The sequence below is a fragment of the Clarias gariepinus genome, chromosome 25, assembly GCF_024256425.1.
Source record: "Clarias gariepinus isolate MV-2021 ecotype Netherlands chromosome 25, CGAR_prim_01v2, whole genome shotgun sequence".
In the NCBI taxonomy this organism is placed as follows: Eukaryota; Metazoa; Chordata; class Actinopteri; order Siluriformes; family Clariidae; genus Clarias; species Clarias gariepinus.
The window spans coordinates 1,523,497-1,667,675 of record NC_071124.1 but is presented as its reverse complement, the minus strand read 5'-3'; the positions used below and the strand labels follow the sequence as shown (position 1 = coordinate 1,667,675).

The window sequence follows — 144,179 nt, the reverse complement described above, 5'->3', positions numbered from 1 at the left end:
TGAAAGACATGGGTGTGTCACCTGGATGGTCTGACGGTTGTAGACCTTGACGACGTGGAAGCTGAAGCTGTAAATGCCGCGCCTCGGTGCTTGGAACACACTCGTCTTCAGGTCAAAATGGTGGCCGATGTTGACGAGAACCTGCAAAACGAGAACATCATGTCTCCTGGACAAGGCTGAAACAGGAAGCGGAGGAGTTCTACAGTCAACAGAATGTTAAATGTAAAAAGATGTTTAATCGTCCATTAATATAACTCAAGTCAAAAATGATTGGAGTGGAAACTTTAACAGTCCAGTATTGTTGTAGAATGTAGAAAATAAATCACTAAACCAAATCAAAGCGACTGAATATTTAAAGCAAACACGCAAAGAAATCTTAGGACAAATTATTAGCACTGTAAAAAATGTTAAAATCACCACACAGTTGCTGAAATAGAAATTCAACTTTAATTATTATCTATTTAAAGATTTATTTATGATTTAAGTCGAGTGTTTCTGCTCTCAGCACTGCAGTGTTCAGCATCATTTAGTCCATAAGTCCGTGTTTACGGTGTGTCTGTGTTAGAAATCACTGTTTGGTCTATTTTCAATTATAAATATGACCATAAAGTATGAATATGTAAATGATTTGGGGCGTGTCTACTGTCCTTAAAGTAGTTCACGCGAATAGATGAAACACGCATGCTTTATTGTGTTAAAGTCATTTAAAGTTTCTCGAAATGATTAAAGCTAAATTATTTCCTCAGTAACAGCTTTTTAAACACACACACACACACACACACACACACACTGCTCAAGTGTAACATTACACAATCATTAATATTCATTATGCATTTATTAACCTTTAGATTCTTATTCAACTATCCTCATTAGTACCAGGATAAGAGAAAAAATTATCACTATACTTGTTTGCTTTTTTGAAGTTTGATACAATCAAAATAAAATCAGTATTTAAAACAAATTAATAATAATCAGAAAAATATATATTTTTTCGAGAAATAAAGTAGATTGAGTAATAATCATTTAACATGTTAATTATTTAATTATATTAAAAAGGTATTAATGAATTGATTAATGAATAAATATAAAATTAGGCATCAACTATTTAGAAATGTAATTTATAATTCCACAGTTTTTAAATAAATATACATATTATTTTATAGACATTCTGAGGATAACTGCGATATGTTAAAATGCTTGTTGTGATATTTTATTCATTTAATAATCATCACATTGCATATTAAAAGGCAACATTAATGAGCTACTGAATATTTTAAACACTTTAAATTTAGATATCAGAAGCCATTTCCTTCAAATATATCGTAATATCAGTGTCTCGTCATGGTATCGCTCAGCCTGAGAGCTGCTGCTGTTAAATAAGCGAGTGAGTAAAAGCAGAAACCTGGTCGAAGTAGATGGTCATGGACTTGTTGCTCATTTCGGACGGTTCGTGGTTCGTCCCCCTGACGGCCGAGAATGCCACCTTCGCCCCCGGAGCTCGCACCGAGATCCCGAACGAGGAGGTGACGCCCCCGTCTGAGGACGGATTGGAGTCGCACACCACCAGGCATTTCCCCTCCAGAACCACGGGCTCGGTGTCGTTGTGTGTCTGAGAGCGAGACACTGAGACAGAGAGTAGCAGAGCGCAGGAGAGAAGGAGAGAAACGGCTGGAGATCCCATCTTCTCACCCAGGAGGAGGAACCGGAGAGGAACCAAGAAGGAACTGGAGAGGAACCAGAAAGGAAAATGTAAATGAGCTCTCCGGGAGGATGAGAGGAGAAAAAAGCACCTGCCTCGCCTCACTCATCACCTCTCTCTCTCTTACACTCTGTATCTCTTTGTGTCTCTCTCTCTCTCTCTCTCTTTCTCTCTCTGTCCCTCCCTCCTTTACCTCTCTCCCTCTGCTTTAAACATCTCTGTATGTGATGAACCTCAAGTTCAGAGAATCATGTGGACTGGAGTGAAATTTAAAGAGTTGTAGCTCCTCCTGGTGGTGAAGGAATATTACTGTGTGTGGATGGTGGTGGGGTGGGGGGGTGTGGGGGGAACAAAACACTCACTCACTTACCATCTATCATCTCATCATCAGCCTCACTTTTCTTCTCCATTGTCCTTAATAAAATAATTTATTTCGCCTTGTGTCTGTCTGTGGTGCCGCCCGTGCGTCAGACTCGTTACACCTTCCTAAAAGTTAATTTATACTGATCCCCCAACTAGAGTATATCTGGGCTCGTATTCACTAATCGTATCAGAATCACTCCTAGGAATCATCCTTAAAGTTTATTTAGAACTGAAAATATACAAACTGCTCCAATCACAACAGTTTTAAGCCCCTATAATAAAGCTGTGTAGGTCATAATCTGTGACCACTTGTCAGTTTGCCGCATGTACCCCTAAAAATGTAAAAAAAAGGGGAAATGCCGTGTTGATGAAGTGTTGTAGTGCTGATTATAACATCTGAAATCTCCAAAAACAATTGTGCACCCAAATAATTTAATATAAATATATAAATTTACATTATCACATAAATATGATTATTTTAATGTGTGTGCCTTAAATGCTGCTCACAACTCCATGAATGCATCTTGTTTTTCAGTGATTTCACGCTGTGTGGTGAGGAAACGTACTAAATGTATCTACTCATGATCTACGGTTCTGTAAGAACAGTTTGATTTATTATTTTCGATTACTGTCGGCTATGATGAACCCAAAACATCACTGTTTCAAAGCTGAATCTTTTCTGTCCCTAAAAAACGGCTCAAAGAAAATAAATAAACTTCATAATGAGCCCCAGGTGAAGAGCATTACCTGTTCTCTGGCGGGTCACCCAGTCCTCACCATCCGCTGGTGATGATGGACCACGCCCACACTGCCACACCTCCATGTTAAAGCCACCGAATCCTGTACTGTATAACGAACGTACAGTGTAGCTCTCAGTCATAATTCTGTACCCCAATAAACACGTAAAGTCTGTGTTCCACAGCAGGAGTGTAAATATGGAGGATTAATCATTAATCCTCAGCAGAGCTCCAGCATGCGGGACAGGAAGTGATGGAGAGAACAGAAGCTGCAGCACAAACCACATGCAAATGTTTCTGTATGAAAGCAGACGAGCTGCTGGAGAGAGACGCCGTGTGTATCATAAACACAGAGACATTTACATCATGGACATCAGATAAGAAGCAACAACACACACACACACACACACACACACACACACACACACACACATTTATTACTCTTTATTATTCAAACTCACAGATCCAGTAAAGGTCCAGTTTTGGCCCATTTCCAGTCCATCACTCTAGTCGTAAATAAATCGTGTGTTCAGGACTGTGTTTATTATCTCGCTGTTGTTCCTCAGGTTTATCACACTCTTATTTGTTCAATGTTTCCTGCCCGCAATATATTATAAGTTCTGGAAAAACTTTAGTAGCTTAATTTAATATAAGCGCTACATGCCTCTACGTTCAATTCAGTTCAGTTTTATTTGTTAGTGTTTTACCAATAATCACTGTTGAAAAAGCAGCTTTATAGAATCAAAATAAAAACAGGGAAATTAGTACAAAATGTGTATAAATCAGAATGATCAGATCGTCCCTGATGGACAAGACAAGAGCGACGGTGCTGAAAAACTCCCTGAGATGGAAATAGGCAGAAACCTTGAGAGGAACCAGACTCAACAGGGAACCCATCCTCATCTGGGTGATAACGGATAACTTGTGTTTATGTTAAAGTTATCGGTCTTTGTATTTGTCATTGTAAAATACTGTTAATCATTAATCCTGCAGCGGCCATAACGCCTCTCACCCTGACGCAGGAGCACCTCAGCTCATTTACCTGAGCAAGCTTACAACTTTTCCCCTTTATTCTGTAAATGATTATCACATATTATCTCCTCAGCTCCTCTTCACCCTGAACACGTGATCATGTGTGTGTTAAAGGGGTTTGATGTGAACATTAAGACTCCATTCAGCAGCGAGCACCTCATCAGGTAAGACTGCAGCACTTTACCTGGATCTGTTCACCTCATCACTTTCTCATAGCACTGATTAGTTATTGGCAAATTCACACACTGCTTTTATCATTTACACTTCACACCACACAGCCAGCTGCTCTCACACACAAAGATCTTCTTCTGGACAAAAGGCGGCTTCATCATCATCATCATCATCGTCGTTATTATTATTATTATTATTATTATTATTGTTATTTAATTTTATTATTTTTCTTTTCTTTTTACCTGACTTTGCATTTTTAACACACAGGTCATCACCATGGTAACCGTCTCAGTCCTGCTCCTCCTGCTCTCAGGTAAACCTTCTTAAAATTTACTTCTAATTAATAAGCCTAAAATGTTTCGTTTATAATAATTGACGAAATATTAAAGCCAAATGTTTTGTCACTTTAAACAGTGTGTGTGTGTGTGTGTGTGTGTGTGTGTGTGTGTGTGTGTGTGTGTGTGTGAGAGAGTGAGAGAGAGTGGGAGGTGTTTATTGTGTGAAAGATCCTGACATGCATTAATGATCTTATTGCCTGTTAGAGATCAGAGATTATTGTTGTTGTGTTTATCCATGAAACTCACAGAAATAGTCAGTGGCATGATGATGTCATTAAAAATATTTTCTATAAGTTTTTATAATGATTAAAACACTACAGGTTATTGGGAAAGTATTGAAAACAGTATATGTCCAATTAGAGAGGGAGTGTGTGTGTGTGTGTGTGTGTGTGAGAGAGAGATAGAGAAAGAATTCTAAATGTTTAAACATTTATAATTTATGCTTATCTATCTATGTGTTTATTTTAATTTAAAAAAAGAAAGAATACAGTAGAATGTGTTTATTTCTGATTATTCAATTAAATTTTATTTGTATAGCGCTTTTAACAATTTTCATTGTCCCAAAGCAGCTTTACACAATCATAAGAATTATTTAAGTTTGGATGAAATGTGAATGTGTGTGAATCAGAATGGTCAGTTTGTCCCTGGTGAACAAGCCGAGGGCGACAGTGGCAAGGAAAAACTCCCTGAGATGGTAATAGGAAGAAACCTTGAGAGGAACCAGACTCAACAGGGAACCCATCCTCATCTGGGTGAAACAGAAAGCAGTAAATGATCTGCATTTATACTGTGTGTTAGTTGGCAGGCAGTTCAGCTATAATAGCTGATGTTGATTGATGTTAATATGGAGTCCAGGTAGTTATTGAAAACTCATGTGTATGAAGTTCCAGTCCTGAACTATCGAACTGTCAAGTCCCCAGAGAAACAGCTGCCAACACCAGTCGAGGCCAGAACCGTCTTCGAGGTAGAGAGAATCATCCCCAGACACCGGACATCATAAAGCGGTCCTTTATGATGATGTCCCAGATCAGAGAGACGCTCACGGGCTATCTCTCTCCTGGGAGCTCATCCTCTTGGGAAAAACACACACTCCCCACCAAGCATGTAGACTAACATCTGCGTTGGTGGGAGAAGATTTTTCAGGCAGCGGGTAAGCCTGGTGCAGCCCTGCACACAATGGCTTTGCAGGCATACCAGACTGACCTACTGAGCTGCACCTTTTAGAGAGGCCGGCAGCGGGGAACCTACTGCCAGCTATGTCTCTTTAGGTACGAAGCAATGAAGAGGACCAGCATCCTTAGGAGGCCGTGGTTCAATCTCCACCACCACTGGTGTTTCGGAGAGCACCGGTCTCCAGTGAATCATTAGGTGTTCGGTCCCTTCCTTCTATGTTCAGGATGCCAAACACCTAACACACCCATCTAGCCGAGGTGTTAAAGTTCGTGCACCTTTAGAGAGGCTGGCAGCGGGGAACCTACTGCCAGCTATGTCTCCTTAAGCACGAAGCACTGTGAAAAACCAGTATCCTCAGGACAAAGGGTTCCTCCAGCAGTCAGGAGGTTAACATGTCCTTGCGTGGAAAACTACACTAGGACATGGCGAAACATGCAGACCCAGTCCACTGCCGAACCGCTTCAGTGCTGGAGCATTTGCAAGAAAGTTGATCTCAGGCTTTTGCCCTAGTACACTCAGAACATACGTAGCTGCTCCTCGCCTACGTCCTGACTGATGGGGCTGGTGGAAAGCACCCCTTAGTTGCAGGCTTATTCACGGGCCTCATCAGCCTTTCTATTGTGCTGAGGCTTTGCCATTGGCTAGCTGGAGTTATTCTGCATCCTCACCCAACATCTTCTGCAGTTGTCTTCTAAGCTTCTGTTCTCCGCCGTTACAGCTACGGGGCAGTAAGACTTCATTAACTGTGTCTAGTTCATGCTCCTTAGGATTTACAGTACACCACCGCACTAGCCAGTGGCGTAAATCAGAGCAGATTTCATATGTCTTGGGGCCGCAGCCGAAGGGCAGCCGCCATTGGACGAGTCGGGTTAGAGATGCTAGTGCCCTAGCCTAGGAGGACAGGAGAAATTCTGTCCCTCTGGATCTTTTACATTCCAGCCCAACTATCTTCCACAGTCGAAGCCTTCTGTCCTCCGCCGTTAGCTCCGGAGCAGTAAAGACTTCATTTGCTGTGTCCAGCTCATGCTCTTCAATTTACAGCGCACCTCTGCATTAAGCCAGGACCGTAAATTAGAGCAGGGTTTCATATGTCTCAAAATTGACCTGAGGGTGTTTCCGGTTCATGCCTATTTATAACCTCCAGGTGGTTATAAAGGTTATACATGCCGAAATATTTGGTGTGTTTGACACACACGTGCTTCACAACCGGTTATGAGGAATCGTTTCCCATAGCGCTTTCGCGCAGCATCTCGTTCCCGCTTTTTCAGGAAACAGGGTTACAGCAAAGTAACCCGAGACGTTCACCATAATACTCTACGTCCATGAGTCCCCCAGATCTGCTCCTTTACCTAAGGCTAATCTATTCATAAAAATGCTTGATTAAATAAATAGCTTTTTAGCCTGGACTTAAACACTGAGACTGTGTCTGAGTCCCAACCACTATTTGGAAGACTATTCTTTGTAAGAAGAAGCTCTGCCCCCAGCTGTAGCTTTCATAATACGTGGTACTGACAAGCAGCCTGCATCCTTTGATCGAAGTAGGCGTGGCGGATCGTAAGACACTAGCAGTTCACTCAGATACTGCGGTGCGAGACCATTTAATGCTTTATATGTCAAAAGTAGTAGTTTAAAATAAATGTGAAATTTCACAGGGAGCCAATAAAGTGAAGATAAGAAAGGTGTGATGTGCTCGTATCTTCTGCTTCTGCTGAAGCTTGTTTATGCACCTAGTTGAACAACCAGACAATAAGGCATTACAATAGTCCAACCTAGAGGTGATAAAAGCATAAAACTAGTTTATCTCCATCGTTTAGTGACAATATATTTCTTATCTTGGCAATATTTCTCAGGTGAAAGAATACTATCCTGGTAATATTATCTACATGAGCTTCAAATGAAAGGCTGGAATCTATAAACACACCAAGGTCTTTTACTGTTGCACTTGATGGAACAGAAAGGCCATCTAAAGTTACAGAGTGATCTAGAATCTTACTCCTAGCTGTATGCGGTCCTATGACTAGAACTTCTGTCTTATCTGGATTAAGCAGAAGGAAGTTAATTAGCATCCAATCTCTTAAGACCTGCACACATTGCTCAACTTTAGTAAGCTGGTTTATCTCATCAGGTTTTGCTGTCAGCATAACAGTGAAAACTAATACCATGCTTACGGATTATGTTGCCCAGAGGAAGCATGTAAAGGTAAAAAAGCAGTGGGCCTAAAACTGAACCCTGTGAAACACCAAACTCCACTAGAAAGCATGCAGAATAATCACCATTTAAGTCTACATACTGATACCGATCGGTCAATAGGATCTACTACATTTTCTAATCTGTAAAGAAGAATACTATGATCAATGGTGTCAAACGCTGCACTGAGGTTGAGTAATACAAGCATGGTTACACAGCCCTGGTCAGAGGCCAATAGGAGGTCATTTACTACTTTAACGAGCGCTGTCTCTGTACTGTGATGAGGCCTAAATCCTGACTGATACAGTTCATGTATGCCATTTCTATGTAGATATGAGCATAGCTGCTCCGCCACTATCTTTTCCAGAATCTTAGAGATAAAGGAGAGGTTTGATATTGGCCTGTAATTGGACAGCTGACAGGGGTCAAGGTTTTTTAATAATCGGTTTAATAACTGCTAATTTAAAAGATTTTGGAACATACCCAATGCTGAGTGAAGGAAGGTTGTTGCAGGTTGATGAATTAATGATTAATGCACATTAAATGTCGCATATTTGAGTATTTCTTTAATTGCTCAATGTGTGTGTGTGTGTGTGTGTGTGTGTGTGTGTGTGTGTGTATTTGTGTCGGGGGGGGGGCATTTTTGCAGCTGGCAGGTGTTACTGTAGGGACTGAGATGATGGGTACTGTGAATTTTTTTCCACAGTCTTTTCTCCTCCAGTCCACAGCAGAGTCACTACCTTCCATGATATTCCTGTTTTCATGACTCATACAGAGTCTCGGGCAGCTTGCAGAGGAAATTACACCGACCTCGTCAGTGTGTACTCTGATGAAGACAACACTGAACTGTATAACATGATGATGAAGGCTGGTGTTACAGTAGGATGGATCGGTCTCTATCGCGGTCAGTTCAGTGAGAAATGGTCTAATGGTGATCCTGTAACATTCAGTAATCTGGCAGGGGATTGTGGGACATCAAGCTGCTGTGCTGCTATGAAGCCTGATGGTTCATGGGAAAGTCTTCAGTGCACAGGGACAAGATACTTCATGTGCTATAAACAAGGTAACTTGTTTAAATTCTACTAAATGCATTTTCACCACTAAGGGTTGTTTCAATAAATTAGAACTGTTTCACACCTACAGGTGATGTTAAAGCTGAACCTAATTATCATCTAATCCTTGAGAGTAAAACCTGGTATGAAGCTCAGAGTTACTGCAGGGGGCGCTACACTGACCTGGTCAGCATCAGAGATCAGCAGCAAAATGAAGAGGTGAAGATTAAAGGGTTAAACAGCAGCACGTCCTTCTGGATCGGCCTGCTGCGTGATGACTGGCAGTGGACTGATGGAGGAAACTCTGCTTACAGGAACTGGGCGAGTGGTCAACCTCGGGCTTCACCAAGTGACTGTGTATATCTGACGGGAGGGAAATGGTACTCACAGCTATGCAGTAAACAGCAATACCCTCTGTGTTACAACAGTAAGTGACGACTCTATAAACAGTAAATCTGTCTCATCGCTCTTCTGTATGATGACTAGAACACAGCTGGTGTGAGTCTCTGTCTCTGATCTCACTCTAAACCATCCTCCTCCTTTTGGGTTTTTCTGTCTCTCTCAGGCTCCATCCATGTGAGTGCTGAGGCTCTGAGCTGGCAGGAAGCGTTGGGTTACTGTAATGAAGGGAACAGGGCTGGAATTCTCAACATCGATTCTGAAGCTGAACAGGAAGAGGTGGAGTCTGAGCTCAGGAGGAGGCGTGTCCCCCCCGGGTCTCTGTGGGTGGGGCTCGGACCGAACCGTCTCTCCGAGAGACAGACAGGACCTGGGCCGTCTCACTGCCCTGCTGACACACACACTGCAGAAGCAGCACCTGATTATGTGATGGACTCTGATAAACTTCGAGTCGTGTGTAAACTGAAATAAAAGGCGCTTCTCTCCATGTGGAAGAACAGAGCACTGCACAGTTTAGTGTTTTCCAGCACTAACTCACCTGAACCCTTCATTATGCACTTCTTCACTAGGTGATGAGGTCAATCAGGGGTCATAGAGCAGGAAAAAGCCTAAAGTGTGCAGGAACTGTTCACACACTCAGAGCTTCACACATCAATTCACATTCACATCAACATCCACAACATCTGATTAACGCTTTCAGCTTCTCTGTTTAAAGAACTTTAAGAGATCAGTTTAGATAAAAGAGTAAAATACACAAACACACATTCTCTGCTCATGTGATTTATTCACTTTTAATTAGTTTCCTTTATTTCTCTACATTTGTTGGGGTAGATTTTGTTATAAGGTAAGTTAGCTCTGAAAAATATCATTATACTGTTATATGTAAATTTTTTATTTGCTTTGTTTATAATTTAATTTCTAATGTTGATTATCAATCAAATAAATTCTGTTGCATATTAATAAAATATAACCTGGTGTTTTGAGGATAATAAATAATGCAATAATAATAGATGTGTTCTTTATTTTAACTTCAGTCTGATCTTTTTTATGTATTTTTAGATGACATGAAACTATAAAAAAAATATATTTTAAAATAATAAAATAATAATAATTTACTGTATAATCTCGGCGTGTTTATTATTTTATATCTGTCTCTGCATGTCATTGCTGCCTCGTTCACTGCAGTCTTATGGCTTTTATTATGAAAATGAGGAGACGCCAGGGCTGGATTGGGAATCTGTCATACTGGTGGGCCGACGTCCCCTGGGGCTCATGCAGTTTTCTGATTGATTGATTGATTGCCAGTGACCGATCCATTGACAGTTAAAGCTCTCGTGTTATAATGAACAGACCTAAGTGGGAATGTGGTGCAAAAAAGCTCACGAGAGCAAAAGAAAGAAAGATTTCAGACATGCTCAAACCATCAGAATACTGTGGATTTTTTCTTTCCCCATGATTTAATCAAAGAGAGAAACTTTGTAACTATATTTTAGATTTTTTAACACAGAAAGTAAAATATCTCAAGATTTTTATTTTGTTTCAATTTTAAAGATTTAGAGAGCTTATAGTGCATGAAAATAAAAACATACAGTATCTCAAAATATTAAAATATTTCTTAAAAATCAGTAACAAATTATTTACAGCACAGAAACATCAAAGTATGTTCATTCACTCTATGCTTTCTTTACTGTACATCACTTTTGTGATTGATCTTATCAAATATCACCTGACAGACAGCTCAGAGTGAACAGCGCCACCTGCAGCTCGAAAACATTTTATTTTATGATGTGCTTTTTCTCTAAATTGTCAGTTTTATTAAATTTTCATGTTAAATTATTTTGCTTCCCTGTTCTGTACTGATTTAAAAAAGTGTAAATGAGGAGAATGAGAGGAGGAAAAAGCACCTGACTCGACTCGACCATCACCTCTCTCTCTCTTCCTCTACCCCCCCGCCCCCCTCCTCTCCTTCGGTCCTAAACTTTAAACACCGCTGTGATGATCGGAGAATAAAGTGGACCAGAGGTCTTGTAGCTCCTCCTGGTGGTAAAGAAATATAAAAACAGTGTGTGTGTGTGTGTGTGTACATTTACAGTTTTTTACAATCGCTATGACAGTTTTTTTTCAAAACATTAAACAAGTTTCCTAAACTCTTAACACGGTTAGCACAACATCCGTCTCGTAGGCTGTACAATTAACACATTTCTTGTTGCTTTGATACAAAATGCATACAGTTAACACCAATTTAAAATGCTCACAAGCTCAACCAAGAGTGGATTTAGAATGCGTAGTGGCGCTCAGAGAAGGACCAGAGCTCGGGTAACTGATCAAATAAGAGCTACTATCATTGACCATGATAGTGGTCTGGGCATTGGGCTGGTGAACGAGTAAAACCAAATCTCAGCCGGGACACAGTGGCATCTATTTCCTGTATTTTCACAGAAACCAACAGGTAGGATATTGCTTCTCCTACAGCAAAGCGTAAATAATTTTACCATTTACTGTATTAGAGTGACTGTATGCCTCCGGTCTGGCTTAAACTTGGCGAAAAGGCGTCGCCGTGGGAGAAACAGAATAGGCCAAAGGGCCACAGATACCGTGCCGGGCCAGAGAGGAGCCGACATCACCATGTGCGCCGCAATCTCCAACAACGGTGCGCTCCTGCATAAATGTTAGACTGGCCCCTACAACACCGCCTTCTTCTGTTTTTAGAAGACCTGCACGAAAGACTGGTGCCAGAGGTAAAAAGGGGACAGGTGGGAGACCACTTGCCAATATACAGTGGTGTGAAAAACTATTTGCCCCCTTCCTAATTTCTTATTCTTTTGCATGTTTGTCACACTTAAATGTTTCTGCTCATCAAAAACCGTTAACTATTAGTCAAAGATAACATAATTTAACACAAAATGCAGTTTTTAAATGAAGGTTTATGTTATTCAGGGAGAAAAAAAAATCCAAATCTACATGGCCCTGTGTGAAAAAGTGATTGCCCTCCTTGTTAAAAAATAACTTAACTGTGGTTTATCACACCTGAGTTCAATTTCTGTAGTCACCCCCAGGCCTGATTACTGCCACACCTGTATCAATCAAGAAATCACTTAAATAGGAGCTACCTGACACAGAGAAGTAGACCAAAAGCACCCCAAAAGCTAGACATCATGCCAAGATCCAAAGAAATTCAGGAACAAATGAGAACAAAAGTAATTGAGATCTATCAGTCTGGTAAAGGTTATAAAGTCATTTCTAAAGCTTTGGGACTCCAGCGAACCACAGTGAGAGCCATTATCCACAAATGGCAAAAACATGGAACAGTGGTGAACCTTCCCAGGAGTGGCCGGCCGACCAAAATTACCCCAAGAGCGCAGAGACAACTCATCCGAGAGGCCACAAAAGACCCCAGGACAACATCTAAAGAACTGCAGGCCTCACTTGCCTCAATTAAGGTCAGTGTTCACGACTCCACCATAAGAAAGAGACTGGGCAAAAACGTCCTGCATGGCAGATTTCCAAGGCGCAAACCACTTTTAAGCAAAAAGAACATGAAGGCTCGTCTTAATTTAGCTAAAAAACATCTCAATGATTGCCAAGACTTTTGGGAAAGTACCTTGTGGACCGACGAGACAAAAGTTTAATTTTTTGGAAGGTGTGTGTCCCGTTACATCTGGCGTAAAAGTAACACAGCATTTCAGAAAAAGAACATCATACCAACAGTAAAATATGGTGGTGGTAGTGTGATGGTCTGGGGTTGTTTTGCTGCTTCAGGACCTGAGGTCTGTTCTTCGTACGTCGCTTGACACATCCGAGATAAACTGACACATCTAAGATGAGATCATCGTGCTCATTACGATCCGGCTAAGTTGGTTCTTTGAGCACACCTGTGGTTGATGATAAGTATAGCTGGATTGAGTTGTCTAGGATTATTGCGCGCTTGTGCGTTGGTTTAAAAGGCGATATGCATCGACAGTAGAAACACTGATCACAAGCTCTCCGATTGGTTGACGAAATGGAAAAAGAGCGGCTCAATTTTTTTTGTAACACGTGTTATGTGCTGAAATGCCCCCCTGCCATGGATTGCCCCCCCTTCTACATAATCGCTATCAAATATTATATTAGAACATAAATTCATAGGTTAATGGTTTACAAATTACATGAGACAATAAAATAAAATAAGAAATATGAAAATAAATATGTCGTATATGAAAAAATAGAAATATTATGTATACTTTTATATTGTTTATTTTATAATAAAATTAGTTTCGTCCAATTTATCATTATTAAATATTAATTTTTTATATATATAAATACTTATTAGCATATTTTTATGACAAACCCCTGAAAAATAAATGTTACAAAATAAACATTATACAAGAATTTGTATTAATGGTCTCGACGGCTGTCTCGTGCCTAGAGTTTATTATAATAGTAATATTATATTTGATAATAATAAACCTATGAATTTATGTTCATATATAATATTTGATAGCGATTATGTGTGTGTGTGTGGGTGGAGGGGAGTCCATGGCAGGGGGCATATACTTTTCTTTTTCCACGTGAGTCAGTCGTGCTCTTTAACCAATCAGATGTGACCTCGCCATTTCAACCAATCATAACCCGGCAGGAGCGCAGGCTAAATCCTGTTTACATGAAATAAACCTGCTCCCGAGCAGGTTCAAGCTTACGGATATGTTGCTATGACAACAAATGCTAGAAGCGCATCGAAGAACGAAACAATCCAAGATCAGGACAAATCCACAACAATCAAATCCAGCTAACTAAGTTAGCGACGTACGAAGAACGGACCCCTGGAAGGCTTGCTGTGATAGATGGAACCATGAATTCTACTGTCTACCAAAAAATCCTGAAGGAGAATGTCTGGCAGTTACCGTGCCGGGCCAGAAAGGAGCCGACATCACCATGTGCACCGCAATCTCACACATGGTGATGTCAACTGTTCGTCAACTCAAGCTAAAGCGATCTTGGGTGCTGCAGCAGGACAATGACCAAAAACACACCAGCAAATCCACCTCTGAATGGCTGAAGAAAAACAAAATGAAGACTTTGGAGTGGCCTAGTCAAAGTCCTGACCTGAATCCTATTGAGATGTTGTGGCATGACCTTAAAAAGGCGGTTCATGCTAGAAAACCCTCAAATAAAGCTGAATTACAACAATTCTGCAAAGATGAGTGGGCCAAAATTCCTCCAGAGCGCTGTAAAAGACTCGTTGCAAGTTATCGCAAATGCTTGATTGCAGTTATTGCTGCTAAGGGTGGCCCAACCAGTTATTAGGTTCAGGGGGCAATTACTTTTTCACACAGGGCCATGTAGGTTTGGATTTTTTTTCTCCCTAAATAATAAAAACCATCATTTAAAAACTGCATTTTGTGTTTACTTGTGTTATCTTTAAATAATAGTTAATTGTGTTTGATGATCAGAAACATTTTGTGTGACAAACATGCAAAAGAATAAGAAATCAGGCAAATAGTTTTTCACACCACTGTATGTTATCACATGGGACAATGTGGCATTGCACCATTCCCGTGCAGTCACAGCCTAATTTGACGCCCATCCAAGGATGATGTCCCATGTCCTTGCCCCTTACTCCCCTCTTCTCAACCCCAGTGAGGAGTTTTTCTCAGCCTGGAGATGGAAGGTTTTTGACCATCGTCCACATGACCACATGTCCCTCCTGGATGCAATGGATGCTGCATGCTACTGTAAGACATCACAGCTGAACACTGCTGAAAAGATTCTTCACACGATGCCTTGCCAGAGAAGATATCAGGTGTGACGTGAAGGCAAATAAAGTCTGTACTGCAGCAGTTCTGTGTCTGTTTTTTTTTTTTTTTTACATAAACTGTACTGTACATTTTATAAAGCTACTGTGAGATGGTCATTCACTTTTTTGTATTAAATTTCCTACAGCAAAAGAAACAAAATACATCCATTTACTAAACCCAACAAAACAAAACCGTAAAAAGGCTTCAAATATAAGGGCAGACCTGACACATGAAATAATGCAGTTTCTGTAATTTTAGCTGATGATTGTGTTTTTTTGTCAATGTGTTATGATTGACTAAATGTTCCTGCAGGAAGAAAACATGTGTTACTGTTTTAAATAATTATTTGTTAAAAACATGTTTGCAGTGTTTTGCTAGACATAGTGTATTGTGGTAGTTTATTATTGTATTTTGAATATTAGTTTTGGGGTTTCGTTTACAATGTGTGATTTTGAGCACGAAATTAACCGTTTTGCCAATTGTGTGTTTTAGGTGTGATGGTGCGTTAAGAGTTTAGGAAACTTGTTAAATGTTTTGAAAAAACTGTCATAGCGATTGTAAAAAACTGTAACAGAGAAATTGAATTTAATGGTTACATTTTGTGGAAACGGTTGTAGCATATAAATAAATATAAGAGAAGGTTGAATTGTCTCAAAATCAGTGAAGATGTGACTCTCAGATTTTACTTCAATAATTGCCACAGAGAGAGAGAGAGTCAGAGAGAGAGAGAGATTTAAATTTTAAGTGCCTTTTATTTTAAACATTTATGTCTACCTTATTAACACACAAATAAATAAATAAATAAATAAATAAATAAATGAATAAAGGACATTACTTTTCACGTGAGTTGATATAGTTAAGTAAAAAAATATATAAAATGTTAAAAACCTAAACATGTTAGAGAAAAGGTAGATACTGTACATGTACAATTACATAATATTTATAATCCTAAAGTGATTTGATTTTACTGTAATAAGTCAGAAAAGAGCTCCAATAACTGATAGTATATAGGACCAGAGAGTCGAATAAAATAACATCAAATCATATATAATAAAAAAGGGCGAATAGACGTCTCGAACACTTTACATACTGTTTACAAAAATTTAAACACTATACACATGATTACACACTACAGCAAAACAATCGAAAACACAATGCTCAATTTGTGAAAAGGTTCTTTGTTTCATAACTGCCAATGGATATTTTTAGAAACTCTACAGTAACAGATCTTCTTAGACCTCTGCAGAGGATTAGGCATTTGTGAGTTTCATATGAAGAGTATAAATCTATAGAAAAGTCTGCATGTACACTACTGTAACACAACTCAATGCAAAAACAGAATCTATTTCACACAACAGTACTCTTGAAAACATGATCAGGGTGTGAAGTTTTTTTATTTACTTTATTCACACCACACACACACCACAATCACTGTGCGGCATCATTTCGCTTGGAATGGCGAATCCATCCTTGGAAGGCCTCCACTGGGATGTCAACACAGGCCAGCTCCATTGCCCTTAGGAGGTTCTCTCTACTGTATGGTTGTCTGTCATAAACCTTCCATTTCCACGATGAGAAGAACTCCTCTATAAAGTTCAGGAAAGGGGAGTAAGGTGGCAGACAGACGTTTAAAAAGTGGTTACTGTTGGTGGTGAACCACTCTCTGATTTGGTTGTTCTCTGAAAGCGGACATTGTCCCAAATGATCACATAAATGGTGATGTGCGGGCCCAGGATGGTGTTGTTGGCGGTCCAGGAGGATGTCTTTTAGTTCCTCTAGGAAGGTGAGGAGACGTTGGGTGTTGTAAGACCCAAGGACAGCATGCCGGTGGACAAGCCCCTCCGAACCCATAGCCGCACAAAGTGTAATATTACCCCCCTGTTGGCCAGGAACCTCAGTGATGGCTCTTTGGCCAATGATGTTACGGCCTCTTTGCCTTTGTTTCTGCAGGTTGAAGCCAGCCTCGTTCAGGAAGAGGTACTTGTGAGGTCTGGCCATCACGTCCAACTGTAATATCCTCTGTGAAAATGTGTTCAGAACAAAAGTCAATCAGGTAGCACAGTATTGTCCAGAAGTAATGTAGGCCACTGAGCAACACAGTATGTCCACTAACTGTACTGTGAACATGGATGTATACTTACTTGCACATACTTGTAAAGTAGGTCTTTGTGTCGCGCAGAGTTGCGCTCAAAGGGAACCCTATAGACCTGTTTCATCCACATCTTTTGGCGCTGGAGAACTCGGTCTATTGTGGCCAAGCTGACATCATCAATGCTCTCAAAGTTGACATGATGACTTTGTCTCTGATCTCCCGGAGTCTGATGAGGTTGTTCTCACGAACAATATCCACAATGAGGGTTTCTTGTACCGCTGTAAATATGGCAACCCTCCCACCTCTGTGGCATTCTTTCAACTCTAAAAAAAGAAACGTGTTGTCAATTGACATGTTTTACAATAACAACTGATTTGAAACCAATAGACTACTTTCACAGGCTTGTAAAACTGTATTGTGACAAAGAAAGCAACAGAGTACAATATCTGTTGTGTTGTCTGAATGCCCTGATAATGGTGGCCACGGTGAACCTACTCAGGTTTGGACGGACTCTTAGTCCTGCTTCAGCCATTGTCATGCCATGGACAATGACATGGTCAATGACTGTTGCTCGCACCTTGTTCGTAATGATGGTGCAAGGTTGTCTTGCTCTCCCTCCTGGACCTTCTCCTTTCCCTTGTTGGCCTCCTCCTCTTCCTCGTTGGCCTGCTCCTCTTCCTCCTCTGATTTGAACTCCTCTTCCACGTTGGCCTGCTCCTCTTCCTCCTCTGATTTGATCTCCTCTTCCACGTTGGGGTGCTCTTCTTCCTCCTCTGATTTGATCTCCTCTTCCTCGTTGGCCTGCTCCTCTTCTTCCATGGCCAGCTCCTCTCCCTCCTCTGACTCGAATTCCTCCTCCCCTGACTCTGCCTTCATCCATTGTGTTTGTTTGAAATCTTCAGCAAATTGTGCACTCTGAACTTGCTTTTATACATGTGGTCACAGCATTAGCAACAAGTGTCTTCAATTTTGAGTCGTTGTGTGCAATGAATGACGCCAGGTCATTCATTGCACCCAGGTTTGATTGTGTTCAAATATTTCTGACTGTGACAAGCATTTTGCATCACATGAGCTTTCATTTGAGAATATGAGCAGAGTTATTTTGCAACTTGTGTTTTAGCAAGGAAAAATGGGTTTAGATTTATGAGAACGGAGGATTGTGTTTTGTGAATTGTGTCTTAATGTGAAATGTGTTTATGATATTGAAAAATGATGTCTAGATTTAGTAAATGAGTTTAGACAACTGGTCATTTGGTTAAGAGGATTGGCTTTTGTGTTTTAGCATTTGAGAAAAACTATAAATTCCAAAATTTTTCTTTTTTCGCATCTGAGTATTTCAGGCCAAGAATGCACTGTAAGCTCTCTGTTAAGATTTGATCAAACCTTGCTGTCCATTCTCTTAAAGTGTTAAACATTAGCCCTAACCTCTCGATGGTAAAAAGAGGTGGTCTAAAGTTTCCTCACTCCCACAGACGGGGCTGTTGTAGATATGGTGGAGTTGATGTGTGCTACATGTCTGTTTGTGGTCGCGGCTCCTCCACTGCAGATGGGCTGTACACTCCTCTGGAGGGGTTTGTACAGGGACCTTCAGCTGCCTCGTGGGGAAGAGCCCAGTGCCAGCAGATCTGACCACCTCGATTCCTTCACCCCAGCCAGAGAGTTCTGATGGGTGACCTTCATGCTGACTGTGTACAAGACTTTGAAAGGGTAGTATTCTTTAATTCACTTGTGGTTGCTTTGTGCCTGCATGGATGGAGAGAGGAGGGAAGGGTTGCCAGTCACTTCCAGAACCCCATTCCATACCCCGTTTTACTGATATAAATCGTTATTTCCTGGGGGATTAATTTGGGAAAGGATTTAGTTTTTTTGTGGTGGATTACTTTAAGAATTTTTTTTTTGCTGCTTCTCAGTGGATTTAATTTAAGACTTTTATTTCATCCTAATTTTACATCTTCTCATTACAAATTATTATACGATATTCTTTTATCTGTTTCCTGCTTTGCAACAATGACCATTGTAAAATCTAAATGTAAATAAAATTGAATTGAATCTTAAAAGTAATACCAAGATAAGAAATATATTGTCACTAAACGATGCAGAAAAACTAGTTCATGCTTTTATTTCCTCTAGGTTGGACTATTGTAATGCCTTACTGTCTGGTTGTTCAACTAGGCACATAAACAAGCTTCAGTTAGTCCAGTTAGTCCTCTCTAGCGAGAGTCCTCACTAGAACCAGAAGATATGAGCACATCACCCCTATCTTATCTTCACTTCATTGGCTTCCTGTGAAATTTAGTATAAATTTTTAAAATACTACTATTGACGTATAAAGCATTAAATGGTCTCGCGCCGCAGTATCTAGTATATGCTAGTGTTTTACGATCCGCCACGCCTACTTCGATCAAAGGATGCAGGCTGCTTGTCAGTACCGCGTATTATGAAAACTGCAGCTGGGGGCAGAGCTTTTTCTTACAAAGCCCCAAAATTATGGAATAGTCTTCCATGTTCGGGACTTGGACACAGTCTCAGTGTTAAAGTCTTGGCTAAAAAAAAAATTTATTTATAGTTTTTTACGATTGCTTAGGCACGATTTTAAAAACAAGGCTCAGTTTGTCAAAACCCTACACACAATTCACACATCTACACACACAAGTAGCAGAACATCTCAGATCTTTTGCAAAATGAAACACTTAATTCAAAACTGTACAATAATTTACCAAAAGCCCATTTTGGTACCCTATGGCACACAAATGGTTCATACAGTCGGATTCTGTTTGAACCAATTACACACTGCTTTGCTCAATCTTAAACACTTGTAACCTTTCTACCGATACAGTCTTGGTTTGATTTTTTTTCTTTTTCTTGAGATATTGATAAAGAATATCAATATATTGACCAAACACAACACACAAGACAAGTACTGCACCTTGATGAACATATTTATTTCTTTTCATGTACTCAAGTCAGTCAATACTGAACATTTGAACGAAACATTCCTACGTAACACAACATTTTTCCAGTTTCCATATGGTATGACTAAACATACCATTGTACTGAAAGCTTACAATAATACTGTAACAAATTACATATCCAGTTCAGTAGAGAATAAAAATAAAAACCTAAACATCTCTCCGCCTAGCTTGACCTGGCCACAGGGCCTCGTCAACATCACAGGCTATATTTTCATTCGCAAGGCAACGTGGAATGAATCTTTTGGAGTGACGAATTCACCCTTGTATGGATGCTGCTTCAATTTGATCACATGCTTCCTCCATAGCTTAAATGATGGCCATCTGAACATAGAGCCGGAGATCATAAACCTTCCACCGCCATGCTGAAAAGAACTCTTCGATGGGGTTTGGGAAGGGGGCGTATGGTGGAAGGTAGTGAACTGTAAATTGTGGGTGTTGATGAAACCAGTTTTGGACCTGGGCAGAACGATGGAAAGCCACATTGTCCCAGATGACAATGTATTATATCTGGTCCCTTTGGTTTGCTGCTGTGATAATATTGTGTAATCGGTCTAAAAATGTAAGAATGAGGTCAGTGTTGTAAGGACCCAAGTTGGCATGGCGCTGGAGGACCCCATTCTGTGTAATGGCAGCACAAAGGGTAATGTTACTTCCACGTTGCCCTGGTACATTGACAATAGCCCTGTGGCCAAGGATGTTTCTTCCCCTTCTTCTCACTATTGTCAGGTTAAATTTAGCTTCATCAATGTATATAAACTCATGCGGGACTTCTTCCGCATCCATTCGCAAAACTCTCTGAAATACAGCAAAATATCACATTGCGTTATCAATATACTGTAGGTATGCTATACAGTAAAATTACATGTACTGTTAAAAGGTTGTGTGTGCAGTACACAATACTACAGTCAGTGAACAAAACATACCGCCACATATTCATGCCGCAGGACTTTCACTTCTTTCAAATGGCACTTTATACAATTGTTTTATCACAACTTGATGTTTTTAAAGGATACGGCCTATTGTTGACAGAGAGACCTGTAGGACAATATTGAAAATTTGGTGATCATTGACAATATGGGCTTGAATTTCTCGAAGCCTGATTGCATTATTGGCCAAAACGAGGTTTATGATCACTCTTTCTTGCTCCTGTGTGAATATAGGGCACCTCCCTCCTTGGTGTTCTCGACATTCAATCCTATGTTGGGCAAACAAAATACATGTAGCTTACTGTAAAATGAAACATGAATACATACCAAAACGGTTTATATAGTACATGCAGTAAGCTATGGATTTTCTGTTGACAGAAGATAAGTTTTTCACCTGTGCTCTTGACGAAATGTCCGAACTATTGATGCCACTGTGTTCCTGCTTAGTTTAGGCTGTACTCTCAGTATAGCCTACCTCAGTGTTGGTCTGTGGTTTATTACATGGTCCACAATTGTAGCACGAATTTCGTTACACAGATTTACCCCTCCTCTAGGTCTTCCTCTCCCTCTTCCTCTTCCCCTACCTTGGCCTCTTCTTCCACCTTGTTCTCTCCGGATTCCCCCTCTCATCTGTACTCTTCCTCTTCTTCCGACACTGTCCATTTTTGTTGAAGACAGGTGAACTTGCCTGTTGCCTTTTTATGGTGCTTAAACACCTGATTGGTGTGTCTACAATTAAGCACACAAGTGTTTGCACACCTGATGACTGTGTTGAACCAATTGGTTGGACGGTGCGGTAATTTGACAGTCAGTGCTTTGGTATTGCAAGGAAGTGACTTCATGATAGATTTTTGTATGTAATATGTTAAGTGTGTTTAGTGTTTTGCAAATCACTGTGTGTTATGTTTTGCAAAAAGTGTGAAGCTTAAAATGTGCTTACAGTTGTGCAAATCTAGGCCGGTGTTTTGCTCCTTGAGTATAAGGATTTGTTAATTGTAAGAAAGCTTTAATTTTAGTGTCTAAGCAATAAAAAAAAACTGTAATCAAGGATTTTTGTAAATCGATTAGCCTTAGGTAAAGGAGCAGATCTGAGGGACTCATGGACGTAGAGTATTATGGTGAACATCTCAGGTTACTTTGCTGTAACCCTGTTCCCTGAAAAGGCGGGAACGAGATGCTGCGTGAAAACGCTATGGGAACATCTTTCCGTGTTGCCGGTTGTGAAGCATGTGTGTATCAAACGCGCCAAATTTTGGCTTATATAACCTCGGTCAGGTGACGTTGTCTGATGAGACGCACCTGCAGGTTATAAATAGGAGTAAACTGGAAACATTCCTCTTATTGATTTTGTCTGAAGGGACGTCCAGTCACGTGGGCAGTGCGGCATTGGAGCGCAGCATCTCGTTCCCGCCTTTTCAGGGAACAGGGTTACAGCAAAGTAACCCGAGACGTTCCCTTTCAAAGGCTACACTCGATGCTGCGTGAAAACGCTATGGGAACGAGAATAGCAACGCCACCGCACTGCAAGTGTCTGGACCCCCGGGTTGTGTAGCGTGTGCGTACAAAAACCGAGGAGGTCTTAGAACTATCTCTGGGAAACTGACTCGAGGACCCGTGAACCCGGAGTAGCAGGCACATCCAGGCTATAAAATCTAACAAATGTGTGCGGAGAGGACAAACCTGCCGCATCGCACACTTGCTGCAGGGGAACACCTCTCGCCAGAGCAATAGATGAGGCGATCCCCCTGGTTGAATGAGCCCTAATTCCTAAAAGCGAAGTGAGCCCACGCGCCTCATAGGAGAGGGCAATAGCATCCCTCACCCAGTGTGACAGAGTCTGTGTAGTGGCGGCCACCCCCGGTTGCGGCCCCCATCGCATATAAAGAGCTGCTCTGACTTACGCCACTGGCCGGAGCGGTGGATGTAAATCTGAAGAGCATGTACTGGACACAGTAAGTGAAGTCTCTTCTGCTCCGGAGCTGTAAAAGGGGGAGGACAGAAGGCCTCAAGAACAACAGGGTGCATGGTTGAGAATGGAACTATCGAAAGACTGGTGAGGATGCAGAACAGTCCTGACTAGCCCAGGGGCGAAGTCTAGGCAGGATGGGCAGACTGACAAGGCGTGCAGATCTCCAACTCTCTTCAGAGAGGTAATGGCCATCAGAAAAAACATCTTAAGGGTCAGAAACCTGCCAGGCGGTGACTCTAGAGGTTCGAAAGGGGTGTCAATTAGACCTTCGAGCACGACAGATAAATCCCATGACGGGACAGTGGCTCTAGTGGGTGGCCTCAACCGTTTAGCTCCAAAAATGAAACAGGCAACTAAAGGGTGCTTTCCCACCGTTACCCCATCAGTCGAAATGTGGCATGCTGAAATAGCGGCTACGTACGACCTGAGAGTACTAGGGCACAAGCCCGATGACAACTTTTCCTGCAGGAACTCCAGTACTGAAGCAATTCGGCAGTGAACTGGGTCTACCTGCTTCGTCATGCACCAACTTTCAAATACATTCCATTTGAGGGCGTAGGCTTTCCTAGTGAAGGGAGCCCTAGCATTTAAAATAGTGTCAATAACGCTGGCTGAAAGACTAGGAGGAAACGCATAAAGGCGTAATTTGGGCCACGTATGGGCCATGGCATCCAGACCCAGGGGAGCTGGACGAGTCAGAGAGTAGTAGAGGGGACATTGTGCGCTCTCTTGGGAGGCAAAGAGGTCCACCTCTGCTGTAAAGAATTTTTCCCCAGATCTGACTGACTACTTCGGGATGGAGCTTCCATTTCCCGTGTGTCACAGCTTGTCTGGACAATAAGTCTGCTCCCACATTCATGTGCCCTGGAATGTAAATCGCCCTGAGGGACAGGAACTTGTCCTGTGCCCAAAGCAGAACCTGGTGCGCTAGCTTGTTCAAGCGGCGTGAGCGCAGTTCGCCCTGGCGATTTATGTAGGAGACTAACGATGTGTTGTCCACCCGCACTAGAACATGGTAGCCTCTCAACTGCTGGGGGAAATGCTGTAGGGCAAAATATAGAGCCATCATTTTGAGGCAATTGATGTGCCATGCGAGAAGATGGCCTCTTCAGCTCCCTTGGGCTGGACGGCCATCCAAGACCGCACGCTAGCCGGTGAGGGAAGCGTCTATCGTTAGCATCTTGTGATGACAAGACGGGCCTAGAGTGGGACCCAAAGTCAGGAACCGGGGTCTGAACCACGTAGAAAGGGTACGAAGTCCTCTGCGCTTAACCCTTATTTGCCTTCGGGGATTGGCCCTTGCATGAAGTCCCCTGGCTCTTAGCCACAACTGAAAAGCTCTCATATGCAGAAGGCTCAAAGGTATCACCGTGGATACAGCTGCCATGAGGCCTAAACATTTTTGAAAGTGATGTACAGTCACTCTCCGGTCTAGCCTGATTTCCTTCAGGGCGTTGAGGATGGATTTGATACGCGCAGAAGACATCTGTGCCCGCATAACGATCGAATCCCAAATAACACCCAAGTATGTTGTCCTCTGAGCTGGAAAGAGAATGCTTTTCCCAGCATTGAGTCTCAATCCTAATCAATAAAGATGAGCTAGGACGACATCCTGATGTCGAAGCGCTAGCTCCTGAGACTGGGCCAGAATTCCTTTCTTTCTGCGCCTCCCGCGTGGCGAGAATCAGATCTGATCGAGACTGGGTGGCCGACAGTCTCGACTCTTGAGCACGGCGTGGGAGAAATTTCCCAAAAGCCTGTTCATAAAGCCTAGCTTACCGAAACCTGGTGGCGACGCAATTTACAGCTTCGCCGAACAGGCCGGAAGGTGAGACGGGGGCATAACTCATTCACAGTGCTGCTCGTGCTCAAATCCTTTAGCAGGTCGGCCTGATACGCCTGCAAGACCGCCATGGTGTGCAAAGAAGCGCCGGCTTGACCTGCTGCTTGAAATGCCTTTCCTACCAGGGTAGAAAAAGTTCTACACGGCTTGGAGGAAAGTGTTGGTTTCTTTAATGAGGATAATGTCCCAGGAGAGAGATAGCCCGCGAGCGTCTTTTCTATCTGAGGCATCACCATGTAACCACGTGCTTGTGCATCAACGATATTCGCGTAAAACGAAGTTCATGGTACAAAAATACGGGATGAATAAGGCTTGCTCCATGAACAAGTTAATTCGTTTTGGAGGTCGTCAAAAAAGGGGAGAGAGCGACGTTGTGGCTCCATCTCCTGGCCACCCGACAGAAATCTGTCATCTAATTTTGAGCGTTTGGGGAAGGCTTGCTCCTGTGGCCAATCAATGTGCAGCCATTCGACTGCACGCGTTATGACTTCAAGCAGCTCCTCATACTCTCTATCTTCCTAAGAGGAGCGTTCTGAGATAGATACCTCCATTTCCACAGAAGCAAGAGAGCAAGTCTCTTCTACACACTCACGAGAAGCACAGGAGTGCGCTTGTGAAGTGGAAGGAGAGACTTCGCGATCGAAAGAGAGGGCGAGAGAAAGGAGAGGTGACTCCGTCTCTCGCGCCTCGGCCAGATCGGCTTGTGATCCCCAGGAATGCAGCGCGGCTCGTGGCTCTCTAAAGAACGCGAGGCGCGTGCGAAGCACCTTCATGGGAAGAAGATCACAGTGTTCACAGCCCTTGGAGAGCGTGACTTTTCCCCAAACACTCAAAGCAAAAAGTGTGGAGATCGCCCTCCGCAAGATAATTCTTACACGAAGGGACACATCTAGTTTTAAACTGCGCCATTATATCGGTGAGTTAACACTTTTTTCTTTGCTTTTTAATTTTCATTTGATTTGTTTGTGACACACGCTCACAATGCGGTCATGAAGACAAAAGATCTGAGGAATGTTTCCGGTTTAGTCCTATTTATAACCTGCAGGTGCGTCTCATCAGACGACGTCACCTGACCGAGGTTATATAAGCCAAAATTTGGCGTGTTTGATACACACATGCTTCACAACCGGCAACATGAAAATATATTCCCATAGCGTTTTCACGCAGCATCGAGTGTAGCCTTTGAAAGGGAACTGGTATGATTAGATCCTGTCCTTCTCAGGACAGGTTATTATCTACCTGATTATTATCTACCTGTACCTCCTTCACCACTGAATAAAATTACTTTCTACCCTCAACTGGATCCCTGCTATCTGATCAGCCTCAGAAGTCTAGAGGAACGTGAACTGGTGTTATTTTGAAAATGACATTGTATTAGATACTGTAGTGTAGCTTTCTAGGAAAAGTCTACAAGGATGTTAGTGTTGGCTCAATCGCTCAAGGACAGAGTAACAGAATGGTTCTGAAGATGGAGATAAGAGAGCGCTAAAACACAACTGCATTAAATCCAGTTCAGTTCAGGTCTCTCTTGGCCCAAAGCAGCTGGAACTTGACTTTAATCTGGCTCAGAAAACTCATCTTTTGGTCTGTTAAGTGGGAGACATATTACACAGCTGGCTCTGGGGAAAGAATTTAAAATGATAATTTTCTTCTTTAATGATTCAATTTTCCTCCATGAAGTGATGGAGAGAACAGAAGCTGCAGCACAAACCGCATGCAAATGTTTCTGTATGAAAGCAGAAGAGCTGCTGGAGAGAGACGCCGTGTGGATCATAAACACAGAGACATTTACATCATGGACATCAGATAAGGAGCAACAACAACAACACACACATTCATTACATTTCATTATTCAAACTCACAGATCCAGTAAAGGTCCAATTCTGGCCCATTTCCAGTCGTAAATAAATCGTGTGTTCAGTGTTTGTAATCAACCAGGGCAACATTTCTACAAAAACTGTTAAAACTAAAATAACGTGAACAGTGACGTCTTGTTCATATCTGTAGTTGTGTTGGATTAGAACAGCAAATCATACGAGTGACTGTATTTATAATAAATAAACCTAAACAGGAAGTGTGTGTGTGTGTGTGTGTGTGTGTGTGTGTGTGTGTGGAGTGTGTGTGTGTAGTGTGTGTGTGTGTGTGTGTGTGTGTGTGTGTGTGTGTGTGCTGTGTGTGGAGTGTGTGTGTGTGGTGTGTGTGTGTGTGCGTGCGTGTGTGGAGTGTGTGTGTGGAGTGTGTGTAGAGTGTGTGTGTGCGTGTGTGGAGTGTGTGTGTGGAGTGTGTGTAGAGTGTGTGTGTGTGTATAGGTGTGTGTGTGTATATAGGTGTGTGTGTGGCGCTGCATCAGGACCAGGCCGCTGGTGTTTATGATGAGATGTGAGTTTAATCATTAATCCTGCAGCGGCCATAACGCCTCTCACCCTGACGCAGGAGCACCTCAGCTCATTTACCTGAGCAAGCTTACAACTTTTCCCCTTTATTCTGTAAATGATTATCACATATTATCTCCTCAGCTCCTCTTCACCCTGAACACGTGATCATGTGTGTGTTAAAGGGGTTTGATGTGAACATTAAGACTCCATTCAGCAGCGAGCACCTCATCAGGTAAGACTGCAGCACTTTACCTGGATCTGTTCACCTCATCACTTTCTCATAGCACTGATTAGTTATTGGCAAATTCACACACTGCTTTTATCATTTACACTTCACACCACACAGCCAGCTGCTCTCACACACAAAGATCTTCTTCTGGACAAAAGGCGGCTTCATCATCATCATCATCATCGTCGTTATTATTATTATTATTGTTGTTGTTGTTGTTGTTTTATAGCTGATTTTTTTTGTTTTAATTTTTAGCAGATTTTAAACACAGGTCATCACCATGGTAACCGTCTCAGTCCTGCTCCTCCTGCTCTCAGGTAAACCTTCTTAAAATTTACTTCTAATTAATAAGCCTAAAATGTTTCGTTTATAATAATTGACGAAATATTAAAAGCTTTAAACAGTGTGTGTGTGTGTGTGTGTGTGTGTGTGTGTTTGAGTTAGAGAGCGGGAGGTGTTCATGGTGTGAAGATCCTGACATGCATTAATGATGTTATTCCCTGTTAGAGATCAGAAGTTATTGTTGTTGTGTTCATCAATGAAACTCACAGAAACAGTCAGTGGCATGATGATGTCATCAAAATATTTTTTATAAGTTTTTATAATGATTTAAACACTTCAGGTTATTGGGAAAGTATTGAAAACCAGTATAATGTCCAATTAGAGAGGGAGTGTGTGTGTGTGTGTGTGTGTGTGTGTGTGTGTGTGTGTGTGTGTGTGTGTGTGTGAGAAAGAAAAGTGTTCAAAAATGTATAGTTTCTCCTTATTTGTGTTTATTTTTATTTAAGTCTTTATTTAAAAAAAACAGTAGAGTGTGTTTATTTCTGATTAATGCACATTAAATATCCCATATTTGAGTATTTCTTTAATCCCTAAATATATGTGCGTGTGTGTGTGTGTGTGTGTGTGTGTGTGTGTGTGTGTGTGCGTGTGTGTCTGTGTGTGTGCACATTGTTGCAGCTGTCATGTGTTATGTACTCTGATGTTGGGTACAAGACATCTTATTCTCTGAAATCTCTTCCACAGTCTTTTCTCCTCCAGTCCACAACAACCTCACTACCTTCCATGTGATTCCTGATAAGATGAATCAGACTGATGCTCGAGCAGCTTGCAGAGGAAATTACACCGACCTCGTCACTGTGTACTCTGATGAAGACAACACTGAACTGTATAACCTGATGATGAAGGCTGGTGGTGGAGCAGGGAGATGGGATGGGGGATGGATCGGTCTCTATCGCGGTCAGTTCAGTGAGAAATGGTCTAATGGTGATCCTGTAACATTCAGTAATCTGACAGGGGATTGTGGGACATGGAGCTGCTGTGCTGCTATGAAGCCTGATGGTTCATGGGAAAGTCTTCACTGCACAGGGACAAGATACTTCATGTGCTATGAGCAAAGTAACTTGTTTAAATTCTACAAAATGCATTTTTACCACTAAGAGTTGTTTTAATAAATTAGAACTGTTTCACACCTACAGGTGACATTAAAGCTGAACCTAATTATCATCTAATCCTTGAGAATAAGACCTGGTTTGGTGCTCAGCGTTACTGCAGGGGGCGCTACACTGACCTGGTCAGCATCAGAGATCAGCAGCAAAATGAAGAGGTGAAGATTAAAGCATTAAACAGCAGCACGTCCTTCTGGATCGGCCTGCTGCGTGATGACTGGCAGTGGACTGATGGAGGAAACTCTGCTTACAGGAACTGGGGGAGTGGTCAACCTCAGCCATCACCCTATGACTGTGTACAGCTGATGGGAGGGACATGGTACTCAGCGCCATGCAGTAATGAACAATACCCTCTGTGTTACACCAACAGTAAGTGACGTCTCTATAAACAGTAAATCTGTCTCATCGCTCTTCTGTATGATGACTAGAACACAGCTGGTGTAAGTTTCTGTCTCTGATCTCACTCTAAACCATCCTCCTCCTTTTGGGTTTTTCTGTCTCTCTCAGGCTCCATCCATGTGAGTGCTGAGGCTCTGAGCTGGCAGGAAGCGCTGGGTTACTGTAATAAAGGGAACAGGGCTGGAATTCTCAACATCGATTCTGCAGCTGAACAGGAAGAGGTGGAGTCTGAGCTCAGGAGAAGGCGTGTCCCCCCGGGGTCTCTGTGGGTGGGGCTCGGACCGAACCGTCTCTCCGAGAGACAGACAGGACCTGGGCCGTCTCACTGCCCTGCTGACACACACACTGCAGAAGCAGCACCTGATTATGTGATGGACTCTGATAAACTTCGAGTCGTGTGTAAACTGAAATAAAAGGCGCTTCTCTCCATGTGGAAGAACAGAGCACTGCACAGTTTAGTGTTTTCCATTAATTATTAATTTATTCATTTGTTTTAACTTTAGCCTGATCTTTTTTATTTTTAAATGACATGAAATTGTAAAACAGTCATTTTAAAATAATAAAATAATAAAAATTGACTGTATAATCTCAGCATGTTTATTATTTCATTTCTGTCTCTGCATGTCATTGCTGCCTCGTTCACTGCAGTCTAATGGCTTTTATTATGAAAATCAGGTGACACCAGGGTTGATTGGGAATCTTTCATACCGCCTGATTTACTGGTGGGCTGACGTCCCTTGTTGCTGATACACTGTTTTTTTTATTGTTTGATTGTTTGGTTTTTAAGCCAATTGACAGTGAAATCACATGGCACCATAATGTCTTGCTTCGCCCTTTAGAAAATCTTTTTTGCGACACCCCTTTACCTCCTTCTCCATCTCTCATGTTATAATGGACAGACCTAAGTGGAAGCGCGGTGAAGAAAAGCTTACATGAGCAAAAGCTTAAAAGTCTGCAGGCAGATCTCACCAAATGTGAAGATTTCAGACGTGCTCAAAACATCAGAATACTGTGGAAGGTTATTTTTCCCCATAATTTAATTAAATAATTTTAACTAATATTTTCTAGATTGGTTACACACAAAGTGAAATATCTCAAGCCTATGCGGAAGGCCCGGGTTCGATTCCCAGACAGTGCCCAAACCACAGCCACTGGATGCAGTGCCGGTCCCAAGCCCGGATAAAATGGGAGGGTTTCCGGCGTAAAACCTGTGCCAAGTTGTAGTGCGGACTGGGTATTCCGCTGTGGCGACCCCTTGTCAGTAGCAGCCGAAAGACCAACAAAAAGAGCTTATATTGCATGAAAATAAAAATACATACAGTATCTCAAAATATTCCTTAAAAATGAATAGCAAAAAGTATTTACAGTACAAAACATTGTTACAGAAACATTGAAGTCTGTTCATTTATTCACTCTATGCTTTCTGCACTGTACACAATTTTTGATTGATCTTATCAAATATTTGATTTTGAGGTTGTTTTTTTTCCCCCCTCATTGTCCACCATGATTGTTCACGCCCCCTGCTTCCACAACAATAATTTATTAATAAAATAAACACATTTAATCTGAACACAGTTGTGGAGAGAAGAGATATTTCTCGATGTTCTGTAAGAAACATGACCAGGTGTCCTGAAATGATTCATTGTTGTGGATTAAGATTTAGAATCTGTCCAGGGTAGAGCGCTCTGCCAGGAGGTTACACCAGAGTTTAGAGATATTTGTTTGTGTGTGTGTGTGTGTGTGTGTGTGTGTGTGTTCTTTCCAGTGCAATGGTTTCATTTTTAACAATAATTAGTGATATCTCTCTCTCTCTCTCTCTCTCTCTCTCTCATCCAGCATCTGTGATGTCGTCATCAGTAACGAGGGCCGAGACAAGGTGTAGTGCGCTCAGGTCTCCTGTCGATCCTCCACACCATCACGTCCTCAGTCACGCTGCTCTGGAGGTCATGTCACCTGACAGACAGCTCAGAGCGAACAGCGCCACCTGCAGCTCGAAAACCTTAGAGACACACCTTTTTTATGTGCTTTTTCTCTAAATTGTTATTTTTAAATTTGCATGTTTCATTATTTTGCTTCCCTGTTCTGTACTGATTTTAAAAAGTGTGAATAAGGATGAGAGGAGGAAAAAGCACCTGCCTCGACTCACCCATCACCTCTCTCGCTCTTTCTTCCTCTCCTCTCTGTCCTTCGGTCCTAAACTTTAAACACCTCTGTGATGTGATCAGAGAATAAAGTGGACCAGAAGTCTTGTAGTTCCTCCTAGTGGTGAAAAAATAAAAAAACAGTGTGTGTGTGTGTGTGGTGACATTTAATGGAAACAATAATTGTTACATTTTGTGGAAAAGGTTATGGTATATAAATAAATATAAGAGAAGGTTGAATTTTCATCTCAAAAGTAGTAAAAATGTGACTTTTAAATTTTACTCCAATAATTGCCACAGAGAGAGAGAGAGAGAGAGAGTGACAGTGAGTGAGATTAAGACTTGAATTTTAAGTGCCTTTTATTTTGAACATTTATGGCATGTCTACCTTATTAATGCACAAATAATTAAATAAATAAATGAAATTACTTTTCACATGAGTAGATATAGTTAAGTTAAAAATCTAATGATCAAAAATCTAATCACTCATGAGCCAGTGTTGCAACGAGACAAGGGAAATAATCACCAACACCAAGTCATAGTTAGCAAAAATAAAGGGATTTTCTTATTTGTATTTGACCAAATACTCCAACAAATAAAAGTTTCAATATAAATGATTCACAAAATACAATTTTTTGTTTTGATTTGGGAAATGTTGAAATAAAATTACCTCTAATTCAATTGACTCTTAAATTATTTTTCTTTAGAAAATGTGTCCTGTCTTTAGCAACAATGTCCACACAAAACGGTCCTACCACTCTGATGGTATATAAATAAATATAAGAGAATGTTGATGATTTACAACAATTTTCCCAGTTCAGAAATGGTCTGGCTCGCCTTACTGCATGAAGAGAGCTGTATACGGACAAATATGGTATGGGAAATCCCCGCAAAACTTTAAGTTTGCCAGATGTATGAGGCAGAGTGCTTGGAAAGGTAGAATGCAAAGGAAATTTTGTGAAATGACCAGATACCTCATGTATGTGGATATATACGGGAATCTGTGAAACGTTCCAGAAATCCCCACAGCTAGCAGTTAGAGGTGATGGCTGAGAGGTGTAAAGGCCTTTTCTATGTTAATGACTAGCAGGAAGAGGTGCTGTCCTTCTTATCATAGCCGGGTGGGGGGGATTAGCCATGGTGTGCCTTTGTCTCTTCAGTTTGAGGGTTTAAAGGAGAACGTAAGCTGCACACACACTGCTCTCCTCAAAGAGGTTATCCAGTGTTTTGATGCATTTGAGCACAAGTTTGATGAGAGAAGACCGCAGGAAGAGTCAAGCCATGTGCATAAAAGAGTTAAGAGGGCGCATAACGTGGGCATTGCGGTAAGTTGACCTTTATGTTACCTGACAATACAATAGTAAATTATACCTTGCCAAGTTGGCTTAAGCATTTAGCTACACATTTACTTTTTGTTACTTGCATTGTCCAGCATATTTAAATTATACAATGTTGCTTATAAATGTATGTATTAAAGCGGTTTTAATTCAACATTACAGGAAGCTGTAAGGTGCCTCCAGAATTACAGAATTAGAATTACTATCTACATACCTGCCCAATAACCAATCAAGTCACTTAGTTATAAGGGCTTGGGTCGGACTAAATAAAAAGTAGTTACTGTGTAATTTACCAACAGATGTCAGGGTTTTGAGTGTTTTTTTTTTTTTTTTTTTTTTTAAACAACCAATCAATGTTGAGGTAAGAAACTACTGTAATAGGTAATGGCAGAGTTGGGCAAAGGTGTAAAATGCAAATGGAGCTTGAGGTGTGAATGTCTCCTGACAAAATTCTTGAGTGGATTATTTGCCATGGCAACAAATGGATGTACCATGGAAGGATTCCTCAGCAAGATGCATCTGAATTCAATCCATAAGTATCCTAGGTTGGTGGAATTTGATGTATACGCTCAGTGGTACTAGTAGATACTTCCAAAAATCAGTGGTGTATTCAGGAGTTTCCTAGTACAGATACACCTCTTTTCATGCACTACCAGTTCCTACCAACGTTGTAGATATCAGTTAGAATAAATCCTCATGCACCACAGAAAGGCCGTTTTACACAGATTTCACCAGATGCAATTGCCCAGCTCCTCGGTTACTTTATGAAAATCTTTTTTGTCTTTCGGCTGTCCCCTCTCAGGGGTCGCCACAGCGAATCATCTGCCTCCATCTAACCCTATCCTCTGCATCCTCTTCTCTCACACCAACTAACTTCATGTCCTCTCTCACTGCATTCATAAATCTCCTCTTTGGTCAAATTCAAATCAAATTCAAATTTTATTTGTCACATACACAGTCATACACAGTACGAAATGTAGTGAAATACTTACACGACTGCCAGTGACCTTGAAAAGAGAATTAAAGCTTATATAAGTAATAAATATGAATAAAAGAAATACGATAGAAAATTAAATAAAAATAAAATAAAATAAAAAATTAACTAGGAAAAATAGAACTAAAAATAGAAACTGAAAATAGAAATATGCTGTACGAAAATAGAAATATACTGTACAAATAGAAAATATAATAGTGTGCAAATATGCATAGAAAAAGTGTCTTTGTGCAATGGTTATTAAAGTGTCTTTGTGCAATGGTCCAGAATGTAAACGTAAACATGTAGTGTAGATGTGAAGGTAGATGTGTGTTGAATTGTCCAGTGTCCATGGATGTAAAAAGATTGATTGATAGATTGTGAAAAGATTGTGTTATTTCTGCATAGTGGTGTGGTTGAAAGACCCTATCGCCTGCGTGAAGAAGCTCCTCCTCAGTCTCTCTGTGTTGGCCCTCAGGGAGTGGAATCGCTTCCCAGACTGCAACAGAGTGAACAGTCCATTGTTGGGGTGGCTGAGGTCCTTCACGACCTTTCTGGCCTTGGTCCAGCACCGCTTGGTGTAGATTAAGTGCAGGTCAGGGAGCTCGATGCGGATGATCGCACCACCCTCTGTAGAGCTCGTCTGTCCTGCATGGTGCTGTTCCCGAACCAGGTCGTGATGTTTCCCGTCAGGATGCTCTCTATGGAGCAGGAGTAGAAATTCCTGAGCACCTTGGAGGGCAGTCTAAAGTCTCTTAAGCGTCTGAGGTGGTAGAGACGCTGCCGGGCCTTTTTTACCACGGTGTTGATGTGACAGGACCATGCCAGGTCCTGCGTGATGTGAACACCGAGGTATCTGAAGCTGTCCACTCTCTCCACTGGGCTCCTGTTGATGATGGGGGTCTGGTAGTTCCTAACCTGCTTTGTACTGAAGTCCACTATCAGCTCCTTTGTCTTGCTGACGTTCAGGAGGAGATTGTTTCTCTGGCACCAGTTCTCCAGAATTCCAACCTCCTCCAGGTAGGCCGTCCCATCGTTGTTGGTGATCAGGCCCACCACGAGTTTGTCGTCAGCAAACTTGATGACGGTGGCGGAGTCGGTAGTGGCCACGCAGTCATAGGTGTACAGAGAGTACAGCAGGGGGCTTAGAACACAACCCTGGGGGGCTCCAGTACTGAGAGTGATGGAGGCTGAGACATGTCCGCCCATCCTTACTGCCTGTGGTCTGCCAGTCAGAAAATTGGAGATCCACTGACACATGGATGAGCTAAGTCCCAGGTGCTCCAGCTTGGTGGTAAGTGTGGAGGAAATTATGGTATTAAATGCAGAGCTGTAGTCGATGAAGAGCATTTTCACATAATTCCCCCTCCGAGTGTTCAGGTGAGTGAGAGATGTGTGGAGGAGATGTAAGATTGCATCGTCCGTGGAACGGTTTGGACGGTATGCAAACTGTAGTGGGTCGAGTGTGTCTGGTAGTGAAGAAATGATGAAGTCTCTGACCAGGCGTTCAAAGCACTTCATCACTACTGAGGTGAGGGCTACAGGGCGATAATCATTGAGGGAAGCAGGATGAGGTTTCTTTGGGACAGGAACAATGATGGACTCTTTGAAGCATGTGGGGATTACCGACTGAGATAAAGAGATGTTGAATATCTCAGTGAACACAGGTACTAGCTGGTCTGCGCAGGCTCTGAGGATACGACCTGAGATGCTGTCTGGTCCTGCTGCTTTCCTGGTGTTCACTCTCTTGAAGGCTCTCCTCACGTCATGCTTGGTGATGATGAACGCGTTTTCGGTGCTGGCAGTGTCTTCCTGTCTGCAACCGTTAGCGCCGCTAGCATTAGCATCGCTAGTGTCTTTAGCTGCAGCCTCTAAGCGAACATAGAAAGTGTTCAGCTCGCCTTGGTTGCTTTATAATCCGTAATTGTCCTTAATCCCTGCCACAGGCTCCTAGAGTCACTCTGTTGGAGTTGTGACTCTAGTTTTCTCCCGTAGCGCTGCTTCGCCTCTTTTACCGCCTTCTGGACGCTGTATGACGCAGCCTTGTCTGGTTCCATGTCCCCCGACGCGAGTCCCGTGTTGTAGGCAGCGGTGCGAGATCTCTTTTTTTCCACGGTATCATCCGCTAGTTTCCCGATAAATCCCACAACCGCTTCCGTAAACACGCTGACGTCATCGGAGCTGTTCCTGAACATGTCCCAGTCTGCGTCATCGAGTGCGTCCTGTAACGCGGCCACCGATTGGTCCGTCCAGCGCGCGACCTCCCTCTGAACCAGAACTTCCTGTTTCAGCCTTTGTTTGTATTTTGGCATGAGGAAGATGGCGCCGTGGTCGGATTTACCAAACGGTGGGCAAGATTGTGCCTTGTAGCCATCCTTGACCGTTGTATAACAATGATCCAGTGTCCTTTCGCCCCTGGTGGGGCAGGTGATATGCTGATAAAAGTTCGCGCTGTTGCACCAGCTACTGTTCACCATTAAACACACGCCGCCTCTCCTTGACTTCCCCGAGTCCCGTGTCCTGTCCATGCGGTGAACCGAGAAGAACTCGGCCGGCTGGATGGCGTGGTCCGGCACCGCTGGGTTTAGCCATGTCTCGGTGAAGCAGAGGAGATTGCAGTCCCGTATGTCTCTCTGGAACTTTACCCTGGCCCTGAGGTCATCGAGCTTGTTCTCCAGTGACTGGACGTTGGCGAGCAGGATGCTAGAGGTGTGCGGTGTGCACGGGCTCTCAGCCTGTTCCTGACGCCGACTCGTTTCCCTCGGGGCCGCCGCTTCGCGTCGCGTCCTTTGTTCTCCCTCAGGATCTCACTCGGCCAGCTCGGATCCGGAGTTAGAAACGTCGAATTGTGAGTACATTGTTTACCAATAGAAACAAGAGTGTCTCTATCATAACTAATGTACTCCATGGTGGTAATTTGACTGGTTTTAAAACGCTAAAAACTAACTTAAAGAACAAAAACAAAGAAAAGGTGGTTGGAGCAGTCGTGACGGCAGCTGACCTCACCGGCGCCATCTTGGAACTGAAGACCAGAGGAACCAACATCTTGGTCTTCCTCTAGACCATGGGCGTAAATCCCGGGGGGGACGGAGGGGACATGTCCCCCCCCAATCTGAGGGTTGTACCCACCCCCCCAAAAAAAATTGCACTCTCTATTGTGAAAAATATATGTATGTACTGTATACCTAAGATAATTGTGTAAGTAGAAAAAAAAAACGCAAAAAGTGCATTTAGAAACAGTTGAACTTTTCGATTACTTTATGAAAATAATACAGCTTAATAAACAACTTTCTCCTCCATGACAACAATTTAAATCTCAAGTGTTATGTTTAATCCGTTTCTTACTAATTCAAAACTACACATATTTATATATACATGTTTAAAATGTGATGTGTTCTGATATCTAATGATGTCTAATGTGATATTTAATTCCTCAATGTAAAATGAGTGTGTGTACACAGACAAACAAATCTTAATAATCCTCTCTAGACTGGATAGGCTGATTTAATTTTACTGTAATAAGTCAGAAAAGAGCTCCAATAACTGATAGTATATAAGACCAGAGAGTAGAATAAAATAACTTCAAATCAAATATAATTAAAGAGGGCGAATAGAGGTCTCGAACACTTTACATACTGTACATACACCTATAAAACCTTAAGTTTATAAGTCCTCTGGTATAACATTAAAATTAACAGATCGTTTTCCACACAGCATAAAATGTCTCCGTGTCCCCAAACCCTATTAAAATCCTGCAGTTTGTTTGTCATTTTTGCTTTGAGAAATTAGATTTTAAGTCAGACTTACAGTATGAAAGAGTATTAAACATGAGCTCTGGGTTCAGGGCGCCACTGAGTATTTTGTGTAAACCATGGAGCCAGTTTTGCCCAGACTATTAGAAAAAAAAATTGTTTTTTTGCATCTGAGTATTTTGGTACAAGAATGAACTGTAAGCTCTCTGTTAAGATTTGATGAAACCTTGCTGTCCATTCTCTTAAAGTGTTAAACATTAGCCCTAACCTCTTACATCTTAAAAAGAGATGATCTAAAGTTTCCTCCCTCCCACAGGCGGGGCTGTTGTAGCTATGGTGGAGTTGATGTGTGCTATATGTCTGTTTGTGGTCACGGCTCCTCGCGTGATCTTCCACTGCAGATGGGCTGTACGCTCCTCCACAGGGGGTTTGTACAGGGACCCCCAGCTGCCTCGTGGGGAAGAGCCCAGTGCCAGCAGATCCGACCACCTTAATTCCTTCACCCCAGCCAGAGAGTTCTGATGGGTGACCTTCATGCTGACTGTGTACAAGACCTTGAAAGGTAGTATTCTTTCGTTCACTTCTGGTTGTTCTGCGGCTGCAAGGATGGAGAGAGGAGGGAAAGGTTGCCAGTCACTTCCAGAACCCCGTTCTAATACTTAAACTCTGGAGGCAGCACTAGAATCACCTCTCTCAACATTCCCTGCAGCAGTTGATTGGGCTGGATTTTTGTCTTTTTCCAAAGTGAAGAGAAAGATTTTCATTTTTGGCCTGTCCAGCTCTTTGAAGGTGAATTTCTTGACATCACGATTTTTAGCTGGAATCAGTGGGTTTCTGAATAATGGTTAGTGGTTTACAAAGTAGCATGGTTGCTTTTCTGTTCTGTTTATTCTTAAAGGAAAAAACAGACTTTTAAAACTGACTGATAAAACATTGTCATCCTCGATATGTTAATCTCATTTAAGTTCATTATGAATAAGTGTTTGTCATATTTCAATTACTCCTGCAAAGTACTTCTATACTTTGCAGGAGTAGAGTTTTTGTGCTGTCTGAAGACGAAAGGTTTTTTGGAAGCAGTGATAAAACTTCCAACTTCTGGGTGTAACTTGTGGGTAATTTCTGTTTATAGACCAGTTAAAAACCCTTATGCAAGTCTGCTCCCAATATTTCCCAAAACCGTTTGTAAAATTCAGCTGGGAGTCCATCAATCCCGGTGCTCGTCCAGTAGATAGCTTCTGTACTGCAGTAGCTGTTTCCTGAGTTTCAATGTCCATGTCTAATGCTCTAACGTCACCTGTGCTTTTGTCCATTTCCTTTCATTGTTGTCCCCACCTGCTCCTGCACCTTGATTAAACTGTGTACTTCCAGTAAACCTGCTCTGTTGTGTTGTTGTATTGTTGTGGTGTTGTGTTACTGTGTTGTTATTGTGTTGTTTAGCTCTGCCCGAGGTCGGTCAGACCAAGAGAATGACTTGAAATTGTTTGTTTACTTTAAAGTGGAAAACTAGAAAATTAAATGAAAACATGAAATTAAATAGCAAAAGAACACAGATAATATAAAATAATGCTTCTCCTTTAAGACTAAGTTTGAGCTCCTTTGTAGCTAGTTAATCTAGATATTTCTACTGCACTATTTTATTCCTTTAATAGTTAACTTGCTCTAATTTTAGAATTATTACCCTTCAATGCCTGTTTATTTCTTATTAATTTACATTATTTTTCTATTTTAATCTTATAATAACTCTTTTTGGAGCTTTTCTTTTGGTTACTGGTCTCGTTTGAATTAAATCCGTGACCCACAAATTACAACAATTTTACAGTAAAGTCAATCTGAACTGAGAAATAATCAACTAACCATGATAATACAAACACTCAATAACAATTGTAATATGGAAAAAAAATCTTGGTCCATAAAATAAATGTAAACATGAAAGGATAAAACAAAAGAAAAATGTCTTCTTACTCTAAATGACGAATCCAATGAGCACAAGAGTCTTTGTGTAGTGTGAATTCTTGTAGTCAAATGTTCAGTAGTGCAAAATGTCAAACAGGACAATGATCAGCATGAGGTAGTTTCGTGAAAAAACACTACAGGGAAAAAGTGGATAAATTCCTTTTGTGCTAATGGATGATCTCCAAACACTTGATAAATCGCAGGATTATCTTCTAATTGTCCTTTTCAAGATTCTCTAATTGGGTGGCTCGCCATCTCAGGATAACATCTCAACTCTATGAAGGCAGATCGGTCTCATAAATAATACAAAAGACATGATGTTCACGTGCGTAACCCAATTCACGTGCACAAAAAAATATATGTATTAATATACACAAAAAATATACACAAAAAACACATTTACATGCATAAAAAAATACATATTTATAATATACAATTCACATATGTACAACTGTCTAAAAAATGTTTCATGTTTAAAATCTATGAGTGCATCATGGACTGTGAATGTGAAAATTTATTTACGTGTGTGAATATCGCTGGATTTGTGTGTGTGTATTTTGTGTGCTCCAACGTGCCAACAAAGTCTCAAAAATACGCCACTCGTTTCTCTAGTGGAGTTTGGTGTTCCACAGGGTTCAGTTTTAGGTCCACTTTTTTTTTTCCCTTTACATGCTTCCTCTGGGCAACATAATCAGTAAGCATGGTATTAGTTTTTACTGTTATGCTGACGACACAGTTATGTCTCAGCAAAACCTGATGAGATAAACCAGCATACTAAAGTTGAGCAATGTGTGCAGGACATAAGAAATTGGATGCTAATTAACTTCCTTCTGCTTAATCCAGATAAGACAGAAGTTCTAGTCATAGGACCGCGTACAGCTAGAAGTAAGATTCTAGATTACTCTGTAACTTTAGATGGCCTTTCTGTTCCATCAAGTGCAACAGTAAAAGACCTCGATGTGATTATAGATTCCAGCCTTTCATTTGAAGCTCATGTGGATAATATTACCAGGATAGCATTCTTTCACCTCAGAAATATTGCCAAGATAAGAAATATATTGTCGCTAAACGATGCAAAAAAACTAGTTTATGCTTTTATCACCTCTAGGTTGGACTATTGTAATGCCTTACTGTCTGGTTGTTCATCTCAGTGCATAAACAAGCTTCAGCTTGTCCAGAATGCAGCAGCAAGAGTCCTCACTAGAACCAGAAAATACAAGCACATCACACCTATATTATTCTCACTTCATTGGCTCCCTGTGAAATTTTCACATTGATTTTAAAATACTACTTTTGACATATAAAGCATTAAATGGTCTCGCACCGCAGTATTCAATTCAATTTTATTATATGGCGCTTTTAACAATGGTCATTGTCTCAAAGCAGCTTCACAAAAATGAAAGAAATTCATAAAAAAATAATAATTGATAAAAAAAAAAATATATATATATATATATAATAAAAGAATAATAATAATAATAATAATAATAATAATAATAAATTGTGTATGTGTGAGAAAAATGTTTCTAGATAATAATGAGATGAATGAATGAAATTTCTCTGATGAGCAAACCAAGGGTGATGGCGACAGTGGCAAGAAAAAACTCCCTGAGATGGCAATAGGAAGAAACCTTTAGAGGAACCAGACTCAACAGGGAACCCATCCTCATCTGGGTGATAACGGATAGATATGATATAACACCATGTGTGTTATGCAACTGAAAGTACAGTACAATAATTTTTTTAATTAACATGAAGTCCAGTTCAACATAGGGATGAGTCAGTAGGTGCAGAGGGCAGATGGGATCTGGATCACTGGAAGCACAGGAGCAGGATGTGTAGCTCCAACCATAATAAGGCAGAATCCAGCTGGAGCTGGTCCTTCTCTGGATGCCTCAGGATCCTCGCAGGGTTGGCCTTTATCTACTAAAGCTGGTACAATCTCCAGATGCCTCGGGATGGGTAGAAAAGTACAGAACAGATGGAGAGAATTAGCGTAGTTGCCATTCAGGATAGATGTACTGAAGTATGAAGTTATGGGATGAGTTACGTGTATGCCAGATTAAAGAGATGCGTCTTGAGTTTACTTTTAAACTGGGAAACTGTGTCTAAGCCCCGAACACTGTCCGGAAGGCTATTCTAAAGTTTTGGAGCTAAATATGAAAAAGCCCTAGCCCCTTTTGTTGATTTTGAAATTCTGGGAATTACAAGAAGTCCAGAGTTTTGTGATCTTAAGGAACGTGGTGGATTATAGCGTTTTAGAAAACTGGTTAGGTATGTGGGAGCTAAATCATTTAAAGCCTTGTACGTAAGTAATACTATTTTGTAATTAATTGTAAACTAAACAGGTAGCCAGTGCAGGGATGATAATATTGGGGTTATATGATCATATTTTCTGGATCTAGTGAGAACCCTGGCGGCTGCATTTTGGACTAACTGAAGCTGAGGATGCAGGACAACCACTTAGTAATGCATTACAATAGTCCAGTCTGGAGGTCATGAATGCATGAACTAGCTTTTCTGCATCAGATACGGATAAAATGCTCCTAAGTTTGGCGATATTTCTAAGATGGAAAAAGGCTGTTTTTGTGATATTGGAAATATGATTTTCAAAGGACAAGTTACTGTCTAATATTATGCCCAGGTCTTTTACTGTCGAGCTGGTAGTAACAGTACATCCTTCTAAATGCAGGCTGAATTGTGAATGCTGTTGTGTGCTGGTTTTTGGGCCGATGAGTAATATCTCTGTCTTGTCTTAGTAAAAGAGTTTAGTAAAAGAAAGTTTTTGGTCATCGAATCTTTTATGTCCTGGACACACTCGGTTAATCTAGACAACTTAGGTATTTCGTCTGGTTTTGTTGAGATATATAATTGGGTATCATCAGCATAACAATGGAAACTAATCCCATGTTTTCTAATGATGTTACCCAAGGGAAGCATGTATATTAAGAACAGCAGAGGTCCTAAAACTGACCCTGAGTATCTGAGTGAACTGCTAGTGTCTTACGATCCGCCACGCCTACTTCGATCAAAGCATGCAGGCTGCTTATCAGTACCACGTATTATGAAAACTACAGCTGGGGGCAGAGCTTTTTCTTACAAAGCCCCAAAATTATGAAATAGTCTTCCGAATAGTGTTTAGAGTATTATGGTGAACTGGTATGATTAGATCCTGTCCTTCCCACTTTCATGTCAGGAACTGATTATTATCTACCTGTACCTCCTTCACCACTGATTAAAATAATTTTCTACCCTCAGCTGGATTTCTGATATCTGATCAGGCTCAGAAGTCTAGAGGAACGTGAACTGATATTAGTTTGGAAACGACATTGTATTAGATAGTGACGCTTTCTAGGAAAAGTCTACAAGGATGTTAGTGTTGGCTCAATCGCTCAAGGACAGAGTAACAGAATGGTTCTGAAGATGGAGATAAGAGAGCGCTAAAAACACAACTGCATTAAATCCAGTTCAGTTCAGGTCTCTCTTGTCCCAAAGCAGCTAGAACTTGACTTGAACTTGAACTTGCCCGGCTTTGAGGACATCGCTCCAGCTCCGCCGCCCAGCTCAGCGCACGTCGCTCCAGCTCCGCCGCCCAGCTCAGCGCACGTCGCTCCAGCTCCGCCGGCCACCCAGCTCAGCGCACGTCGCTCCAGCTCCGCCGGCCACCCAGCTCAGCGCACGTCGCTCCAGTTCCGCTGGCCGCCCAGCTCAGCGCACGTTGCTCCAGCTCCGCCGCCGCCGCCCAGCTCAGCGCACGTCGATCCAGCTCCGCCGCCCAGCTCAGCGCACGTCGCTCCAGCTCCGCCGCTGCCCAGCTCAGCGATCGTCGCTCCAGCTCCACCGCCGCCGCCCAGCTCAGCGAGCGTCGCTCCAGCTCCGCCGCCGCCGCCCAGCGTCGCTCCAGCTCCTCAGCCGCCGCCGAGCATCGCTCCAGCTCATCAGCCTCGCATGGGGGCTTGGACTACGCAGCCTTTCCGGCCCTTCTCGCAAGAGGGGATCGACCGCCTCAATGTTGGGGGTCCAGACTGGGACCGCTGGGGAGAGAGTCCCGGTCCTCCGGTAACGCTCCGGAGGAGCGTTTTTTAGGGGGGGGGTACTGTAAGGGTTAACCCCTAGAGGGCGCCAAAGCGCCCAAAGTTAGGTTTTCGTTGTGTTTTATGTTTGTGGTTTTGTTTTAGTTGGACTTTGTGTCCCAGACTGCACCTCGGTCAGGTGACATAAGGATTCACCTGAACCGAGGAAAAGTAATTAAATTAAGGATTATAAATAGCCTGACTGAACTTCAGTCAGGCGTCTAGCTTTGGTTCAGATCGTATGGTTTATGTCGGTGTTTATTTATGTGTTTTATGTGTACATTTAATAAAAACCTTATTTGAACCGCCAGCTCGCCTCCAGCAATTATGTGACACACGCGCCGATTTAGGAGCCCTGACACTGCTTGTGTTAAAGTTATTGGTCTTTGTATTTGTCCCACGGGCTTCATCTGCCTCCTCAGTCGTCTCACATCAAAGTAAAAGCTCCTCTCGTACAGTTTTTACACCTCTAACCTCAACCAGGGCAACATTTCTACAAAAACTGCTAAAACTAAAATAACGTGAACAGTGAAGTCTTGTTCATATCTGTAGTTGTGTTGGATTAGAACAGCAAATCATACGAGTGACTGTATTTATAATAAATAAACCTAAATACTGGATAGTTTACAGAACTGTGTGTGTGTGTGTGCGTGTGTGTGTGTGTGTGTGCGTGTGTGTATAAAGTGTGTGTGGCGCTGCATCAGGACCAGGCCGGTGGTGTTTACAGTATGATGAGATGTGAGTTTAATCATTAATCCTGCAGCGGCCATAACGCCTCTCACCCTGACGCAGGAGCACCTCAGCTCATTTACCTGAGCAAGCTTACAACTTTTCCCCTTTATTCTGTAAATGATTATCACATATCTCACGACCCAACCAGAAATCGTGGATTACTGCGGAAGTGCGTGCACTTCTGAAGACCAGAGACTCTGCCTTCAAAGCGGGAGACAAGGTGGCCCTCAGAACAGCAAGGGCCAAACTTTCTCGGGCCATCAGAGAGGCAAAGCGCGCACACGCCCAGAGAATCCACAATCACTTCAGGGACAGCGGCGACACACGGCGCATGTGGCAGGGTTTACAAGCCATCACTCACTACAGGACGACATCAACTGCCTGTGACAGTGACGGCTCCCTTCCAGATGCGCTGAATAACTTCTATGCTCGGTTTGACAGGCAGAACGACGTGGCGGCGAGAAAGACCACCCCTTCTCCGAACGACCAGGTGCTGTGTCTCACTACAGCTGAGGTGAGGAAAACTCTATGCAGAGTCAACCCACGTAAAGCTGCTGGACCAGACAACATCCCAGGCAGAGTGCTCAGAGAATGTGCTGAACAGCTGGCAAATGTTCTCACCGACATCTTTAACATCTCTCTGAGCAGCGCCGTCGTTCCCACGTGCTTCAAGGCCACCACCATCGTCCCCGTGCCCAAGAAGTCTACTGTGTCCTGTCTCAATGACTACCGTCCCGTTGCACTCACACCCACCATCATGAAGTGCTTTGAGCGGCTCGTCATGAGACACATCAAGACCCTGCTGCCCTCCTCACTGGACCCACTGCAGTTTGCGTATTGTCCTAACCCCTCAACGGACGACGCCATCTCCACTACACTACATCTTGCCCTCACACACTTGGACAAGAAGGACACATATGTTCGAATGCTGTACATAGATTTCAGCTCAGCATTCAACACTATCATCCCCCAACAACTGATTGGGAAGCTGAACCTGTTGGGCCTGAACACCTCCCTCTGCAAATGGATCCTGGACTTTCTGACCGGTAGGCCTCAGTCAGTACGGATCGGAAACTGCACCTCCAGCACCACCACACTGAGCACTGGGGCCCCACAAGGCTGCGTGCTCAGTCCCCTGCTGTTCACACTGCTGACTCACGACTGTGTAGCAACACACAGTTCGAACCACATCATTAAGTTCGCTGATGACACGACCGTGGTGGTTTTCATTAGCAAGAACGACGAGTATAACGACGGAATAGCCTTCCAGACACTGTTCGGGGAGCAGACACGGTTTCCCAATTCAAAAGTAGGCTCAAGACGCATCTCTTTAATCTGGCATACGCGTAACTCATCCCATAACCTCATACTCCAGTACACCTATCCTGAATGGCAACTACGCTAATTCTCTCCATCTTTTCTGTATTTTTCTACCCATCCTGAGACATCTGGAGATTGTGCCAGCTTCAGTAGACAAAGGCCAACCCTGCGAGGTTTCTAAGGCATCTTGAGAAGGACCTGCTCCAGCTAGATTCTGCTTTATGATGGCTGGAGCTACACATCCTGCTCCTGTGCTTCCAGTGATCCTGACCCCATCTGCCCTCTGCACCTACTGCTAAACTGAATCTACACAACTTCTGATATATTGAACTTTCACCTGCACAACACACTTGATGTTATTTCTATCTGTTATCACCCAGATGAAGATGGGTTCCCTGTTGAGTCTGGTTCCTCTCAAGGTTTCTTCCTATTGCCATCTCAGGGAGTTTTTCCTTGCCACTGTCGCCGTCACCCTTGGCTTGCTCATCAGAGACATTTCATTTATCATTCATTCATTTCATTTTTATCTAGACACATTTTTCTCACACATACACACTTCCAAATATTTTCTTTTCTTTTCTTTTCTTTTCTAAAAAAAAAAAAAAAAAATTTTTTTTTTTTTTTTGTGAAGCTGCTTTGGGACAATGACCATTGTTAAAAGCGCTATATAAATAAAATTGAATTGAATTGAATTGAGTCAGCGTACAGAGAGAAGGTGCAGAGGCTAACGGACTGGTGTAAAGACAACAACCTGTCTCTAAATGTTGACAAGACAAAGGAGATGGTTGTTGACCTTAGGAGGACACAATGCGACCATTCTCCGCTGAGCATCAACGGCTCCTCTGTGGGAATCGTCGAAAGCATCAAATTCCTGGGTGTCCACCTAGAGAAGGACCTCAGCTGGTCCCTCAACACCAGCTCCCTACACAAGAAAGCCCAACAGCATCTCTTCTTTCTGAGAAGACTGAGAAAGGCCCAGCTTCCACCACCGATCCTGACCACCTTCTATAGAGGAACTATCGAGAGCATTCTGAGCGGCTGCATCACTGTCTGGTTTGGGAATTGTGCCATATCGGACCGCAAAACCCTACAGCGGATAGTGAGGACAGCGGAGAAGATCATCAGGGTCTCTCTCCCCTCTATTGAAGACATCTACACCACACGCTGCATCCGCAAAGCCACCAGCATTGTGGCTGATCGGACACACCCCTCTCACACACACTTCACGCTCCTGCCATCTGGAAAAAGGTACCGAAGCATTCGGGCACACACATCCAGACTGTGCAACAGCTTTTTTCCACAAGCCATCCGTCTCCTCAACAAAAAGGGACTGAACTGATAAACACACACACACACACACACACACACACACACACACACACACACAAACATTATCACACAGCTTAACTCAACTACCTCAAAATATTGGGACTGGACTGACTAATCAACACAAGTGCAGACACACTGACCTACACCACCAAATTATCGTACACACCAACCTGTAAATGCTTCACTGTTTATCTTTTGCACAATGATCATTACTGGACTAATTTTTGCACTAATTCCTCAATTCTTGCTGCTGTTTTTAAAGAATGTTTACGTTTACCCACTACCTCAACACCATATTTTATGTTCTGTTATGTCGTGGTTGCGCACTGTCACTTTGTTATTGCTCTTGTTTGCACATTTGCACGTGCACTTTATGTTGTCTGTTAAAATAGTTATACTTAGCTAGTTAGTTTTTGTTAATTCATGTTGTAATTTATGTTAGGTCTCTCTGTCCTGTCTCTGCTAGCCAGTTAACTAGGCCTCTTGGTTAGCTAGTTTAGTGTCTCTGTTAATTTATGTTGTAAATTTATGTTGCATGTAGCACCTTGGTCCTGGAGGAACGTTGTTTCGTTTCACTGTGTACTAACTGTATATGGTTGTAATGACAATAAAGCCTACTTGAACTTGAACTTGAACATATTATCTCCTCAGCTCCTCTTCACCCTGAACACGTGATCATGTGTGTGTTAAAGGGGTTTGATGTGAACATTAAGACTCCATTCAGCAGCGAGCACCTCATCAGGTAAGACTGCAGCACTTTACCTGGATCACTTTCTCATAGCACTGATTAGTTATTGGCAAATTCACACACTGCTTTTATCATTTACACTTCACACCACACAGCCAGCTGCTCTCACACACAAAGATCTTCTTCTGGACAAAAGGCAGCTTCATCATTATCCTCATCATCATCATCATCATCATTATTATTATTATTATTATTATAAGCTGATGTTGAATGTTGAACTCTTAGAGCATCACCATGGTAACCTTGTCAGTCCTGCTCCTCCAGCTCTCAGGTAAACATTATTTTTTTTATTAATAAGGTTTATTATAATATATGTTATGTTATGATTAGAAATTTGAATAGAAGGGTGCGTGTCATTTGATAATTTCTCTCTTTCACACACACACACACACACACAGTCAGAGTGAATAAAGTTTAGAATGTCATGTGATCAGTTTTCTGTCACCCGTTTTGTATTTCCCATGTTTTTATGTCCTCGTGTGGGGTAATTAACCTAATTATTGCCCTGACTAGTGTGTGAGTGAGGCAGAGGACTGACTGAAGCTCTCTCACTCAGGAGTACGCGTTTGGAAGGGAGGGGGCGAGTGGACATTACCTCAGGTAACCTGCAGGGGGAGCAGAAACAAAACACACCCTGCTGGGAAATAAAAATCGAAACAGAATTTAGAGCGTGTAATCAGGCAAATCATTCTGTAATTGTTAATAGATACACTGTGATTATTTTTACTACAAAACTTCAGGTAATCCGACTGAGCAGAAACTTATTTTTACTATTTTATTTATAATAATAAATACAAACCCAAACAGCTCATATACATATAATATAGAATGTGATAACATAATATACAAGCGGTGTTCGAGTCAAACCTGGTGAAAATCTGTAATAAATTCTCATAAATGAAGGAGTAAAAGCCCATTAACAAAACCCCACAACCACCACATCCTTTATTCGTCCCTTAGTTTTGTATCATGGGTTTAGGCACCCTCGTTCAAACATGACCTTAAGACCATGTCCTGTACAGGTGTGTAAATCAGGTGGAGTAGATATTAGAGGGAATAACATTCATAACATCCTGAAGATCACTGCTCTCAGCATATAGCCGTCACTCAAGTCTCTTTTCTCATACTTATGTTTATTTTTTAAACATTTAAATATATTCTTAAGTCATAGTATTGACTAAACAGCACTGGTGTCTAATAAACACTTTGCCTTCAGTTTAATCTTTAGTGAGTATAAAGCAGCTCAGCTCTGGTTAGCCAAAATGCACAAGCTCACTGCAGCATTAGTCAAACAGCTAGAACATACCTGCTAGACACCCCAATGGTGGAGCTGGCAATAACACATCCCAGGTTGCCTGCACACCACCCTGAAGCTGTAAACAAGATACTATTCCAGCTACAATAAACAATGTAGTTAGTGCTAAAATGCACAAGCTTACTGCAACATTTGACAAACAGCTACACATACATACCCGCGAATTAGAGACCCACACAAAAGCAGCGCTATTCCAGCTACAACAAACCAACCAGTTACTAAAATGAACAAATTCACTGCAACATTAGCCAAATGGCTAAACCTATCTGCTGACCAGAGACCCACATACACCAAGGGGGTGGAGCTAGCAATGACGCATCCCAGGTGGCCTAGTTGCAGTCTTTATACCTGTACTAAGCTCTAATAGGCTAATGTTCACCTACTGCCTGTGGAAGATGGTAGCGATTGGAATGCTGCCCAGCATTAACTTTCCCTATATGTCGCACAGAAATTTCACAGAAACTAGACTAATCTACTGGCAAGGGCGCGGAAACTGATTACATTGCCAGCTTCACACCAGATGGTCCGGAAACCCCTGAGGTAACTGATTTAATAGCCTCAACCACCACCTGAGGTACCACAGGCCCCAGAGACACCGGGTCCTGTCTTACTGGCCTATTACACAATTGGGAAATTAAAACCCACAAATCCACTTCATCCAATCATGAGGACTCCTCCATGGGTGGTGCCTCACCAGCCACTGAAACTCCTGTGGGCCCGGAAATGGGGGAATCCACTTGCACTCTGACTTTTAGCAGCGATCGATGGATATGTTTCACCCTACTCAAATCAGCTACCGGTGCTATGGTATAAACAGAATCTCCCGGTTTAGGTGCCCTTACCACCTGGTACACCACTGGGCTCCAGATATCCTGAATCTTACACAGACCTCTCACACCATAATTTCGGAGATAAACTAGCTGACCCTCTCCTATGGGTGAATCCTGAACATTCGAGTCATGCTTTTCTTTGCGACGACTTGCAGCTTCTTTCAAATGGTCTTGGGCCCCTTCAAAGTCCATCCACAACCTTGTTTGATGCTCCAACACCCACTTATTTATACTTCTGGACCTCTTCTCCGGCCCCCTACCTAACAAAAAATCAACAGGGAACTGAGGCTCTTGGCCAACCATTAAAAAATAAAAAGACTCACCAGTGGTTCGATAAGGGGTATTGTTGGAAAAAGAGAGCAGTTGAGGGAGCGCAGCAGGGCAATCTCTCTTTTGGGAATTTGGTAAATTATGCAAAAGATTATGCAGAGTCCTGTTGAAACGCTTACATTGCCCATTACCCATCGGATGATAACAACGTTGCTGCACCAATTCTGTGATACAATCAACACCTTGGTGCCCATGTCCTCGATGCAATTGAGTCAAAATCTGTCCACGTAGGGCAGATGGAAGAACCAACTGCAAAATCTGTTCATCCCCATCTAAACTGGAAATTCAACGGTACAAAATCCCTTCCCTTTCCAATAACCGATCCCACTGATGAAGTAGGACCAAAGCAGGCTTGGACAACCGTCTGTGCTCCTCAAGCGCAGGGCGCACTCCCCGCTTCCAAAAACCACAGATCTGCCCAATCACCGAATCCGTCTCTACAAAGCCCTCATATCACCTGCCAAATTGGGCAAAGCTGAGACCACAGCTTAATGCACCGGTGCAAATTTATCAACCCCCAGTGCTTGCTTTACAGCATCAGGGACCTCAGTCCCAGGCAGCATTTCCCTTACCTCATTTGTAACAGGGGGATTCTTTTTAGACAAGTGTAGTCAGCATTTTTGTTACTGACAAGCTAATGTTGTAAATCCTAGGTGGGAAATTACCTACAGTACTTGACCACACAAGCAAAAGCCCACACAGTTCTCCCATTTTAGCTTGTGTTCTGTAGGGTAAGTGTCAGAAATCTTAAAGAGTTCATCAGCTGTGGCTCTAGTTTAAATGTACACAAACTCTTACAAAAGAGCAAATCTTCACTCACTGACTCTAAATTTACAAAGCGTACATATGAAATAAATAAACAGTTATTATTGTTGTCAGTAGCCTCGTCCTCATAATGCAAAACGTGCATCTTTGAGCTTTTCTATGAGTTGATCTTCAAGGCCACATGAAATGTTCCATATACGTCGTGTATATCATCAAGTAACTGTAACGTTTGACAGGGATAGCTTTCAATTTTGTGGCTCTGGTCTCATCCAGATTAATTGACACTATGTCTACATCAGCAAAGAGAATTAGCTGCTCAGCAATCGTGTGTGTTTTTTTGCACTGGTCAATTCTGTATGCAACTTTGAATGAAGCCGTTTGTGCTTTGCTGTTCACTGATGCAGATTTTACCATGCGATTTTCCTGCTGACGCTATTCTGCCAGCTTTTTTTCAAAGAAGTCGAGGGGCTTACTAATGTGACTGGAGTGTGCTGTGTCTTCATAATTTGTTGGGTCTCATGATGTCTGCTGCCAGCGGTTTAAAACACAAAACACACATGTGTCTCTCCTCTGCCCTCACCATACTCATTGTGAATCCAAGCGCAAGATAGGCTTCATCATATTTTCATTTCGACTGGCTTATTGGATGTAAAATGCTGCCTGTCATTTTTTCTGCTGCTTGCGCTGAATTATCTGATTTTTGGGGTCCATGTAACAAATTTATCCATTGCTCATTACAGGTGAGAGTGCAAAGAGGTCGGCTACCATCACGACGGCTCTGACCTCTTTTTCTTAGTTTTTGTCTTTTAAACTAACTTTCAGTAACTTAAAACCATTAAACCATTCACCACCAAGGAACATTAGGTATGACAGAGATACTCTTATTTCAGTTGGTTTATAATGTACTTAGAGTTCAACATTTTTACTCCTGAATCCAAGTTGGCCAAGTGAGATCCTGAGGAAGAACAAAAGATGCGAACCGAAGAGGCAGCCCATGGGGAAACAAGCTGACTTCAAAAACAGGCTGAGAGCTTGTGCACACCGCATTCCTCTGCCTAGCATCCTGCTCGCCAATGTCCAGTCACTAGAAAACAAGCTCGGTGACCTCAGGGCCAAGGTAAAGTTCCAGAAAGACACGCAATATCCTCTGTTTCATCAAGACATGGCTGAACCCAGCGGTGTCAGACCACACCATCCAGCTGGCAGAGTTATTCTCGGTTTACCGCATGGACAGAACAAAGGAATTGGTAAAGTTAAGGTGAGACAGAATGTGTTTAATGGTGAACAGTAGGCTGGTGCAACAGGACGAGAGTTTTTCCTTCTCACGCGCTCCTGCACACCCAACCTGGAACTCCTGACCATCAAATGTCACCCTTTTTACCGTCCTCTGGAGTTTACATTTGTCATAATCAGCATTGTTTATATTCCACCACAAGAGGACATGGACACTACCTTATGCGTGCTGCATGAGGCACTCACACAGCACTAGACACAACACCAGGACACTGCGCTTATTGTGGTGGGGGATTTTAACAGTGCTGTCAAATGCACAGTGCTGATCTTTTATTAGCACATCACCTGCCCCACCAATGGAGAAAAGACACTGGACCACTACTACACTACAACCAAAGACGACTACAAGGCACAATCTCGTCCACTGTTTGAGAAATCCGAGGACGCCGCCATCTACGTTATGTTAAAATATAAACAAAGGCTCAAGCAGAATGTTCCAGCTCAGAGGGAGGTCACACGCTGGATGGACTAATCTGTGGCCACGCTAAAGGATTTCCTTGATGATGCAGACTGAGACATTTTCCCGGCGCAGACATTAACATGTTTACAGAAGCAGTTATAGTATACTTAAGGAAACTAGCAGATGATACCAGGCAAAAAAACGACCATAAGAACATTTCCCAATCAGAAGCCATGGGTGGATAAGACCATCAGTGATGCCTTGAGATCTAGCTCTGATGCCTATAACTTGCATCGGACTTGTACAAGGCTGCATCATCCAATGTTCGGAAGGCCGACAATGCTAATAGCGTTAGCAAAGCTAACTATGCTAACAATGCTAGTGGTGCTAATGGCTGCAGAGAGGAAAACAGTGTCAACACCGGAAACACATTCATCATCTCCGAGCATGATGTGAGGAGAGCCTCCAGGTGAGTGAACACCAGGAAAGCAGCAGGACCAGACGGCATTCCAGGTCTAGTCCTCAGAGCCTGTGCAGACCAGTTGGCACCTGTGTTCACAGTAGTATTCAGCCTCTCCTCATCCCAGTCAGTAATCCCCACATGCTTTAAAGAGTCCACTATTCTTCCTGTCCAGACAAAGGGACTTCAGCATTTCATCACTACCCAACACACTGGATTTTTTATTATATTTACATTATAGTTTGTATACCGGCCGAACCACTGTACAGACGATGCCATTTCTCACCTCCTTCATACATCACTCACTCACCTGGACACTAGGAAAAGGAATTATGTTAAAATGTTCATTGTCGACTAGTTCAGCATTTAACACTATAATTTCCTTCATACTCACCTCCAAGCTTAAGCACCTGGGACTATCAGTGGATTTCCAATTTCCTAACTGGCAGACCACAGGCAGTGAAAATGGGCAGACATGTCTCAGCCTCCCTCACCTTCAGCACTGGAGCCCCCCAGGGTCGTGTTCTGAGCCCCCTTCTGTACTCATTGTACACCTATGAATGCGTGGCTACTACCAACTCCAGCACCATCATCAAGTTTGCTGATGACACTGTCGTGGTGGGCCGGATCTCTGACAACGATGGCCTACCTGAAGTAGACTAGAGTCTGTATAACTGGTGCCAGAGGAACAACCTCCTCCTAAACGTCAGCAAGACATAGGAGCTGATAGTGGACGTTAGTACAAACAATAAAGAAATCAGCAGACCACCATCATCAACAAAAGCCCAGTGGAAAGAGCAGACAGCTTCAGATACCTCAGTGTTCACATTATGCAGGATCTGTCATGTCCTTCCACATCAACACCATAAAGAAAAAGGCCCAACAGCATCTCTACCACCTCAGATCCATGAGAGACTTTAGCCTGCCCTCTAAGTGCTTAGGAACTTGTACTCCTCCACGAAGAGCATCCTCACCGGAAACATCACACCCTGGTTCAAAAACAGCACCATGCAGGACAGAGAAGCTCTCCAGACCTGCACACGATCTAGAACAAGCGGTGCTGGACCAACGCCAGGAAGTTCGTGAAGGACCTCAGCCACCCAAGCAATGGACTGTTCTCCCTTTTTAGGTCAGGAAAGCGAGTGTGGAATTGAACTCACGGCACCTTCCTTCCTGTCTAGTGAAAAATCCATTGTTGTTCGCACTGCTTTTATTAATGAACAGTGACTGGGGAGACAGGAGCCTTAAATGGAAACAGAAGTTTTAATATAACCTGAGTGCGGATAATTTTTGACTCACTCTTGTATACAATTGGATGTCACAGCGATCAGCAGCACCATACAAGCTACAACATCTCTTACATCACTTTGCCTTAATAATTTGAGTTTACAAAACTTATATTTTTTTTGTTACAAAGGAGTTTACAGATAAAAAACTTATTTTTCTAGAAAAAAAACTTTTTTTTCTAGAAAAAAAACTTTTTTCTTTAAATAATCATTATTACAGTAAGAACACATCCCTGCTGTACTGCTTCTGTTTAATATAAACTCACTTATCTCAGTGTAATATAATCACTGACCGTATAACACTGACAGCACCCCCCCTCCATATGGTTAGTCAGAATTTAGAACAGAATTTATTCTGCAAATTAAAGCACTTATTTTTATATCCTGAAAACCATGAAGCACAAAGTCTGTTATAGTGACCTGACAAGGTTATTTATATTTATTAAATTATTAACAAAATTATTCATGTCATTACTTTATTACATGAAGTTTTATTATAATGTGCCTCTAAAATTTATGCTCTGGATGTTTTGAGGAATGTCCTTGTCCTTATTAAACAATGCTTCATTTGTGCTGATTTTGCTCTCGTTTGCATAATGCTGCTTCTGTGGAAGGTGTTTGTTGTTCGTTTCTTTCTTTCATGCTTAATTTTTGTCCACAGCAACATCCGGGTACGAATTTCTCAGTAACACACTTCCCTCTTATTTCACCACGTCTGCTTTTTAAACAATGCTTGTATTACATTTCTACATATTAAAACTGCAGAAAATTAAATATACAAAATTGTCATGAACACAACTCATTAAAAGATGCATTTTCTGTTATTAATGTAATTACGTGATACACACAGAGAACATGTTTTATATCTTACTGTATCACACTGACGTCCCTTATGCAAGCTTAGTCAGTATCTGTGTTTCCCTGGAGCGATGTTTACATATAATGAACACGATCTCTTTCTGCCACACACATTGTCAATTAACGTTGATATTATTTCACCCAAATGTTAAACATGTTAATGTTAAATAATAAGAATAAAGTAATAATACATTCTGAATTTAGGTTTTGATTTCAGTATTTGATTATAAAAACATTTTGATTAAACACTGCTGTAGTGAAGATGTACAGGGATTATTTTATTAATCTATTTACATGTCAGTGTCACGTGATCATGTGTGTGTGAATAAAGGGGTTTGATGTGAACATTAAGACTCCATTCAGCAGCGAGCACCTCATCAGGTAAGACTGCAGCACTTTACCTGGATCTGTTCACCTCATCACTTTCTCATAGCACTGATTATTTATTGGCAAATTCACACACTGCTTTTATCATTTACACTTCACACCACACAGCTTAATTATCATCATCATCATCATTATTATTTTTGTTGTTGTTGTTATAGCAGTTTTTTTTCTTTTTTACCTGACTTTGCATTTTTAACACACAGGTCATCACCATGGTAACCGTCTCAGTCCTGCTCCTCCTGCTCTCAGGTAAAGGAAAAGTCTTTATTTATTGTTTTTTATGTTTAACTGCCTGTGTTTTTTCAAACATTTAAGTTTTATCCACCTGAAATATTGTAATTGATTTTTTTAAAATGTAACAGTGAATTTTGGACTCTTTAACAAGTTGTACAATGTTTTTTTTATTTTAATTTAAACTCCAGAAGAGTGCAGAAATGTTATTTACACATAATTTGATTCAGAACATTTATGTTTTTACTGAATTGCTTTTTGATGATTAACTCAGTCTCGATATCTAAGTTATTAATTTAGTGTGTTAGTGCCGGAGGTAAAGCAGTGCATGCTGGGAGTGAGGTCAGAGATAAAACTGGCATTTTTTATGTTTATATCCATTACACTCGGGTGTAAGTACAAGTGTGTGATGTGTGTACAGGACCTGAATCTGATTAAATGATGAACATGTACATGATCAGATCTGATTAAAGCAGTGTAAAGGACACGCAGCATTAAAACACTGAATCATTTACCTGAAGATTTCTTTATCCCCTCTTCACCCACCTGACCACCGCGGGCTCTAGAACCTTCAGCAGCACCGCTCCCTGTCTCTGGAATTCTCTTAGAGAAAATATCCATTACACACACACACACACACGCACACACACACACACACACACACGCCACAGGTACATCATGTCTTAAGACCTATTTAGAAACACTTATCCTACATATCACCGTGCAGTCTAATCACATCTTCTCCATCATGTTACTGCTGATACTCTGTGATGACTGTTTTATCTTATGCAGCATCATTTATTCTAGTATTTCTTCTTATTATTTTTATTTTGTTTATTTTTAAAATTGTAATAGTTTTTACATTATGTGTGGAGAAGACTTTAGGTATTTGTGTGACTCTCAGTTCCATAAGGAAACAATCCTGCACAAAATAAACACTATAATTAAAGCTAAAGGCGTCCAATAAACTATTAGTCTGTAACTTGGAGACTTTTTGAGCCAGGTACTATAAATTATTGTTTATTTTGCATCCAATAATTATGCACAAACAAATTTTAATGAAATCATTTAAGAATTAGGTGACTGAAAACAACCTAATTGAGAAATAAATTATATAATTCAGAAATAAATGACCATAAACATTATTTGGAATGTTTATTTTACATACACAAAAATGTACAAATTAAAATGATTTTTTTAAGATACCAATTAATACTAAGGTTTGTATCCAGTTGCTATATATATATATTAATACTTTATAAAGTCGTCTTGTTCAAACAAACAAAAAACCTACAATTTCTTTTTGATTGATGCTAGCATGAAAAACTATAAAAGATTGTCTTAGTTTGTTTAAACGTTTATAACAGCAAAATAAATTCAAATTCAAATTCTATTTGTCACATACAGTCATACACAGTACGAAATGTAGTGAAATGCTTACACGACCTCCAGTGACCTTAAAAAGAGAATTTAAGCTTATAATAAGTAATAAATATGAATAAAAGAAATACGATAGAAAATGTAAATAAAAAAATAAAATAAAATTTAACTAGGAAAAATTGAACTAAAAATAGAAACTGAAAATAGAAATATACTGTACAAATAGAAATATAATGGTGTGCAAATATGCATAGAAAAAGTGACTTTGTGCAAAGGTTATTAAAGTGTCTTTGTGCAATGGTCCAGAATGTAAACGTAAACATGTAGTGTAGATGTGATGTGCGTGGAGTTGTCCATAGTGTCCATGGATGTATAAAGATTGATTGATTGATTGTGAAAATTGTGAAAATATTGTGTTAGTTCTGCATAGTGGTGTGGTTGAGAGACCTTATCGCCTGCGGGAAGAAGCTCCTCCTCAGTCTCTCTGTGTTGGCCCTCAGGGAGCGAAATCGCTTCCCAGACCGCAACAGAGTAAACAGTCCATTGTTGGGGTGGCTGAGGTCCTTCCAAGATGGCGCCGGTGAGGTCGGCTGCCGTCACGACTGCTCCGACCACCTTTTCTTAGTTTTTGTTCTTTAAGTTAGTTTTTAGCGTTTTAAAACCAGTCAAATAACCACCATGGAGTACATTAGTTATGAAAGAGACACTCTTGTTTTTATTGGTATACAACGTACTCACAATTCGACGTTTTTAACTCCGGATCCGAGCTGGCCGAGTGAGATCCTGAGGGACAACAAGGGACGCGACGCGAAGCGGCGGCCTCGAGGGAAACGAGCCAGCGTCAGGAACAGGCTGAGAGCCAGTGCACACCACACACCTCTGCCTAGCATCCTGCTCGCCAACGTCCAGTCACTGGAAAACAAGCTCGATGACCTCAGGGCCAGGGTAAAGTTCCAGAGAGACATACGGGACTGCAATCTCCTCTGCTTCATCGAGACATGGCTGAACTCAGCGGTGCCGGACCACGCCATCCAGCCGGCCGAGTTCTTCTCGGTTCACCGCATGGACAGGACACGGGACTCGGGGAAGTCAAGGGGAGGCGGCGTGTGTTTAATGGTGAACAGCAGCTGGTGCAACAGCGCGAGCGTTGTTCCTCTCACACGCTCCTGCAGACCAAACCTGGAACTACTGTCCATCATGTGTCGTCCTTTTTATCTACCTCGGGAGTTTACATCGGTCATAATCAGCGCCGTTTATATTCCACCACAAGCGGACACGGACACTGCCTTATGCGAGCTGCATGAGGCACTCACACAGCACCAAACACAACACCGGGACGCTGCGCTTATTGTGGCAGGGGACTTTAACAGTGCCAACCTCAAACGCGCAGCGCCGAACTTTTATCAGCTTATCACCTGCCCCACCAGGGGCAAAAGGACACTGGATCATTGTTACACAACGGTCAAGGACGGCTACAAGGCACAATCTCGTCCACTGTTTGGTAAATCCGACCACGCCGCCATCTTCCTCATGCCAAAATACAAACAAAGGCTGAAACAGGAAGTTCCGGTTCAGAGGGAGGTCGCGCGCTGGACGGACCAATCGGTGGCCGCATTACAGGACGCATTTGATGACGCAGACTGGGACATGTTCAGAAACAGCTCCGATGATGTCAGCGTGTTTACGGAAGCGGTTGTGGGATTTATCGGGAAACTAGCGGATGATACCGTGGAAAAAAAGACTATTAGAACGTTTCCCAACCAGAAGCCATGGGTGGATAAAACCATCCGCGACGCTCTGAGATCTCGCACCGCTGCCCACAACACAGGACTCACTTCGGGGGACATGGAACCATACAAGGCTGCATCATACAGCGTCCGGAAGGCGGTAAAAGAGGCGAAGCAGCGCTACGGGAGGAAACTAGAGTCACAACTCCAACAGAGTGACAATTACGGACTATAAAGCACCATCCGGTATGATGAACACAGACGTGACTCTGGCAGACGAGCTGAACACTTTCTATGCTCGCTTCGAGGCTGCAGCTAAAGACGCTAGCGATGCTAATGCTAGCGGCGCTAACGGCTGCAGACAGGAAGTCACTGCCAGCCCTGGGAAGCGCGTTCATCATCACCGAGCGTGACGGGAGGAGAGCCTTCAAGAGAGTGAACACCAGGAAAGCAGCAGGACCAGACGGCATCTCAGGTCGTATTCTCAGAGCCTGCACAGACCAGCTAGCACCTGTGTTCACTGAGATATTCAACATCTCCTTATCTCAGTCGGTTATCCCCACATGCTTCAAAGAGTCCATCATTGTTCCTGCCCCAAAGAAACCACATCCTGCTTCTCTCAATGACTATCGCCCTGTAGCCCTCACCTCAGTAGTGATGAAGTGCTTTGAACGCCTGGTTAGAGACTTCATCATTTCTTCACTACCAGACACACTGGACCCACTACAGTTCGCTTATCGTCCAAACCGTTCCACGGACGATGCAATCTCACATCTCCTCCATACATCTCTCACTCACCTGGACACTCGGAGGGGGAATTATGTGAAAATGCTCTTCATCGACTACAGCTCTGCATTCAATACCATAATTCCCTCCACACTCACCACCAAGCTGGAGCACCTGGGACTCAGCTCATCCATGTGTCAGTGGATCTCCAATTTTCTGACTGGCAGACCACAAACAGTAAGGATGGGTGGACATGTCTCAGCCTCCATCACTCTCAGTACTGGAGCCCCCCAGGGTTGTGTTCTGAGCCCCCTGCTGTACTCTCTGTACACCTATGACTGCCTGGCCACTACCAACTCCACCACCGTCATCAAGTTTGCTGACGACACTGTCGTGGTGGGCCTGATCACCAACAACGATGAGACGGCCTACCTGGAGGAGGTTGGAAATCTGGAGAACTGGTGCCAGAGAAACAATCTCCTCCTGAATGTCAGCAAGACAAAGGAGCTGATAGTGGACTTCAGTACAAAGCAGGTGAGGAACTACCAGACCCCCATCATCAACAGGAGCCCAGTGGAGAGAGTGGACAGCTTCAGATACCTCGGTGTTCACATCACGCAGGACCTGTCATGGTCCTGTCACCCTGGTAAAAAAGGCCCGGCAGCGTCTGTACCACCTCAGACGCTTGAGAGACTTTAGACTGCCCTCCAAGGTGCTCAGGAATTTCTACTCCTGCACCATAGAGAGCATCCTGACGGGAAACATCACGACCTGGTTTGGGAACAGCACCATGCAGGACAGACGAGCTCTGCAGAGGGTGGTGCGATCAGCTGAGCGCATCATCCGCACCGAACTCCCTGACCTGCACTCAATCTACACCAAGTGGGGTTGTGGAATAGTTGACATGAAATTATATGTAAAGTATGTTGATGAACAGATACACTGATGAAAATATAAACTACACTGTTTACTGAAATGTTTGATGTTACACAATAAGTTTTATAAACTAACTAGTTTGATTATCTTGTATTTAATTACATTAATGTCTGTTACCAATAACCTCGAGTGTCCAGGTGTAACCTGTCTAATGATGTAATAATCACATCATCACATAAGGTTAATGCATCATTACAATCAGGGGGGGATAAAGTACACAGATCCTGTACCTGAGTATAAAAGTAGAAGTTCTTATTTACAATTCTACTGAGGAAAAGTACAAAAGTACTTACATTCTAAAGTATTGAGCATCATTAAGTATTAATAGTATTGAGATGTATTAGCTCACTGTAGCCTTCTGTCGTCTCTCTAACTGTCTGCTCTCTCTCTCTCTCTCTCTCTCTCTCTCTCTGTGTCTGCTCTCACTCTAAAAAAACACTATTTGTTTACTGATTACTGTTAAGGATTCAATACGCAAATTAATGATTAAAACAAAGAAAGATAAAAACTAGATACATAACAATAGAGTTTATGTGATAGATTGAGGTCATTAATATAAACCATTTTTTCCTTCATTATACATTGGATGATGCAGTAGATGTAAAGTTCATTGTAAAATACAAAAAAATGCTTAGTTTTTCAGAATCTTGATTTAGGAATAATAATAATAAAAAATCTCCAATATGATGATTCAAAACATTAAGACATCCATTTTAATTTATAGTTTTGTATGTGAGGTAACCAACAGAAGATTCAACTCCACCTTTAAAGTTATTTTTTCTCAGTCAAAATGGCGGCTTTTAGTCAGGAGGAGAGTGAGGGAACGGTGAATGGGAGAATCACAGTACATCACATAGGACTTCAACTACTTGATGACCCATTAGATCGCAAGAGCCTCTCGCTCAATAGGCTGATTAGGTGGGTTAAGTTTCTGGCTTGCATATGAGATGAGATGTGAAATGCCATCTCTGCTGCTTCTGACCACTGTACTGACTCTGACTCTGGATTGCCCTTCCTCTGAGTTTAGAGACAGGTCTAGCTGCTATAGAGAAATTAAGAACAAATCATTGATGATAACCAGCTAGCCTCAGAAAAGGATGTACATGTTTTTCTTGAAGTGGGCCTGGCATAGGTCCATACTACTTTTTTCTTGAAGTTTTAGCAGACCCCGAACAATTCAACACCACCATCTTGGTCAAAGAACATTGTCCATTAGACACTTGAATGTGACTGATGCTCTATGCGTGCTAGCTCTTAAAACCATCTTTTCTTTTGCTTCCAGAGTAAGAGCCAAATGCTAATATTTCTTAGACTGATCCAGCATTTAATTCAAGTGCGTTCACCCCAGAAGCTCATGGGTACTCACTTGAGGTAGTGAGAATGCATCAAATTTGATGAGATTGTTTTCTTATGGAACTGAGAGTCACACAAATACCTAAAGTCTTTTCCAGCACATAATGTAAAAATTATTATAATTTTAAAATAAAAATTCATAATATTAAAAATAATAATAAGAAATACAAGAATAAATGATGCTGCATAAAATAAAACACTCATCACAGAGTTATCAGCAGGAAAATGATGGAGAAGATGTGATTAGAGTGCATGGTAATATGTAGGATAAGTGTTTCTAAATAGGGCTTGAGACATGATGTGGTTGTGGCTGAGATGGTTCATTCAATTGGGTTTGGGGACTACAATGATAAGGCTGGACCATGAATCCGTAAACTCTTTTATGATTCCATTACGGAGCAGGTTGGCCACATCTATATAAAAATATATTAATTGCATGTTAGCAGACTTCCAGGGCTTGATATGGCTGATGCCAAATAATTACACTGGAAAAAGTTTTATTGTCTAGACGTACCAGAAGTGTGAGTGTGGGGTTCCTGCTTTGTGGGCAGCCCTATGGCAAAATTCCCTTTATTTTTTATCAGGTGTTGTCCTGGTTAGGCCCATAATACCTGATGGGATGGTCTGATTCATTTGGTGAGCTTGTAAAGTAGAAGAGACATAACCATTTTCTCTATTTTTCCTTTTTTTTGTGTACAGTCACATGCCCAATATCCTTCTGTCTTACAACATTTGCATATTGTCTTTTTATCGTTCCCAAGTGTCCTGGTCTATTAAAGCATTTGCACCTGACACGTTTGACGGATTGTTGTGTACCATAATCAGAAACACAGGGGAAGAGTTTGTCATGATACTAACCAGGATGATCAGAAGATTTAGCACACTTAGCGGGTAGCCCTTTGTAGCGTGGATGGTGAACTCAAACGCCGAAGCAAGCGAGTAGGCAGGATAACCACGCGATTTAGTCTAAGGACTCAAACAGAAGGTGAGAAAGGGAAAAACACAAATTTACCCCGCGTCCTATAAACACACACATTCGAATCAGAAAGTAAACCCAAGAAAGTGAGTACTCACGAAATGGCAGATGGATGATCTAAACCGACATGGGCGAACTCAATGACTGAGTGATGTGAAGCGCCATCTTGTTTCCTTTTATGCTTCCTGTTTTTGCGACCGTACTACTTCCAGGTCCTAGTGACAGAGTTTAATTAGAGTTTTCGCTCAGTTCAATCCCCGGATAATGCTGTAACCTCTCGCAGCCGGAGGTCTAGAGAGAGCTGATTGGCCGAGCTCTCTCAGGGCCCTGGCATAGAGGTGTGTGATAGGGTGACCACTTCGCCACTCGGAGGCCCACAATTGCTACAGTTGCACTAATTCTAATCAATAAATTAATGCAAGTATTGTTAAAGACAACACAAGACCAAAAGTAATTAACAAAAATAAAGTTTCTCTTCTCCCAAAATATATCCCAAATATACGCCAATTTACTATGTAACTATACTTTCTCAAAGTACAACACAGGTTCCAGACTTTTCTGACCATGGATGGAAGTAAAATAGCAAAAGTAATGCTTAACTTATCTTTCTGGAGAGAAAAGATTGGACAAGCCCTCAGATTGTAAAGTATTAAAGTTGCGTGATATAAGAAACGAGTTGCTCGCTCTGTCCGCTGTGCTTCAATTAGCTTTTCTGGTGCCAGGAGAGACTCAGTCAAACTCACACACGTTGTTTGTCAGAAAGGTCTCTGTTTATTTAATCAACCGCCTGTGCCATCGACATCTGTTACTACAAAGAACATAAACCATTGTAAATGTCCTGGTGAGATGCTGAAGAACAAAGGAGTGGAAGTTAGACAGGTGTCCATCCAGAGACAAATCATGAGGTGTTGGCTTGAGAGAGATAGAGAGAGAGAGAGAGAGAGAGAGAGAGAGAGATAACCCCAATATTATCATCCCTGCACTGGCTACCTGTTCAGTTTAGAATTAATTACAAACTAGCATTTCTTACCTACAGAGCCCTAAATGGTTTAGCTCCCACGTATCTAGCCAGTCTTCTGATACTTTACAATCCACCACGCTCCTTAAGATCACAACACACTTGATTTCTAGTAGTTCCTAGAATATCAAAATTTACAAAAGTGGTTAGAGTGTTTTGGAAAGCTTTGGAACAGCCTTCCTGATAATGTTTGGGGCTCAGACACAGTCTACAGTACCAGTTTAAAAGTGGTTTAAAGACATATGTCTCTTTAGCTTGGCATATACATACTTTATCTCATATCTTTTACTCCAGTACATCTAAATCCCTATTATCCTCTACTGCTGCTAATATCATGAATGGCAGCTAATTGTTTTCCACCTGTTCCTTTTTCTACCCATCCCGAGACATCTGGAGTTTGTGCCAGCTTCAGTAGACAGGAAGAAAACTTATGAGGATCCTGAGGCATCCAGAGATAGACCGGCTCCAACTTTTAGCATGTGGTCTGCTAGTAATGCGTGTGGTGACTGGGAACGGTTCCACTTTACCAGTTTGTCAAATGAAGACAGTCCTGTCATCGGCTGATAAAGACAGCTGTTCTCTGAGGACTTGTGACTGCAGTCGCTCGATAGTTCAAGACTGGAGTTTCCTACAGTCTACCTGAGCCTCCAATAATGAACTGGACTTCATATTAACTTCTCCACATCTCCTTTTCTACTGAACTTTCAGCCTCCTAACATGAGTATGAGTGCAGATCAATCCCTGCTATCCGTTATCACCCAGATGAGGATGGGTTTCCTGTTGAGTCTGGTTCCTCTCAAGGTTCCTTCCTTTTACCATCTCAGGGAGTTTTTCTCTCAGCACCGTCGCCCTCGGCTTGTTTATCAGGAACGATCTGATCAATTTGATTTACACACATTTTCTTACATTTCATACACACTTCCATAATTTTCTTTTAATTTTGTAAAGCTGCTTTGAGAAAATGACCAATATTAAAAGTGCTATACAAATAAACATAAAATGGAAATTAAATGGAAAAAACTTTGCTCCTTTTATTAAAAGCTCAGGAAAATGTCATTGTGGTGAAAGAGGTTGCAGAAGGATGGAGGAGGCTTGTCATGTGTGTGCAAAGTGCAGGAAGAGAGTGTATGTCAACAGGGGCATAAGGAGGTGGGCAGTCAACAGGGGCAATGGTCGTAGGTGGGCAGCACAATTTTCAGGTGAGCCATGAAATGATACCTGATAACCACGAGATGCACATTCTAGGTAAGTTCTACTCCTGGATCAGATGAGCTGGTGGCTCTTTATGTCAGACAGCTGGTTAGTGGTAATATGCAGCCAGCCGTGCCGAGTTCCACAGCCCAACCCAATGAGCGAGCAAGATGGAGTTGGCCATGGTGATGAAAATGTTGTTTTTTCACTTTCCTAGAGAAGTGAGAAATGGCAAGATGTGTGGGCAACCTGTACAGGCTGCTGCATGTGTATGGAAATAAAATAATGCCACAATTAGTAAATTCTAGGTAACTTTGCTTGGGTTATAAAATTCATAAAACATTTTAAGCTGTTATTATATTTACAGTGGGAGCCACGTCAAACAGCCGCTTGGAGCATGATAGGTCCATGACTGGACCGTGACAGGACCATGATCGATCCGTGCACGAAATGTGATCCCCCGCAATGACGTAGTTAACGATGCCCCGCCCCATAAACGCCCCCATGCGCTTTCTAAAAATAAAGTTGCAATGCTGTATAATTCCGCCAGATGGAGCATTGACTGCTTCAGTTAACTGCAGTGTCAAAGCAGCCGGTTACTATATTTAATATATATATAACATAACTTAAGTCAACATAGTTTCATAAAAAGATGATGTGGTAAAAAAGAGGGATAAAAAACGATTCATAAAACAGATTTAAATCACTCAATACAAAACCCATGATGCTTATGCTATTTAAATTAATGATTAAATTAATTAATTAATAAAACTACTTATTGCAATATTTTTCACGACATCCTTAATAATACTTAAAGACGGTAACATCTTTAATTTATCTATACCAGTCTTTGTAGGTACGGAATACAAATGCGGGCTATGTACAGTATTTTACATTACGGTGTATTTTATCTATTTCCGTTTAATACACTGGTAGATAATATTTTGCTGCTAAGTAAAGCTTGAAATTTAACTCCTGCTTGGGTTTGTTTTCGTTATATTTTTGATGTTTTCTCTGATGTTTTTTTTTTTTCGCTGATAGTCAAAAATTGGCATAACAAATCGATTAATAACGCATAATATCTGGAACAAATATCTGTCCATACGGATCAGTATGTCTTTAGTCATTTAACCAGCATAACGTTCCCCCATCAAAGATCTGATGGGACATTAATCACTTATCACTACGGTGAATAGATGCGGCAGCAGAGACAGATCAAATCCCCATAAACATTCACACTTGAACACAATACTAACAGAACTAAACAGGTCCAGAGGGTTAGTGCCTGTTATCAGGACAGGAATCACTTACAGGATACTACTGTAATTATTACTGCTTATATATTTTTGCCATAGTTTCATTTGGTTTTACGCGATTTCATGTTTTACTTGTCTGTGTGTGTGTGTGTGTGTGTGTGTGTGTGTGTGTGTGTGTGTGTGTGTGAGAGAGAGAGAGAGAGAGAGAGCGTGCGCGAGAGGGGGCTTATATTGTGATTTATCCAGGGTTACTAAAGACAGGCTTACTACTACTAATAAAAAATATTTCAATGTAACCCATGGGTCCAGTGGCGGACTGGGACAATAATTCAGGCCGGGAATTTGACTCCACTCCCAGGCCACCTCTGCTGCTACAGTCACCACCACCCTATTCATGTAATCTACTGGACTGATAAACTTGTAGGCTAACCCTATTATTGTAACAGGTAGACTACCAGATGCAATATAAATGAATAAAAAAATAGCCCTTAACAACTCACTAGGAATACACCATTTATACTACCAAACCAATGACAAATAGAAAATTGGCTTTTTAAAAGAGATAATAAGAGACACATTCACATGTTGAAATATTTACATTTTATGTATTTTCAGTGCTCAACTCTAGTATATCAAATGCATCAGAAACACAAACACAAATAAACTTAACAAAACCTATAACAGCGTAAGTAACAGATACCAATGTTTACTCAATTATGGCATTATGTGGAACAGACCAGTAAGAGTAAACAGTAAGTAATTAGCACTACTAGTACACCAGTAGGCGTTTGAATTGAGTGATACTAGCTCAACAGCAGGAGCATTTACAGCACTAGTGCTACTGCTGCTTCCTTCGTCACCTTTTCAGACGAAACGAGACTTGACACAGCACAGCAGCACTTACATATTGTTGCTCGTTTGTTGGTTTAGTTTTATCGATTGTGATGATCTAAGTGATTTGGATGAAAGTGTTCGTCTGCCAAATTATTATAAATATAATGTGAATGTAATCTTGACCGACCTGTTCCTATACTGGCGAACATGGCTGGGATTTTGCAGCAGCTTGCTGCGTCTGCGGCCAGGGCTTTTTTTTTTTTTTTACGCTGACTCTCTGCTCCTCCTTTGCGTTTACGCTCCATTTTTTGAACGATTTAGTCAGATATACCCTGTCTCCGGATATAGCCAGATATTAAGCAGTGCGTCGCTGACGTTGGGTCATGTGATGTGGGAGTGTAATTTTCCCTCCTGATCTTCTAATCTTCCCCTCCCTTTCCATTGCCTGATTCATAGATTGAGAGATCCGTCAATTAATTCGTAGTTATACACCAGCCTATCACATGCCAGGCTGATCGTCTGCACAGCGGCAGCCGGCAGGCCAGAACGACCGTCAGGCCACCGGGAAATGTCCCGGTGCTCCCGATGGCCAGTCCGCCCCTGCATGGGTCTCAATCACAAAATCAGCCAACGCTGTAAACAGATGACAAGACAAATTATATAGGCTACCCTGAAACGTTAATTCGAACATTTATATATATATATATATATATATGTATATATATATATATATATATATATATGTATATATATAAACATAAATATAAGATCGACTATTATTGTCAGGGTCAAGTTTACGGGGCTTCTCAGTCTTTCGTTAATTTTACTACTGACTCGAAACCAATGCGGCTTATTAAAGATGCACTGTTTTATTGGACATGGCTGTTTTGTAATGTTCTGCAGAATAAACACTGTCTACGGTTCGAATATACTGTGAACGTCTCAAAGTCACGTCTCTAGATCCTTCTGCAGTAATGTTATCGTGGTGTAAATTATTAACGTATCGATGTATTTCACTTGCAGACAAAATAGACCATGTCTAGTAACGAAAGTAATGATTTTGTCACTACTCTTCTCTTACGCAGCACGGCTAAAAAGATAAGAAAAGTTACACCAATCCTGCCACGATGCTACCCTGTCCAAACACTGGCTGGGGAGATGAACTCATACCAAAACTCCAAAACTTCCTATTATTTCATGAGATGAAATTAAGCTAGGATGAAGAAAACAGAAATGAACTCCCCTCTGTGTAATATCTAAGTAGAGTGTAACTGGTGCAGCCACAAAATGCCCCCCCGTCTAACTCTGGTTAGGAAAAAACCTGCAGCACTTTGGTGTATTTTTTATTATCTTTTTAGCCATGCTGCATGAGAGAAGAGAGTGACAAATTCGTTAATTTTAATAACGTGATGTTTGATTGGATATTATATCATTTCCAAGTTTGATAGTGTCGATTTTAGAGTGCATTATACGTGCGATGCGAAAAGGAAGTAAATAAACACGTAGCAATGCAAAGAGGACAGAGCTGCGAAATATTTAAGCAATATAAATTCAACAAAGTGTGATCATAATGGTTGTTGTTGCTGCTGTTTAGGTAATTGGTTCCATCGTGTTACTGAACGCAACTGTGTTCACAAAACCGAGCGGAGGGAAAGAAAAAACACTCGCTAACGCGTTTAAATGAAAAGGGGCGGCTTTTCTCTGAAGATAGCGATTGCGTAATGGGGGCAATCCGTGCCGGGTGGTGGGGGCTGGGGTAAGGGGGGTTAGGGCATAACACACCTCTGAACGTCTTTTGTCTTGTAAATGATTAACTTCGTTCCGTCACCTTCCAATCCCCCACAGCGCACACACTCTCCACACTGTTGCTATGTCTGTTGGGGCACTTGGTTATACACAGCACCTTAATGTATGAAACACTTACTTCCTGGTTTGTTTTATTCTAAATATTGCTTATTACCTTTTCCCGCAAAATAAGCATTAAACATAAACAACATGTTATCATTGTGTAAATTATTAACATATTGGTGTCTTTTAATTAAGGACAAAAACATACCCTGTGCTTGTGTTTAGGACTGATGCTGAACAGCTGTGTTCATAGGTTTAATCAACGATTTACAAGACAACAGTTAAAGCGTTTGTGGATGAGAGGTGTGTGTGTGTGTGTGTGTGTGTGTGCGCGAGCTCCGGCATTTCTCCGTTGCTTTAACACAAACATTTGGGCAGAGACAAGTAAGTCTGAAGTACCCCTCCCCCCGCCAAACACACACACACACACACACACAGAGCAATTAGCACCATGTCATAGTCAGTATTCTCCACTAAGGTTTCTTACCTTCCACTCCTTCTAAGTTTGTCTTTGCTCTTTTAATGGAGTTCTTAAAAAAACCCCAAACATTTTATACTGAGAAAAAATGATTATGGGTCACATAGTCACAAACTAGCACAGATACATATGATCAAGTGTTTAACTGTTGTTTTAATTTGTTTCTATAACCAGTAATAATGATAATAATAATAATAATTATATAATAATTTATAGTAGTTTGTTATCATTTATTATCATTATTATAAATAATAATGATAATAATAATAATAATAATATGATTATTATTATTATTATTATCATTATTATTAGCCCAACTCTTTGACTATTTAAAACAACGTCGGGTCCCATTTTTGCACATTGAAGTTGTTGGTTTAAGTAAATGTATTTTTAAATACACAAACAATCCCCCAACAATTAAAACACGCACACATGACTTTAAAAATAAAATTTATTCTTCCAAAACTAGTCAAAGGTAAAACAATAATTTGTATAAAACAGGTAAAAACATGTTAAATTTTTGCTTAAAGGTCATTAAAATACCCGGATAACACCAGCTGCTTATCAGTCTCTATCTGGTTCTTTTATATTAAAATATCATTAAAAAAAATATTAAAGATGGAACTGTTTAATTCTTTGTTTTCCCCCTAAAGTATTAGACGTTTTGCAATTCTATGTTCAGAACATACAGTAGACCTGACCAAACATCATTCTAAAGCTGTTGCACTGTGACGTCATCCCTGCTACAGCTCCCTCAACAGCTTGTTCAGGCTCCTCCAGTAGCTCCAAAAGGCCAACCGTCATCCATCTGACCCCCCAATCCTCCACAGCAGAGCTCTGATTAAAGAAAACAGGAGAGTTTAGTGAAGACAAAGATAAATAAACTTTACAGAATATCTGGTTGTAATAAATATAAAAGATATTAGTAAACCTACACCACAGAGTGTGTAAAATACTGTTTTGGGGAATTCTGGAATGTAAATAAACTGGGATAACTTTAACCATTGAACTTTGTTAGTGTTAACCCCGGTCTGTCTGTAGTATCGTCTGCATTAAATTAAAATGCGCTTTTCATACAAATAAGTTAGGCGATATAACACTCGTATATATTAGTTCATCTCTGAAGCCAAACTATAACTTACCCAGTACTGAAGCCCCCCACACCTCCTCACACACCTCCCCCCCACCACCTCCCCCTCCTCACACACCTTAACTGATAAACACTTCAGAGTTTTTATCCATCTCGGTAACTAAGCGCTCGCGCTACCGCGCAAAGTCACGGCCAAACTGAGAAAAATATAAACCCGGTTATGAGCGTTTAGCTCGCGAGCTCCTGTACATCTATCCTCAGCTTGTGTCCTTCATGAACTGCATCACATTATATTCACAGATATAACCTGCAGATTAACTCTTACCCTAAGAATAAATAAATGCTAAATTTATCCAGACAGCACGCGGTCAGACTCTAAAGACATTTTTATAAAACACAAACACTCTTCATCCGGTAGTGCAGCTTTTGTAATAGGGACATTAATAGTATTTTTAAAGCTTTAGTGTCTTTTTAGTTGAAGAGGAGTGACATTGTGAGTTTGTGACACTGACAGTAAGCTGTAATGTTAACTCCAGACTTGGTAAACAGATCATTAAGTTATCTAAAGTCACATCCGACCGCTGCTGGTGCTGCCAGTGATTTTCAAAATGGCCGTTAAAAAAACTAAACTGGGAAATAAACTGTAAACTAATCCCAAACACATTTTATAAATTAAAACACTTACCGTAAATAGTCCATTAAGCCGCCATCTTCATCTCTAGTGTAGTTTGGCAGTGTTAGTTCGGCGGGGGTGGGAGCGGGTTGTTAAAATCACGTGATTGCAACGCAGCGCAGCTAAATTGCTGGCTTGTTGTTAACGTGTCTTTGAGAACGAAGCGCCATCTAGTGGTGGAACCAGGTCAATGCATAAATAGGACTTGAATGGGCGTGTTTACTGTGAAATCTTGACACGCTTTTCTCGAAGAAAAAGGAGGGGGGATTACGGCGTGCATAGGGCAGCCGTACGCCATTCGTACGCAATTCACACTTCCGCGGCTATTTGGCGTGGCTCCATCTGTATGTAAGCTATTAAACCTCAAAAATATCTACTGTCAGTAATTGCCACATAATATTAAATAAACCTCCCATGCTGTTGTAAAAGTTATAAACAATTTATGAATATGACGTGTGTGGCACAATTTTATCTAAAATTAATGTGTACATAATAGTCTGTATGTGGAAACATCAGTTAATGCCAAAAAAATGTATGAAAGATAAGATAAAGTGGCCGGCCAAAGTACCTTAAAATAAGCAATAAAGCAATATTTAGGTTTAATAATGTAGTGTTTTATAAGACGCTCAAAAGCTAGTTTAATTAAATTCAATTTAATTTGTATAGAGCTTTTAACAACAGTATTGTCGTAAAGCAGCTTTACAGAATCAAAAGAATATTAGGGAAATGTGTATGAAATGTCATACATGCGTCAAAATCATACATGCGTCAAGAATCCCACTGTATATTCGGGATAAGTTTTTTTTTTCTTCTCTCCTATTTTCTAATTTTCCTTATTCTATTTTGACTGTTCTCTCTCCGTTAATTATTATTGCTATTATTATTATTATTATTAGTAGTAGTATGCTTTTTGCTTTAATTCTTTATGTATTTATATTTAATCTATTTATTTATGTTATTTTTTTGTAACTTGATTCCGAGCTTCGCCAGTACGAGTGTTGATTTTGTCAATAGAAATAATGACAATAAATTTTCATGGATTACCCTTTCAGGCGGCACAGTGGTGTAGCCTTGTCACCTTGCACCTGCAGGGTCCGGGGTCGACTCCGCATCTCAGGCTCGATTCCCGTCTCTTTGTGCATTGAGCACGTTCTTTCCGTGCTTGGTGGATTTCCTCCAGGTACTCCGGTTTCCTCCCACAGTCCAAAGATATGCAGGTTAGGCTAAATGGCCTTCCCAAATTGCCCGTAGTGTGTGAATGAGTGTGTGTGCCCTGCAATGGATTGGCACCCTGTCCAGGGTGTACCCTGCCTAAACTAATAAAACATCTGTCTTTATTTTCATGAACATTACATTTTTGTCACAATTTGCTTCGATACGGTGTTCATTTATTATAGCTCTATCTTACCTATGCGGTTTAACTGGCTGACGTTCCGTGAATCAATAGTGTCAAAAGCTGCACTGAGGTCGAGTGACACAAGCATAGTGACGCAACCCTGATCAGAGGCCAATAGGAGGTCATTTACTACTTTAATGAGTGCTGTCTCTGTACTGTGATGAGGCCTAAATCCTGACTGATACAGTTCATGTATGCCATTTCTATGTAGATATGAGCATAGCTGCTCCGCTACTATCTTTTCCAGGATCTTAGAGATAAAGGGGAGGTTTGATATTGGTCTGTAACTGGACAGCTGACAGGGGTCGAGGTCAGGTTTCTTAATTATTGGTTTAATAACTGCTAATTTAAAAGATTTTGGAACATAACCAATGCTGAGTGAAGAATTAATTATTCTCAACAGGGGTTCTGTTATTGCTGGTACTATCTGTTTAAGAAAATGTGTCGGTACAGGATCTAATATACAGGTTGATGAATTTGAAGAAGAGATGAGTGAAATTAGTTCATTCTCTTCAAGGGGAGTAAAGTATTCTAGGTTCTGATCTGACATGGCTAGATTAACATCTGCATCAATTACATTGTTCGGTTTCAAAACCTCAATTTTATGCCTAATATTTACAATTTTATTATTAAAAAAGTTCATGAAGTCCTCACTATTGCATGATGTTGTTGTGGAGATTTCTGCAGTGGTCTTATTTCTGGTTAATTTGGCTACAGCATTAAATAAGAATCTAGGATTATTTTTGTTATTTTCTATAAGAGTGGAGAGATATGTTGATCTAGCTACACTAAGAGCTTTTCTATAGTTCAGGATGCTCTCCTTCCATGCTATTTGAAATACTAGTAATTTAGTTTGACGCCATTTACGTTCTAATTTCCGAACGGTCTGTTTTAAAGTGCGCGTGTGATCGTTATACCAGGGAGCAAGTTTCTTATCTCTAATAATTTTTCTTTTAACTGGAGCTACATTATCTAAGGTGTAACGAAATGTTGACTCTAAATATTCAGTCGCCTGATCAAGTTCTGTGGGGTCAGACGGTGATCTAATTAAAGTTGGTAACTCTGGGAGATTACTGATAAAACTGTGTGGGAGTTGATGTGAATGTACGTTTCATACGGTAGCGCGGCGCTGTGCGTACATTATCACTATGACACACTTTAATTGAGACAAGATCTGATATAACTTCAGACAATGAGCTTGTAAATAAATTTCTTATACTTAATCTGAAGAATATTATTAAATCTAAAGTGTGACCTGCTTTATGAGTGGGTCCTACTACACACTGATTTACTCCTACTGAGTCCAGTATGGACATAAATGCTTTACACACAGGGTCTTTCTGGATTCTCAAAATGAATATTAAAATCTCCAGCAATTAATGCCTTGTCTACAAAAACGACTAGGTTTGAGAGGAAATCTGCAAATTCACAGAGAAACTTAGAGTACTGCCCTGGAGGTCTGTAAATGCTAATAAGTGGAATCGACTGAGCTGACTTACTATAGAGAACTTTAAATGCATTAAATTTGTGTCCATGTTTTTGTACGATAAATCATACCTTAAATTAAGCTAACTTCTGCGTTCTGTCTAAAATGCACTGTAATACTTTTGCATTCACATTACAGATAGTCATATCCATCCCCGTGCACCTCCAAAATTGGTTTAAGTGATCAGATCATAACACGTCTCTAAAAATCTTTGGAACCCATTTACACCAGCACTAAGTTCTGTCTATTCACAATAAAATCATGTGACATTTTAAGTTGCTCAGAATTCAAAAGTTTATATTCAGACAAATGTTTCAAAACTCATTAGAGCGAGCTACACAATGCAGATAGACAATGTCCTGCCACATTAACAGAAGAAATCTCTTCCACAGCCTTTTCTCCTCCAGTTCACTGCAGCCTCACTATCTTCCACATCATTTGGAAGGACATGAATCAGACTGATGCTCGGGCAGCTTGCAGAGAAAATTACATCGACCTCGTCACTGTGTACTCTGATGAAGACAACACTGAACTGGATTACGCGATGAGTACAACCCCTATGGGTCCGATCAGTTATGGGTTGATCGGTCTCTATCGTGGTCAGTTCAGTGAGAAATGGTCTAATGGTGATCCTGTAACATTCAGTAATCTGACAGGGGATTGTGGGATATCGAGCTGCTGTGCTGCTATGAAGCCTGATGGTTCATGGGAAAGTCTTCAGTGCAACATGACAAAATATTTCATGTGCTATGAGCAAGGTAAGTTATCACTTTCAACAGGTCACACACAAACATGGCCGCATGGTTCACACTTAACACACACAAACATGGCCGAAGCCACTAGCCCAAACAACCTTCCCCAACAGGGTGAACACATAGAAAACCCCCTGCAAGCCATGATGGTTGGCAGCCTATGCCACACTATTTATAGAATATTTTTACAGTGTCATGGTAAACTCATCTGTAAGATAAATAAAACACAACCCAGAACTTCATACGTTAAAGTAAATGTTAATTTTAAATTCACATATGGTTTAACTTTTACTCAATAATATTAAGACACTGCTACGGTTGGAGGGGGGGGGATGGAATTTTATATATATATAAATAAACAGTATATGGACACAGTCATGCACCTATAAAAATAAAATAAAGGTTCTGTCTGTACGTTGGTCAGAATTCACTCTTTCAATGATATCTTTATGTTTCATACATTGGAGGATTAGAAACTAGTGTCAGAAAATCTTCTGTCAGTCTGTCTGGCAATCTTTAGGTATCTGCCTGAAGTTAAACCTGCACCATAAGTAAAATCTAAGTCTTGTGTAGAAGAGAAGTTATAAGCAGTTTTGTGTCAGACTGTGTAACAACATCTAGCTCTTTTTTCCTAATTAAGTTCTTTTTGCCCTCGAGGTGGGCGTGGCTATACTCAACAGGGCCAATCAACACAATAGTTTACTGTGTACATAGAGTATGCGAAAGACACAGAAATGTCAAAATCCCCAATAAATTAAAACAAAAGCACAACACAGCATGGCTTACTTAAAAAAAGGAAAGTAGACTATGACAAACAAAGTAAAACCAGTTTGTTGCATATGCTGTGAAGTGCCACTATGAGATAAAACACGGATCTTTAGAACATACAGTACATATCTGCAGCAGCCCGAGGTGAGGGCGTGTAAAATATCCAAACTGAAAGCCTGGTGCTTTGCGCTAACATTCCTTCCTGAACACCCTCCCTGCCCCACATAATTGCTATAAAAATATCTTTCAGGCTTTTATCTTATCCCATTGCACTGAACTGAATTTGCCTCTGACCTCTCTCAATGTCCCCCCGATTAAAAATTGCTTGTTGCGGTCCCCACTTTTTCAAGCATAGCGACCCCACATTTAACTGTTAACAATTTAAATGAATTTATCAGGACATGAAAATGACTCTACAGGGCATTTTGACACAAGGCAATAAAGTGATATCGACATGATAACGTTTCAATGGTGAGCCCTATAACAAGCCCTAAATTATGATAATATAACCATATCGCCACTACTGACATAAAGCGAAAATTTAAACGATGCTACTGAATATTACTGAGGTGTTAGCAATATGATAATGACAACATACAGTATCGTCCTGTTAACAGATAAACTCTGACGTTTAGACATTAGAGGAATGGGACAGGTATGTGAGAGACTGCAGGCCATACAGTATGTCCCATTCCTATAATGCTCCACTTTGTTCTCTTCTTTGTCTTTCGGCTGTTCACTTTCAGGGGTCGCCACAGCGAATCATCTGCCTCCATCTAACCCTATCCTCTGCATCCTCTTCTCTTACACCAACTAACTTCATGTCCTCTCTCACTGCATCCATAAATCTCCTCTTTGGTCTTCCTCTAGACCTCCTGCCTGGCAGTTCCAACCTCAGCATCCTTCTACCGATATATTCACAATCTCTCCTCTGAACATGTCCAAACCACCTCAATCTGGCCTCTCTGACTTTATCTCGAAAACATCTAACATGGGTTGTCCCTCTGATGAACCTTTTCTCGATTCTATCCATCCTTGTCACTCCCAAAGAGAACCTCAACATCTTCAGCTCTGCTACCTCTAGCTCTGCCTCCTGTCTTTTCTTCAGTGCCACTGTCTCTAAGTTGTAGAGCATTGCTGGTATCACCACTGTCCTGTACACCTTTCCTTTCATTCTCGCTGATACTCTTTTATCGCACAACACACCTGACACTTTTCTCCACCCATTCCAACCTGCCTGTACCCGCCTCTTTACCTCCTTTTCACACTCTCCGTTGCTCTGGACAGTTGACCCTAAGTACTTAAAATCCTGCACCTTCTTTACCTCTGCTCCCTGTAGCCTCACCGTCCCTCTTGAGGACCTCTCATTCACACACATGTATTCCGTCTTGCTGCGGCTAACCTTCATTCCTCTGCTTTCCAGAGCATACCTCCACCTCTCCAAATTTTCCTCCACCTGTTCCCTGCTCTCGCTACAAAGCAAAATGTCATCTGCAAACATCATAGTCCATGGAGACTCCTGTCTTACCTAATCTGTCATCCTGTCCATTACCAGAGCAAACAAAAGGGGGCTCAGAGCCAATCCTTGATGCAGAACCACCTCCACCTTGAACTCTTCTGTCACTACAGCACATCTCACCACTGTCTTACAGCTCTCATACATGTCCTGCACCACTCTAACATACTTCTCTGCCACTCCAGACTTCCTCATACAACACCACAGCTCCTCTCTTGGCCCCCTGTCGTACGCTTTCTCTAAATCTACAAAGACACAATGCAACTCTTTATTACCTACTCTGTACTTCTCCACCAGCATCCTCAAAGCTAATACTGCATCTGATGTACTCTTTCTAGGCATAAAACCATATTGCTGCTCACAAATGCTCACTACTCTTTCCAACAGCTTCATTGTATGGCTCATATGGCTTTATGCCTCTGTAATTGCCACAGCTCTGCACATCTCCCTTGTTCTTAAAAATCGGCACCAATACACTTCTTCTCCATTCCTCTGGAATACTCTCACTCTCCAAGATCTTGTTAAACAAACTAGTCAGAAACTCTACTGCCACCTCTCCTAAGCATTTCCATACCTCCACAGGTATGTCATCAGGACCAACAGCCTTTCCACTCTTCATCCTCTTCAACGCCCTTCTCACCTCACTTTTACTAATATTTGCTACTTCCTGCTCCACAACAGTCACCTCTTCTACTCTTCGTTCTCTTTCGTTTTCCTCATTCATCAACTCCTTAAAGTACTCCTTCCATCTTCCCATCACCCTCCTGGCATCTGTCAGTACATTTCCATTTCTATCTTTAATCACTCTAACCGGCTGCACATCCTTCCCATCTCTATCTCTCTGCCTTGCCAACCTGTACAAATCCACCTCACCCTCCTTACTGTCCAGCTCAGCATACAAGTCCTCATATGCTCTTTGTTTGGCCTTTGCCACCTCTACCTTCACCTTACGCTGCATCTCCCTGTACTCCTGTCTACTTTCTTTAGTCCTCTCAGTGTCCCACTTCTTCTTAGCTAGCCTCTTTCCCCGTATACACTCCTGGACTTCCTCATTCCACCACCAAGTCTCCTTGTCCACTTTTACCTTACCTGATGATACACCAAGTACCCTCTTTCCTTTCTACCTGATCAAATTGGCTGTAGTTGCCCAGTCAACTGAAAGCACCTCCTGACCACCCATAACCTGTCTCAACTCCTCACTGAAGACTACGCAACATTCTTCCTTTCTCAGCTTCCACCACTTTGTCCTCTGCTCTGCCTTTGTCTTCTTCACCTTCCTCACCACCAGGGTTATTTTACACACCACTGTGGATTAATAGAATAGTGTCAGTTGTGTTAGAAGCTTAGTTAAATAATTTTAATTTTTAATAATTTTGTTGGTGTATTTGTTTAAATTTTATTTAACTGGCGTGTTTTAGAAGTAGTGATTTGACTGTTATTTACCAGGAATAGTGATGTACCCTTTTTTCTGGTTTTCATTTAAGGTTATCGACCTTGCTCTCTTTCCCTCAATTAGTCAAATCTATTTTGAACAATTGTTGTGTAACCTGCAAAGCTGTCAGACACAAGTATTAAAAGTGATTCCAGAGTTGATCCCCATGTCCCCTGTAGTTGGCTATGGCTTTTTTCGAGTTTGAAGCAGAGGCTGATGTACAAATTCCCAGATAACTCGACAGTCGATAACCACATGTACAATCGATAACCAAGTGTAGCAGTGTGGACAGAGATCAACAGATCAGTAAAGTCCGGAGACAAGGCACTGCTGACACAGGTTTAAGAGGATAATATATTAGCAAAATGGCAGAAGAAACCTTTAGAAAAACAGTTGAGCAACTAAAAAGGGAGAGAACATCTGCAAAAAGTAGCTTCATCAAGCAAGCTAACTTTCTCAACAGAGAAGCACGTAATTTGCCAGAATCAGAACTCAAAAAGGAATTAAAAAAGCTCTCCAATGGAGGAAGGAAAGTTTTTGAAACCAATGAGGATTACAAGGCTGGGTTACTTGCAGAAATCAAAGCTCGCCTAAAAGACGGTGAAGAGGTTTCACTTTCAGCACAGCAAGAAGCTGATTTTAAAGAAACAGAGGAAGAATGTAATGCGTGGCTTAAGGAAATTGACGAGCTAGTGCAAACTAACCTCTGGAAAAGATATGGACAAGCCGAGATGGCGGCTACTATCTCCGCAGCAGAGACAGCTTGTGAACTCGCTATCACCATGCCTGTCAATACCGTCGGCTATAGTATGCAACTGGAACTCTTGAGACTGGTGAAAGAGGCAACCAAGGCTCTGGCAAACTGGGAAAGGTGGACCCCGACAACTGTAAGAGCAGAGTTAGAGGGTCGCGTATGCAAGCTGAGAGAGCTTAGTAGTGAGTGTGAGGCAAGGAAAATTCAATTTGCATGTACTCAAAAGATTACAGAGAATGCACCAGCATCACGAACCGATGTGAAACATAAGGTGGATGTAATAGCGTCTGCAGCTCAGATTGTGCCAGTAGTAAAAATCAAACCTACAAGCCTACCTACGTTCAGTGGTAATAAGAGGGACTTCTACCGCTGGAAGAGGGACTGGGAAAACCTTCAGAGACAAGGAGAACCCACAGGGTCGGCTGAGGTTAAAAAGATTCAACTGGTGGACAGCATTGACAACAAGATTGCAAAAGACTTCAGGCTTTCCTCTTACAACAGCTGTTGACATCTTCAGAGTGTTGGAGAACCGCTATGGAAACAGGACCACAATCGCTATGGAAATCGTCGAGGAGCTAGAAAGGATTCCTGCAGTGAGAGATCATCAGCCAAGGAGGGCTATAGAGTTAATCCAAACGGTAGAAAAGGCCCTGGCAGATTTGACGGACCTTGGAAATGTCAGCGCAATTAAGAACCCACTTGTGATAAAGTCTATTTAGAGCAAGTTACCTGAGTTTGTGAAAAGACAATGGTTAGTCTATATGATGGATCCTGCAAATGGCATCACATCAGAGAAACACTTTGATGCACTACTAGAGTTTCTAAAGAAGGAAGAAGAAATTCTTGAAAGGCTCGAGCAGCTCAAAATCTCAGAAAAGGCAGAAAGGCCAGAAAAGAATTCAAAAGGAGCTTTTGGCAGAACTTTCACCAGAACTAGCAGAAAAGTTAAAAAGAGCATTCACCAACAAAGCTAAGATGGTAGACTGCTCTGAGAGAGACAAAATGGGATTTTTAGTCGGGAGTGGATTAAAAGAACTCCCTGTTATTATGATGTTGATGGAAGTAACCGCTAATGCAGGACAAAAAATTGGCCCTCTGATAGATCTGGCCTCAGACACAAATTATATTACGCACAATGCTGCTGATAGACTCAAGTTAAAAGGAGAAAAGTTACCTTGGTGGTTCAAGGGTTTGCCAATTAGAGTGAGCACACAAAGGTACCTCCTCAGGATTAGAGGCAAAACTCACGAGGGGACGGTGAAGGCTCATCAGCTGATCTGTTATGGGTTAGAGGAGATTGCCAAAGTCCACAGAAGTGTAACTCCAGAGCAATTGAAAAAAATTCTTTCCAGACACAGACCTCAGAGAACTGAAAAGGCCGAAGAAGGTTGAACTCCTTATCAGCCACCGAGAGGGGAGACTCGCACCACAAAGAATGAAAGTCGTGGGAGATCTCGTTCTATGGGACAGTCCATTGGGGAAAACCGTTGCTGGAGCACAACCAGATCTGTTTGAGAACGTGGAAATGACAGCACATGGGTCTGAGACGCATTTTGCTCGGTCCATGAGGGCGGCTGCAGTCAAGTATGAGAAAATCTTTGAAAACGCTGAAGCTCCAATTTTTCCCAAGATAATCCAAAGAGAGAAAAGTCATGTAGCTAAAACAAAAAGCTCACTGGCAAGCAACCAGGATTTCCCTGAGTGGTGGAAATGGGACAGTAAGGGAGCGGCTTGTGAACCAAAGTGTGGCGGGTGCCGTTGTGGTAACTGTCAGCCTGGAGGAAAAGAAATGACTCTTGCAGAAAAGAAGGAACTTGAGATCATAAGAGAGGGTCTCACCTATGTTGAAAAAGATTCCCACAGCAAGTCTCCACACTGGGGTTCTAAAGTATCCATGGATTCAGGACCCATCCACCCTTCCATACAACAGAAGTTGGGTGGAAAGTGCTTTCCTAAGAACAGAAAGACAACTCAAGAGAGTACCAGAATGGCGAGGTATTTACGCTGCCCAAGTCCATGATATGGTCAAAAGAGGAGCAGCGATGAAACTCACCAAGGAAGTCATTGAGAAGTGGAAGGGACCAGTTTGGTATGTCAGCCACTTAGTGGCACCAAACCCCCACTCAACAACCACCCCGGTACGACTGGGACTGTACCAGGAGAAACTGACCATGATAATAAATGGACTTGAAAAGATTCTGATAGCCGGCGGATTTGCACTTAAGCCATGGGTTAGGTCAGGGCAAAGTGGGAGGCAAGTGACTGGTGCACAAACACAAATTCAAGCAATCATACTTCCGAACCAGATGAAGGAGGAAGAAAATAAAGCTCTGGGAATGGGGTACTTGGCAGAAGATGACAAACTCTACGTTATGACTTCCATTAACTTCTCAAAAAGGAAAAAAAAAATGAGAACAGGCCAGAACCCTTTTAAAGGCGAAGTGAAGCTGAAAATTCCTTATCCGTTGACCAGGAGACAGCCACTAAGCCAGGTTGCTGGGCTCTGTGACCCAATTGGTCTCGTTACGCCTGCCAAGCAGAAAGGTGCAATTCTTGTCAGGAAGGCATTCCAAGAGACAGGAAATGCGGGCTTAGCTCGACAAACATGTGACAAGCCACTTTCTGAAAATCTCAGAAATGAGGCCATCAAACACTTCGAGGAGTATGTGCAGCTCAGTCAAGTTAGGTTTCACACAGTAGTTCTCAGATTAGTCGAGTCCAAGACCGAGTTAGCACCGCTGGACCATAAGGGAGATGCTGTCAAGGCTGAGATCTGTGGTGCAGTTTTTGCTGTATGTCTCAGAAAACACTTCGAGAAGCATGGGCGGATTGAAGTTGAACGTTTGTTCCACTTAGTAGACAGTCAGACTGTGCTCTGGGCCATTCAACGTGATAGTTATGGGTTCCAGACGTTCTGTGCAAACAGTCGTGAAAATCCAAAAAGCTGAGCCAGCGAGTGACTGGTGGTAGATCCCAGGAAATGGCCCTGGAAAATCGATCCTGCAAGTTCTTGTCACAGAAATGGGGCAATAGAGACCACTGTTTACATTGTACTGCGAGCAACACAGACAAAACAGAGGAGGTCATCAAGGAAATCGACAAACAAGATTGTCTGAACAGAGTTGTCTTGGTTCTGGCAGAAGAACGGGCAGGAGAAAAACAAGTGTGAACTACTTGGGTTCAAGAACCAGTAGTTCAAGTGGGAAGTGTAAAGTCAAATAAGTGAAAGACTCAACATACAGGCACCATCTGCGACAGGGAATCGCCACCTCACAGTTTCTACTATGATGTAACGGTATAGGGTCTGTGTGTAAAAACTTGTGTGTGGGAGACTGCGGTCAGTAACATGTGAGACAGGGAAGCGCATCGGCTGCTGGTCATCTCAGGGACACTGATGGTATGATAATACCGCTCTTTACTTATACGAAGGACTGATCACTTGAATCTTGATTGAGTTACTTGACATTTAATTAATTCACTATAGTGCTCATTACAAGAAAAGAGTAACTTATGGTATGCTGTGATTGTTGTTCAGGTTTAAATGTATTCACAAAAAATTTAATATGATGTTGTGTATTACATGTCCTTTAAAGGATTAACAGAATAGTATGTGTCAGTTGTGTTAGAAGCTTAGTTAAATAATTTTTGTAAATGACCCAATATACAGGGTGAATATTTAAGTGGTTATGGTAAATTGTTGTTTTTATTTATTTATTTTCTGGTTGATGTGGATTTGTATTTCCTTACATTTCACTTGATTTTGAGGACTTTTATGTTGAAATATCGTGTGTAGGGAGGGTTTTAGTTTGCTGGCTGCATTGTAGAAAAAACTTAAGGCTGAAATGTTCTAGCACCCTCAGAACTGGCACAAGCTTTTTCGTTGGTGTTTATTGATTAAAGGATATGTTGACTCAGGTTTCAATAAATCAAAATAACCATCTGTCAAGTGTTGACCATCTTTCTGGGGGGACGCTACAGTAAGAGCTTTACCAGCACCTGCTTCATAGAACTGCTAATTCAGTAGACAGAAGGCACAACAAGACAGCAGTGAGTTGAGGCAAGTGTGATGGCTAACGAAGAAGGTAAGGACACAGCTGAAATGGATGATTTTACGGAAATTCAAGAGCATAGAGACTTGCTAAATCAAGGCGAATGTGAAGGCATTTTTCAACAAGAAAAAGAACTAGCTGAATTTCAACATAAAATGGCAGATGATGAAGCGTTAGCTCTACCACGTCGTACAGACCGCCTCTACAAGCCTACTGTGAAAATGCAAGCATATCAAAGGGAGGAGTTAAATAAAAAGGAAAAACGTTTAATGAGCTTATATGAACAATGGAAAATTCAAATCAGAAAAACGAGAGAAACTTTAAAGAAAGACATTTCAGAGTTTGAACTGGCTGCTATGGCAGATGACATTGAAGAAAGAATGAATGACATATTAAAACATTAAAATGAAATCAGAAAGGGAGTCACGCCGTCCACTGAACTTAGAAGGAAAATTGATGCTTGTGAGGCTGTAACAAAGAACATTGTGAAAATAGTCTTAGAGCGTCTATCAATGAGTGGAGATTTCGATGAAGAGGATGCAAGGCACCAACTTCATCAGCTATTAACCCATGAATAAGCACACTCAGTATATGGAACTGCCTCTCAGTCACAATCTAGTCAGTGTTCCGAATCGAGCATAGCTGCAAAAAGAGTGGAAGCAGCCGCTGAGCTTGCTGCAAAGGAAGCCGAATAATGAGCAATGCAGGAGGAAATAAAGCAAAAAGAAAAAATTAGAGTAATGGAAGAGCAGTATAAAAGGGATCTTGAAATACAGCATGTTCACTTAGAACGTCTACAAGCTGAGAGAGACATGGATGCAGCTCGCGCTAGACTTAAAATCTATGAGAGAGAAATCAAACAGGAGAATGTGCCTCAGCTCACACAGCTAAACAACAAACAGTTCACTTTGAAAGACACATTGGCGCCCCTACTGACGTTTCCAATTTGGCCCAGGCAATTCAGGAGAGCATAGCTGCAAACAGACTTCCAATTCCAACTCCCTCAGTTTTTAGTGGTGACCCAATCCACTACATCGAATGGAGAAAGGATATTTCGTCTACTGACAAGCTCTATTACTTAAAGAAATACTTCAGTGGAGCAGCCCAAAAATGCCTTGAGGGCACCTTTTACAGAAACAATGAGGAGGCATACAGAGATCCAAGGAATAAGCTTAACCAACGATACGGCCAGCCGTTTGTAATCCAGCGTGCCTTTCGGGACAAACTGTCGAAATGGCCAAAATTACAGCCCAAAGATGCAGAAGGACTTAGAATATTCTCTGATTTTCTGAATGCCTGCTCACAAGCAATGCCCCATGTGAGAGGTCTGGATATATTAAATGATTGCGAGGAAAATCAAAAACTGATGCTTAAAGTTCCAGAATGGCTTGCTTCTCGTTGGAACCGCCAGGTCACAGTAGCCCTCAGAGAAGGCAAAGATTTTCCCACTTTCAAAGATTTTGCTGACTTTGTGTCTCTAGAAGCAGAGATAGCATGCAATCCTGTCACTTCACCGCATGCGCTTCACTCCTCTAACATATTCAGTGATAGAAAGGGCACAAAGGAGTCAAAGGGGACTAAGGCTAATGTCTTTAGCATCCAAACTGCTACAAACAGTGATAATTTAGTGAGTAATGGCACATCAAAGCCCCCATGCACGTGGTGCAAAAATGCCAAATCTTCAAGGATCAGTCTTTAAATGATAAACGGAAATATGTGAGGGAAAATAACTTATGTTATGGGTGTCTCAAACCAGGCCACAACGCAAAAGAATGTCGTTATCGCCTAACCTGTAATATTTGCAATGGAAGACACCCCACCTGTCTCCATGACGAAAGCTACAAGGCACGTGAAGGACAACAAGGCCAAGTATCACCGGGGAACACCCCATCAAATACTCCAAATGAATCCATGGCAGCCACGGCACTTAATGTCACCAGAGGGGACCAGTCATGCATCACCTTCATGATTGTTCCTGTGTGGGTATCTGTAGCCACTGATCCATCTAAAGAACAGCTAGTTTATGCATTATTAGACACACAAAGGGACAGTACATTCGTCGACAATGAGGTGAGCAAGGAACTGCGAGCAGACACCCAGCCTGTGAAACTGAAACTTACCACTATGCTTGGAGAGAACAGCATCGTGAAGTGCGAAAGGGTCTCTGGACTAAGAGCGAGAGGCTACAATTCAAGCATCCACATCGACCTTTTTCCTGCATATACAAAGGATGGCATTCCAGGTAATTGTGATCATATACCCACTCATGATACTATAAGAAGATGGCCTCACCTAAGATCCATTGCTGATAAAGTGCCTCCTCTCCTCACCTGTGATATTAGCCTTTTAATCTGGTACAACTGTCCCAGAGCATTGACACGCAGACAAAGAAACCTTATGCCATACGCACCGATTTACGATGGAGTGTTGTAGGCAGTTCAATGCCAAGCTTAGACAGAACAGAGACCAGCCTGTGTCACAAGGTTTCGGTAAAGGAACTTCCTCCAGTAACTCCCATAGATGTAATCAGTGCTCTAAAGTCAGATTTTAAGGACAACAAGGAAGATGACAAAACTGTGTCACAAGAGGACATCATGTTTCTGGACAAACTTAAAAAGGGTATAAGACAAAATGAAAATGGGCATTTTGAGATGCCATTACCCTTTAGACAACGACCACGTTTACCTGATAATAGAAGGCTAGCTGAAATCAGACTCGATCTTCTTCGAAGAAAATTTAATTCAATTCAATTTTGTTTTATTTGTATAGCGCTTTTAGCAATTTTCATTGCCGCAAAGCAGCTTTACACAATCAAAAGAATTATTTAAGTTTGTATGAAATGTGAATTTGTATGAATCAAAATGGTCAGATAGTCCCTGGTGAGCAAGCCGAGGGCGACAGTGGCAAGGAAAAACTCCCTGAGATGGTAATAGGAAGAAACCTTGAGAGGAACCAGACTCAACAGACTTATCTGAAAATTTAAGAGAGATGAGAAATACAAGAGAAACTATGCCACATACATAAAGGGAAATCATAGAAAGAGGTGATGTGGAACAAGTGCTAGAGAATGGATCCCCAGGAGAAAGATGGTACATTCCCCATCATGGCATATACCAGCCTAAAAAACCTGACAAGCTGCGCGTTGTATTTGACTGCTCTGTGAAGTATGGTGGCACAAGCCTGAACGAACATCATCTTCCAGGGCCAGATATGATAAACAACCTCACAGGTGTCCTTGTACGGTTCAGAAAACACCCAATAGCACTTATGTGCCATATAGAGAAAATGTTTCACCAGTTTCATGTACCAGAACAAGATCGTGACTACTTTCTGTGGTGGAAAGATGGAGAGATTTTTGCATGCAACCTCAGGATTATCGAATGAGAGTCCATCTTTTCGGCGCAGTGTTATCCCCTGGCTGCGCGAATTATGGTTTGAAGTATCTAGCCAATAAAAACAAACTCTCGCATCCAGTAGGTTCCCAGTTTGTAGCAAGAGACTTTTACATGTATGATGGAGTTACAAGTGCAGACACAGTGGAAGGGGCCATTCAGTTAGCGCGAGAGGCTAGAGAAATATGTGCCAAAGGGGGTCAAATTTGTCTCAAACAATGAAACTGTACTACAAAGCATACCCTCATCAGAATGAGCAATAGAGGCAAAGACAAAGGACCTGACTTTCTCAAACACACAGGTAGAACAAGCACTAGGAATCCACTGGAATGTAATAGGGGATAGTTTCAGGTTCAGCAACACTTTGACAAACCAGCCAGGGACGCGTAGAGGCATACTAGCGACAGTCGCCTCAATATATGACCCTCTTGGCTTCCTGGCCCCATATGTCCTCACAGGGAAAAGGATTCTACAGGAAATGTGTCGTCAAGGTGTTGGCTGGGACGATCCCCTGCCTGAAATGCTGAAGCCACAGTGGGAGAGCTGGCAACGTGACTTTTTCAACCTACTGTAGAAAGAATAAACATAACCCGATGTTACGTGCCCATCAATTTTGGAGAAGTCATACAAATAGAAATGCACCACTTCTCTGATGCGAGCACTGATGGATATGGACAGTGCTCTTACCTGAGAGTCAAAAATCTGAAAGGTGAGATTCATTGCTCTTTGGTGATTGGAAAGGCCCGTGTCTCTCCCACAAAGTTAACAACAATACCAAGACTTGAATTAACAGCAGCGGTAGTCTCAGTTACTGTCAGTAATATGCTCAGAGAAGAGATTGGCTATGCTAATACGAAAGAGTACTTCTGGACTGATTCTAAAGTAGTTTTGAGTTACATGGAGCGTCCCGGGGAAGAACAGTACAGTAAGTGAGCTGCTTAGATCTAACTGGTTCTCCGGTCCTGCATTCCTGTGGGAAAGTAAAATTCTCATGCCAGAAGATGCAGTACCAGACCTGACAGTTGGAGATCCAGAGATCAGAAAATTTCAAACATTACAAACCTCTGCATTACGAATATCAGAACCATTCAGTATTGCAGATCGTCTTGTCAAATTCTCATCATGGTCCAAAGCCATCAAAGCAGTGGCCCGCCTTGTGCGACAGGCTAAGCAAATCAAGTCAAATGCACCCACCACAGTGAGTGAACAGAAAAATCAGAATGTGTCATAATTAGAGATCTGCAGAAGCACACATAAGAAGGAAATTGAACAGTTAAAGAAAGGAAATCAATTGACAAGAGGCAATAAACTCTTCCAACTTGATCTCTTTATCGACACAGACGGCATTATGAAGGTGGGAGGAAGACTCCGCTATTCAACTCTCTGTGACTCAGTTAAACATCTCATTATCATTCCTAAGGAGCACCATGTCACGAAGCTAATAATAGCGCACAACCATGAAAAGACCAAGCATCAAGGCAAAGGATTTACAGCAAACGAAATCAGATCTAGTGGTTATTGGATACCAGGTATAAGCAGAGCTGTGTCTTCATTCATCCGGCAGTGTGTCATCTGTCGCAGACTTAGGAGACCACCAGAGGGTCAGAGAATGAGTGACTTGCCTGGCGAACGCATGGAGCCTTCTGCTTTATTCACTTATTGTGGAATGGACTGCTTCGGTCCTTTCATCTCAACAGAAGGGAGGAAACAATATAAACGTTATGGCTTGCTCTTTACCTGCTTTTGCTCACGGGCTATCCATTTAGAAATGCTGGAGGACATGTCTACTGATTCCTTCATTAACAGCTTGCGTTGCTTCATCGCCATCAGAGGCTCTGTTAGTCAAATCCAGTGCGACCAAGGTACCAATTTTATTGGCGCCAAGAATGAGTTTAAGGCAGCCCTACAAGAGCTCAATACTGACAGACTGAGCATGTTTCTGTCTCAAAAGCAGTGTGACTTTGTAATGAACGCGCCTCACTCAAGTCATGCAGGTGGAGTATGGGAGCGCCAGATTAGAACAGTCAGAAGTGTCCTCAATTCCACCTTGACTCAATGACCTTGACTCTTGACTCAATGACTCTGCATTGCGAACTCTGTTATATGAGGTTATGGCTATAGTTAAGAGCAGACCCCTCACTGTGGACACCCTGCTCAGTCCCGACAGCCTGGAACTCCAATCACCTTATCCAAATGAAGACTTGTCCAGCACTGCCCCCACCGGGCATATTCCCAAGAGAAGATTTGTATGGAGCCAGGGGGTGGCGACGGATTCAGCATCTGGCAGAGCAGTTTTGGAGCCGTTGGAAACGAGAGTACCTCTACAGCATTATGGCAAGACAGAAATGGCACTCACTGAAAAGAAACCTGCAAGTTGGTGATGTCGTGATGGACATGGAGGAGTTTTCACCTCGTGGTGAATGGAAGCTTGCAAGGGTTGTAGAGACTGTTGAGGGTAAAGATGGACTTGTAAGAAGAGTCAAAATCGTAGCAGGAGATTGAGCAAAGATGGCAAACGCCTAAGTAAACTCTCCATATTAGAGCGACCTGTACAGAAGTTAGTTCTGTTGTTAGAGGCTTCTTAAGTCTTTAAGTGTCAATGATTTCAAGTTCTTCTCAAGTGAATGTCATTTCTAATATAAAATTATTCATAGTTCATGTTAAGTAATGAAACACTAATAATTTTGGTGGGAGTGTAAATGACCCAATATACAGGGTGAATATTTAAGTGGTCATGGTAAATTGTTGTTTTTATTTATTTATTTCCTGTTTGATGTGGATTTGTATTTCCTTACATTTCACTTGATTTTGAGGACTTTTATGTTGAAATATCGTGTGTAGGGAGGGTTTTAGTTTGCTGGCTGTATTGTAGAAAAAACTTAGGGCTGAAATGTTCTAGCACCCTCAGAACTGGCACAAGCTCTTACGTTGGTGTTTATTGATTAAAGGATATGTTGACTCAAGTTTCAATAAATCAAGATAACCATCGGTCAAGTGTTGACCATCTTTCTGGGGGGACGCTACAATTTTGTTGGTGTATTTGCTTAAATTTTATTTAACTGGCGTGTTTTAGAAGTAGTGATTTGGTCTGGAGTGGCAGAGAAGTATGTTAGAGTAGTGCAGGACATGTATGAGAGCTGTAGGACAGTGGTAAGATGTGCTGTAGGTGTGACAGAAGAGTTCAAGGTGGAGGTGGGTCTGCATCAAGGATCGGCTCTAAGCCCCTTTTTGTTTGCTCTGGTGATGGACAGGATGACAGATGAGGTAAGACAGGAGTCCCCATGGACTATGATGTTTGCAGATGACATTGTGCTCTGTAGCGAGAGCAAGGAACAGGTGGAGGAAAATTTGGAGAGATGGAGGTATGCTCTGGAAAGCAGAGGAATGAAGGTTAGCCGCAGCAAGATGGAATACATGTGTGTAAATGAGAGGGACCCAGGAGGATCGGTGTGGCTACAGGGAGCAGAGGTAAAGAAGGTGCAGGATTTTAAGTACTTAGGGTCAATGGTCCAGAGCAACGGAGAGTGTGAAAAGGAGGTGAAGAGGCGGGTACAGGCAGGTTGGAATGGGTGGAGAAAAGTGTCAGGTGTGTTGTGCGATAAAAGAGTATCAGCGAGAATGAAAGGAAAGGTGTACAGGACAGTGGTGAGACCAGCGATGCTCTACGGCTTAGAGACAGTGGCGCTGAAGAAAAGACAGGAGGCAGAGTTGGAGGTAGCAGAGCTGAAGATGTTGAGGTTCTCTTTGGGAGTGACAAGGATGGATAGGATCAAGAATGAGTTTATCAGAGGGACAACCCACGTTAGATGTTTTGGAGATAAAGTCAGAGAGGCCAGATTGAGGTGGTTTGGACATGTTCAGAGGAGAGATTGTGAATATATTGGTAGAAGGATGTTGAGGTTGGAACTGCCAGGCAGGAGGTCTAGAGGAAGACCAAAGAGGAGATTTATGGATGCAGTGAGTGAGGACATGAAGCTAGTTGGTGTGAGAGAAGAGGATGCAGAGGACAGGGTAAGATGGAGGCAAATGATTCGCTGTGGCGACCCCTGAAAGGGAACAGCCGAAAGACAAAGAATTAGAAAAAGTTTTAGAAGTAGTGATTTGACCAGGAGAAAAAGGGGGGAGAACAAAAAGGGCGTCGACTCCCTACTTACCACTATATACAGGATATTTACACAGTATACAAAGTTATGTACAAAGGGCAATAACAAAAATCGAGGTCGAAAAGGGCAGCAAAAGTCAATACACAATAATTCCAATATAACAAGCAAAACACCATAACAAGTCAAGCAGTTGTCTCTCGAGCAGCAGGCAGGATGGCGTTTAAATACTGCTGCACAAAGTGCTAGTCCAATGGCAACACAGGAGGCGGGAGTAAGGCACACAGGTTCAGGAAGTGCTTGTCCAATGGAGATACAGGAGGCGGGAGTAAGGTACACAGGTTCAGGAAGTGCTTGTCCAATGAAGGAACAGGAGGCTTGAGTAAGGCACACACCACTGACGGATCCTCCAATCAGCACCCCACTCCATGGTAGAGGCCAATTAAACCTGCTTCACAAACAGAGAGAGGGAAACACCAAAGAGAGCAGGCAACATATTTATATTATATATATTATTTTCTATCATACGTCAGGGACGTAACAGACTTTAACATGTATTATCACTATTAATCATCAATATTTATTTAAAATATCACTTTGCTAATGTTCTCCGTACTTCCTGCTACATTTAATACGAATGATGCAGAACAGGTAAGGATGTGATAAAATCTGATAAAAACTCCATAAATGTGCTTAAAATTGATAATGACCTGCTAATGGCACCTAAGAATTGATACCAAGACATTTCAGAGGCGTTAATGTTCTTAACTCAGTGGAATTGGAGCCTTTTATCATGACAGACGTTACTGAATCTCCTGCAGTCCTTAGATCTCTGTCTGAAGTTTAATCTGCACCATCAGTGAATCTAAATGTGGAGTAAAAGTGATGTTATGAACAGTTATGTGTGGGATTTAATAATCTACTTTATAATAATCTACTAATGCGCTACTGTCTCAATGTAAACAAACACCTGCACCAATAGATATTAATTAGAAAAGATAAAGTGAATATTTTGACTGGGATTAGTTCATATTTTCACTTTGGCTGAAATAACAGCGCTGAAGTGGTATAAGTGAATTTTAACACGCTGGAGTGGTTTTAAGACAAAACTTCATCTTTATCCTTTGATCTACTTTTTCCATTTCTCATCTGTGATTCACTCTCCGATTACCGAACAGGGAGTGTATTTGTCTGAGCACCAAAGAAGGACAACTTAGTGTAAACAAGGCGTCAGATACTCAACATTACAAAATGGGATTTCTTTGTATTAATAAGTACAGAAAGACAGACAGTGATGTCTAGTAATGCTAGTGATTTATAATGCAGTGAGGAAATGATAAAATACATAATTGGTTAGTGATAACATACGTTACCATAATACATCCTACTAATTTCTCCTGAACACACACGGATCCTTCATCATTCCAGCTCTGTACAACAGTCCGCTGTTTACAAATAAACCAGACGGTACCTGTAGGACAAAATGTATTAAAATCTTATTTTCACACACACACACACACACACACACACACACACACAAATCTAAAAAAAAATTTAAATAACACTCAGACAAAAAGGATGGGTTTTGGGCCTTACATTAAAATAAATGCCTTCTGTTTGCCCCAAATGTATTATGTTTTAAATGTGCCGTCATTGCAAACATACAATTAAGAGTCCAGTTTTTACCTTTTTTTAACTCCCACAGATGCTTCTTCAAAGACTCCTAATTATCATCTAATCCTTGAGAGTAAGACCTGGTATGAAGCTCAGCGTTACTGCAGGGGGCGCTACACTGACCTGATCAGCATCAGAGATCAGCAGCAAAATGGAGAGGTGAAGATTAAAGGGTTAAACAGCAGCACGTCCTTCTGGATCGGCCTGCTGTGTGATGACTGGCAGTGGACTGATGGAGGAAACTCTGCTTACAGGAACTGGGCGAGTGGTCATCCTCAGCCATCACCCTATGACTGTGTACGAATGTGGCAAAGTACATTGAATTGGTACTCAGTGCCATGCAGTGGTTCTCACTACCCTCTGTGCTACAGCAGTAAGTAATCCTGTCTTATTACTCTTCTGTATGATGACTAGAACACAGCTGGTGTGAGTCTCTGTCTCTGATCTCACTCTAAACCATCCGCCTCCTTTTGGGTTTTTCTGTCTCTCTCAGGCTCCATCCATGTGAGTGCTGAGGCTCTGAGCTGGCAGGAAGCAAAATTTTCAGAATATACTTTTAAGTTTTCCTTCTAGCTGTTTATAAATAGACACGTAGGTACTAATCCACAAAAGCCCCCATATAATGTTTAATTTTTGCTGACACATCACTCTCAGTGTTTCCAGCACTTTGGGCCTTTCACATGTTGAAAGTCAGTCATTAAGCTTTTCACACCTTGATGTAGTGAAAGTTTTACACCCAGTGTGCATTGTGTAAAGATATAATCCACCACCAGTGATCCCTGCTTCATCAACCAACCAGTCCTCTGACTGAGACACTCTTATGTTTCTAAAACAGAAAGTGCCGCCTCACTCTCATAAACAAGGACAGCAAGGCAAAATATATTGTCTAAAATGTCACATTGTGTAAAAATCAGAAATCTGATCATAAATATATTAGTTTTCCTGCATATTATTGGATCAGAGACTTTTGCATGTGTATGTAGGGTCAGTGATTAAAACTAAATGCTACTAAACATGCTATTAAAACTAAAGATTTACAATATTTTATTCTACATGTAGTAAGACGAGCAAAGATTTTTAATAATTTATTAATTTTACTTGGGAAAACGAGCAAGTCTTGGCTTACGAGTACCGAGTATCATGTATCACGCATGTACTTTTTGTTTTGACACTGAGCGTCACATGATCACAACTGAGCCAACGGTTTTTCTCTCCCTTGTGCTGCGGAATTGTGGGTAATCGTCTCCCCTGCTGAGTCTTAGTGCTTGTCTTTTACTGGTATAATCAACATCCGTGCACGCGTGTACTGTTTACTATAACCCTGTGACCACGTGTGTTTGTAAAACATATTTTATTTTGTGTCTGTATGCATGTGTGTACAGTGCGCGTGTTAAGGAAAAGAAAGTATCATTAGAGAGGTTAAAGATCTATTTTCTCTCTCTGCTCAAGGCTTAGCCTCTTTGCCTGCTGTGTGTGTGTGCACGTGCGCGTCATTGGACACACACATACACACACAGACCCCTTCTACTTTCGCCTTCACAGACACACAGACACACCCACAGACACACACACACACACTTTTTCTCTCTGCTTCACACAAAAACACTGCTCTGTCGCGATTCTTTTCAAAGGTAAAGTGCAGGTTAATTTGTTTTATTTTTACTTTACAGCAGTGATTCCATTAGTGTGTCGCTCAATCGAGTGTCATTACAGAGATTTTTTGTTTATTTTTCTGATAAAACAGTGTTTGCGTTGTTTGCGCGCGTGTAAAAAGAATAGAGGAAGGGTAACTGTGTAAGACGAGAAGGGGGAGAGAGGAGCTTACTTTAGATTCACACACACACATAGCGCCTGCACGCACAAACGAAAACACTTATCTGTCAGGATTTATTTAAAGGTAAAGTGCAGGTTAATTTGTTTTATTTTTACTTTATATTTTGTTTTAATTATTTTTATGTATATTAATTTTTTTGGGCTGTGGAACAAATCATTTGAATTTCCATTATTTCTTATGGAAAATTTTGATTTGGTTTACGAGTGAATCCAAGGTTCCACTGTAGAAGCGAAGGACTGGGGAGCCAATCACAAAGCAGACAGTCTGAATGTGCCCATCCTAGTTTCTGATTGGCTGGTGTTGCCCCAACTCTAGTCTTTCGTTGGCTGGAATAGTTGCAGAGTTATAACCCCGCTGCAGTTTGTGCAAGTGTTGCTTTATGATATTGAGCACATAGAAGAGACAGTTTAAACACACATAAATGATCTTGAATGTAAAAAAAGCAAGTTTCAAAAACATGTTTAAGAGAGCACATGAGAGAGATTCAGTGTGCAAAAACGAGTCTCAAAGTGCATGCACGGGAGAGAGTAGTGCACTGAATATAAGCATAAATATGTACATATAAATTTAACTGAAAATATACTGAGACTACCATATATTACAATTTTGTGTTCTAATGTATACTTTCTATGCATTGTTACATTGATTATTTTTAACATTTTTTAAATATACCAAAAATAAATTTAAAACGTTTAAATAAATTACACCGACCTTTCACTTAGAGTATATTTTTTTATAATATATTTTTGGAACGTGTACTATAATACAATTATTTTGAAGTTTGTTCAATAAGTGGAATTAGTAAGTTTAATTCCAAAAATTGTTAAAAGCATGATGTTAGCCTGATCGCGAGTGCGATCCCCAGGGCAGAGGAGGTCAGGCAGGCTGATAGGACCCAAAAGCAGACACACCACACAGGAATGATAATCTTAAAAACTTTAATAATGAAAGTGCAGTAGATAGGATGAGCAGTGCTTGGTGTCACTTAGTCCGTGATACAATTGTATAGTAAAACACGGGAGTGTAATGGGCATGGAGCCTAAAGGTGCAACTCTGAATTAAAGCTCTGATGTTTTAATGCAGCGAGATCCAGCAGTAAACCTTGATGTGAGCAATCGCTGCTGAGTGCCGTTATGCAAAGAGAAAAAAAAAGTGGATTCAGATCTACACAGGTCCGTGATAGTGAAGAGCAGAGTTAGTTCACCTGTTGATGTCTTGAAGTGTGTGGAATCCGGAAGTGACAAACAATAGCGCAGTCAAGGGGCAAAGTGTGAATCGGTGTCCGTGAATGCAATCAAAGCCAGATTAAACAAATCCAAAGCAGTAGATGATAGCAAAAGTCGAGGGACGAAGCGTGAGAAATAAATGCCGGGAGAAATTATTTGTGAATTGGGAAGGGGGCTGTACGGAGGAAGGGGGAAAAAAAAAACATGACAGCCTGGAAAAACATGACCACATGTAGAGAAACATGACAGTGTGGGAACCACAACAAAATAACTCGCAGCCGGAGGTCTAGAGAGAGCTGATTGGCTGAGCTCTCTCAGAGGAGAGGGATGAGAGGTACTTAGTGCTCCCACATTAATCACGGCTCTACAGCCAATCATGGCTCACGCAAGCGGTAGGAGCGGATAGCGCTGTCCTCCGAGTGTGTGACTCCGCCCCCAACAGTATGTGAGCGAGCAGTTCAAAAAGATGCGGTCGGCTGGCATCACATGGTTCAGAGGAAACACATGATAGTCTTCAGCCCTCCTGACTAAGTGGTAGTAGTAGCCTTAATATGGAGCCCCCTAGTAGTGGGGGGGGAATGGGACACGACTAAATTAGGGAGAAAATCGGGAGAAAAATCCCCAAAAAAAGCATGATGTTAGTACTTTTTTTATATTAACTGATTGTACAACTTTTTGTTAGTATACTTGCAATGTCCTATCGAAGATTGGAATATATTTGTGATACAATAAAGTGTAATTTATTTTCACTAGAGAAATCGATTTAGTCCATGTTTATTTAACTTCAATTAATATATATATTTTTTCAAATCATAGAAAAAGAAGCTGAAAATGTGCTATACCAGGTTGACCAATAACAGGGTACATGGGTACACAGTACTTACACGAGACCTATGGTGTAGACTTAATGCAGAAGCATAAATCAGGCTTTAATATTATGGTTTAGAGTCAGGATTTAGGGCTTATGTTCAGGATTTAGGTTTGGGGTTAGGGTTAAGGTTGTGGTTATTGGCATCTATATAAGTATAAATAGATGAGATTGACCTTATTCACTCCATGTCCAGTAAATGCTAATGCCATATTTAAGGGCGCTAAAGTCATGATCAAACAATAAAAATGAACTAAGGTATAATATTAAGAGTGAACAGCGGGGCACAAAGTGACAACAAGAGTGAAAGCTCTTTCTAGTATTAATAAATGCAGTAAGATGTGAAAATAATCTTTTCATGATAAATCCAGCCCTCTGTGTTATTATTGGTTACACTAATTCTGTCTCATTTACGATTGATTAAATGACTGCAGGCCGTCCAATGCCAGTTAATCCTAGAGCATGAAGGCGGGACTTAAATGTAGCATATGTGTAACACAGTTAAGCTCCATAACGTACAGATTCCCATCAAGTATTGCTGTAAAATCAAGTCAAAGCTTCAATATTACCTCCTCTTTTTAAAGCCTTTTAACTTTTTTACGCTTCAAATAATATCTGAGAGTGTGTTACAGACGTGATTTCTTAAAGATATGCCTTACACATAATGTGGCATCTAACAGAGACAGATTCACAACTTGTAAACTATGACCAGGAGATGGCGCTATAGGATGAGCACGCTGTTAAAACAGTCTGTAATTTCACAGTGGAGAGTAATTTCAGGATTGGCCCGCTGTAGTGATGACATCACCATGTCAAACAAGAGCCATGAAACAATTAAGGATCTATTTTCTTTTTCAATATCTTAAAACAGAAGTAGTTCTGAACATCGTAAATGATGATCTTTAGATTTATTTTAAAGTTTAACCTCCCATCAATGCAAATCGCTCAGGGTGGATTTTTGTTTTAACTCCTTTTTATCCACATGCAAAAAGTTACTCTAGGTCATAACAGATTACAGTCATCACTCTCAATACACCTACGATCACTGACTTGTGATCACTGACTTAATCCTGTGATTATGTGTCGGTCTTTACATCATTAAGACCTTCTTTGTTTAAAGCTCCGTGTAAGGGCCATATTTCATTCTTGTAATTTATTGTGTTTATTTCATTTTAATTCATTAGTTAAGCATTAAGCATTAAGTCCATTAAGTGTATTAGTTTACTCGTAAGTTGTTCTGTGACATCATCCCACAGTTATGTGGCTGCATGTCTATCACGCACGTTAGTTGTTCAGTTGCTGTTAAGACACGGAAGGATACAGAAAGGTTTGGAGTACACAAGCTTTTGACCGTGATATCGTGAGACTGTAAGCTAAAAGGATACAGTAAAATGAGTTGTTGTAACTGTAATCTATCGAAGCTACAGAACACAGCAAACGATTGTCGTGACTACAGTGGATTTATGCAAGAAACTGTAACAACTGTTGTACTTTGATGGTGAAAATAAAACAAGAGACAAAGAAATCAACGGTCGTCTGAAGTCGTGAGTAACCAAGTGTAACAAGTAAGACACGCGTCAGAACTTGTGAATAACATGCACGAACACTCCGTCTGTTCACATCACAGTATTTTTACTTTTTTTTAGTCACATCACTGACAGCTGTTCATCCACATTTCCCTCCTTCATCTCTGTCCTGCTACATTAACAGGAAAAATTTCTTTCACAGCATTATCTCGTCCAGTCAACAGCAGACTCACTACCTTCCAGTACATTGGGTTGTACAGGATTCAGACTAATGCTCGAGCAGCTTGCAGAGGAAATTACATCGACCTCGTCACTCTGTACTCTGATGAAGACAACACTAAACTGTATAACCTGACGATAGGGCCTGGTGGTGGGGGAGGGAGATGGCCTGGATGGATCGGTCTCTATCGCGGTCAGTTCAGTGAGAAATGGTCTAATGGTGATCCTGTAACATTCAGTAATCTGGCAGGGGATTGTGGGACATCGAGCTGCTGTGCTGCTATGAAGCCTGATGGTTCATGGGAAAGTTTTCAGTGCACAGGGACAAGATACTTCATGTGTTATGAACAAGGTAACTTCTAACTTAAAATGCATATTTGAATGTTTATTTACATATATTGTAATGTTTTTTTAATATATTTTTAATATATTATGTTTAATATTTATTATCAGTGTAAAAATGTTAATAAGAGTTTTTATTTTTAACCTCCACAGATGCTTCTTCACAAACTCCTAATTATCATCTAATCCTTGAGAATAAGACCTGGTATGGTGCTCAGCGTTACTGCAGGGGGCGCTACACTGACCTGGTCAGCATCAGAGATCAGCAGCAAAATAAAGAGGTGAAGATTAAAGGGTTAAACAGCAGCACGTCCTTCTGGATCGGCCTGCTGCGTGATGACTGGCAGTGGACTGATGGAGGAAACTCTGCTTACAGGAACTGGGACTGGTGGAGAGGAGAACCTCTGGCATCACCATACGACTGTGTAGAAATGCACTTAGGGAAATGGTACTCAGCGCCATGCAGTAATTATTATTACCTCTCTCTGTGCTACAGCAGTAAGTAAAAGTGTCTCATCACTCTTCTAGAACAGTAGTGACTAGAACACAGCTGGTGTAAGTTTCTGTCTCTGATCTCACTCTAAACCATCCTCCTCCTTTTGGGTTTTTTGTCTCTCTCAGGCTCCATCCATGTGAGTGCTGAGGCTCTGAGCTGGCAGGAAGCGCTGGGTTACTGTAATGAAGGGAACAGGATTGGAATTCTCAACATCGATTCTAAAGCTGAACAGGAAGAGGTGGAGTCTGAGCTCAGGAGGAGGCGTGTCCCCCCAGGGTCTCCTCTGTGGGTGGGGCTCGGACCGAACCGTCTCTCCGAGAGACAGACAGGACCTGGGCCGTCTCACTGCCCTGCTGACACACACACTGCAGAAGCAGCACCTGATTATGTGATGGACTCTGATAAACTTCGAGTCGTGTGTAAACTGAAATAAAAGGCGCTTCTCTCCATGTGGAAGAACAGAGCACTGCACAGTTTAGTGTTTTCCAGCACTAACTCACCTGAACCCTTCATTATGCACTTCTTCACTAGGTGATGAGGTCAATCAGGGGTCATAGAGAAGGAAAAAGCCTAAAGTGTGCAGGAACTGTTCACACACTCAGAGCTTCACACATCAATTCACATCAACATCCACAACATCTGATTAACGCTTTCAGCTTCTCTGTTTAAAGAACTTTAAGAGATCAGTTTAGATTTAGAAAAGAGTAAAATACACAAACACACATTCTCTGCTCATGTGCTTTATTCACTTTTAATTAGTTTTCTTTATTTCTCTACAATTTTTAAGATAAATTTTGTTGTATGATTCTGCAAAATATCATTATACTGTTATACGATGTTTTTTTTTTCAGTTTAACCAAAAAAAGGCTTTTTAATTTATTATTAAATTTCTGCTAATGCTGATTATTAATCAAATAACATTCTGTTGTATATTAATAAAATGTAATCCGGTGTTTTGATAATAAATAATGCATTAATAATAAATCCATCCTTTATTTTAACTTAACCTGATCTTTTTTATGTTTAAATGACATACAATTGTAAAACACAGATCATTTTAAAATACTAAAATAATAATAATATTTTACTGTATATGTCGTGGCAAATTTTTTGTATTACTATGCCAATTACCAATTTTCCAAAGCCAAATCAATAACTACTCAAGCACTGAAATAGCAAAAGAGTTTATTGCAGCCAAAAGTAAATGGACAGCACTGGGCCAGCCAGACAAAAGACAAACCGACAAACTGCTAAGCTGTCTATCTCTCACCTCCTCTAACTTCCCTAATTTTACATGGTTTATATACCTTCATTTAACACTTACATCATTGTTTGCTCCTCCTTAAGTCAAGAAATCACTTAATATTTATTAGATGTAAGCCAATTTTGCCTAGGTTAGGTTGGTTAGGTTGATGTAGCGCCTCCCAATTGCATAATCTCCTTTTTTCCTTTTTTTTTTCATCTCATATTTATTTAAGTCTGGGCCTACGAAGTCTTATGCTTTCCCTTTTTTGGAGAAAATTTGGTTTGTTCCTGTTTCTTGACCAGAGCATTGACCACCGCTGGTGACTTGAGGTTTTGTTGAAGCCGCAATCAATTTTTCTGAAATTTCCTCATCAAGATGTGTAAGTGTTTTATTTTCATAATTACATTTAATTTTTTATTATTCTCATCACAGTATATTTTGTCTTATTTGTTTTTAACTGTCCATTATATATTTTAGAGATTTTAGCTATTCTTGAGACATTTATAGAAATTAGTTGTCTATTGGTACTTTAACATATGTTCTGGTTATTCCTTTAGATTATGCTTATACTAATTAATTTAACAGATTATTTTAATGATTTTTTCCCTTATATTTTAACTGAGATAAGCATTGAAGTATATTTAATCAGCTTAAATCTGATTAAAGTATTGAAATGACTTTAATCAGATTAATTCAATCAATTGATCATGTTTGTTAGTTAGTATTTAATTTTTGTTTACTTACTATTCCCATATTACGGAATATAAGGTTAGTTTAAACAATCACATTACTCTGATCATTGACATTACTCTGAACTTACACTACTAAAATCAAGGTTACATGATTACATGTATACATATATGTATATATTACATTACAATATTAGTTCAGTTTGGTTACTGGTTGGTAAAGTAATAATTAATTTCTTAGTTGCGTATGTTGCAGTATGCTTTGTTTTGTTATATTGTTTTTTAATATGTGCAAAGTGCATTTGTTCAGATTTTCTTATTGTTTTAGTTCGCAGGCAGCACTCTTCTCGTCTAAGATTCTGGGAGCAGGTGGCTACATCTTCCCTTACCCAAATCGTCACAATTTGCGTCTGATTCGAGCTCTGATGGGCCTAGTCCGCCACCTGGAAATTGTGATTTACTTCAACAATTTACCTGATATACTTCTTATATTTTTCTTAACAATTTGATAAATCTGATCTTGTTTATCTGTTTTTCAAAGCAGAAGTCTGGCTTTTTTGCACTTTGTCCCAATTAAAGCAGAACCGAAAGTTTATTTTTATATTTTGGATCACTGCCTGCACTTTCTGAATTTTCCATTCCAATAAAGTTGCACAACTTCTTGCACTCTGTGTGTACGGGTTGTTCTTGGGTCACACTTTGCACATTTTCTTTAATTTACATTACCCAACCATCGTTAATCATCTTAAGCGTAAACGTAGTAAATATTATTAGTATTATTATTAAAGATTACAGATTATTATTTTTCCTGATGTTAGTTTTCTTATCTTATTGCTCTATTATCTAACTCCTGCCTTCTGCCTGCATGTTTTTCTCACTTCCTCAATTTGTCGTGCAGGCTGTGAGGATTAAGGCCTCTTGAACTAAGGCCTTCTGAGTATTTGGTACCTTCCACTCAACTTCAATTATAGTTCAATAATTTTTTTCCACATAGGTTTTCCACAACCTATTTTACATTTTCCTATACTGGTAGTCCCTCCATTCGAGTTACAAATTTCTGCAGAAACGAACTGACCGCAGTTCACATCTAATGTTCGATGCTGCAAACAATCACAAAGTAGCTCACATGTATTCTACAAAAATAGATACTTAAGTGAGACACACCAGATACTCACATACTAACAAACTCACTCACACACTCACTTACACACTTTATACTGTATTTAGGGTCACAGGGACCTGGAGACTATCCATGGAGACCTAGGCTACGAGGAGGGGTACACCCTGGACAGGGTGCCAATCCATCACAGGGCACACACACACACACACAGACACAATTTCTCATACTATGGGTAATTTGGTAACGCCAGTTAACCTAATCTGCACGTTTGTGGACTGTGGGAGGAAACAGGAGAACCCAGAGGAAACCCACCAACCACACAGAGACTAGAATCGAACCCGGACCCTGGAGGTGCAAGACGACAGTGCTAACCACTCTGAGACAAAATGGCGTCCTGGATTCCCCTAGTGATTAAAAGGCGCAGAGACAACATTTCACTGTGAGATTCACAGAGAGACTGAGGAGGAGCTTCTTCCCGCAGGCAATAAGGTCTCTCAACCACAACACCACGCAGGACTAATACCTTATTTTAACATCCAAAATTGACTGGACATTCATGCACACACACACTTACATATTTATATTTAGTTTCTGGATCACTGCACAAGACACTTTAATAAGACACTTTTTATGCATATTTGCACACCCCTCAGTCATTTTTACTTAATTTTTTTCTATATTTTGCTATATTGTACATAATGTCCTTATTTGTACAGAATATTTTTATCCTGGTTAAATTTATTTTATATTGTATTTCTTTTTATTTATTTTTTATTTATAGGCTTTTATTTTTCAAGGTCACTGGCGGTCGGATAAACACTTCACTGCATATCGTACTGTGTATGAGTGTGTATTGTCACGGCCAGCTCGTTTCTGACCGTAACATAAAGAGGAACACGCATACGAAAGAATATTTCATTTTAACTGTTGTTCTAATTTCTTAGCCGCAAATTCTCTTTCCACCTCTCTCTCCCTCATAGAGCAATTCTCACGCTCAGCACGGATTTTTGCCGCATCCAAAAACAAATGTTTCTCTTGCAGTGACATATCTCTGAATTTTAATTCACTTCAATCACAAGGAGAAAGCACAAAAGATTCACTGGGAGCAATAGACTCCGTTCTTACCTCTAAAACGCCTCTATCCACCAGTGATCGCTTCACAGTTGTCACAAGCTTGTCCTTTAACTTTTTGTCTAGTGTAAGGTCGATAATAAAGCGTTCAGCGATTTGTATTAATCGCTCCTTTGTGCACCGCTCAAGGAAAGATTCCGAGGGGCAGGCAAAGAAATCTTCGAGCACCGAAGACATCCACCTATGTGACAACACAAACAAACAATCCTCTACCGCACGTGCAACTCCCATAAGCCACTGCTTCAACGAGAGAACTACATATATACAGTGGTGTGAAAAACTATTTGCCCCTTCCTGATTTCTTATTCTTTTGCATGTTTGTCACACAAAATGTTTCTGATCATCAAACACATTTAACTATTAGTCAAAGATAACACAAGTAAACACAAAATGCAGTTTTTAAACGAAGGTTTACGTTATTAAGAGAGAAAAAAAACTCCAAATCTACATGGCCCTGTGTGAAAAAGTGATTGCCCCCCTTGTTAAAAAATAACTTAACTGTGGTTTATCACACCTGAGTTTAATTTCTGTAGTCACCCCCAGGCCTGATTACTGCCACACCTGTTTCAATCAAGAAATCACTTAAATAGGAGCTACCTGACACAGAGAAGTAGACCAAAAGCACCTCAAAAGCTAGACATCATGCCAAGATCCAAAGAAATTCAGGAAGAAATAAGAACAAAAGTAATTGAGATCTATCAGTCTGGTAAAGGTTATAAAGCCATTTCTAAAGCTTTGGGACTCCAGCGAACCACAGTGAGAGCCATTATCCACAAATGGCAAAAACATGGAACAGTGGTGAACCTTCCCAGGAGTGGCCGGCTGACGAAAATTACCCCAAGAGCGCAAAGACAACTCATCCGAGAGGCCACAAAAGACCCCAGGACAACATCTAAAGAACTGCAGGCCTCACTTGCCTCAATTAAGGTCAGTGTTCACGACTCCACCATAAGAAAGAGACTGGGCAAAAACGGCCTGCATGGCAGATTTCCAAGGCGCAAACCACTTTTAAGCAAAAAGAACATTAAGGCTCGTCTCAATTTTGCTAAAAAACATCTCAATGATTGCCAAGACTTTGGGGAAAATACTTTGTGGACAGCGAGACAAAAGTTGAACTTTTTGGAAGGTGCGTGTCCCGTTACATCTGGCGTAAAAGTAACACAGCATTTCAGAAAAAGAACATCATACCAACAGTAAAATATGGTGGTGGTAGTGGGATGGTCTGCGGTTGTTTTGCTGCTTCAGGACCTGGAAGGCTTGCTGTGAAAGATGGAACCATGAATTCTACTGTCTACCAAAAAATCCTGAAGGAGAATGTCCGGCCATCTGTTCGTCAACTCAAGCTAAAGCGATCTTGGGTGCTGCAGCAGGACAATGACCCAAAACACACCAGCAAATCCACCTCTGAATGGCTGAAGAAAAACAAAATGAAGACTTTGAAGTGGCCTAGTCAAAGTCCTGACCTGAATCCTATTGAGATGTTGTGGCATGACCTTAAAAAGGTGGTTCATGCTAGAAAACCCTCAAATAAAGCTGAATTACAACAATTCTGCAAAGATGAGTGGGCCAAAATTCCTCCAGAGCGCTGTAAAAGACTCGTTGCAAGTTATCGCAAACGCTTGATTGCAGTTATTGCTGCTAAGGGTGTTATTAGGTTCAGGGGGCAATTACTTTTTCACACAGGGCCATGTAGGTTTGGATTTTTTTTCTCCCTAAATAATAAAAACCATCATTTAAAAACTGCATTTTGTGTTTACTTGTGTTATCTTTGACTAATAGTTAAATGTGTTTGATGATCAGAAACATTTTGTGTGACAAACATGCAAAAGAATAAGAAATCAGGAAGGGGGCAAATAGTTTTTCACACCACTGTACGTCACCTATTTATTCACAAAACTTAAAACACTTCTTAAAACACAGTATGTACGTATGAAACACACTAAAAATACAAACGCAATTATTTGCAGGTTCACCTTTATAAACTGAGAAGCTTCAGCTCCTATCTAAAAGAAAACACTAACTAATATCTACCTAGTCTTCGAATGTGAACCGGGCTTGAGGCGGCTTTAAACGCTTAACTTTGACAATCGGTCTTTTAGACCAAAAGTCCAAAAGCGTACCCCCGCCAGAGAACTAGGTCGCCACCCAGTGTAGCCCTCAAAAACAATAAAGGCAAAATAATAAAAAAAATAACAAACGTGTTCCATCGGAAAGATTAAAGCTGAATACACTCTTCCCAACCAGAGCTCTCACTTAGAAAGGTGACCATTCACAAAAATAAAATACTCACCAACATTCCTACCCCAAAGAATATTTAATTTACAAAAGAGTTATTTATTAAGGAAAATTTGTTACTTACAGAAACAAAGAAAAACAAATGTCTAGGGATTTGTCTCTCACTAGTCTACACCCTACACTCCCCTCACACACACACAGTCTGTTAAGGGCGTGACTGACAGTCCTGACTCAGAGGCGATGGCGTGTCCCCCCTAAGCGTTAGAGCGTTAGTGAGCGAGATGCACTGAGCCGTGCTGCTCCTCTAACACACCGCACACGCTGCTTACTGCCCCCTGCAGGCCCACGGCGGAGCTACAGGGGCATGCGGTTTCCCTCCATGCTGATCTTCACCGCTCCCTGAAGACGCCGCTGCTTCCTCTCCTCCAGGAAACGCCGCTTGTGTTTCTCCAGGAGACTCATGGCTTTCTTACTTTCTACCTGCTTGAAATGCACTTAAAAGCCCCTCCCACTTCAAAACAAGGCAGGTAAAAAGCCCCTCCCACTTACAAAACCCTTATAAAACTAAGAGGATGATGAGGGAGATCTTGACCAGAAGGTGGCAGTAATGCAGCACAATCCATGTCAATTACTGATCAAGATAAACCCCTATTAACAGCCCCTCCACTGCTAAACAAGACCATAAAAAGCCCCACCTACTGCAAAATGAGACCCGTCCATCCCACTTACAAAAAAAGTCTCTTAGAAGCTCCTCCCACTTATAAACAGTCTCTTAAATCCCCCTACTCCAACATAGTGGATGTAAACTGCTGTAAGCACCAACAACACAAGAAAGAGTCACTTAAAAGCCCCTCCCACTGCCAAATAAGGCTTATAAAGCCCCTCCCACTTTTAAACAAGTGTATTAAAAACCCCTCCCCTTTTAAATGAGTGTATTAAAAAAAAAGCCCCTCACACAAAAAACCCGGGCCCGTATTCACAAAGCTTCTTAGAATTCTCTTAGAGAGCTCCTATTTTAGCTTAAAAAGTCCTAACTGGGAGTCTTAGACTAAAAGTGATTTAGGAAACTTCAGAGCAACTCTGAGTAAGGAAAGTACAGTGAGAAGGTGAGGTTGACCCCATTGCAAGGGATGGTGCAGAAAATTAAGGTCTGTGACTGGTTGATAAAAAATCTGTAATCGTTTTAAAATAAGCTCCTTGTAATATAAAATACATGATAGTAGAACAGACAGTAAAATCATAATTTTGTATATATAGAAGTTTCTGTTATGGACTAAATATCTTAAAGATAATTGAAACAGCCAAATGTTGAAAATGTGTCTAATTTTAAAGCAACCAATTTCTATACAGTAGTTACTATATTAAAGTAACTAATTAAAGTAAATCTTACATTTATTTATCATACTGATTTCATTACTTGTGGTCTATTTCAGATTAATCGGAGCAAAATGGCTCAGCTTTCACCAGTTTACATGATTGCAGGTCAGTCTTTAAGCTGCACTTTTGGATGGTATGTAACCAACAATCCAAGAGAGATGGAAGGAAGTAAAACAACAAGAAAACCAAATTGTACAGAAGAGCAGTGATTTCTTTCAGCTTTACGTTCAAGTGTTTAGAGAATTTTTTTTCTTTCCGCCATTTTGATTTAGGACTAAGATTTAGTCCTAAATTTAAGAGGAAATTCTAAGAAAATGTCAATTTACTAGGAGCAACTTTTAGGCTTAAGAAGCTTTGTGAATACGGCCCCTGAAGTGGAGATAAAGGGGGAAAGTGGATTAAGGTAGAGTCAGATGGGTGAAATGGGTGGGGCGGAATCAATTAATAGAGTTTTTTTTTGGGAGGGGCTAATGATGTCTTGTTTAGGGACTGATCATTCTGATTCACACACTGATCACTCTGATTCATACACATTCACATTTTATAAAAACTTCCATCATTTCTGTTGATTGTGTGAAGCTGCTTTGCGACAATGGCGTACGAGTTGTTAAAACTATACAAATAGAATTATATTAAAATTAAATTTAGAAGTGGGAGGGGCATTATAAGGTGTGTGTAGTATTAATTGAGATTCACAATAGATTTGTTTGAAATGGGCGTGGCGTGGAGTCATTGAGTCTCAGGAGGAGTTTTTAAGACGCCTGTTTGAAAGTGGGAGGGGATCAGGGCCCGTATTTACAAAGCTTGTTAAGCCTAAAAGTTGCTCCTAGTGACGAAATTCTAAGAAAATTCTTAGAAATCTGACATTTTCTTAGAATTTCCCCTTAAATTTAGGACGAAATCTTCATAATTTAAGAAACATCTTGTACCTAAAAACAGTTCCTAAGGTAAAAATTGTTAATAGTAGAAAGGAGGACTTTTAAGAGGCTTAAGAGTTTCTGTAGCAGAGGACAAAATTGTGGAAAGACAAAATGTTCTCTAAACGCTGAACGTAAAATAAACACTGATCTTCTGTCCAATTTGGGTTTCTTGTTAATTTACTTCCTTCCATCTCTTTTTTGGATTGTTGGTTACATACCATTCAAAAGTCCAACTTAAACAGACCGTCCTGTAATCATGTGAACTGGTGAAAGCTGAGACATTTTGCTCTAATCAATGGATCACAAGTAATGAAATCAGTTTGATAAATAAATGTAAGAACTGAAATATAGTAACTCCTGCCTGGAAATCAGTTGTTTCAAAACTAGACACATTTTCAACATTTGGCTGTTTAATTATCTTTAAGATATTTAGTCTATAACAGAAACTTTGCATAAAGTAGCCTGTAGTCATGATTTTACAATTTCTTTATATACAAACATTATTATTTTACTGTCTGTTCTATTATCATTTATTCTAGAGCACATTTTAAGACCTTTACAGATTTTTTTTATCAAGTCACAGTCCTTGAATTTCTGCATCATCCCCAGCAACAGGTTCAACCACACCTCCTCACTAAGATAAAGGGTTTTGTACTTTCCTTTCTTAGAGTTGCTTTAAAGTTTCCTAAATCATTTTTAGTCTAAGACTCCCAGCTAGGACGTTTAAAAGCTAAAATAGGAGCTCTCTGAGAGAATTCTAAGAAGCTTTGTGAATACAGGCCCAGATGATTAGCCTTAAGACTTTTTTTAAGGTGGGGGGAGGATTAAAGCGAATTAATAAAACACGATAAAGATAATTAAGTGATAAATATACAGCTGCTCTGGAAAAAGTATTCATCTCTATGTGTGTCTGTGATACTCACTTCTCCTCTCCTGTTAACACTTTCTCCAGATCACTGCGAGGCGTCTGACCTCCTGAGCTGTAATCACACACACACACACACACACACACACACACACACACACACACACACACCTTTAAATTAGACAGAAGGGTGAAAGAGGTCACAATTCACCTGATGCAAAGACTTTGTTATAGGTCAAAGGTCAGTGACTCAGTTCTTATACAGAGCAATCTGAGGAAGTTTTTACTTAAGAGTTTGCCCTCATTGCTCATATACACATGCCTATGAGCAAGCAGTCTCTCTCTCTCTCTCTCTCACACACACACACACAATCGAAACCTGAGTTGGGGCCCAAAGACATCAGGCTCTTCCATCGCAAACTTCTGAGGCTCTCTTTCACATACGTGTGTGTGTGTGTGTGTGTGTGTCTGTGTGCAGGTGTATGTGTGTGTGTGTGTGTGTCTGTGTGCAGGTGTATGTGTGTGTGTGTGTGTGTGGTTACATTTAATGTTTTGTGAAACACATTATGGCATTTTGGGGTAAAATCTGAAAATGTTGAAGTTTAAAAGACGATTTTTTCATTCTCAGATTTGACCAAAATAAGAGAGTGATAAGTGAGTGTGAGAGTGAGAGATGATAATGAACGACTGCTCAGATATTTACTTGATCATTTTTGTTGTTGTTAATATTGATGCTTGTTGTTGTTCTTTACCTGCTTTGTTTCATATGTAATATGTTTATAATGTTTATAATTGCAATTGTTATTTATAATGTAATGTGGATTCATTTGAGAATTTTTTTTGTTTGTTTTTGTGTTGCATTCACATTTTCCAGTGGATTTATTTGAGAACTTTATTTTGGTCAATTAGAGATTAATAGGCTAAAAACCTATTGATTAAGCCAAGCATTTAAAGCAACCAAGTAAAGGAGCAGATCTAAGGGGGCTCATGGACGTAGAGTATTACGGTGAACTGGTATGATTAGATCCTGTCTGCCCCACTCTCATGTCAGGAACTGATGATTATCTACCTGTACGTCCTTCACCACTGAATAAACTTTTGGATGAAATTATTTTCTACCGTCTACTGGATCCCTGATGAATTGAAATGGATTGAGGATGCAGGAAGATCACTGATCATTGATCACCCTCAGAGGTCAGGAAGAACATGAACTGATGTTATTTTGGAAAAGACATTGTATTAGATAGTGAAGATTTCTAGGAAAAGTCTACAAGGACGTTGGCTCGTTGGCTCACCAATGGACAGAGGAACAGAATGGTTCTAGACATTTAAGAGCGCTAAAAACACAACTTTAGTTCAGTTTAGCAGCTGGACCTGGAGTTTCATCTGGCTCAGAAACTGACTTCTTTTTATGCGTTATGACTCTAATAGTGTGGGAGATGTATTACACACCTGGCTCTGGAGTATAACCTTCCCAGCTATTTAAACTATTTTTGTTGTAAGAAAATAAGGGGGGACCAACTTATTTTCTTATAACAAGTCCCCAACAAAACATTTGAATAAATAACTTTCCAAACATTCACTCTCTTAGTTGCTCCACAAAACCAAAAAATAATAGAAAGATAGGCATCAAACTCACAGTTGAGCAGCAAACAAGCTGATCCTCTAGAGAAGCAACAGACACCATAAGGTAACTCAACTAGTAATAAAGCATTCATAAACGATTCGTTCTTTTTGAACAAATCTTTAATATGACTCAGAAGAACAAGTATCTCGAAGAGTGATTCGTTCATGTTCTACTGGGCGTGCATGCGCAAAGCATCGCAAAGCCTCCGTAGGTCATGTACAGGAAACAGAATTGAGCAAATTTCTTTCTCTGAGTAGACGAAAAGGGTTCTACCAAAATTCAAGAAATCCTTACAATTTAAGGGCTCGTCCGGGATACCGCTAATTAGGTAAGTGCTGCTTTTAAATTTTTTTTCTATAAGGATAGAGAAAGCACGCTCCCTGGTTTTTGGTATCTGGACCATATACGGGGGAGGATTGTCTTGTGGCTTTTACGCCTGTTTAGCGTGCCCTCGCTTCTGAAAAGTTCCTTGAACTGAAGCATAGTGTGGAAGCTGTATTCTGTTGCCCGCTACTTGTTGTTGTCTTTGTTGAGCTCTTTTGTTGTCCTTTTTGTTTTATTGTGTTTTGTTTGTTGAAGATATTGGTTCTTTCTGTCACTGGTTAATTCATATTTATAAAATGGGTAGAAATAAAAGCTTTTTGGGATACAGTAAATACTTAAACATAAAAGAAACTAAAATACAGAAAAAAAAGATTCCAAAGGTCACACCCAAAACTAAATTCAAGCCGTCCGTTCTCTCAACCTTCCCGATCCCTCCTCCATATCATGCTGAAATAGTAATATCAGCATATAACCAACAAATTATTGAGAAAATCCATCCTAATTTGAATCCCACTAATCCTTTTGTGAGCTGCCCATCTGTGCCTGTCTTCCCCGTACCCACAAAACTGTGCTCACCTTCGTCAGAAGGGTGTGCCTCAGGAAAGGGAAAGACTCCCAAGAAGGTGTCAGGACGAACTCCTGACAGCCCTCTTTCGGATGATCCTGAGGATACTGATGGTGAGGATGATGATAAATCGGACGATGAAGGTCCGGATGAGAGGTCTCGCTCTAAACCTTGACACGAAAACACTGCATTTGTTTCCTCTTTGGGACCAAAGGGTCCAAAAATTATTCCACCATCTGTAAGCACGCTGAAGGACATTATTAAGATGCTTCCTTCTCCCAACAAACCTTTGCATTTTGTTGATATGCTGATAAAGGCTTTTAGGCACTGTCAGCTCGTGGGTGCGGATTATCGCTTTATTTTGCAATCGGTTTTGGGAGATGGGTACTATGAGGCTGATTTAATAAAAACGGTAAAATGCCTAGACTCTAAAACAGACAAATTGACTGTAGTGGAAAAATCTATGACATAGATGAAGGAGGACGACGAAAAAAAAAGGAATACAATGGAACCTCGGGTTAAGAGTAACGCGGTTTACGAATGTTCTGCAGGACGAGCCAAGTTTTTAATAAAATTTAACTTGAAAAACGAGCATTGTCTTGGTTTACGAGCACAGAGTATTATGTTTCACGCACGCGCTTCTTGTTTAGACGCAGAGCGTCACGTGATCACAACTGAGCCAACGGTTTTTCTCTCTCTTGCGCTGCGGAATCTTCTCCCCTGCTGGGTCTTGGTGCTCGTATTTACTGGTATAATCAACATCTGTGCACGCGTGTACTGTTTCTTATAACACGTGTGCATGCGAGTCAGGAAAAAGAAATTCTCAATACAGAGGTTTAAAATCTATTTTCTTCCTTATCGCGGGGTGCGTGTGTGCACGAAAGTTTGTAATATAACCTGACAATGCAGAAAATAAAAGAACGGGCATCGACGACTTTGTCCATCCCATCATTACACAAGCATGGATTAACGAGCTGTTACACTGTCGCGAGCAACATAAAAAAAAAGCGAAGAAGCTTTAATAATTTAGAGAAGAACAATAGTCTTTCCTTAAAGGGGTCATACAGCACTACATGCACTATTTTAAGCTGTTTGGACTGAACTGTGTGTTAGGAGAGTGCGTACACAACCACTCTACGATGATAAAGAGTGAACCAGTGGTTTTCTTTTCGTTTATTACAGTAACATCCCCCTTCTGAAATCAGGCCAATCACAAATGCCTTGCCGTGTGACGCCACACCACAAGAGGCCGCTCCTACACAAGTTGATTGACACTGGTGTTTTAGCAAAGACCCGCCCCGAGTGAGAAGAAGCTGTCGGCCATTGTTTTTCGCCGCTGGAGCAAAATGGCGCCTAAGCGAGTGTTGTGTACAGTTGTTGGGTGTAATAGCGAACACAGCAGTCGTCATTCACTACCTAGGGTTAGTGACCTAGGGTACCTACCTAGGGTTAGGTATCTGAGCCACTGAGGAGGCAGTGGCTGAATTTAGTTTTTAAAGCTAACGTCCCCGCCGATCTACCTAAATGCGTTCATGTTTGCGATAATCATTTTTCACCAGACTGCTTTATAAACGCGGGTCAATATAAAGCAGGTTTTACTAGGAAGCTGCTCCTGAAAATCAGATCTGTACTAACGCTTCGTGTTCCTGGTTCATCTTCACCAGGCTCGGTGAGTGTGATTTATTTTACTATGAATCTTTGCAGATCGCCTTTTCTAATAATCACGATGAATGCGGAGTGTAAGTTAACTTATACTCTCATAGAACATGGTTATGGCTTCTTCTCTGTGTACATCCGTCTCTATATAATCCCTAATCGCCCGTTTATAATAAACAATGCATTAAGGTGATTGTCTAGTTGCAAACTGTGTACGTAGTCGGAAAACTATATTATGCTTACCTTTTTTACGTTAGATGGTTTATAACGATGTCTGTCGAAGATTAAGAAGTCATGTAAACACATCAGTAAACACATCGCGTCCGTATCTCTCTCGGTAAGTTTCTCCGCTTTTTCTTGTTGTTGCTCGCGGCAGCGTAACAGCCCGTTAATTCATGCCCATGAAGTGATGAGAAAGACAAATCGTGTCGATGCATGTCCATTCTTTTAATTTCTGCGTTCTTAGGCGATATTACAAACTTCCGCGTAGGTTCCGTACTTAAATCAAACCAAAAATGACTGAAGAAAACAGGCTCGGGCTCCATATTCCATAGTTTTCCAGTTTGGACTGCATTACCCACAAAGCACTGCTTTGGCAATGCTTTGTGGGTAATGCAGTCCAAAGCATTGCCCGCACTGGACTACACTTCCGTGGCTATACCCCACGTGTCACGCCCCACAGAACTGGGGGGCGGGCTCAGCAGAGGTCATGAGCAAAACAGGTTGCTGAGAACAGAGCTAGTTTTTACCAAGTAAAAGTAGTGTTTTTTTTACACAATCCTTTTGAATTTTTAATTAACGTATAATACAAACTTTTCATTAGGACCCTAAAGATATAATAAAGATATTAACATTTAATGAAAAATATGATGTGTAGGACCTTTAAGTGTGTGTGTTTAAACGAGAGAAGAAAGTTTTAATGTGTAAGATGAGGAAAGGAAGACAGTAGGGGCTGAAGGCAAGAGTCTCCACTTACTCTAGCCTCACACACACACACACACACACACACACACACACACACACACAGTGCCTGCATGCACAAAGGGAAACGCTTATCTGCTGGGATTTATTTTTTACTTTTTTGAAAGGTAACATGCAGGTTAATTTGTTTTATTTTTACTTAATATTTAGTGTTAATTGTTTTTATGTATTTATTTTTTTTGGCGGTAGAATGGATAATTTAAGTTTCCATTATTTCTTATAACTTAAAAGATGAGCTAACTACTTATCTTCTCGCATGTCAACAAGCTAGTCAGAATCTGTCACAGGTAACTAATTGTAGACAAGAAAAGAGTGAGACTACATCCAAGTTTCTCAAGAGATTTTGAAAGACCTGGACCCTTTTGGGTGGTATGCCCCTCTCTAAAGAAAACCCTAACCCACTTTTCCTTACCACCTTCTTGAATAATTGTCGACCAGAAATCACAAAAATTTTAAAGTTTCAATTGTCACATCGTTCTACAATGTCTATAAAAAATTAGGCGAGTGTGTGAGAACACTGGAAGGAGATGTTACTTTAGAAAACAAACAAATGGCATGTTTGTGGAGAGTGAAGGATAAAGAGGTAGAAAAAGGAGAGGAGGAAAGCGTGTTCGAAAGCAGAGAGAGAAAAGGAAAGGCAAGAGTTTAGGATTGATAGTAGGGACTTTGAATATTGGGACTATGACAGGAAAGGCAAAAGAGTTGGTTGATATGATGGAAAGGTAGCAAGGCTAGAAGCTTGGGATCAGGGTTGAAATTGTTTTACCATTGTGTGGATAGGAAAAGAAATGGAGTAGGAGTTATCCTGAAAAAGGAGGTGAAAAGAGTATCAGACAGGTTAAGGAGTATGAAGCTGGATATTGAAGGGGTGATGTTCAGTTCAATTCAATTTTATTTGTATAGCACTTTTAACAATTTACATCATCACAAAGCAGCTTTACACAATCAAAAGAATTAAGTTTGTATGAAATAATTAAGTGTGTATGAATCAAAATTATATGATTGTCTCTGATGAGCAAGCCTAGGACGACGGCGACAGTGGCAAGTAAAAACTCCCTGAGCTATTGAGCGACTGAAGTCACAGGTCCTCAGAGAACAGCTGTCTGCATCAGTCGAGGGGAGGACCACCTTTATGGAAAAGTGGAACCATCCCCAGTCACCACACGCATTCCAGGCAGACCACACGGGGGCATCCATGTGATGAGATCTCCAACCAGAAGCAGGACTCCCGGATGAGTTAGACAGGTCCAGCGGGCAAAGGAGGTCTGGATCATTGGCAGCTCAGGAGCGACATGTATAGCTCGACAAAGAGATAGGTAGAGGAAAAAAAAGAGATGGAGAGAGAGGATAGAGCAGAAAAGGAGAAAGCAAAAGAGATGGAGAAATAACCGTTAGGTATGGTCACAGTCGAACAATGTATAAGGTGAATGTATATTTAGTGCAGAGTGCAAGTAGGGACTCCGGCAGGACTAACTATGACAGCATAACTAAAAAGAGAGAGCCAGAAGGAAACACAGACATGAGGGCTTCCAGAGATGTAAAGCAACCAATCACCTCACCGTCAACAAACCTGAGTGATCAATGAGAGTGGGGAAGACAGCATCTAAACATACCAGTTCACCTAATACTCTACGTCCATGAGTCCCCCAGATCTGCTCCTTTACCTAAGGCTAATCTATTTATAAAAATGCTTGGCTAAATAAATAGGTTTTTAGCCTGGACTTCAGCTTTAGACACTGAGACTGTGTCTGAGTCCCGAACACTATTTGGAAGACTATTCCATAACTTTGGGCTTTGTAAGAAAAAGCTCCGCCCCCTGCTGTAGTTTTAATAATACGCGGTACTGACAAGCAGCCTACATCTTTTGATCAAAGTAGGCGTGGCGGATTGTAAGACACTAGCAGTTTACTCAGATACTGCGGCGCGAGACCATTTAATGCTTTATACGTCAAGAGTAGTATTTTAAAATCGATGCGAAATTTCATAGGAAGCCAATGCAATGTGAATAAGATAGGGGTGATGTGCTCATATCTTCTGGTTCGAGTGAGGACTTTCGCTGCTGGACTAATTGAAGCTTGTTTAAGCACCTAGTTGAACAACCAGACAGTAAGGCGTTACAATAATCCAACCTAGACATGATAAAAGCATGAACTAGTTTTTCTGCATCATTTGGTGACAATATATTTCTTATCTTGGCAATATTTGTGAGGTGAAAGAATGCTATCCTGATAATATTAATAATATTAATATTGATAATATTATCTACATGTGCTTCAAATGAAAGGCTTGAATCTATAATCACACCGAGGTCTTTTACTGTTGCACTTGATGGAACAGAAAGGCCATTTAAAATCACAGTGTGATCAGAAAGCTTACTTCTAGCTGTTTGTGGTCCTATGACTAGAACTTCTGTCTTATCAGGATTAAGCAGAAGGAAATTAATTAACATCCAATCTCTTATGTCCTGCACACATTGCTCAACTTTAGTAAACTGTTTTTTCTCATCTGGTTTTGCGGAACGTATACTTGTGTGTCATCAGCATAACAATGAAAACTAATACCATGTTTACGAATTATGTTGCCTAGAGGAAGCATGTAAAGGGAAAAAAGCAGTGGGCCTAAAACAGAACCCTGTGGAACACTAAACTTGAGAACATGAGGAATGGTCACCATCTAAATCTACAAACTGATAACGATCAGTCAAATAGGATCTGAGCCATAGAGGGCCGTTCCCTTAATTCCTACTACATTTTCTAATCTGTGAAGGAGAATACTATGATCAATAGTGTCAAATGTTAAATGTTGTTAGTGGCTATGCCCCACAGGTAGGATGTGAGTTAGAAGAGAAGGAGACATTCTGAAGTGAGTTAGATGAAGTGATGCATAGCATCGCTAGAGGTAAGAGAGTGGTGATTGGTGCAGACTTCAATGGACATGTTGGGGTAGGGAACAAAAGTGATGAAAATGTGATGGGCAGGTTGGGTCTTCAGGACAGGAATGTAGAAGGACAGATGGTGGTTGTTGTGGAACCGGCTAATATAATAAGTTGTCATATGTCCCAGATTACTTTAGGAGATGTATTGCATGAAGCTAAATATTTTTCAGGGATAAAAACTCAACAAAGACGCAGGAAGAGGCGCCGAGGCCCCACGAGGGAAGTTGCAGCAGAGGCCCCTCAAACGTTCAACGTTCAATCATGCTGTATCTCGCGCAGAGAGGAAGCCGTTGACCTCGGCAAGGCTGTGGTTACCAGCAACGTTCCTCTCACCTAACGATGAACTGTCTAGAGTCACGTTCGCTCCTGCTGTACAATGTATTTCAGTTTGGCAGGAAGCCAGTCCTGAGATAAAAATATTTATTTTGATGTGTGCCTTAGGTCTAGTTAGAAGCAGTATAAGCTTAGCTTTGTGTGCCAGTATTTACCTTATAAGGTCAAGGCCTGCTAATTGGTTAGTAGCATAAGGCTGTTAGAACATGAGTCACAGGACCAGGATATAAGAAAGTTCTGTTGTACTCCTGAATTGTTCCTTGGTACTTGGGCAGTGTTAGCATACATTGTTAATTTAAGTTCACAAACCTTTGTGTTCTTTTATTTTCCATTGAACCCTTTGCTTAGTATTTACTATTGTATTCACCATAAATCTACCTCGTTTTATTTGCTTTAAGTTGTCGTTGTTTGCAATACGAAATAATAAAAGGACTGCCTCCCGTTGCGAGGCCAGTACCCCCAGCACGGTGCCGAAGGTGTGAGTTTGTTTTGTGTTTGAGAACAGACGGTTCCGGGGAATACATTTCCAAGGACCTTTTCTAAGGTGAGTCTCGCGCTTATCTTTAAAGAATTTGACACCGGTAATGTTTCGTCCTTTGCATATAGACATGTCCTATCTGTGTGGTTTAGGTTATGTTTATTAAATGCAGCAAAATATGGTGGACTTTGCAAAGAGGATGGAAATGGCAGTAGTAAATACTTTCTTCCAGAAAAGGCAGGAACATAGGGTGACACATAAGAGTAGAGGCAGAAGCATTCAGGTGGACTACATCTTGTGTCAACGTTGTCATATAAAAGAGAGTTCAGTGACAGCAAGGTGTTGGTAGGGAAGAGTGTAGCCAGACAACACAGAATGGTGGTGTGTAAAATAACGCTGGTGGTGAGGAAGGTTCAAGTTCAAGTAGGCTTTATTGTCATTACAACCATATACGGTATACAACGTTCCTCCAGGACCAAGGTGCTACATACAACATAAACTTACAACATAAATTAACATAGACACTAAACTAGCTAACCAAGAGGCCTAGTTAGCTGGCTAGCAGAGACAGGACTAAGAGACATAACATAAATTACAACATAAATTAACAAAAAACTAACTAGCTAAGTATAAAATTTTTATAGACAACAAATAAAGTGCACGTGCAAATGTGCAAACAAGAGCAACAACAAAGTGACAGTGCGCAACCACGACATAACAAATCATAAAATATGGTGTTAAGGTAGTGGGTAAACAAACATTCCTTAGAACAGCAGCAAGAATTAAGGAATTAGTGCAAAAAGTAGTCCAGTAATGATCATTGTGCAAAAGAGATAAACAGTGAAGCATTTACAGGTTGGTGTGTACGATAATTTGGTGGTGTAGGTCAGTGTGTCTGCACTTGTGTTGATTAGTCAGTCCAGTCCCAATGTTTTGAGGTAATTGAGTTAAGCTGTATGATAATGTTTGTGTGTGTGTGCGCGCGTGTGTGTGTGTATGTGTTTATCAGCCCAGTCCCTTTTTGTTAAGAAGACGGATAGCTTGTGAAAAGAATGTGTGCGCCCGAATGCTTCGGTACCTTTTCCAGATGGCAGGAGTGTGAAGTGTGTGTGAGAGGGGTGTGTCCGATCAGCCACAATGCTGGTGGCTTTGCGGATGCAGTGTGTGGTGTAGATGTCATCAATAGAGGGGAGAGAGACCCCGATGATCTTCTCCGCTGTCCTCACTATCCGCTGTAGGGTCTTGCGGTCCGAGATGCACAATTCCCAAACCAGACAGTGATGCAGCCGCTTAGGATGCTCTTGACAGTTCCTCTATAGAAGTTGGTCAGGATTGGTGGTGGAAGCTGGGCCTTCCTCAGTCTTCTCAGAAAGAAGAGACGCTGTTGGGCTTTCTTGTGTAGGGAGCAGGTGTTGAGGGACCAGCTGAGGTCCTTTTCCAGGTGGACGGCCAGCAATTTGGTGCTGTCGACGATCTCCACAGAGGAGCAGTCGATGCTCAGCGGAGAAGGGTCGCCTCGTGTCCTTCTAAAGTCAACAACCATCTCCTTTGTCTTGTCAACATTCAGAGACAGATGGAGTGTAGTGGAGAAGATGGAGTGTAGTGGAGAAAGCGTTGTCCGTTGAGTGGTTAGGACCAGGTGAGGGTCTTGATGTGTCTCATGACAAGCTGCTCGAAGCACTTCATGATGGTGGGAGTAAGTGCAACGGGACGGTAGTCATTGACACAGGACACAGTAGACTTCTTGGGCACGGGGACGATGGTGGTGGGCTTGAAAGACGTAGGAACGACAGCAATGCTCAAAGAGATGTCGAAGATGTCGGTAAGAACATCTGCCAGCTGTTCCGCACATTCTCTGAGCACTCTGCCTGGGATGTTGTCTGGTCCAGCAGCTTTACGTGGGTTGACTTTGCGTAGAGTTTTCCTCACCTCAACTGTAGTGAGACACAGCACCTGGTCGTTCGGAGGAGAGGTGGACTTCCTCGCCGCCACGTCGTTCTGCCTGTCGAGCCAAGCGTAGAAGTTGTTCAGCGCATCTGGAAGGGAGCCGTCACCGTCACAGGCAGGTGATGTAGTCCTGTAGTGAGTAAAAGCTTGTAAGCCCTGCCACATGTGCCGTGTGTCGCCGCTGTCCCTGAAGTGATTGTGGATTCTCTGGGTGTGTGCGCGCTTCACCTCTCTGATGGCCTGAGAAAGTTTGGCCCTTGCTCTTCTAAGCGCCACCTTGTCTCCCGCTTTGAAGGCAGAGTCTCGGGTCCTCAAAAGTGTATGCACTTCCGCAGTAATTCACGGTTTTTGATTGGGTCATGAGATAATGTTCTTGGAGACAGTGACGTCATCGGTGCACTTGTTGATGTAACTGGTCACTCAGGGAATGCTGAGGCTTTGAGGCCTGGTTCACACAGCAAGCCGAGGTCTCGTAGCTTCAGCTTCATTAAAAAGTAATCAGTTACATTACAGCGTTACTTTCTGATAAAAATAACTAGTTCAAGTACTTTTCCATTGCAGAAAATGAAAACTCCTTTGTGATTCATCATGCATGTTGTTTTAGTCCAGACCTTTATAATTATACTACCATCATCACTGAGTAAAGTTTTGCCCATAATCTGTTAACTACTGATACCCATATCTCACCTACGCGGTTTCACGCAGAGGCTGCAAGTTTTGGCGCTGTGATTAGGTTTCCATCTTACAGTGCATCGGTCCTCACATAGTCAAACGGCATAGGTGAGATAGGGGTATAACAGCAGGTATAACTGAGGAGGACGGAGTATCGTGGCGGGGCTTGTAGGACGACTTTCTCACACACACACACACACACACACACACACACACACACTAACAGATTGGGAATGACCAGTGCGCGTCTCTCACTGGTATTATCAACATTCGTGCATGCATGTACTGTTTACTATAACACTGTGACCACGTGTGTGTGCGTAAAACATTTTATTTTGTGTCTGTATGCGTGAGTACAGTGCGCGTATAAAGCAAAAGAAAGTCACATTAAAGATGTTAAAGATCCATTTTCTCTCTCTGTATCAGCTGCTCTTTGTGTCTGTGTGCGCGTCACACACACTTTCTCTCTGATCTACACAGAAACACTGCTCTGTCGTGATTCTTTTCAAAGGTAAAGTGCAGGTTAATTTGTTTTTATTTTTAATTTACAGCAGTGATTCCGTTAGTGTGTCGCTCAATCGAGTGTCATTGGAGAGATTTCTTGTTTATTTTTCCGATAAAACAGCGTTTTCATTGCGTGTGCGCATGTGTGTGAAAAGAGTAAAGGAAGGGTAAATGTGTAGGACAAGAAGGGGGAGAAGGGAGCTTACTTTAGATTCTCACACACAGACACACAGCGCCTGTGCGCACAAATGGAAACACTTATCTGTCAGGATTTTTTTTTTTGGAAAGGTAAAGTGCAGGTTAATTTGTTTTATTTTTACTTTATATTTTGTATTCATTATTTTTAGGAATAATTTTTTGGGGGCTGTGTACACCTGTTACACTGGTTAAAAACCCAATGTCTTACAAAAGCAGAAGCCAGTGAAAGAAAAATGGAAGGCGCTGCGCAAGACGACAACTCTCCTATTTCGCTGAGCGCACTCGTAGCCGAACTACAGACACATAGAATAGCAGTGATTCAGGACATTAAATCGCAAATGGAAAATCTTCACTTGGAGATGAAAAAAAAAATAGAGAAGAGGTGAAGGAGGACCTGCGTGCGCTGAGAGAAGAAATTTTCTCGGAGCTGGCGGCCTTACACAAGACACAGGCCGAATCGGCAAGCGAGAGCACAGAGATGGGCAAGGCCCTGAGTGATATGATGAATAGAGTGGCAGTACTAGAACAGGCTCATGAGCGCATGGCCAAAGAACATAAGAAAATACAGGAGAAATGTATGGATTTAGAGAATCGTAGCCGGAGGCAGAACTTTAAATTTGTAGGGATTCCCGAAGGAGTTAAAGTAGGAAATCCGGCTCGATTTATCAAAGATCTGCTAATGGAGTTATTCGGAGCTGATGACCTGCGGGATTTCAACATGACAGTGGATCGTGCGCACAGGTCTCTAGCACCAAAACCAAAGCCGGGGGAAAGGCCTCGGGCAATAATTGCTCGTTTTCAGTACTATGCGGACAAAGAAAAAATCCTGAAGTTATCTAGAAATAAAGGCCGCCTCCACTACAAAGGGTCCCCGATGTAAGTCCAGAGGTTGGCAAACTTCGGGCTGCGTTCAACCCAGTGAAAGCCAAGTTGCAAGCCGCGGGGATAAGTTACAGCTTGTTTTATCCGGCTAGACTGGCGATTATGGTGGATGGGATTAGATATACGTTTGAACGTCCTGGTGAAGCTGAGAAATTTCTGGAGAAAAAGTGTAGAACTAAGATGGACAAGATGTGAGAGGTTGGACTAACTCTTTAAATGAAAGTGCGATGTCCGTCATCTTTTTTAGCATGCACGGACAGGCACAATAATAAATTATAATTTAGATAAACCTTAGAGTTCACCAAATTTATTTGGTAAATAATTGTAATTTAAAAAATGGAAATGCTAAATTGAAATATTAATGAGTGAGTCTGTTGTACAACTTCGGGGTTTTCTTTTTTAAGAAAGGAGCGGAAAGGTGGAGTGGTAAGTCAGACAGTTTACTAGCCTTTTTTTGTTGATGTGATGGGTAAAAAGGGTTTTCTAAATTTGCTCCGTTTTCTGTTGATTCTGGTGATTTTCAACCGGAAAAAGGTGAAAGGAGCAGTTGTTTAATTTGTTCTGTGTTTTTGTGGTTAAGAAAAAGAAATTGGCACTCACCCCCCTCTCCACCGCCTAATTAATTTTTTATGCTTTTATTTATTTATTTTTATTTCTTTCTTTGTTTCGTTTTTTTTTTTTTTCTTTTTCCTCCCGCGCCACACACTTTAAATGCTGCTTTCTATATCTTTTCTCAAGTTTCTGATTATGACCAGCAGGATAACAAACTCTGCTAAAACAAGATGTGTTCAGTTTGTCTCATGGAACTGCAAAGGGCTTAATGGGGCTGTGAAGCGGGGAAATGTATTAACTCATTTAGAGAGACTAGAAGCTGATATTGCATTTCTACAAGAAACACACATAAGGAACCAAGATCAAAGCCGATTAAGGGGAAAATGGGTTGGGCAAATCTTTCATTCAAACTATAATCTTAAGGCTAGGGGTACAGCAATTCTCGCGAAGAAAGGTATACCATTTACTGCAACAAAAGTTATTTCTGAATCCAATGGACGTTATGTTATAGTAGCAGGAAAACTTTATATCAGTACTGTTAGTAAATGTATATGCTCCCAACATAGATGAATAATTTATATCTTTTTTTCTGAATGCTTTGCCTAGTCTGGATACACACCAAATTATAATGGGAGGGGATTTTAACTTTGTGATGAATCCACTTTTATACAGATCGTCAAGTAGAATTATACCCCTACCCAAATCAGCCAAAACGCTGCAAAACTTTATGAAAACTTTTAAAATAACAGATCCATGGAGATTTGCCTTCCCAAATCAACATAAATATACTTTTTTTCACCGGTTCATCACACTTTCTCTAGGATCGATTATTTTTGATAGGTTATAAACTTTTATCAGCAGTTACATATTGTGATTATGAAGCAATGGTATTATCGGACCATAGCCCCTTAGTTCTTCAAATATTATTTGAAAACAAACAAGACTTTACTAAATGGAGATTTGACAATAAATAATTAGCTGAAAAAACATTAGTAGAACAGACTAGATCTCAAATAAGATTTGATCTAGAAACAAATAATACGGCAGATGTCTCTAAATCTACAATTTGGGAGGCATTTAAAGCGTATATGCGCGGGCAAATTATTTCTCATAATTCTTCAATAAAGAAACAACGTAAAGAACAAAAAATTTGATTAACTAACAGAATACTTGAAATAGATCAAGAATATGCAGTCTCCCTCTCACCAGAACTGTATAAAGAGAGACTCTCTCTCCAATCAGAATTTCAATTACTCTCTACATCAGAGACTACTGATCGTCTGGTACGAGCAAAAGCCACATATTATGAACAAGGAGAGAGAGCAGGTAAAATTCTCGCTAGACAAATTAAAGAGAGGACGGCATCAAGAATGATAACAGAAATTAGGAAAGAGACAGGACAAATAACATCTAGAATTTTTACACCAAATTATATTCCTCAGAGTCTGTTAATAACCCATCATGCATAGCCCAATTCTTCGACTCACTGAATATACCCTCCTTGAGCGTGGAAAGTAGGGAGGTTTTGGAACAATCGCTTACTATTGAGGAAATCAAACAAGCAATATGTACCATGCAAAGCTCAAAATCCCCTGGTCCAGACGGTTTCACAACGGAATTTTATAAATGCTTTATTGATCAAATATCACCACTGCTTCTGGAGGTCTTTAATGAATCGTTTGAGAGGGGTTGTCTACCACCAACATTTTATCAGGCAAATATCTCTTTAATACATAAAATAGACAAAGACCGTCTAGACCCTAGTTTATATAGACCCATTAGTCTCCTCGATGTTGATAATAAAATCCTGGCCAAGGTATTAGCCACCCATCTTGAAAAAGTTCTTCCCTCAGTGATCTCCACAGATCAAACAGGATTCATTAAGAATCATCTCCTATTTTTCAATATTAGGCGACTGTTAAATATTATCCACACCCCAAATCCTGATCCCACTCAACCTGAGGTACTTATTTCTATAGATGCAGAGAAAGCCTTTGACCGGGTTGAGTGGGATTATCTGTTTGCCACTTTAGAAAAATTTGGATTTGGGTCTAAATTTGTTTCATTTATTAAATTATTATATGCCCACCCTCAGGCTTCTGTACAAACTAATAACAATAACTCAGATTTTTTTCCGTTAAGTCGCTCCACGAGACAGGGTTGTCCTCCCTCACCCCTACTTTTTGCTTTAGTTATAGAGCCCTTGGCAATTTCTTTACGTGAATCTACAACCTATTGTGGAATAATGAGAGGGGGAAAAGAACACAAAGTATTGTTACAGTATATGCTGATGACCTTTTAGTATATGTCTCCAACCCTCTACAATCAATACCAAACATTATGTCAATTTTAGGTAAATATCAGGATACAAGATTAACTTTGATAAAAGTATTATATTTCCAATCAACCCTAAGATTCAAACTCTTTCCGCTTTTCCATTTAAAGCAGTATGCTCATTTTAATACCTGGGGATCACTATAACTACTGTAAATGTTTTTCTACACTATTTAAAAAAATATATTGAAGCTATATGAATATACTCAACATATTCTTAAAAAGTGGTCCAATCTGCCTGTTTCGTTGGCAGGCCGTATCAATACGGTAAAAATTAGTATTTTGCCCAAATATTTTATTTATTTATTTATTTATTTTAATAACTCAATATATTTGGAACAAAAAGAACCCTAGAATTAAGATGATGTACTTACAAAGGATTAAGCCGAAAGAAGGGGTGGGTTTACCTAATTTTCAACTGTATTATTGGGCATGCAATATAAGAGCACGTTCATTTGCAATAAAGGAGAGGTCAATAGAATGGTGTGACATGGAAAATAAATCATGTTCACCTTCCTCTTGGCCAGCATTAATTTACTCGGCTTTGTCTGCCCCTGCTCCAATGCAAATGAATAATCCAGTGGTTTCTAATTCATTTAAAATTTGGAAACATGCGAAAGCATTTTAAGTGGCAGGCATGCTCTATTTTAAGCCCCCTAACTGCTAATCATACATTTCTCCCTTCACAAACTAAGTCAGGATTTCAGACTTGGTCTGATAAAGGTGTAAACTTTTTTCAAAACCTATACATTAATAATTGTTTTCCATCATTTCAGCAGCGGCAGCAGGTATTTGATCTACCTAACTCAGACTTTTTTAAATATCTACAAATTCGCAGTTTTGTTCAAAAGAATTTTTTGTCATTTCCTAACGAGCCGCCAACCACACAAATGGACACACTGTTTTTGCAATACCCAGTAACTTAAGGAGGAATATCCATTATATATAATAAATTATCACAGCTAGAATGTGATGTTTCATTAGAACATTTAAGAGAGGCATGGGAAAAAGACCTTGGTATGGATATTACAGAAAAGCAGTGGGATGAAGCACAAGAAAAGGTTCATTCGGTTTCAGTGTGCATTAGGCATGGTCTCATACAATTTAAGGTTTTACATAGACTTCACATATCCAAACTAAAGCTCTCAAAAATGTTTCCTTTAGTGGATCCGCAATGTGACAGGTGTGGTCAGCATCACTAGATCATATGTTTTGGAATTGCCCCAACATCAGTAACTATTGGATTTCGTTTTTTCAATTATTGTCTGAGGTGTTGGGAAAACCATTGGATCCAGACCCAATAGTAGCTATTTTTGGTATTAGTAGTGATAAAGTGGCGCTGACTGAGGGTCAGTGTACAATGCTTGAAACTGTGGTACTCTTAGCACGTAGGCAAATCTTGCTCAACTGGAAACAAAAAAATCCACCACACCAGTCAACCCTCATTAAAGATGTTATGCTTCACCTACAATTGGAAAAGATCAGATTCTCACAAAAAAAAAGACTGAAAAATTTCATGCAGCATGGAAGCCTTTTATTATTTATTTCCATAAGAGAGCAGTAGTGGAACCCTAGCTGCTGTGCTGTTATAAAGCCTGATGGTGCATGGGAAGGTCTTCACTGCAAAAGGTCACAATACTTTATGTGCTATGGACAAGGTAACTATCACAGATTAAAAAATTATTTTATTTTTATTATTATTTGTACTTCTATGTTTTTTTATTAAATAGGGGTTTATATTATTTCACACTGACAGGTGACATTAAAGCTGAACCTAATTATCATCTAATCCTTGAAAATAAGACCTGGTATAAAGCTCAGCGTTACTGCAGGTGGCGCTACACTGACCTGGTCAGCATCAGAGATCAGCAGCAAAATGAAGAGGTGAAGATTAAAGGGTTCAACAGCAGCACGTCCTTCTGGATCGGCCTGCTGCGTGATGACTGGCAGTGGACTGATGGAGGAAACTCTGCTTACAGGAACTGGGCGAGTGGAGAACCTCAGGCATCACCAAGTGACTGTGTAGTAATGTGGCCAGGGAATTGGTACTCAGTGCCATGCAGTTACAATTATAGCCTGCCTCTGTGCTACAACAGTAAGTAGCTTTTCTATAAACAGTAAATCTGTCTCATCGCTCTTCTGTATGATGACTAGAACACAGCTGGTGTGAGTCTCTGTCCCTGATCTCACTCTAAACCATCCTCCTCCTTTTGGGTTTTTCTGTCTCTCTCAGGCTCCATCCATGTGAGTGCTGAGGCTCTGAGCTGGCAGGAAGCGCTGGGTTACTGTAATGAAGGGAACAGTGCAGAAGCAGCACCTGATTATGTGATGGACTCTGATAAACTTCGAGTCGTGTGTAAACTGAAATAAAAGGCACTTCTCTCCATGTGGAAGAACAGAGCACTGCACAGTTTAGGGTTTTTCAGCACAAACTCACCTGAACCCTTCATTATGCACTTCTTCACTAGGTGATGAGGTCAATCAGGGGTCATAGAGCAGGAAAAAGCCAGAACCTGTTTTTTTTTTTACGTGTGAAGCACACTCAGAGCTTCAGACTTCAATTCACATTTACATCAACATCCACAGGAACTTTAAGATATCAGTTTAGATAAAAGAGTAAAATACACACACATTCTCTGCACATGCACTTTATTTACTTTTAATTAGTTTATTTTACAGTGGAACCTCGGATTGCGAGTAACATGGTTTGCGAGTGTTCCGCAAAACGAGGGAAGATTTTTAATAAATTTTAACTTGAAAAACAAGCAAGTCTTGGTTTACGAGTACCGAGTATCATGTAATATGCATGCGCTTCTTGTTTTGATGCTGAGCGTCCCATGATCACAACTGAGACAACGTTTTTTCTCTCTCTTGTGCTGCGGAATTGTGGGTAATCGCCTCCTCTCCTGGGTCTTAGTGCGCGTCTCTTGGTATAATCAACATTTGTGCACGCATGTACTGTTTACTATAACACTGTGACCATGTGTGTGTTTGAAAGCACGTGTGTACAGTGCACATTTACTGTTTCTCATTAGACGTTAAAAATCCATTTTCTCCCTTTATGTCGTTATGTGTGTGTGCACGCGTAATTTGACAACATGCTGGTTCACACTCTCTCTCTCGCCTTAACTCTCTCTGTGTGTGTGTGTGTATATGTGTAAAGCACCCCCTTTCTGCTTCACACACACACAAAGACACTAAAGGCGAGAGAGAGAGAGTGTGAACCAGCATGGTGACAAATTACGCGTGCATATGTTACCCATCTCAGGCGGAAGAGACCCGAAAGGGTAAGTAGAAAACACTGTTGAGCGTCTGCAGGAAAGTATGACAAACACATGAATACGCTGCGAGCTCTGAGCTGAGCAATTCAATGTCTCAAAAGCGCTAAGCGCCCTCTACAGGAGGCACAAATAATGACAATTTCAGGTTTAGCCCAACAATACATTGGAGTCATTAATGAATTTAAAGATATTGTGTCACATCTTTTCTCTTGCAATTTTGTTAACTTTTGGGTGGGGGGTCCATTTTTTTTTTTTTACATTTACATATACTTGATATCTGCGCACATCAGACAATTATTATTTTCAACCCTCTACACACACACACAACGCACACACTCCGCAGCGCAAGAGAGAGAAACACACACCCACAGCGCCTGCGCGCATAAACGAAAACACTTATGTGTCGGGATTTATTTTTACTTTTGTTTAAAGGTAAAGTGCAGATTAATTTGTTTTATTTTTACTTTATATTTTGTGTTCATTATTTTTATGTTTTTTTTTTTTTTTTTGGTGGGGGGGGGGGGGGGCTGTGGAACAAATAAGTTGAATTTCCATTATTTCCTATGGGAAAATTTCTCTAGGGTTATAAGTGTTTTGGGATACAAGCCCGCTCAGGGACCTAATTATGCTCGTAATCCAAGGTTCCACTGTATTTCTTTAGATTTGTTAAGGTTGTTGGTTAATTGTTTATTGAAATGATTTGTGCAAAATATGATTATACTGTTATATGTTTATATTTTATTGTTTAATTTTAAAACAGTGGCTTTTTTTCTTTGTTCATAATTGAATTTCAGCTGTTTAATTCATGTCAGAATTACTGTAATGTTGATAATTATTTGAATTAATTTATTAATTTTCTTTTAACTTTAGCCTGATCTTTTTAAATTTTAAATTACATGAAATTGTAAAATAGAGTCATTTTAAAATAATAAAATAATAAAAATTTACTGTATAATCTCGGCGTGTTTATTATTTCATTTCTGTCTCTGCATGTCATTGCTGCCTCGTTCACTGCAGTCTAATGGCTTTTATTATGAAAATGAGGTGACCTCAGAGCTGGATTGGGAATCTGTCATACCGCCTGATTTTCTAGTGGGCCGACGTCCCCTGTTGCTGATACAACAGTTTTTTTTTAATTGATTGATTGATTTTTGAGGACCAGCCAATTGACAGCGAAATCACATGGCACCATAATGTCTCATAATGTTATAAAATCTGTTTGCGCCACCCTTTCCCCTCCTTCTCCATCTTTCATGTTATAATGGACAGACTTACTGTAAGTGGAAGGGTGGTGCAGAAAAGCTTAAAAGTCTGGAGGCAGATCTCACTACATGTGCAGATTTCAGACGTGCTCAAAACATCAGAATACTATGGATGTTTTCTTTCCCATGATTTAATCAAAGAGTGAAACTTTATAACTATATTTTAGATTTTTTACACAGAAAGTAAAATATCTTAAGATTTTTATTTTGTTTCAATTTTAAAGATTTAGAGAGCTTATAGTGCATGAAAATAAAAACATACAGTATCTCAAAATATTAGAATATTTCTTAAAAATCTGTAACAAATTATTTACAGCACAGAAACATCGAAGTATGTTTATTTATTCACTCTATGCTTTCTTTACTGTACATCACTTTTGTGATTGATCTTATCAAATATTTGAATATTTTGAGATTCTTAATTTTTCTCCCCATGACCTCACTCAGCTCCTCAACCCTGAGGTCCAGGAACTCCTCAGAGACGCTCAGCACCTTCTCAAAGCTGTGCAGGATGAACTGCAGGGCCTGCTGCTCCAGATCCTTACCTTTCACTTCTCCTGGCTCCACCCTCCATTCATATTGGGCCACGCCCCCTGCTTCCACAACAATAATTTATTAATAAAATAAACACATTTAATCTGAACACAGTTGTGGAGAGAAGAGATATTTATCGATGTTCTGTAAGAAACATGACCAGGTGTCCTGAAATGATTCATTGTTGTGGATTTAGATTTAGAATCTGTCCAGGGTAGAGCGCTCTGCCAGGAGGTTACACCAGAGTTTTTTTAACAATAATTAGTGATCTCTCTCTCTCTCTCTCTCTCTCTCTCTCTCTCATCCAGCGTCTGTGATGACGTCATCAGTAACGAGGGCCGAGACAAGGTGTAGTGCGCTCAGGTCTCCTGTCGATCCTCCACACCATCACGTCCTCAGTCACGCTGCTCTGGAGGTCACGTCACCTGACAGACAGCTCAGAGTGAACAGCGCCACCTGCAGCTCGAAAACCTTTTTTTTTATGATGTGCTTTTTCTCTAAATTGTCAGTTTTATTAAATTTGCATGTTTAATTATTTTGCTTCTCTGTTCTGTACTGATTTTAAAAAATGTGATGATGAGAGGAAAAGGTTATGGCATATAAATAAATATAAGATAATTTTACATTTTCATTTCAAAAGCAGTGAAAATGTGACATTCTCAGAATTTTACTCAAATAGTTCCCACAGAGAGAGAGAGTGACTTAAATTTTAAGTGCCTTTTATTTAAAAATGCATGGCATGTCTACCTTCTTAACGCACAAATAAATAAATAAATAAATAAATAAAATAACTATATCTACTTATGTAAAAAGTAAAGTAAAAAAAATAAAATATACAGTATATAATCTAAACATGTTAGTGAAAAGGTAGATACTGATACATGTACAATCACATTATAGTTATAATCCTACAGTGATTTGATTTTACTGTAATAAGTTAGAAAAGAGCTCCAATAACTGATAGTATATAAGACCAGAGAGTAGAATAAAATAACATCAAATCATATATAATAAAAAAGGACACTTTACATACTGTACATACACATATAAAACCTGTAGTTTATCTAAATTAATTTTATTTAATTATTATATTAAGTCCTCTGTTAAAACGTTAAAATTAACAGATCATTCAGGTTCAGGGCACCACTGATTATTTTGTGTAAACCATGGAGCCAGTTTTGCCTGGCTTATTAGAAAATAATAATTAAAAAAATTATTTCTTTGCATTTGAGTATTTCGGGCCAAGAATGAACTGTAAGCTCTCTGTTAAGATTTAATCAAACCTTGCTGTCCATTCTCTAAAAGTGTTAAACATTAGCCCTAACCTCTCACATCTTAAAAAGAGGTGGTCTAAAGCTTCCTCCCTCCCACAGATGGGTCTGTTGTAGATATGGTGGAGTTGATGTATGCTACATGTCTGTTTGTGGTCGCGGCTCCTCGCGTGATCTTCCACTGCAGATGGGCTGTACGCTCCTCCACAGGGGGTTTGTACAGCGGCCTTCAGCTGCCTCATGGGGAAGAGCCCAGTGCCAGCAGATCTGACCACCTCGATTCCTTCACCCCAGCCAGAGAGTTCTGATGGGTGACCCTAATGCTAACTGTGTAGAAGACCTCCTGCGGCTGCAAGGATGGAGAGAGGAGGTAAAGGTTTTCAGTCACTTCCAGAACCCTGTTCTAATACTTAAACTCTGGAGGCAGCGCTAGAATCACCTCTCTCAACATTCCCTGCAGCAGTTGATGGGGCTGGATTTTTGTCTTTTCCCGAAGTATAGTGAAAGATTTCCATGTTTTGCCCGTCCGGCTCTTTGAAGGTGCTGATTAATAGGACATCAGGATTTTTGCTGGAATCAGTGGGATTCTGAATAAGGGTTCTTGATTTACAAAGTAGCATGGTTGCTTTCCTGTTCTGTTTGTTCCTAAAGGAAAAACAGGCTTTTAAAACTGACTGATAAAACATTGTTGTCCTTGATATGTTAATCTCATTTAAGTTCATTATGATTAAGTGTTTGACATATTTCAAGTCTTCTATACTTTGCAGGAGTAGACATGCTGTGTAAGTCCATGTTGATTCTTTATTGTAGAGTCTTTGTGCTGTCTGAAGACGAAAGGGTTTTTAGATGCAGTAATAAAACCCCCCGTGTGTAACTTGTGGGTAATTTCTGTTGTCTGTAGACCAGTTAAAAACCCTTATGCAAGTCTGCTCCCAATATTTCCCAGAACTGTTTGTAAAATTCAGCTGGGAGTCCATCAATGCCCGGTGCTCATCCACTAGATAGCTTCTGTACTACAGTAGCTGTTTTCTGAGGTTCAATATCCATGTCTAATGCTCTAACGTCGCCTGTGCTTTTGTCCATTTCCCTACTCTGTTGTGGTGTTGTATTGTTGTGGTGTTGTGTTACTGTGTTGTTATTGTGTTGGTTAGCTCTCCCTGAGGTTTTAGTTGCCATATCTTTAGTGAGTGGAGTTTTTATGGACCTTGTCTGTTACCTCGACTATTCTTTTGGATTCTGTAGCTCTTGTTTGCACATTGCATGTGCACTTTGTTGTCTTTTGTTGTCTCTTTTTTTTTGTATAGAAATGGATAGTTTTTAGGTTAACTTAAAAAATGTTAACATTCCATAAAGTGTGGTGTTAATTTATGTTGTGTTGTTAATTATGTTGTTGCGTGTATGTAGCACCTTGGTCCTGGAGGAACATTGTTTCGTTTCACTGTGTACTGAACTGTATATGGTTGGAATTACAATAAAAGCCTACTTGACTTGGATTACCCTTGGAATTGTTCATCTACAGTGTAAAGTTTTTTCACTCATGATTTACTGATTTTTAATTGTTATTACCTGGTGGATTAATTAAAAAACTTATTTGGGTTTTTGTGGTGAATTACTTTGAGAATTTTTTTTGTCATTTTCCAGTGGATTCATTTAATAACTTTATTTTGGCACTTCCAAAATAGTCAATTTGAGACTTTTATTTCATCCTCATTTTTATCTTCTCATTCCTAATTATTATACAATATTCTTTCATCTGTTTGCTGCTTTGCAACAATGAACATAAATACAAGTAAAATCTAAATGTAAATAAAATTGAATTGAATTGAATCTTAAAGGTAATACCAAGATAAAAAATATATTGTCACTAAACAATGCAGAAAAACTAGTTCATGCTTTTATTACCTCTAGGTTGGACTATTGTAATGCGTTACTGTCTGGTTGTTCAATGTGTATAAATAAGCTTCAGCTAGTCCAGAATGCAGCAGCGAGAGTCCTCACTAGAACCAGAAGATATGAGCACATCACCCCTATCTTATCTTCACTCCATTGGCTCCCTGTGAAATTTCACATTGATTTTAAAATACTACTCCTGACATATAAAGCATTAAATGGTCTCGCGCCGCAGTACCTGAGCGAACTGCTAGTGTCTTACGAACCGCCACGCCTACTTCCACGCCTACTTCGATCAAAGGATGCAGGCTGCTTGTCAGTACCGCGTATTATTAAAACTACAGCAGGGGGCAGAGCTTTTTTTTTTTTTTTTTTATTTGATCAGCCTCAGAAGTCAAGAGGAAGGTGAACTAATGTTAGTTTGGAAACGACATTGTATTAGTGATGTTTTCTACAAGGATGTTAGTGTTGGCTCAATCGCTCAAGGACAGAGTAACAGAATGGTTCTAAAGATGGAGATAAGAGAGCGCTAAAACACAACTGCATTAAATCCAGTTCAGTTCAGGTCTCTCTTGTCCCAAAGCAGCTGGAACTGGACTTTAATCTGGCTCAGAAAATCTTTTGGTCTGTTAAGTGGGAGACATATTACACAGCTGGCTCTGGGGAAATTTTAGTTTAGTAGCTGAACTGAATAAAAGCGTTACATGCTGCTACTTGTGTTAAAGTTTTTGGTCTGCAATTCACACGTAAGGCTGAGTAAAAATAAGTTTATCTCCTCAGCTCCTCTTCACCCTGAACACGTGATAAATATTAAAACTGCAATAAAAAAAATTTAACTATACAAAATTGTCATGAACACTGAACCTATTAAAAGATGCATTTCACATGTGATACAGTAAGATGTACAGTAAACATGTTCTCTGTGTGTATCACACTGACGTCCCTCATGCAAATTTAGTCAGTATCTGTGTTCTCCCTGGAGCGATGTTTACATATAATGAACACGATCTCTTCCTGCCACACACATTGTCCTTTAATGTTGATATTATTTTACGCAAATATTAAACATTTTAATGTTAAATAATAAGAATAATGTAATAATACATTCTGAATTTAGGTTTTGATTTCAGTATTTGATTATTAAAACATTTTAATTAAACACTGCTGTAGTGAAGATGTACAGGGATTATTTTATTAATCTATTTACATTCCAGTGTCACGTGATCATGTGTGTGTTAAAGGGGTTTGATGTGAACATTAAGACTCCATTCAGCAGCGAGCACCTCATCAGGTAAGACTGCAGCACTTTACCTGGATCTGTTCACCTCATCACTTTCTCATAGCACTGATTAGTTATTGGCAAATTCACACACTGCTTTTATCATTTACACTTCACACCACACAGCCAGCTGCTCTCACACACAAAGATCTTCTTCTGGACAAAAGGCGGCTTCATCATCATCATCATCATTATTATTAGCTGGTGTTGAATGTTGAACACACAGGGCATCACCATGGTAACCGTGTCAGTCCTGCTCCTCCAGCTCTCAGGTAAACATTTTTTTTTTTTAATAAGATTTATTAAAATATAATATAGTATGTTATAATTAGAAATTTAAATGGAAGTGTTCGTGTCATTTAATAATTCTTTCTCTCTGTCTCACACACACACACACACACACACACACACACACACACACACACACACAGTCAGAGTGAATAAAGTTTAGAATGTCATGTGATCAGTTTTCTGTCACCCGTTTTGTATTTCCCATGTTTTCATGTCCCCGTGTGGGGTAATTAACCTGGTTATTGCCCTGACTCTAGTGTGTGAGTGAGGCAGAGGACTGACTGAAGCTCTCTTACTCAGGGGTACGAGTTTGGGAGGGAGGGGGCGAGTGGACATTACCTCAGGTAACCTGCAGGGGGAGCAGAAACAAAACACACCCTGCTGGGAAATAAAAATCATAACAGAATTTAAAGCGTGTAATCAGGCAAATCATTCTGTAATTGTTAATAGATACACTGTGATTATTTTTACTAAAAAACTTTACGTAATCCAACTGAGTAGAAAATAATATTTACTATTTTATTTATAATAATAAATACAAACCCAAACAGCTTATATATACTCACCTAAAGGATTAGTAGAAACACCATACTAATACGGTGTTTGACCCCCTTTCGCCTTCAGAACTGCCTTAATTCTACGTGGCATTGATTCAACAAGGGGCTGAAAGCATTCTTTAAAAATGTTGGCCCATATTGATAGGATAGCATCTTGCAGTTGATGGAGATTTGTGGGATGCACATCCAGGGCACGAAGCTCCCGTTCCACCACATCCCAAAGATGCTCTATTGGGTTGAGATCTGGTGACTGTGGGGGCCATTTTAGTACAGTGAACTCATTGTCATGTTCAAGAAATCAATTTGAAATGATTCGAGCTTTGTGACATGGTGCATTATCCTGCTGGAAGTAGCCATCAGAGGATGGGTACATGGTGGTCATAAAGGGATGGACATGGTCAGAAACAATGCTCAGGTAGCCCGTGGCATTTAAACGATGCCCAATTGGCACTAAGGGGCCTAAAGTGTGCCAAGAAAACATCCCCCACACCATTACACTACTACCAGCAGCCTGCACAGTGGTAACAAGGCATGATGGATCCATGTTCTCATTCTGTTTACACCAAATTCTGACTCTACCATTTGAATGTCTCAACAGAAATCGAGACTCATCAGACCAGGCAACATTTTTCCAGTCTTCAACTGTCCAATTTTGGTGAGCTCGTGCAAATTATAGCCTCTTTTTCCTATGTGGGGTCTTCTGAGTGTTGGAAACAAAATAAAATGTTTCACACACACATGGTCACAGTGTTATAGTAAACAGTAGATGCGTGCACGGATGTTGATTATACGAGTGAGAGACAGGCACTAAGACCCAGCAGGGGAGACGATTACCCACAATTCCACAGCGCAAGAGAGAGAAAAACCATTGGCTCAGTTGTGATTATGTGACGTTCGGCGTCAAAACAAGAACGCATTCGTAATACATGATACTCGGTGCTCGTAAACCAAGATAATGCTCGTTTGTCAAGTAAAAAATTATTAAAAATCTTTGCTCGACTTGCGGAACACTCGTAAACCGTGTTACTCGTAATCCGAGGTTCCACTGTACTACAGAATGTGATAATATATACGACATAAGGGGTGTTCGAGTCAAACCGGGTAAAAATGTGTAATAAATTTTCATGAATGACAAAGTAAAAGTCCATTAACAAAACCCCAACCCCACCACATCTTTTATCCTTCCCTTATTTCTGTATTATTAAGTTGGCAACCTTGTTCAAACATGACTTTAAGCCCATGTCCTGTACAGGTCTGTAAGTCAGGTGGGGCAGATATTAGAGGGAATAACATTCATAACATTCTGGAGATCACTGCTCTTAGCATACAGCCATCACTCAAGTCTCTTTTCTCATACCCATGTTCTTTTTTTAAACATTTAAATATATTATTAAGTCATAGTATTGACTAAACAGCACTGGTGTCTAGTAAACACTCTGCCTTCAATTTAATCTTTAGTGAGTAAAAAGCAGCTCAGCTCTGGTTAGCCAAAATGCACAAGCTTACTTCAGCATTAGTCAAACAGCTAGAACATACCTGCTAGACAAGGACCCACACACCCCAATGGTGGAGCTGGCAATAACACATCCCAGGTAGCCTGCACACCACCCGGAAGCTGTGAACAAGATACTACTCCAGCTACAATAAACACAGCAGTTAGCTAAAATGCACAAGCTCACTGCAACATTTGCCAAACAGCTACACATACCTGCTAATTAGAGACCCACACACCCCAAAAGCAGAGCTGGCAATGACATGTCCCTGATATCCTGCACACCGCTGTGAAGCTGCGAAGGGGCTATTCTAGCTACAAAAAACAAACAGTTACCGAAATGCACAAATTCACTGCAAAATTAGCCAAATGGCTAAACTTACCTGCTGACCAGAGACCCAAACACACCAAGGGGGCGGAGCTAGCAATGACGCATCCCAGGTAGCCCAGTTGCATATATAACCTGTACCAAGCTCTGATAGGCTAAAGTTATAAATCATAGGCAGGAAATTACCTACTTGACCACATGAGCAAAAGCGCACAGTGTCTACATTTCAGCTTGGGTAAGTAGGGTAAGTGTTAGGAATCTTAAAGAGCTCATCAGCTGTGGCTCTAGTTTAAATGTACTTGCAAAAGAGCAAATCTTCACTCACTGACTCTGAATTTACAATGCGTACATATGAAATAAATAGTTATTATTGCTTTCAGTAGCTTCATCCACTTGTTATGCAAAACATGCATCTTTGAGCTTTTCTATAAGTTGATCTTCAAGGCCAAATGAAATGTCCCATATACGTCGTGTATACTGTCATGTAACTGTAACATTTGACGGGAAGAGCTTTCAATTTAGTGGCTCTGGTCTCATTTAGCATAATCTACACCATGTCTACAGTAGCAGAGAGAATTAGCTGCTTAGCAATCGTGTGTGTTTTTTTTGCACTGGCCAATTCTGTATGCAACTTTGAATGAAGCCGTTTGTGCTTTGCTGTTCACTGATGCAGATTTTACCATGCGATTCTCCTGCTGACGCTATTCTGCCAGCTTTCTTTCAAAGAAGTTGAGTGGCTTACTAATGTGACTGGAGTGTGCTGTCTCTGTGTCTTTATAATTTGTTGGGTTTCATGATGTCTGCTGCCAGCGGTTTAAGACACAAAACACACATGGGTCTCTCCTTTGCCCTCACCCTACCCACCGTGAATCCAAGCGCAAGATAGGCTTCATCATATTTTCATTTAGACTGGCTTATTGGTTGTAAAATGCTGTCTGTCCTTGAATTGTTTGCTTTTTTGTGGTTCAAGTAACAAATTTATCCATTGCTCATTACATACCCTACTGACCCGCTTTGTGAAAGTTTCCTTATATTGTTTCTCTGCAATTAACATGCTAGCGTTTAACGTTATTGTTGTACTATGGTTTCACTTTCTGTCACAGGCCCCTAACTGATGTTATTTTAATTTATTTGTATTAATGACCCATTACTTTGTGTGTGGTGGTTTTGTTTTGAATGTATAAATTTCAATGTAAATAAAAAAAACAATTAGAATAGGCACTTTCTTATTATTTTCCACTAATTTTCTACCGTTCATTTCGCCCCATCTGTCATGTCTTTATTCCCCACTAGTGGGGCGTGCCCACAAGCTCTAAACAATCCTCCTCCTTTTGGGTTTCTCTGTCTCTTCAGGCTCCATCCATGTTAATGCTGAGGCTCTGAGCTGGCAGGAAGCGCTGGATTACTGTAATGAAGAGACCAGGGCTGGAATTCTGAACATTGACTCTAAAGCTGAACAGAAAGAGGTGGAGTTTGAGCTCAGGAGTAGGCATGTCTGACCAGGGTCTCTGTGAGTGGGGCTTTGGTCAGTTGATCTACAAACAACCTGGACTACTGCAGGCAGAATTAAAATCAGAGAAATTATAGAAATACCAAAGATTGGTAAGGACTGCTACAGTATGAAAGGACAGAGCACACACTGTACACTTTACAATGGGTGAGAGTGCAGAGAGGTCGGCTACCATCACAACAGCTCTGACCTCTTTTGCTTAGTTTTTGTCTTTTAAACTAACTTTCAGTAACTTAAAAACTATTAAATCATTCACCACCGAGTATGTTAGGTACGATAGAGATACTCTTATTTCAATTGGTTTAAAATGTACTTACAGTTCAACATTTTTACTCCTGAATCCAAGTTGGCCGAGTGAGATCCTGAGGGAGAACAAAAGATGCGACCCGAAGAGATGGCTCCGGGGGAAACAGGCTGAGAGCTCATGCACACCGCATTCCTCTGCCTAGCATCCTGCTCGCCAACGTCCAGTCACTAAAAAAAACAATCTCGATGAAAGTTTCAGAGAGACATGCAATAATAGTAGTGTGAGAGGCACTGGAGACACTGGACCATTACTACACTACAACCAAAGACGACTACAAGGCACAATCTCGTCCACCGTTTGCGAAATCCGAAGACGCCCCTATCTTCCTTATGCCAAAATATAAACAAAGGCTCAAGCAGAAAGTTCCAGCTCAGAGGGAGGTCGCACGCTGGATGGACTAATCTGTGGCCGCCCTAAAGGATGCCCTCGATGATTCAGACTGGGACATTTTCCAGCGCAGACATTAACATGTTTACAGAAGCAGTTGTAGGATACATCTGGAAACTAGCAGATGACACCAGGCAATAAACAACCATAAGAACATTTCCCAATCAGAAGCCGTGGGTGGTTAAGACCATCAGTGATGCCTTGAGATCTCGCTCTGCTGCCTATAACTTCCATCGGACTCGTACAAGGCTGCATCATCCAAGGTTCGGAAATCAGCCAACAATGCTAATAGCGCTAGCAAAGCTAACCATGCTAACAATGCTAGCAGTTCTAATGGCTGCAGAGAGGAAAACAGTGTCCACACCGGAAACATATTTATCATCTCCGAGAATAATGTGAGGAGAGCCTCCAGGAAAGTGAACACCAGGAAAGCAGCAGGACCAGACGGCATTCCAGGTTTAGTCCTTAGAGCCTGCGCAGACCAGCTGGCACCTGTGTTCACAGAAGTACATTCAGCCTCTCCACATCCCAGTCGGTTATCCCCACATGCTTCAAAGGGTCCACCATTGTTTCTGTCCTGACAAAGGGACTTCATCATTTCAAGTGGATCTCCAACTTCCTAACTGGCAGACCACAGGCATAAAGATGGGCAGACATGTCTCAGCCTTCCTCACCCTCAGCACTGGAGCCCACCAGGGTCGTGTTCTGAGCCCCCTTCTGTACTCATTGTACACCTATGTCTGCGTGGCCACTACCAACTCCACCACCATTATCAAGTTTGCTGATGACACTGTCGTAGTGGGCCTGATCTCTGACAACGATGGCCTACCTGAAGTAGACTAGAATCTGTATAACTGGTGCCAGAGGAACAACTCCCTTCTGAACGTCAGCAAGACATAGGAGCTGATAGTGGATTTTAGTACAAAGCAATAAAGAAACTACCAGACCTCCGTCATCAACAAGAGCCCAGTGGAAAAAGTGGACAACTTCAGATACCTCAGTGTTTACATTACGCAGGATCTGTCATGTCCTGTCACATCAACATCATGAAGAAAAAGGCCCAACAGCGTCTCTACCACCTCAGATGCATGAGAGACATCAGCCTGCCCTCTAAGGTGCTTAGGAACTTTTACTCCTCCACAGAGAGCATCCTCACTGGAAACATCACACCCTGGTTTGAGAACAGCACCATGCAGGACAGAATAGCTCTACAGAGGGTGGTGCAAACAGCTAAGCACATCTTCCGCACCGAGCTCCCTGACCTGCACACGATCTAGAACAAGCGGTGCTGGACCAAGGCTAGGAAGTTCGTGAAGGACCTCAGCCACCCCGGCAATTGACTCTTCTTTCTTTTGCGGTCAGGAAAGCAAGTGTGGAATTGCACTCACGGCACCTTCCTTCCTGTCTAGTGGGACAACCATTGTTGTTCACACTGCTTTTATTAATAAAAAGTGACTGGGGAGACAGGAGCCTTAAATGGAAACAGAAGTTTTAATATAACCCGAGTGCGGATGATTTTTGACTCACTCTCGTATACAACTGGGTGTCACAGCGATCAGCAGCACCATACAAGCTAAAACATCTCTTACATCACTTTGCCTTAATAATTTGAGTTTACAAAACTTTTATATTTTTTTTTGTTACAAAGGAGTTTACAGATAAAAAACTTCTTTCCTTTAAATATTAATTATTACAGTAAGAACACATCCCTGCTGTACTGCTTCTGTTTAATATAAACTCAGTTATCTTAGTGTAATATAATCACTGACCGTATAACACTGACAGCACCCCCCACCCATATGTTTAGTCAGAATTTAGAACAGAATTTATTCTGCAAATTAAAGCACTTATTTTTTATCCTGAAAACCATGAAGCACAAAGTCTGTTATAGTGACCTGACAAGGTTATTTATATTTATTAAATTATTAACGAAATTATTCATGTCATTACTTTATTACATGAAGTTTTATTATAATGTGCCTCTAAAATTTATTCTCTGGATGTTTTGAGGAATGTCCTTGTCCTTATTAAACAATGCTTCATTTGTGTTGATTTTGCTCTCATTTGCATAATGCTGCTTCTGTGGAAGGTGTTTGTTGTTCGTTTCTTTCTTTCATGTTTAATTTTTGTTCACAGCAACATGCGGGTACGAATTTCTCAGTAACACACTTCCCTCTTACTTCACCACTTCTGCTTTTTAAACAATGCTTGTATTACATTTCTACATATTAAAACTGCAAAAAATTAAATATACAAAATTGTCATAAACACTGAACTCATTAAAAGATGCATTTTCTGTTATTAATGTAATTACGTGATACACACAGAGAACATGTTTTATAACTTACTGTATCACACTGACGTCCCTTATGCAAGCTTAGTCAGTATCTGTGTTTTCCCTGGAGACATGATTAAATATAATGAACACGATCTCTTCCTGCCACACACATTGTCAATTAACGTTGATATTATTTCACCCAAATGTTAAACATGTTAATGTTAAATAATAAGAATAAAGTAATAATACATTCTGAATTTAGGTTTTGATTTCAGTATTTGATTATAAAAACATTTTGATTAAACACTGCTGTAGTGAAGATGTACAGGGATTATTTTATTAATCTATTTACATGTCAGTGTCACGTGATCATGTGTGTGTTAAAGGGGTTTGATGTGAACATTAAGACTCCATTCAGCAGCGAGCACCTCATCAGGTAAGACTGCAGCACTTTACCTGGATCTGTTCACCTCATCACTTTCTCATAGCACTGATTAGTTATTGGCAAATTCACACACTGCTTTTAACATTTACACTTCACACCACACAGCCAGCTGCTCTCACACACAAAGATCTTCTTCTGGACAAAAGGCGGCTTCATCATCATCATCATCGTCGTCATTATTATTATTATTATTATTGTTGTTATATCAGTTTTTCTTTTCTTTTTACCTGACTTTGCATTTTTAACACACAGGTCATCACCATGGTAACCGTCTCAGTCCTGCTCCTCCTGCTCTCAGGTAAAGGAAAAGTCTTTATTTATCAGTTTTTAAGTTTAACTGTCTGTGTTTTTTTTAAACATTTAAATTCTATCCACCTGAATTATTGTAATTGATTTTTTAAAAATGTAGCAGTGAATTTTGGACTCTTTAACAAGTTGTACAATGTTATTTTTATTTTAATTTAAACTTAAATTTAAAAGAGTGCAGAAATGTTATTTACACATAATTTGATTTAGAACATTTATGTTTTTACTCATTTGTTTTCTGTTGATTAACTCAGTCTGGATATGTAAGTTATTAATTTAGTGTGTTAGTGCCGGAGGTAAAGCAGTGCATGCTGGTACGAGTACAAGCACTAAGTACAAGTGTGTGATGTGTGTACGGGACCTGAATCTGATTAAATGATGAACATGTACACGATCAGATCTGATTAAAGCAGTGTAAAGGACACGCAGCATTAAAACACTGAATCATTTACCTGAAGAGTTCTTTATCCCCTCTTTACCCACCTGACCACCGCGGGCTCTAGAACCTTCAGCAGCACCGCTCCCTGTCTCTGGAATTCTCTTAGAGAAAATATCTATAACACACACACACACACACACACACACACACACACACACACACACACGCCACAGGTACATCATGTCTTAAGACCTATTTAGAAACACTTATCCTACATATCACCGTGCAGTCTAATCACATCTTCTCCATCATGTTACTGCTGATACTCTCTGATGACTGTTTTATCTTATGCAGCATCATTTATTCTAGTATTTCTTCTTATTATTTTTATTATTATTAATCAATATTTCAAATTATAATAGTTTTTACATTATGTGTGGAGAAGACTTTAGGTATTTGTGTGACTCTCAGTTCCATAAGGAAACAATCCTGCACAAAATAAACACTATAATTAAAGCTAAAGGCGTCCAATAAACTGATAGTTTGTAACTTTGAGAATTTTTGAGCCAGGTACTATAAATTATTGTTTATTTTGCATACAATAATTATGCACAAACAGAAATTTTAAGGAAATCATTTAAGGGCAGTGGTGGCTCAGTCGGGGAAGGTCGGGGGTTCGAACCCCAGCATCGCCAAGTTGCCACTGTTGAGCCCTTGAGCAAGGCCCTTAACCCTATGTGCTCCAGGGGCGCTGTAAAACTGGCTGACCCTGCGCTCTGACCCCAGTTTCCTAATTGGGATATGCGAAAATTGAGCAATTTCCCTCTGGGATTAATAAAGTTCTAATTATTATTATAATTATTAATAATTAAGAATTAGGTGACTGAAAACAACCTAATTGAGAATTAAATTATATAATTTAGAAATAAATGACCATAAACATTATTTGGAATGTTAATTTAACATACACAAAAATGTACAAATTAAAATGATTTTGTTAAGATACCAATTAATACTAAGGTTTGTATCCAGTTGCTATATATATATTAATACTTTATAAAGTCGTCTTGTTCAAACAAACAAAAAACCTACAATTTCTTAAATGAAACTGGTGATTGCAGACATTAAAATAATGATGCTAGCAAGAAAAACTATAAAAGATCATTCTAGTTTGTTTAAATGTTTATAACAGCAAAATAGTTGACATGAAATTATATGTAAAGTATGTTGATGAACAGATACACTGATGAAAATATAAACTACACTGTTTACTGAAATGTTTGATGTTACACAATAAGTTTTATAAACTAACTAGTTTGATTATCTTGTATTTAATTACATTAATGTCTGTTACCAATAACCTCGAGTGTCCAGGTGTAACCTGTCTAATGATGTAATAATCACATCATCACATAAGGTTAATGCATCATTACAATCAGGGGGGATAAAGTACACAGATCCTGTACCTGAGTATAAAAGTAGAAGTTCTTATTTACAATTCTACTGAGGAAAAGTACAAAAGTACTAACATTCTAAAGTATTGAGCATCATTAAGTATTAATAGTATTGAGATGTATTAGCTCACTGTAGTCTTCTGTCGTCTCTCTCACTGTCTGCTCTCTCTCTCTCTCTCTCTCTCTCTCTGTGTCTGCTCTCTCTCTCTCTCTCTCTCTTACTGTCTGCTCTCACTTTCACATCTAAAAAGACACTATTTGTTTACTGATTACTGTTAAGGATTCAATACACAAATTAATGATTAAAACAAAGAAATATAAAAACTAGATACAATAACAATAGAGTTTGT

General features: G+C 40.7%; 3 protein-coding genes and 1 long non-coding RNA gene across 4 annotated transcripts in view; 3 read left to right on the top strand and 1 right to left on the bottom strand.

Moving 5' to 3' along the window:
• The window catches only part of cbln2a (cerebellin 2a precursor), a 4,679-nt gene extending 2,875 nt beyond the window's left edge, over positions 1 to 1,804 (bottom strand). Inside the window, exons 1-2 of the mRNA XM_053486787.1 lie at positions 1,403 to 1,804; positions 22 to 141 (exon numbers count right to left, since the gene is read on the bottom strand). Of these exons, the coding sequence (XP_053342762.1) occupies positions 22 to 141; positions 1,403 to 1,681 (399 nt within the window). The 5' untranslated portion in view covers positions 1,682 to 1,804. The remainder of the gene's footprint in view (positions 1 to 21; positions 142 to 1,402) is intronic.
• Positions 1,805 to 8,462: 6,658 nt separating this feature from the next.
• On the top strand, positions 8,463 to 10,006 carry LOC128513420 (secretory phospholipase A2 receptor-like). The gene is made up of 3 exons (XM_053487173.1): positions 8,463 to 8,604; positions 8,844 to 9,179; positions 9,318 to 10,006. Exons 1-3 carry the CDS (start codon positions 8,463 to 8,465, stop codon positions 9,620 to 9,622), a joined length of 783 nt encoding a protein of 260 aa, XP_053343148.1. The 3' UTR covers positions 9,623 to 10,006.
• Positions 10,007 to 27,603: 17,597 nt separating this feature from the next.
• On the top strand, positions 27,604 to 99,440 carry LOC128513419 (macrophage mannose receptor 1-like). Its single transcript, XM_053487171.1, has 5 exons — positions 27,604 to 27,648; positions 28,358 to 28,729; positions 92,528 to 92,809; positions 98,665 to 99,009; positions 99,133 to 99,440. Exons 1-5 carry the CDS (start codon positions 27,612 to 27,614, stop codon positions 99,438 to 99,440), a joined length of 1,344 nt encoding a protein of 447 aa, XP_053343146.1. The 5' UTR covers positions 27,604 to 27,611.
• An 829-nt stretch (positions 99,441 to 100,269) lies between these two features.
• On the top strand, positions 100,270 to 101,608 carry LOC128513292 (uncharacterized). Its single transcript, XR_008356366.1, has 2 exons — positions 100,270 to 100,632; positions 101,271 to 101,608. It is a non-coding gene; the product is annotated as an uncharacterized LOC128513292 (long non-coding RNA).
• The last annotated feature ends 42,571 nt before the right edge of the window (positions 101,609 to 144,179 follow it).

What these genes read in the sequence shown, in the direction of transcription:
- LOC128513420 (XM_053487173.1), top strand. Translation starts at nt 8,463, where the DNA reads ATGACTCATACAGAGTCTCGGGCAGCTTGCAGAGGAAATTACACCGAC. An exon ending in ATGGATCGGTCTCTATCGCG is followed by an intron (nt 8,605 to 8,843) that starts GTCAGTTCAGTG and finishes TCACACCTACAG; the next exon opens with GTGATGTTAAAGCTGAACCT. An exon ending in ATACCCTCTGTGTTACAACA is followed by an intron (nt 9,180 to 9,317) that starts GTAAGTGACGAC and finishes TGTCTCTCTCAG; the next exon opens with GCTCCATCCATGTGAGTGCT.
- LOC128513419 (XM_053487171.1), top strand. Translation starts at nt 27,612, where the DNA reads ATGGTAACCGTCTCAGTCCTGCTCCTCCTGCTCTCAG. An exon ending in CTGTGTACGAATGTGGCAAA is followed by an intron (nt 92,810 to 98,664) that starts GTACATTGAATT and finishes TAACCTCCACAG; the next exon opens with ATGCTTCTTCACAAACTCCT. An exon ending in CCTCTCTCTGTGCTACAGCA is followed by an intron (nt 99,010 to 99,132) that starts GTAAGTAAAAGT and finishes TGTCTCTCTCAG; the next exon opens with GCTCCATCCATGTGAGTGCT.